General features: G+C 34.6%; 4 protein-coding genes across 4 annotated transcripts; 1 reads left to right on the forward strand and 3 right to left on the reverse strand.

Annotated features, from left to right (window-relative positions):
• Positions 1-13,531: 13,531 nt before the first annotated feature.
• Positions 13,532-21,372, reverse strand: LOC128242313 (uncharacterized). The gene is made up of 3 exons (XM_052959416.1): positions 21,267-21,372; positions 15,482-15,712; positions 13,532-14,015 (listed from the first exon to the last, which is right to left on the reverse strand). Exons 1-3 carry the CDS (start codon positions 21,322-21,324, stop codon positions 13,693-13,695), a joined length of 612 nt encoding a protein of 203 aa, XP_052815376.1. The 5' UTR covers positions 21,325-21,372; the 3' UTR covers positions 13,532-13,692.
• Positions 21,373-28,826: 7,454 nt separating this feature from the next.
• On the reverse strand, positions 28,827-55,031 carry LOC128245020 (uncharacterized). The gene is made up of 4 exons (XM_052963218.1): positions 54,917-55,031; positions 37,167-37,366; positions 31,085-31,315; positions 28,827-29,252 (listed from the first exon to the last, which is right to left on the reverse strand). Exons 2-4 carry the CDS (start codon positions 37,222-37,224, stop codon positions 28,930-28,932), a joined length of 612 nt encoding a protein of 203 aa, XP_052819178.1. The 5' UTR covers positions 37,225-37,366; positions 54,917-55,031; the 3' UTR covers positions 28,827-28,929.
• Positions 55,032-60,559: 5,528 nt separating this feature from the next.
• On the reverse strand, positions 60,560-75,978 carry LOC128244705 (uncharacterized). Its single transcript, XM_052962748.1, has 3 exons — positions 75,842-75,978; positions 65,595-65,825; positions 60,560-62,463 (listed from the first exon to the last, which is right to left on the reverse strand). Exons 1-3 carry the CDS (start codon positions 75,897-75,899, stop codon positions 62,096-62,098), a joined length of 657 nt encoding a protein of 218 aa, XP_052818708.1. The 5' UTR covers positions 75,900-75,978; the 3' UTR covers positions 60,560-62,095.
• Positions 75,979-112,546: 36,568 nt separating this feature from the next.
• Positions 112,547-120,578, forward strand: LOC128244775 (uncharacterized). Its single transcript, XM_052962854.1, has 5 exons — positions 112,547-112,573; positions 113,979-114,032; positions 114,295-114,333; positions 114,558-114,693; positions 120,323-120,578. The coding sequence occupies exons 1-5, from the start codon at positions 112,555-112,557 to the stop codon at positions 120,504-120,506; spliced, it is 432 nt and encodes a 143-aa protein (XP_052818814.1). The 5' UTR covers positions 112,547-112,554; the 3' UTR covers positions 120,507-120,578.
• The last annotated feature ends 23,601 nt before the right edge of the window (positions 120,579-144,179 follow it).

The following is a 144,179-nucleotide window of genomic DNA, read 5'->3' on the forward strand; positions in this document are numbered from 1 at the left end:
ATAGACGCATAACAGTATTTAGCTGCAGATAACTTGTTTAAATTTTACTTGAGTTGACAGCCATTGATAATATTATTGTAAGGCTTTTGTTTTTTATTTTTTTCAATTGAAAGGGATAGAGGTACGTTAACACTTTTTTGTTCAACTGCTCCGGTGTTCTGACAACATGAAATCTTTTTTCTAATAGAAAGGTACTTTTTGTTTATTATTGTTGAATATATTTCACATTTCAAAGCAGTTATTTCATATAATGTATATTTGGTCGTACACGCCTAAAATAATCAGAGAAAAGGTCATGTGCATTTGTGCGAAATCAATTTTAGCCGCTATTGAACAATTTTGAAAACACAAAGTTGAGGAAATAAATCTGCGTACTGCCATTTGTAAAATGAAGGAAATAAAATAAATCTATGTGCTTTCAGTTGTGAAGTTCTCACTGATTTACGAAGTTACGACTAACATACTTTAATGATACGAGCCCAAGGAGAAACTTATTTGCCAAAGAGTTATGTCATAACATACGGGGCAGATAAGGGTCTTTGAAGCCCATGCACGTCATGGTGAATGTAAAGCTGGTACAGGTGTCAATGAGACCTAGAACAGCAACAGCGCAAGTCTCTGTCGGAGCTGTGTTAGAAGCGCATAACTATCTCCTGAAAGAATCCAGGGTCGTCATATCGCCTAGTAAACTTTGGATAATTCCCGGCATATTGATGTAGTCAACCGCAATGTGATAACAACTGGAACATTCTGAAATAGTACAGTTAAAAATCATCATTACATACTATTCAAAGTATGGTCAAAATTATTTCCGATTTCTTTGGCAAATGGACAAATACCTAGTTTTCCAATTTGTGTTGACATGCATTTCGTATATACCACCTTTAATTACTCCTTTTATGAAAAGTACGATGTACTATTAAACATAACAAGGCATAATAGTATGCATAAATGGATCATATGTGATAAAACAATTTATTACTAATAAACAGTGTCAAATATATGTTTGCTATTTAAGAGGATGCGTTTATTATTTGAATAGAACAAGTGTGTGCCCACAATCCAACGCAACAAGGGTATAAAACAGTCATTCATTCATTTATTCCCTATTGTTCACCATCCCATTTGTCCGTCCATCAGTCCGTACGTTCTTCCGTCCGTCCGATCGTTCGTTCATTCGATCGTTCGTTCATTTTGTTCGTTCGTTAGTTTGTTTGCTAGCTCGCTCGTTCGTTCATTTATGTATTCAAAGGTCGGGAATGGTCGTTTCTTATTCAGTCAACATCGCAAATTAATAAAAACGTTTTACGGTCTAAATTAAATATCTACACTGAACAAATTACTTTCGAAATAAATATTACTGCTTCACACAAATATCCTTTCGAAAAACCGAGTATACGCTTCGTTCGTTGCTACAAAGGTGTGGACATGTATAGCCATTCAAACGATATCGTAAGTAGTAGATACATAATTCTCTATTACCTTCTTTGAGGAAGGGATAGAACTAGGTCTTGTACATTCATATACAGAAACATAACTATAAGTAAGATTGAAATTGTACGTATACACATGGTAATATGACTAAATGTAGCGTGAATAAACAATAAAACTGAAATACCAACAACTACAAGCAAAGGAGTGCATGTCTGTTCAAGCCTTTATGACATAACACTACAATATAAATAAAAGGAAAAGTATTGCGCAAGTGAACGCATGTTGATAAAGGAGTGCAATTAGTATTTAATGTAAATTAGAACAAGTACGTTCGGATCAATCAGGCATTAGGTTATTGGCATTTGACACAATTATTGTTCTTTTGCATTATTAAATGAGCCTATGTACTTGTTCTTTTTTATATTAAATCATATTTAGAAATGTTTTAACCATTAAATCAGTTAAAATGAATTATCAAGTTATAATGTTCTGATTTCAATATTTCACTTGCAAGTGTTTAAAATTTGTTTTCTACGTCTATTTTGAGGTCTTAAAATTATTATGAGGGAAATTTTGCATATAGACAGTACATTCAAAGTTTCTTTTCAATATAAAAATACGCTGAGCGTAATCATTGTTCTTGTTCTTAAACGATAAACAATTTTCACCAAGAACGTTGTTATCTATAACTGCTTATACACCTGCCCTTTAATTTTTGAACTACAATATATAAATGAGCAAACAACCCCAAAAAACATTTTTATTTGGCGATTTGTTTAAAACAAATTCTTTATAGCTTGACAACAAACAAATATAAGTCTTAGGCATGCCAAGTTTTATCAAATGTTATAAATAAAACTCTTTTCATGGATTTTGATACATGTTTTTCTTCTTGTATATTGTTCTCTAAACAATCGGCGAAATATAGATCATTAATAATCGTACTATTTTATTCGCTGAAACCATGACATCAATGATCACGTGTTATTCCTTAGGGCCGAGACGTCATACTTAATATTGTTCTATTCATAAGTATACCTAACCGATTTAAACAGAATAGTTTCATTGTTTTTGTAAGTTTTGTCTTTAAGAATTGTTAATTAGACACGACTTACAAATAGCATGCATGTGTAGTCATCTTCATCAAACTAAATATAAGCCATGATGGCAGACAACATTTTTAATACTTTGTATTCTTTTATTTGCAAAAATGTTCATTAGCTATTAAATGTTCAACGTTAATTGGTTTAGTTGAAGACATGTCATAGCATCCAAGCATTAGTCATACGAGTAATGATAAAATACTTCATTAAAAAGCCAAGATTTATTCCGCCGTGTTTCAACTGGTTAAAATTCAATGACTAGCAAAATGGTGGTGATGTTTTACCTCTGGATACGTTTGACCGAACAAGTGGATGTTAGCACAATGTCCCGCTACAAAGGTCTTTGGTATCAAATATCCGTATTCACTAAATAATTTGTATGTTTGTGTTTAAATATTAAGGCATCTTAAAGGTTTAATCTATGGTTTTCTTAATACCACCGAATGAATTTGAAATAAAGGAATAAGGAAGTATTTATACTTGAAATTTGTTATTGACAGGGACTTAGTTTTTTCAACTTGGATTGTTCTTACATTATCACGGGTGTAGCGCGGTTTTTGCCCAAAACTGTTAATGTTAGAGCTATGATTGACGAATGTCTGTATCATCACCGAGTAACACTTCACATGCGAAAGTAAAATTATAAATATACTTTTCTCATTTTAATAATTACACATTCGAGTATATACATGATACATCCTCAGAAAACCTCTAACAGTACAAAAACGACCATTGTGATTGGTCAAATGACGTACATATACATGTGGGTAATTATTTAAATGCGAAATGTTTTAAATAAAATTAAAAAAAAACTAGTATAATTTTCTTCCACATTTGCAAGAAACTGTTTTGTCTAAGAAACAAGAAGGAATTAACTTTTCATTAAAGGAATCAAAATCGAATTTATATAATTATATATATACATTGAGCGATAACGGGATAGATAACCGTTAAAGCATTAAAGCAAAGGAAGTGATGTAAATATTCCCTACACAATGTTTTTCCTCTCTTTGTTGAATGGAATGGTCATTGTTTTGTAAATTTATTTTCTGAAATTTGTTTCAAACTATCTTCAAACTATCGTGCAAATGAACGATGTAAAGAAATGGGACATTGTGTTCGAAATTATATATTGTCCTATTGGATAGCAGTATATTCCAAAATGGTCGTGCATTTATTTCAGTATATCAGCAACAACATGTGTGACTATCTTGATCCATTTATTTTTGTGTCAATGCATATTTAAGGCCTTACACTATTTTTTAACCAAAGTATATGTTTTTAACATTAGGTCCAACAATCACACCAACGCAAACGTCAATGTTGACCGTTTACAAAACCTGCATGTATCTTTCTCCAGCACCATATAAGCCACCATATAAGTCACCATATAAGCCACAAGTTGTTTGACTTCTACTGTCAAACATTTTGTTAATTAGTCTATTTTACTCTTCCTAATATAAACACATATTTTTCATTAATATTTTATTCATATTTTTATTACGCAAAAAGCCAATAAAGAATAATACGATAGCTCAAGCGAGAAAGAGTGACAGTCAAAATGTAGCTTAATTGTCAAACATTCACGCTTTAATTACTGGATAGTTTATTTTACGGATATTCCTGTAAACATCCTACATCTATGCATCGTATTTTATCCGTCGCATACCAGCTTTAAGGAAAAGAAATAAGAGCGAATCGATATTGTCCGGTTGAAAAAAAATAAAATATGAATCAATATCTCTTGCGTTACTCACCCGATCTAGACGGACTTTGAGCGTTCACCTTTGCTCTTTGGTGATAAATTCTTTACATAAGCGTCATTACTTGGTGCCAATTAGTTACATAGAAATGGCTTCGGAGGGACAAATGTTAGCCTTTTTCATTATTAAAGGGCAATAACTAGTGTGTTATTGACTCGATCTAGACGAAGCTTGAGAAACACAATGTTGATACATACTTGACAAGAGTTTGATTAATTTATATCAAGTAGTTACATAGTTATTGCTGTGGACGGAGGGACGAACTCACAGACTGACAAACGAGGGGATAGACAATGCTAAATTATTATCCCTCCACCGAAAATGTTCGGTCGGAACGGATCAAATATCGGGTCGAAAACAGTTATTTTGAAGTTTAAGAATTAACTGCTCTGAGTCACAAACTCAGGCTCAAGACGTCAGTAAATATGGGCCCAGTAGGAAGCCTAAGCTGTCACAAATATCCTGTTAAAAGGCACTATTTATTTGTTAACGTTCAACGCAAAATGCACATCAAACAAGATAGACATAGCGCTTCAAACAACAACAACAATCAAACAGCCATCGAAATGTCGCCTTGAAATTGAGGTACGAACCTTCAGTGAAAAATTAAAGGATTTGGTATAACGACGTTTTCTCAGCGTGATAGGCTACAGATGCATCATGCTATTAGTTGTTAAACTGCATGATTGGTTTAATTTTGCGGCGATAACTATGTTATATTTTAAGCTGATTAATAGTTCAACTGTACACAAGTATTTGGTGAGGCCATATTGCTCTATATCACAACGTCAAGCAAATTTGTGGGTTACTGAATGGATGTTTTCAAATTAAAAAAGATTTGTTGATATCTAAAACATAATCATAATCTCTAGTAAATGTGTTATGTAAAGCGTCTACATACTTTTTGATGACCCTCGTACACGATTTAAATATACGACATGCAAGAACGATAGCATTAAAATAAAATACTGAATATACTTATCATACCTTGAAAGCAATATTACCTTTGATATCGCTTTGAACTTGAAATGCGATGAACAATTATGTGAATTGTGGATGCGTGGCGAACGCATTATATTTGGTATTATTTGAAAGGGTTCCATTAGCAGATAAAAAATGTGTAAACCAATACCAACAACAATACAACAAGCACTCTTTGTTGGACTTGATAGATTGCAAAATGGGCAATACCACGTCCAATTTCAGTTTAAAGTCAAGAACAATAATACAAACTGGATTTATCTATTGATAATATTTTTGGTCGCTTAACATTGCAAGCAATTCCCTTTTAAATAAAACCAAAACTTAATGAGGGCATCGAGCATTTACGTTAAGCATTATAAACGGGTAAATGATATGGCAGGCTTATTGGTACAACTTGTATTTAAAGCATGGCTTTATTACTGAATCTAATCGAACGAACGAGTTTTAAAAGGACTAGCTACTTTACAATTTTATTCAGTTTCATCTATAACATGTCATGGAAAATCAGGCAGTTACCTATCCGGCAAGATAAATATCCTTTATAGTTTGATCAAAAGCGTGCAGCCTTGTTCCTTACAAATTAAATTAGGAATTGTAAATTCTTTACAATTACACATGTATACGACAATGTCAGCAACATAACAATAGACGACATGCTGACACTCATTATCAATGCTGAGTTGGTGAAGGCGCTAGTTGTCTCATTCTCGAGGCGAGAGGCTATAGTGGCGGTTTGAACTGTGGTTGTGATGATATGTGCCTGATTTGACGGAGTGGATCTTGAATTGCTGAAAACATCCGTTGGGGAAGAACAAAATATTCCATCGTGAGTGACCGAACTAAAAATGATGTTCAAACTCTGTATTCCCTGTGAAACGGAAGTCGCATTCATGTTCTCATAATTTTTTATGATGTCACTGATGTCATTCGTAGAGCGACAGTAGCCGATGATGTCCAATGGGGCCACGCTACATCTGCGTATTACGACAGTAATTTTCATTCCAATTTCGGCAAAAAAAACATTCCAAGATCTGTCTTTTCATCGTCGTCTGTTTCGTATAATATTATTGATTTATAGTTATATTATTGATTTATACTCGTAACGAAATACGTTCAAAGCTAAGCAAACGTAGCTCGAATGAAACACGTCACATAGAATTGCTTGATTTCAGTAACCTTGTTTACGAAAAAATGAGATTACCCCAAAACTTTTTTCAGGTTTTCCCTTATCCTATCTTTAAATTTACCGCATCGTATACATGTAAAGGATGCAAATGATTTAAACGTTAACGGCCAGGAGTGTTCCCGACTGCAAATTAACGTTAAAATTATCGTTAAAATTGCAAATATTTACTCCAAAACATGCAAAGGAGTGGAGAGTTTATACAATGAAAGTGAACTTCGAATTTCAAACCACTGCCTCGGTTATTTTCATTGTCCAATAAATATAATATGATATAATGTTAATATGTGTACGTTGATTAACTATGCGAGAATCAGATGTGGATAATCAAAGTTTATCATTGTACAATTTGAATAATATAACCATTTTTATCCATGTATGATTTGAGGAACATAACAACTTTATCATGTACGATTTAAAGATTTAAAGAACATATTAAACCACTTTATCGAAGGTACGAGTTTGAAGAGTATTGTCTCTTCAATTTTGAGAAAACATACGGACCTGAAAATAACGGGTTGTCCTTGATTCCAATCGCTGTCAAATGGTTGGTCAAGTTGTCACACACATTAATGACACCCTCGTTTGCACTTTCACATGTCTGTTTAAGCGCCGTATTTTCAACACATGATTGGTCATTCAGAGGGTCGAACGGCAAGTTTTGTTCGAAAAGATCTTTTAAGGAGTCCGGCATATTGATGTATTCTATGCCCAGATGGTTACAGTTGGAGCAATCTAAAAAAGGAAAGAGAATACGGATCCATCAAATGAATGTACATAAACGGTAATAAGGGTACTAGATGTATACTTATATAAAACAAATCCAAATATTTAAAACTTGATCACGTGATCTTGATCATCAACTTGTCCATTTCAAGTGATTAAATATGGTGCGTGGCAGCGCTGCAATAAATTGATCAATGGGCCAGTGCATTTTTTACGATTTCAATAAAATTCAAAAGTACATATAAAGAAACAGACCAAATCACCAAACTCCGAAGTCAGGTCGATTTATGAAAGAGTTGATACTCGCCAAATCAGTTATACTGATGATTCTCGTTAAAAATCTAAATAATATGATAAATTTGGTAATTGTTAATAACAAGTTAAAACCAGACAATACAGGATAAAGAAACAAATGCGTTTAGGAAGAATTTATCAATTAAATAGTTATGGTGAATCATGTAAGATCATCATCATCATCATCATAATAATAATCATCACCATCATCATCATCATCATCATCATCATCATCATCATCATCATCATCATCATCTGGCTCATATATTATATGTTTAACTGAATCATTCGCTCTGTGTTCCACAATTCCTATAACACACTGAAGGAAATGTATTGCAGATAAAACTGAAACAAACAATCATTTTTTATGTAAAAGTTTTGTGTTTATTTTTGGTCTGCTAAACGATTAAGTTGGCAGGCCGGATGCAGCTTATCGCTGACTTATCTTTAGAAAACCAAACATAAATACAAACGTTCTTACTGTTCAGTACAAAATGCATCTCGAATGCCATTATACTAGCCGGTGCACATTTGTAAATCATTAAACGTGAAACAGCTCGGCGGTTCCGTTGACGCAAGGACGAGCCTGAAATCTAAATATTAATATCAAATTAATATGAGCATATACATAGATATTTAATGCGGAACTTTGAATACTTGCCCATCGAAACAAATGGCGCACACAACAGCAATAACATAAGACTAACGTTTATATCCATTTTTATACGAATAAAAATAAAATAATACCTTCGTATCAAGCTCAACTTAATTATTGCCAGTTCCTATGCATGTACCGCAGTTTTGCCGATGGTCAAGCTGTAATCATGTAATGATAAAACAGCAGTATTAGACAAATTTCAACAACTTAATACAGGAATACAATCAACACAAAACTAGAAGATGGTCACCTGTGGTTATTTTCACTTACCTAACAAGCACATTCAACGGGTGTCGGTTTGTACCAAACTATATAACAATGCACTTTTTCTGGTATCTTAAAAGATTGGATTCACGTAAAGAGGAAGTTGTCTACGGTTGTATGGCAAAAATTATATCCTGCTTATGGATTTACTGAATATATGACGAGTTAGAGATATTTCTTGAATAAAGCCTGAAAGCATTTTCTTGTTGCCATTTTAAGCGAAAAACATTTTATTTGGAGTTAAAGTTATGTCTTAAGACGAGGTATTCTATCATTGTATAGTTTCCATCGACAATGATGAAAACGCAACTTGATCGCCAAAAAAAGTTGTCGTTAGAAATAAAACATGGTAATTTTAATCTGCTTATCTGGGGTGAACGAAATATAAATATATATAACGATGAAAAAATTGATGTACAGCTGTGTGACAAAACGAAAGTCACATTCTGACTGTGTTACTGTAGTCAAACATGCTTTAGACACATGCTTTGACATAAAGTCTCAAAATGTTACACCAAGAATGAAACTCATGACCTTCCTGGATCGCTAATACTCTATGTTAACAGTTAGATAACAGAAATTTGTTGTGCAGAAGAACATCAATATGCAAAATTTTTGAAGAAAATGAAAATTTGTTAGCTATACATTTACCAAAAAAATTCATTTTTCATTTCACAATTATTTTTTCATAACCATTGGATAACTAAAAAATATGAAAAATGTAGAACATAGTTTATAAAAAAAGAGTTATGAACACAAACAAATGATTTGGGCAGGTGATGATTAAAATTTATTAATATTAGAGCGGATGTAAAACCATTTATTATCATACTGCTTCATTTTATCATTTATCAAGACAACTTATTTCTCTATATTATGTCTAATTATCATGTATTTCCTGTACTGAGTAAATTGAGGTGTTGTTTCTCTATACTTTGAACCAAATATGTAGAATTTCATCAGCACAATTAAGAAATTAGTAATCGCTATGTGTTTTTCATTGCTGACTTTTCCGAAGCTGATATTTGTTAATGTTAAGTTTAAATTAATATGATTATCTTTTATGTATTGATTAAGTCTACTCCATAGCGGTTGTATTTTCGGGCACTCCGAAAAAGATGTTCCAGTGTTTCTATATTGGATTGACAAAAGTCACACAAACTTGTTTCATTTAATTTACATTTATAAAGGAATTCATTACAAGGAACGACTTTGTGTAGATATTTATATTAAAAACTACTTAAGTTCGTGTCATTGGAACATCTGTACGTGTTCATATTTATATTTCCCCACTCTTTATCTGTTATTTCATTTAAACCTAGTTTTTGTACACACTTCTGTTTAATTAATATACATGTGTCAGTTGATGACATTTTACAGCACTTTAATTTGTTCAATATTGATTTTGATTCATTGATAGGGATTTGATAATTATCTGTAGATAAGTGTATCGTTATTTCATTTTGAGTTTTATGTATAAGGGACAAATATTTTAGATAGTCGTGTTGATTAACTTGATATATTGATTGAAATTTTTAAAAGTCATACCATGACTCAAAAATAATACTCTATGTTGACGCAAGTGTAAAGGTAACAAAAACATAAAGGTATGTATTCGAGATGAATCTGCAAAAAGTTCCGTTTGAATTATTGAATCATCTTGCTGCACTGAAATTAGCAAAACTAATTGCTTGGAGAAATTTAGGTTACTTTACATAACAGCAAAAATGTATAAGATTCTATAATAACACTACAAAGTTTATCAGCAGATTCAACTGGGGTTAAGCCATAAATAGAAACCATTTAAAGAATGTCTATTCTATTGTCGGTTCGATAGCAACAAGGTTCAATGAATGGTCATCAATGGACAAAATGGTGATACATCGCTTAACCTTGTAGTGGCTTATGCTGCACATTCTCAGGCCATAGTTAAGCTTGGATATACCTTCACAAACAGGAATTTATCATAATTCGTAGCAATTATTAGATAAAGCATTGGCATTGATGTTTTATCTGAATTCAGAAGTTACTACAAACCATGTCATCAGCTCAATCTGCTTTATATCTATTAGATTAAAGATATGCTAAAAATATACCCGAGTCGTGGCAAACGAAACAATACATCACGTGATCGGATGTTTACTATCACATACACACTTACTACCTTCAAGCTAATAGTGTTGTTTGCATAATTGTTACAGTCAATGAGCAAAGCTGAAGCAAAATTAGACTCTAACCCTATACAATCATATAATGATGTTCAACAAAATTATCCCTGAACCACTCCACAATTATACAAGGGAAGTGTAGCTCATTATATACACCAAAACATCGGCTACGAGCAAGGGCGGTCAGGGTTCGGCTGTAAGTTTGATCAATTCAAAGCATATTATTTCTACCAGTTGAATTAGCTTTTGCTGAGGTCATTCCAAAATTAGAATGCTGCCTTCAAACTAACAACGCTTGCAAAATCTGTGTACACTTTACAGACAACCTCATATATGCTCCGAAAGGGAGATTTGAACACAATATGATAGATATGAGCATAGCTATTAAAATAAACTAGTAGCCGTAGTTATGTCATGTATAAAGTAACATGAAAAATGATACATACTCGTATGCAGTGGATTCGTGTCAAACACATGACTATTGATATAGTTTCGACAACTGTATAAAAACATGATATAAACATAATCAGCTGACGTGTTGCATCCAAAAATGTATTTTTAGTATTAATTAAACATAAGCAAAAGTACTGTGTGTATTAAATGCATCTTTCATATCGATATCTGAGCTTGCATAACAACAATTTTTAAGTCTTGATATTTTATATAATTGTTCCTTCGTAAAGGATTTTGAACAATTTGAAAGATGTTCAACTAAAGAGGATTAAATACGTGAAATGATTTCTATTTTACTTCGACTTCTTTTGAATAATACCACGTGGACATTTCTCTACAAATGCTTCCCCATCGGACAAACATTATCTGGTAAGTTTGCAACACTACAATGTAAGAAAATCCAGCCCTGCCCCTTTAGAGACCATAATTTTAAGTATAAGAAAGCTCAAATATTTCAATTTCAAACATCGGTTTCTTAGTTTTCATCTCTGTGCGCTGTATTGCCGACAAAGGGTATGCATAGTAATTAATTTTTTGGAACATTTTTTAAAGGACGATCAGAAATAGATATTTAAAATGTTATTGGGATAGTATAAGTCATTAAAAAAAAGGCGTGAACGACGGGCATGCGACTTATGTTTGTTATCATTGACGGAAACAACGTGGGTTTTTTTGGTCTATTCTACATGCTGCTTGAATCTACGTTCATGCTGTGACTTTGCGTCGAACAAAACGAAGCGCTGGTGAACAGTATCTCAATAACTGAAGGGTGGACAAAAAACAAATGAAACTGCCGTATTTCTTGGTCTGTTATGGCCCAAATCTGTACTTTTTTCATGCGAAGATTCATTTAGTATTACCTATATGATGTGCCAAGAGGCATTATAAAGTTAGCTGAAAAATATATTATAATTGTTCTGTAAATACAAAACTGTTTGAGTTTCCATTATAGGCATTGTCCACACGACATGTTTATTTGTAAAAATATGACAAAGGGTAAATGACACCCATTCTTTAATAGCGAAGAAAAGAACTAACGAAGAATATCTGCGAAGTAAACAATAAAGTTGAAAATTGAATCCTTTGAATAACTTTTCACACGATAGTTTTTTTTGTAAAATGACAGACGGTAAAATGACACCCATTGTTAAATAGTTATGCAGATTCTATATATGTGATGTCAAAGATACCGGTGGAAATTCAGTTTCTTTATGCTTTGTCAACAAAAAGAACGTAAACAAGAAGGTTGCGAAACACCATTTTCCATCTGCGTCATCCAGGTACTTGTGAAATATCAACAGCATTTTAATCTTTTTTCTGAACAGGATGTTATTGCACACACACAAGTACAAAACGGAATCGTCATTAAGAATTAAATATTCGACCTACAGATAAGCTTTTCGGTTAACAATTCCATTAAGGTCCATTAAACTACATGGTGAATGTATATGCCAGGTGACCCTTTATAATGTAAGTATCATTTGAAGGGGTGTTATTTGCTGATACTATGCTATTGAAATGACCAGCGGTATATACGTATATGTTTATTACTCGTTTTCCCTTGAACCCGTGTTGCGCTGATCGTTGAAATGCCTTATTCCCATCATTTATCGATAAAACTATTTCAATGCGTGTGTGGTCTGTTTGTCATGATTTGATGCTTGCATCTCTCGTTCAGTGTCATATGGGCCCTTACCTTGTGCCCCCAAACAGGGTATATATGTGTATGTTTGGCTTTTTTACCTGTTCTGTATTATTGTGTTTATTATTAACACATTATTTACAATGTCTGTTTACATGAAACCAGAGAATATCCCTTCAGCATTCAATACAAGTACAGTCGAAACCCGTTGGTGCGATATTCAAGGAACCGGCCAAAATACTTCGAGCTTCGCGAATACCGAGCCAAGCGGGAAAGCCTGTAAGTGTTAAACAAAATCGGTCCTTGACATCAAGTTCGAGCCAACGAGGAAATCGAACCAACCGATATCAAGCTAACGGGTTTCGACTGTATTCATTAAGTTTTATGCCTATCTATAGATAATATCGTTCTAAAACAGTGAAAGATACAAACTAAAGAAACTGTTGTAGTTTTAGATTTACAGAATTTACAGGTACACAAAACATTTTAACATGTACATACATCAGAAATAAAATAGGAAGTCAAAACGTATTTTTATACCGCACGACCAATTTTCCTCGTAATGAATTCTTAATCATTCAATATTTGTGTCAAGCAGCGAAGCTCGCCCCATAAAGTCTATAAATACACTATTTTGCTGGCAACCTGTACAGAACCACAAAAGCAGGAATTGTGTTCTTTTGTTTTTGTTTTTATGTTCTATTATCTGGATTTATATTCAACGAACTTTTATGTATGATCACTTTGGAGAACATTTATGTGTCCTTTTTCAGAAGAAATTGGAAGCACAAAACTTTGTCTTAATTTATTTTCGTAACAAGAATGCAAAAACATGTAACACAAAACATATTCGGTTATTTTATTCTGTATTTTAACAAATATTATTGTTCAAATATAATTAAAACGAACAATCAAACGAACAAATACAATTAAAGTTCTCCCAACAACGTCTTATCATACAATGTGATGCTGGCAAACTGCTCGAAATCCCTTACACATGAATTAGTTTCTGTACTGAATTTACACAAGATACAAGGCAATCACCAAAACTGCGACTGATGACATGAACCCTGTCGTCGATGAACCGCTTGTTGGTTCCGTGGTTATCTTGGGGGTCATGGCTGTGACGCTGTTGCTAGTAGGGAAAATACCGGTGGATGTGGTGCAGTAGTCGCCATTATATTCGACGGAATCAAACGCTTCGGTCAGTGACTCCAGTGAACTTAGGAACTCTGTTTGATTCTCTGCGTCTAAGAGTGAATCAATCTTCCGGCACGTGTCCTCGGTGTCTGCCGGCTGAGGGATGCACTCACGCGTCACTACCGTTATCTTCATCCCAGTATCTGAAATTTGACTGATTAATTAAAGTGACACTCGTATTCAAAATTTATGGTGGCATACTTCTGCCACCAGAAAACAGAACAGAACAGAACAGAACTTTTAATTAGATACAAGCATATACAGCTTATGATCATCAAAACAATCATCATAGCATGCACAACAGGATATATAAATTAACATGAATACAAACAAAAAGAAACAACAAGAAGAGAGCAATAACATCCAGTTTGAGTTACGCTGTAATATTATTTATATTGTCTCTGATCTGATTTGCCTTAATAGTAAATATAGCCAGTTTGTATAACAACGACTTCTTCTTAGAGTTAAGAAGAGTAATAAATTTTAACATACAAGGTCGTGTTCGATAATAACTAGTTATATAATGATCTTTAAGTGTTTATATCTATTACATATCAGTACAAAATGATATTCATCTTCAATGACATTCAATGAACAAACATCACATCTCCTTTAATGTCGGGGAATGTTCCTAAAACGGCCTTCTTCTATTTTAAGCCTGGAAGAGGATAACCATATAACTAACTAACTAGTTAATTAACTAGTTAGTTATGTGGTTAACTAGGTACGTAACTAATTAATTTTTCAATCAATAAAAGATCTTAACGGGAAATAAATGCATGTTAGTGCCTACAACTGCCATTCTTGTATCATTTTACCAGCTTAATGTTAAGTGGTTATTTTACCAGCATAATGTTAAGTGGTTAATGTTAAGCAGTTATCACTTATCTATAAATAGATATTGTGTAATATTTGGAATACCCGTAATGTACCATAATCCTTCTTCCGCATCGGCTCGGGAAGTATGACGATAACTAAAGCGTGACTGTGTATCAATGCAATGGAGCAAAACAATGCTATTTATAGATTTAATGGTTAACTAGTTACGTAACTAACTAATCACTTCAATAACTAGTTAGTTATGTAGTTAACTATTTACGTAACTAGTTAATCACTTACCACTTATCCAAAATATCGCTAAATGGTAAGTGATTATGTTCATGATTTTGTTGTTTATTTGCTTGAAATCAGCTTCAGCCAATAATAAAGATGAACACGCAGTTAGATAAATGAAAGAAGTTGATGTGGTGAAAGTCTTACAGTTTTTGAATGATCCTTTCATACAACGGACCCCAGAATAAACATTTATTTCCAAGGTGTTAATTCAAGAATTCAGGCTAATGCAGAAGTCAGTTGTTACCACGTTCCCCCCTCCCCCGGCCTTGGATTAAACTGGAGATAGTCGCGGAATTTGTTTTTACCTTCCAGGTGGCCTCGCATTGCCGGTGAATGCGGTGGTTTTGTCTGTGCGGGGAATGGGCCTTACCTAGAGACCCTGGGATGCGGGGCATTTGGCGGGGAAAAGTCAAAGACCGAAAGTCACAGTCCCCGTTATACCACAGACAGGAGGGGGGGGCGTGGTTTTAATTGACTGGTGCTAATAACATACCCGGCAGATTAGCGGCTGTAAAACCCATACATGTCACGGTAAATGTGAAACTAGCACAGGCATCAATGAGACCAGGACCAGCAACTGCGCATGTCTCTGTCGGGGCTGTGTTACTAGCACATGACTCGTTCCTTAAAGAATCCAACGACGACGTATTATCGTTCAGCAAACTTTCGATATATTCCGGCATGTTGATGTATTCTAAATCCATGTGCATACAGCTGGAACATTCTGAAATAGTAAAATTATAATTCATCATTGCATAATGAAACAGACTTCTTAAATTGCTATGTGCTATATGGCTCGGATCGTACATACGACTTCTCGCTCTGCAGGCGAACACTCTACTGCGTCGTTATAAAAGTTAACTATATCTTGCGAGACATTATAAGCGCTGCTGTATTCATTTCGAATACCCGGTTGCTCTCCCCCCCCCCCCCCCACCCCTTCTCTCTTAATTTTGCAATTCAAGCGTTTGAAATATTCAGAATGGTATATTCAAATGGTCAAAATGATTTCCGATTTCTTTGGCAAATGTACCAAATATCCAACATTCCAAATTAAATGGGCATGCAATACGTATTTTATCACCTTTTATTCCTCCATTTCTAAAGAAAGCGACAAACTAATAAAAAATACAATGCATAATTAAATCACTTAAAGCTGCACTTTCACAAATTGACCGTTTGACAAATTTATTTCTGGTTTTAAAATGACCCAATGTTTGCGTAAATGTCTGGAAACCTGAGCTACAAGGCTGCTGACACAAGATCAGAGCGCAGTTTTTCATATTTACTTTCGAAATAAGCTGTTTTATGGCTCAACGCGTTACTTACGCGTTAAAAGAGCTTTTCGACCGTTTTTCATACAATTTGGATTTGTGCTATTGTGAGTTTCCTTATCTGACTGAATTGAAGGGATTGATACCTAAATCAGATGATTCTGATACAAAAAAACAACAACATTTTTTATGAAAACTGCCAATCTTTGAGAGTGCAGCATTATATATTAAGTCAAAATAAGTGATGCAGGAATTTTATTATAATACACAATCATCATAAACGGTTCACGCCTACATTTTATCGATTATTATCCCATCCCATTTCATCCATTATAACATCTCCAAACGTGGACAAGATCTTTTCTATACATTCTCTGCACATATTTACACACCGTTTACATATGCGACTGTAGCCGCGCGTACACGAACATTTACATTCTCTGCACACCGTGTACATATGCCACTGAAGATGTGCGTACATGGACACTTACGTTCTCTCCACACCGTGTACATATGCGATTGTAGACGTGCGTTCATGGACATTTTAATTCCCTGCACACCGTGTACATATGCGACTGTAGACGTGTGTACATCGGCATTTACATTCTCTGCATACCGTGTACATGTTTGACTGTAGACATGCGTACATGAACATTTACATTCTCTGCAAACCGTGTGCGTATGACGCTGTAGACGTGCATACATGGACATTTACTTTCTCTGCACACCGTATACATATGCCACTGTAGACGTGCGTACATGGGCATTCAGTTTTCTCTGCACACCGTGTGCATATGCCGCTGTAGCCGTGCGTACATGATATTTACTCTCTCTCTGCACACCATGTACAAATGCCACTGTAGACCTGCGTACATAGAAATTTACATTCTCTGCACATTGTGTACATATGCCACTGTAGACGTGCGTACATGGACATTTACATTCCCTGCACGACGTGTACATATGCCACTGTAGAGGTGCGAACATGGACATTAATATTCTCTGCACGCCGTGTACATATGCCACTGTAGACCTGCGTACATGGAAATTTACATTCTCTGCACACCGTGTACATATGCCACTGTAGACGTGCGTACATGAACATTTACATTTTCTGCACACCGTGAACATATGCCACTTTAGACGTGCGTACATGGACATCTGCATTCCCTGCACACCGTGTACATATGCCTCTGTAGACGTGCGGACATGGGCATTTGCATTCTCTCCACACCGTGTACATATGTGACTGTAGACCTGCCTACATGGATATTTACATTATCTGCACACCGTGTACATATGCGACTGTAGACGTGCGTACATGGGAATTTACTTTATCTGCACACTGTGTACATATGCGACTGTAGACGTGCGTACATGGGCATTTACATTCTCTGCACACCGTGAACATATGCCACTTTAGACCTGAGTATATGGGCATTTACATTCCCTGCACGCCGTGTACATATGCCACTGTAGCCGTGCGAACATGGGCATTTGCATTCTCTCCACACCGTGTACATATGCCACTGTAAACGTGCCTACATGGACATTTACCTTCTCTACACACCGTGTACATGTGCGACTGTAGAAATGCGTAAATAAAAATTCACATTCTCTGCACACCGTGTACATATGCCACTGTGGCCGTGCGCACATGGACATTTACATTCCCTGGTAACCGTGTACATATGCCACTGTAGACGTGCGTACATGGGCATTTACATTATATGAACATTGTGTACATATTCGACTGTAGACGTGCGTACATGAACATTTACATTCTCTGCAAACCATGTACATATGCCACTGTAGAACTGCATACGTGGACATTTATGTTCTCTGCACACCGTGTACATATTTCACTGTTGCCGTGCGTACATGGGCATTTTCATTCTCTGCACACCGTGTACATATGCCACTGTAGACGTGCGTATATGGACATTTACTTTCTCTGCACACCGTGTACATATGCCACTGTAGACGTGCGTACATGGACATTAACTCTTTCAGCACACCGTGTACATATGCCACTGTAGACGTGCGTACATGGACATTTACTTTCTCTGCACACCGTGAACACATATGCCACTGTTGACGTGCATACATGGGCATTTTCATTCTCTGCACACCGTGTACATATGCGACTGTAGACGTGCGTACATGGGCATTTACATTCCCTGAACACCGTGTACATATGCCACTGTAGACCTGCGTACATGGGCATTTACATTCACTGCAGAATGTGTACATATGCGCCTTTAGACGTGCGTACATGTACATTTTCATTCTCTGAACACCGTGTACATATGCCTCTGTAGACATGAGTACATGGACATTCACATTCTCTGCACACCGTGAACATATGCCACTGTAGACGTGCGAACATGGGCATTTTCATTCTCTGCACACCGTGTACATATGCCACTGTAGACGTGCGTACATGGACATTTACTTTCTCTGCACTCCATGTACACATATGCCACTGTAGACGTGCATACATGGGCATTTTCATTCTCTGAACACCGTGTACATATGCGATTGTAGACGTGCATACATGGGCATTTTCATTCTCTGAACACCGTGTACATATGTGAGTGTAGACGTGCGTGCAGAACATCTTTATTTTCTATGAATGCCCAAATAATATTTACCTATTTTAAATATAAAAACTTTTTATATATAACTTATTGTGTATACACTTATTGTGTATACACCACGTGGTATATGCCGTAATGATTTCTATGCGAGTTCAATGAAAAGGTGTCCATTATGTCCATTATGTTTAGTTGTGGCGCTAGGCCGCTGAAGTGCTCGATCGACTTTTTTGAAATAAAATGAAAAACACTTCAGAGTGATAATTTGTGCATAAAAACAGTAAATATATCATTGTTTTAGAAGAACAGGCATGTTTAATGCTTTAAAATAGCTGACTGTTTAATCGACGCTTTTGAAAAAAAAATATGTTGATTATCGCTAATAGCTTCAAAGTGTTAATTTGTGAATTCAAACAGTTAATATATCATTGTTTTAGAAGAAAATGCATTTATACATGCTTTGAAATATGAAACCATGTTAGGCCGTTAGGCCGCCAGGCCGCTAACTTCACGCCGCTAGGCCGCTAGACCGCTGAAGTGCTCGATCGACTTTTTTTGGAAAAAAAATAAATAAAAAACGCTTCAGAGTGACAATTTGTGCATAAAAACAGTAAATACATCATTGTTTTAGAAGATCAGGCATGTTTAATGCTTTGAAATAGCTGACTGCTCAATCGACTTTTTGGAGAGAAAAAAATGTTGATTATCGCTAATAGTTTCAAAGTTTTAATTTGTGCATAAAAACAGTTAATATGTCATTGTTTTAGAAGAAAATGCATGTATACATGCTTTGAAATAGGAAACCATTTTAGGCCGCTAGGCCGCTAGGCCGCCAGGCTGCTAACTTCACCCCGCTAGGCCGCTAACTTCACGTACATAGTGCCGTTAAGAATTTCAAAATTCGCGCGTGTTTAATGGTCCGCCAACTACACTCATCCGATACACGCTCACTGCGTCAGATTTTGTGTTGACAAAGTGTTAACAAATGAGGTTGTATTCTTAGTCAATAAGATGATCTTAATCAATATCTTAATGATAAAGAAGGGCTTGTTTGCTACGCTCGATCCGCCCATTCTTAATGATTATGAATTTACTTAATGCCAACCTATTACACAACGTTTGATAACATGATACGTTTTATTATAACCATCAACTATTTTCTAAACAACACGTGTGTAATAAAACAATATCTCACCGCATGTTTGTAATTTTGAACAAGTCATACGTTGTTTACTTCTCAATTATAAATTGTGATAAAGATTTATTTTAATAAAAATGTGTTTTTTATTTACATCGAAAGAGGAAAACGAATGTTTGTAAACAATGAAATAACAAACTAGAAGTGCATAATAGTAATTTTCCAGCAAATTATAGCTGCAATCTCACAGATATAGCGTTTTTACAACTTATTTATGTTTTGTTTTGGAGAGAGCAAATTTTTGCGAGAATATTTGCAAACTTAAAATCAGATCGCAGATTTTTATATTTCCGCTCAAAAAATTAATGTTTTATGGCTTAAACCGTTACTGAAAGTTTAAAAAAAAATGCATAAAACAACAGTTTCTTCAATTTAGATATAAAAATTGGCGATCTATTTTTGTCAGCGGTCTTCTATAGCTGGTTTCCATTGATTTTCGCAAAAAATGGCTCGTTCCAGGACAGAAAATAGAAAAAAAAGTTGCCAAACCGTTTAATCTGTGAGAGTGCAGCTTTAAACGTTTATTTCATACATTTTGTTTTAATAATTACTATTTATCTAAATCAAGGTAATGTTGTTTTCGTTTTAGTTGTTAAAAGAAAATGTGATATTTTCACTTCATTTCATGAACACCATTCTTATAACCTTCTTCATCACTTCATGTAATTAAACATGACGTCATGAACATGCTACAAACTATGACGTAATCAAACCTAGTGTGACGTCACCATTAAACGGAAAGCAAATTTCGCAGTGTATAGTGTTATAGAAAGTAGTATTGTTTACCTTAATGTGAATTCTTCTTTTCTGGTAAAATTAAATCGATATTTAGTAAATCTTACCAACAAAATTTTATCGTTGTAATTATGAGTTTGATTGTCAAGAATTAGTTTGAATTTAACAAATAACAAACATGTGTTAACACCTTCATCAAACTAGAATTAATCCATGACTACACAAAACGTTTTTTGTTATTATATTGTTTGTATCGCAATATTCAATATATAATGTGTTCATTAGCTATTAAATGAACGTTATGTCATTTAAGTTATTATTAATTATAGCATCCGACCATTACTTATAAATACAAGTGAACTTATATTTACACCAATCCGAGATCTAAGTACATGAATGTTATATCAATATATACATACCCAGAGCGACAATCCGAGATCTAAGTACATGAATGTTATATCAATATATACATACCCAGAGCGATGCATTGAGAAATCGTGAACAACAGCAGCAAACAAATCCTTGTATCCATTTTGAAAATAAGCTTTTTTGCAAAACCAAGATTTTATTCCGATGTTTTCTAACTGGTTATAAGTATACTGACAATTTATCTGCAGCGATGTTTCTGGTATCGATTCGTTTGACTGAACAGGTCGCGGTCAACGCACGGAGTCCTGCAACAAAGGGTACGGGTGATAAGTATCCGTCTTCACTGAATATTTGACAGGTTTGTGTTTAAATACCAACTCAACCTGAAAGTTGAATTTATGGTCAGCTAGTCCACCAAAAGAAATTTAAATACAGTAATAATAGAGTATTTTATTAAATAGCCGTCGGCATGAACTCATTATTAGGTTACTGCCCAAGATATAATTGACGGCGATCTGTAGCCTTAACTGAATGAAAACAATGAACAAACTCTTCGTCAATTAGGGAAATTTTAAGCTATTGTAATGAATCATTTTGAAAACCCACCCGGCATTTAAACACATAAACCTGCTAGATAATCATAGAAGTATTTTCCTTTTAAACATATCTACATTATTTCTTCCCTCTGATAGTAACACACACAGCCTGGTTATTTAGTTATTAGTATACGATTGTATAACCTTATATCGAATGTATGTATGTGTAAGTATACCAATATAGTTGTAAACAGATGTAACTGCATGCGCAAAGGGAACCCGTTAAATATAATCATAGACCTGGTAAATTAGTGCTCCGTGATTTTTTTATAAATAAATTTAAGTGGTTAATACAATCTTCATTGATACCCTGTTCAAGACAAGCAATATAACTTTCTACGTTTGAAATTATGAACTTATTTTTATTTTTTTTCTTGATTTGTTGTTATGTCCAGTAGGTGGCGTATTGTTAGTTCTGCAAGAGTTGTTGAGGGCGCTAAATAGTCATTTAGTTTCGGGGTGTTTGACTGACTGTACGGATTTAAAATAATGTTATAAACTATATTATTGTAATGTTATGTCCAGTAGGTGGCGTGTTGTAAGTTCTGTATGAGTTGTTTTAGGCGCTTAATAATCATTCAGCTTCGGAACGTTTGAGTGACTGAACGAACGGATTTTAATTTATAAAATAATTTTATAAACGATATTATTGTTGTAATTTGGATTAAGGTGGAACGCGACTATGAATATTTTTTCGAGTTACTGTCTGAAAATTGGTATACGAATGTTTTGATCAGCAAAAAGTATTAATTAAGATTTTTGATTTTGTGTTTGTTGTTAGCTGAAAGCAAATATCATTGCTTCTTGATTTGATTATATCAATAGCAAAAAATTCCGGAAGAACATGTAGATGTTTATCAACTTAAAACTTGAACTGATAAGTTTGAAAGTTCTTTATGATATACAGTTTTGTGTACCACATGTATGTATGGTATATGCATGTTAGAATTATGTAGTGATAACTGATACGTGTTTTGTTCTGGGTTAGTAAAAATAAGACAAAATGGACTAATAGAGGAACTCCGGCATATTTATATTTAAACGTACATGTTATTTATATGTCATGTATAAATCACTTGTGAGCACAATGGGAGCGGATTTTCAGAGCCGGTGTTGGCTTTATGTTGGGTCTTCGTTGCAAAACAGCTGTGTTGTCATGATTGCTGATCTTTTGGTCACTATTATCAACAGTCCCAATTATGCACCAGTCAATTGTAACCACGGCCCCCAGGTCCGGGGATTGCGGGGACTTTGACTTTCGGTCATGCCAACCCCGGGTAAAATCCCCGCCCTGCGGGGCGAACTGATGGTAAAATCCCCGCCAAATGGCCCCGGACCCCAGGGAGCTTAGATCAGGCCCATTCCCTGCTATATGTTGCATGAAGACAAAACCACTGCATTCACCCGGCACTGCGGGGCCACCTGAAAGGTAAAAACACGGCCCATTTCCCCTGCTATCCCCGGTATACCCCGGACCTGGTGGGGCCGTGGTTACAATTGACTGGTGCATTATGACCAAGAGTAAAAAGCGTTCTAATGAAGAGCCGTCACTGTGATCAACAGCCGATCAGCCCGACAAATGTCTAATAATGACGGACAAGACATACGCCTTCTCGAACTGTAGCGTCAGAGGTGTCCGCAACGGCTACACCACCGCCGGGAATCTGTCCAGTATCATCCCCCTATGGTGGGCAGTACATGACCCCTCATCTCGAGTATATGTCCCAGCAAACCCCGCCGTCGGTCGGTATTCCAGTACGTGCAATTACCGCTATCGGCGACGGCTTCCCCTCTGTCCGTCCCATATTCGGCTGAAAGTCCAACCATGCCGACAGCCAACTGTCGTGAGTCTCAATTTAAGTTACTTATGTGATGAACAAATTAAGTGCCATCTAAATTAGACTCTTTAAACTTAGAGTAGAAATCGACAAAATTGAAATTGACGTAAAATAGTAAAAAAAAGGTTTCTTTTGTTGAGGCGCGGATGAGCGATATTGAAACAAAATTCTCAATTGTTGATTAGAAAATGATTGATATAGAACGGAGTCGCCAATGCCAATTTGACAGTGATGAGTGCAATGATCTTCAAACGAAGTATTTTGATCATCATCATCATCATCATCATCATCATCATCATCATCATCATCATCGTCATCTGGCTCATATATTATATGTTTAACTGAATCATTCGCTCTGTGTTCCACAATTTCTATAACACACTGAAGGAAATGAATTGCAGATAAAACTGAAACAAACAATCATTTTTTATGTAAAAGTTTTGTGTTTATTTTTGGTCTGCTAAACGATTAAGTTGGCAGGCCGGATGCAGCTTATCGTTGACTTATCTTTAGAAAACCAAACATAAATACAAACATTCTTACTGTTCAGTACAAAATGCATTTCGAATGCCCTTATACTAGCCAGTGCACATTTGTAAATCATTAAACGTGAAATAGCTCGGCGGTTCCGTTGACGCAAGGACGAGCCTGAAATCTAAATATCAATATCAAATTAATATGAGCATATACATAGATATTTAATGCGGAACTTTGAATACTTGCCCATCGAAACCAATGGCGCACACAACAGCAATAACAGAAGACTAACGTTTAGATCCATTTTTTATACGAATAAAAATATAATAATACCGTCGTATCAAGCTCAACTTAATTATTGCCAGTTCCTATGCATGTACCGCAGTTTTGCCGATGGTCAAGCTGTAATCATGTAATGATAAAACAGCAGTAATGGAGAAATTTCAACAACGTAATACAGGAATACAATCAACACAAAACTAGAAGATGGTCACCTGTGGTTATTTTCACTTACCTAACAAGCACATTCAACGGGTGTCGGTTTGTACCAAACTATATAACAATGCACTTTTTCTGGTATCTTAAAAGATTGGATTCACGTAAAGAGGAAGTTGTCTACGGTTGTATGGCAAAAACAAATATCCTGTTTATGGATTTACTGAATATATGACGAGTTAGAGATGTTTCTTGAATACAGCCTGAAAGCATTTTCTTGTTGCCATTTAAAGCGAAAAACATTTTATTTGGAGTTAAAGTTATGTCTTAAGACGAGGTTTTTGTACACACTTCTGTTTAATTAATATACATGTGTCAGTTGATGACATTTTACAGCACTTTAATTTGTTCAATATTGATTTTGATTCATTGATAGGGATTTGATAATTATCTGTAGATAAGTGTATCGTTATTTCATTTTGAGTTTTATGTATAAGGGACAAATATTTTAGATAGTCGTGTTGATTAACTTGATATATTGATTGAAATGTTTAAAAGTCATACCATGACTCAAAAATAATACTCTATGTTGACGCAAGTGTAAAGGTAACAAAAACATAAAGGTATGTATTCGAGATGAATCTGCAAAAAGTTCCGTTTGAATTATTGAATCATCTTGCTGCACTGAAATTAGCAAAACTAATTGCTTGGAGAAATTTAGGTTACTTTACATAACAGCAAAAATGTATAAGATTCTATAATAACACTACAAAGTTTATCAGCAGATTCAACTGGGGTTAAGCCATAAATAGAAACCATTTAAAGAATGTCTATTCTATTGTCGGTTCGATAGCAACAAGGTTCAATGAATGGTCATCAATGGACAAAATGGTGATACATCGCTTAACCTTGTAATGGCTTATGCTGCACATTCTCAGGCCATAGTTAAGCTTGGATATACCTTCACAAACAGGAATTTATCATAATTCGTAGCAATTATTAGATAAAGCATTGGCATTGATGTTTTATCTGAATTCAGAAGTTACTACAAACCATGTCATCAGCTCAATCTGCTTTATATCTATTAGATTAAAGATATGCTAAAAATATACCCGAGTCGTGGCAAACGAAACAATACATCACGTGATCGGATGTTTACTATCACATACACACTTACTACCTTCAAGCTAATAGTGTTGTTTGCATAATTGTTACAGTCAATGAGCAAAGCTGAAGCAAAATTAGACTCTAACCCTATACAATCATATAATGATGTTCAACAAAATTATCCCTGAACCACTCCACAATTAACCAAGGGAAGTGTAGCTCATTATATACACCAAAACATCGGCTACGAGCAAGGGCGGTCAGGGTTCGGCTGTAAGTTTGATCAATTCAAAGCATATTATTTCTACCAGTTGAATTAGCTTTTGCTGAGGTCATTCCAAAATTAGAATGCTGCCTTCAAACTAACAACGCTTGCAAAATCTGTGTACACTTTACAGACAACCTCATATATGCTCCGAAAGGGAGATTTGAACACAATATGATAGATATGAGCATAGCTATTAAAATAAACTAGTAGCCGTAGTTATGTCATGTATAAAGTAACATGAAAAATGATACATACTCGTATGCAGTGGATTCGTGTCAAACACATGACTATTGATATAGTTTCGACAACTGTATAAAAACATGATATAAACATAATCAGCTGACGTGTTGCATCCAAAAATGTATTTTTAGTATTAATTAAACATAAGCAAAAGTACTGTGTGTATTAAATGCATCTTTCATATCGATATCTGAGCTTGCATAACAACAATTTTTAAGTCTTGATATTTTATATAATTGTTCCTTCGTAAAGGATTTTGAACAATTTGAAAGATGTTCAACTAAAGAGGATTAAATACGTGAAATGATTTCTATTTTACTTCGACTTCTTTTGAATAATACCACGTGGACATTTCTCTACAAGTGCTTCCCCATCGGACAAACATTATCTGGTAAGTTTGCAACACTACAATGTAAGAAAATCCAGCCCTGCCCCTTTAGAGACCATAATTTTAAGTATAAGAAAGCTAGAAATATTTCAATTTCGAACATCGGTTTCTTAGTTTTCATCTGTGTGCGCTGTATTGCCGACAAAGGGTATGCATAGTAATTAATTTTTTGGAACATTTTTTAAAGGACGATCAGAAATGGATATTTAAAATGTTATTGGGATAGTATAAGTCATTAAAAAAGGCGTGAACGACGGGCATGCGACTTATGTTTGTTACCATTGACGGAAACAACGTGGTTTTTTGGTCTATTCTACATGTTGCTTGAATCTACGTTCATGCTGTGGCTTTGCGTCGAACAAAACGAAGCGCTGGTGAACAGTATCTCAATAACTGAAGGGTGGACAAAAAACAAATGAAACTGCCGTATTTCTTGGTCTGTTATGGCCAAAATCTCTACTTTTTTCATGCGAAGATTCATTAAGTATTACCTATATGATGTGCCAAGAGGCATTATAATGTTAGCTGAAAAATATATTATAATTGTTCTGTAAATGTTCTGTAAATACAAAACCGTTTGAGTTTCCATTATAGACATTGTCCACACATGTTTATTAGTAAAAATATGACAAAGGGTAAATGACACCCATTCTTGAATAGCGAAGAAAAGAACTAACGAAGAATATCTGCGAAGTAAACAATAAAGTTGAAAATTGAATCCTTTGAATAACTTTTCACACGATAGATTTTTTTTGTAAAATGACAGACGGTAAAATGACACCCATTGTTAAATAGTTATGTAGATTCTATATATGTGAAGTCAACGATACCGGTGGAAATTCAGTTTCTTTATGCTTTGTCAACAACAAAAAACGTGAACAGGAAGGTTGCGAAACATCATATTGCATCTGCGTCATCCAGGTACTTGTGAAATATCAACAGCATTTTAATCTTTTTTTCTGAACAGGATGTTATTGCACACACACAAGTACAAAACGGAATCGTCATCAAGAATTCAATATTCGACCTACAGATAAGCTTTTCGGTTAACAATTCCATTAAGGTCCATTAAATTACATGGTAAATGTATATGCCTGGTGACCCTTTATAATGTAAGTATCATTTGAAGGGGTGTTATTTGCTGATGTCTACTATGCTAATGAAATGACCAGCGGTATATACGTATATGTTTATTACTCGTTTTCCCCTGAACCCGTGTTGCGCTGATCGTTGAAATGCCTTATTCCCATCATTTATCGATATAACTCTTTCAATGCGTGTGTGGTCCGTTTGTCATGATTTGATGCTTGCATCTCTCGTTCAGTGTCATATGAGCACTTACATTGTGCCCCCAAACAGGGTATATATGTGTATGTTTGGCTTTTTGACCTGTTCTATATTATTGTGTTTATCATTAACACATTATTTTCAATGTCTGTCCATATGAAACCAGAGAATATCCCTTCAGCATTCAATACAAGTACAGTCGAAACCCGTTGGCGCGATATTCAAGGAACCGGCCAAAATACTTCCGCGAATATCGAGCCAAGCGGGAAAGCCTGTAAGTGTTAAACAAAATCGGTCATTGACATCAAGTTCGAGCCAACGAGGAAATCGAACCAACCGATATCAAGCTAAAGGGTTTCGATTGTATTCATTAAGTTTTATGCCTATCTATAGATACTATCGTTCTAAAACAGTGAAAGATACAAACTAAAGAAACTGTTGTAGTTTTAGATGTACAGAATTTACAGGTACACAAAACATTTTAACATGAACATACATCAGAAATAAAATAGTAAGTCAAAACGTATTTTTATACCGCACGACCAATTTTCCTCGTAATGAATTCTTAATCATTCAATATTTGTCAATAACAGATAGGATCGTGCTGCTGGCACTTGACGAAAACAAAATAGATTTTTAATCGAAAATGTTATTTTGTTCTATAGTTATAACAAATACTTATGTCTGAATAGACCTAAAAAAACTAAAGCAACGTGTCAAGCTCGCCCCATAAAGTCTATACATACACTATTTTGCTGGCAACCTGTACAGAACCAAAAAGCAGAAATTGTGTTCTTTTGTTTTTGTTTTTATGTTCTATTATCTGGATTTATATTCAACGAACTTTTATGTATGATCACTTTGGAGAACATTTATGTGACCTTTTTCAGAAGAAATTGGAAGCACAAAACTTTGTCTTATTTTCGTAACAAGAATGCAAATACATGTAACACAAAACATATTCGGTTATTTTATTCTGTATTTTGACAAATATTATTGTTCAAATATAATTAAAACGAACAATCAAACGAACAAATACAATTAAAGTTCTCCCAACAACGTCTTATCATACAATGTGATGCTGGCAAACTGCTCGAAATTCCTTACACATGAATTGGTTTCTGTACTGAATTTACACAAGATACAAGGCAATCACCAAAACTGCGACTGATGACATGAACCCTGTCGTCGATGAACCGCTTGTTGGTTCCGTGGTTATCTTGGGGGTCGTGGCTGTGACGCTGTTGCTAGTAGGGAAAATACCGGTGGATGTGGTGCAGTAGTCGCCATTATATTCGACGGAATCAAACGCTTCGGTCAGTGACTCCAGTGAACTTAGGAACTCTGTTTGATTCTCTGCGTCTAAGAGTGAATCAATCTTCCGGCACGTGTCCTCGGTGTCTGCCGGCTGAGGGATGCACTCACGCGTCACTACCGTTATCTTCATCCCGGTATCTGAAATCTGACTGATTAATTAAAGTGACACTCGTATTCAAAATTTATGGTGGCATACTTCTGCCACCAGAAAACAGAACAGAACAGAACAGAACATTTAATTAGATACAAGCATATACAGCTTATGATCATCAAAACAATCATCATAGCCTGCACAACAGGATATATAAATTAGCATGAATTCAAACAAAAAGAAACAACAAGAAGAGAGCAATAACATCCAGTTTGAGTTACGCTGTAATATTAATTATATTGTCTCTGATCTGATTTGCCTTAATAGTAAATATAGCCAGTTTGTGTAACAACGACTTCTTCTTAGAGTTAAGAAGAGTAATAAATTTTAACATACAAGGTCGTGTTCGATAATAACTAGGTATATAATGATCTCTTAAGTGTTTATATCTATTATATATCAGTACAAAATGATATTCATCTTCAATGGCATTCAGTGAACAAACATCACATCTCCTTTCATGTCGGGGAATGCTTCTAAAACGGCCTTCTTCTATTTTAAGCTTGTGAGAGGATAACCATATTACTAGTTACGTAACTAGTTAACCACTTAATTAACTAGTTAGTTATGTGGTTAACTAGGTACATAACTAGTTATTTTTTCAATAAATAAAAGATCTTAACGGGAAATAAATGCATGTTAGTGCCTACAACTGCCATTCTTGTATCATTTTACCAGCTTAATGTTAAGTGGTTATTTTACCAGCTTAATGTTAAGTGGTTAATGTTAAACAGTTATCAATAAATAGATATTGTGTAATATTTGGAATACCCGTAATGTACCATAATCCTTCTTCTGCATCGGCTCGGGAAGTATGACGATGACTAAAGGGTGACTGTGTATCAATGCAATGGAGCAAAATAATGCTATTTATAGATGTAACTGGTTAACTAGTTGCGTAACTAGTTAATCACTTCAATAACTAGTTAGTTATGTAGTTAACTATTTACGTAACTAGTTAATCACTTACCACTTATCCAAAATATCGCTAAGTGGTAAGTGATTAACTAGTTACGTAACTAGTTAATCACTTAACTAACTAGTTAATTATGTGGTTAACTAGTTACGTAACTAGTTAAGCAGTTATCACTTATCTATAAATAGATATTGTGTTATATTTGAAATACCCGTACAGTACCATAATCCTTCTTCCTTATCTGCGCGAGAAGTATGACGATGACTAAAGTGTGACTGTGTATCAATGCAATTGAGCAAAACAATGCTATTTATAGATAAGTGTAACTGGTTAACTAGTTGCGTAACTAGTTTATCATTACATAACTAGTTAGTTATGTAGTTAACTATTTACGTAACTAGTTGATCACTTACCACTTATCCAAAATATCGCTTAGTGGTAAGTGATTATGTTAATGATTTTGTTGTTTATTTGCTTGAAATCAGCTTCAGCCAATAATAAAGATGAACACGCAGTTAGATAAATGAAAGAAGTTGATGTGGTGAAAGTCTTACAGTGTTTGAATGATCCTTTCATACAACGGACCCCAGAATAAACATTTATTTCAAAGGTGTTAATTCAAGAATTCAGGCTAATGCAGAAGTCAGTTGTTACCACGTCCCCCCCTCCCCCGGCCTTGGATTAAACTGGAGATAGTCGCGGAAATTGTTTTTACCTTCCAGGTGGCCTCGCATTGCCGGTGAATGCGGTGGTTTTGTCTGTGCGGGGAATGGGCCTTACCTAGAGACCCTGGGATGCGGGGCATTTGGCGGGGAAAAGTCAAAGACCGAAAGTCACAGTCCCCGTTATACCACAGACAGGGGGGGGGGGCGTGGTTTTAATTGACTGGTGCTAATAACATACCCGGCAGATTAGCGGCTGTAAAACCCATACATGTCACGGTAAATGTGAAACTAGCACAGGCATCAATGAGACCAGGACCAGCAACTGCGCATGTCTCTGTCGGGGCTGTGTTACTAGCACATGACTCGTTCCTTAAAGAATCCAAGGACGACATCATATCGTTCAGCAAACTTTCGATATATTCCGGCATGTTGATGTATTCGAAATCCATGTGCATACAGCTGGAACATTCTGAAATAGTAAAATTATAATTCATCATTACATAATGAAACAGACTTCTTAAATTGCTATGTGCTATATGGCTCGGATCGTACATACGACTTCTCGCTCTGCAGGCGAACACTCTACTGCGTCGTTATAAAAGTTAGCTATATCTTGCGAGACATTATAAGCGCTGCTGTATTCATTTCGAATACCCGGTTGCTCTCCCCCCCCCCACCCATTCTCTCTTAATTTTGCAATACAAGCGTTTGAAATATTCAGAATGGTATATTCAAATGGTCAAAATGATTTCCGATTTCTTTGGCAAATGTACCAAATATCCAACATTCCAAATTAAATGGGCATGCAATACGTATTTTATCACCTTTTATTCCTCCATTTCTAAAGAAAGCGACAAACTAATAAAAAATACAATGCATAATTAAATCACTTAAAGCTGCACTTTCACAAATTGACCGTTTGACAAATTTATTTCTGGTTGTAGAATGACCCAATGTTTGCGTAAATGTCTGGAAACCTGAGCTACAAGGCTGCTGACACAAGATCAGAGCGCAGTTTTTCATATTTACTTTCGAAATAAGCTGTTTTATGGCTCAACGCGTTACTTACGCGTTAAAAGAGCTTTTCGACCGTTTTTCATACAATTTGGATTTGTGCTATTGTGAGTTTCCTTATCTGACTGAATTGAAGGGATTGATACCTAAATCAGATGATTCTGATACAAAAAAACAACAACATTTTTTTATGAAAACTGCCAATCTTTGAGAGTGCAGCATTAAATATTAAGTCAAAATAAGTGATGCAGGAATTTTATTATAATACACAATCATCATAAACGGTTCGCGCCTACATTTTATCGATTCTTATCCCATCCCATTTCATCCATTATAACATCTCCAATCCCATCCAATATTATTTTGTAATAAAGCAACTGTCGCATAATTATTCTGTTATGTTATTCAAAACTATACTAACATTTTAACAATTTGACACATGTGCATGGTAGACCTTTATATCCCCTAAAATCCCATCCCATCTCGTCCAATCCACTCTAATCCCTAAAACCATCCATTCAATCCCATCCCATCCTTCCCCGCCCTTCCTATCGGTCGGTCGGTCGGTTTTTCATTCATGTCGTTCGTTCGATTTCAGTTGGTCTGTTTGTCGGTAAGTCGGTCGGTCAGTCAGTCATTCAGTCAGTCAACATCAATCGATATATCCAAACATTATTCCGTTTCTTTGAGTCTATCCGTGCAGTTATTGAAGAACTGCACTGTAATATGACAGGATGCTGAAACAAAAGTGGACAAGATCTTTTCTATACATTCTCTGCACATATTTACACACCGTATACATATGCGACTGTAGCCGCGCGTACACGAACATTTACATTCTCTGCACACCGTGTACATATGCCACTGAAGATGTGCGTACATGGACACTTACGTTCTCTCCACACCGTGTACATATGCGATTGTAGACGTGCGTTCATGGACATTTAAATTCCCTGCACACCGTGTACATATGCGACTGTAGACGTGCGTACATGGACATTTACATTCTCTGCATACCGTGTACATGTTCGACTGTAGACATGCGTACATGAACATTTACATTCTCTGCAAACCGTGTGCGTATGACGCTGTAGACGTGCATACATGGACATTTACTTTCTCTGCACACCGTATACATATGCCACTGTAGACGTGCGTACATGGGCATTCAGTTTTCTCTGCACACCGTGTACATATGCCACTGTAGCCGTGCGTACATGATATTTACTCTCTCTCTCTGCACACCGTGTACAAATGCCACTGTAGACCTGCGTACATAGAAATTTACATTCTCTGCACATTGTGTACATATGCCACTGTAGACGTGCGTACATGGACATTTACATTCCCTGCACGACGTGTACATATGCCACTGTAGAGGTGCGAACATGGACATTAATATTCTCTGCACGCCGTGTACATATGCCACTGTAGACCTGCGTACATGGAAATTTACATTCTCTGCACACCGTGTACATATGCCACTGTAGACGTGCGTACATGAACATTTACATTTTCTGCACACCGTGTACATATGCCACTTTAGACGTGCGTACATGGACATCTGCATTCCCTGCACACCGTGTACATATGCCACTGTAGACGTGCGGACATGGGCATTTGCATTCTCTCCACACCGTGTACATATGTGACTGTAGACCTGCCTACATGGATATTTACATTATCTGCACACTGTGTACATATGCGACTGTAGACGTGCGTACATGGGCATTTACATTCTCTGCACACCGTGAACATATGCCACTTTAGACCTGAGTATATGGGCATTTACATTCCCTGCACGCCGTGTACATATGCCACTGTAGCCGTGCGAACATGGGCATTTGCATACTCTCCACACCGTGTACATATGCCACTGTAGACGTGCCTACATGGACATTTACCTTCTCTACACACCGTGTACATGTGCGACTGTAGAAATGCGTAAATAAAAATTCACATTCTCTGCACACCGTGTACATATGCCACTGTGGCCGTGCGCACATGGACATTTACATTCCCTGCTAACCGTGTACATATGCCACTGTAGACGTGCGTACATGGGCATTTACATTATATGAACATTGTGTACATATTCGACTGTAGACGTGCGTACATGAACATTTACATTCTCTGCAAACCATGTACATATGCCACTGTAGAACTGCATACGTGGACATTTATATTCTCTGCACACCGTGTACATATTTCACTGTTGCCGTGCGTACATGGGCATTTAGTTTTATCTGCACACCGTGTACATATGCCACTGTAGACGTGCGTATATGGACATTTACTTTCTCTGCACACCGTGTACATATGCCACTGTAGACGTGCGTACATGGACATTAACTCTCTCAGCACACCGTGTACATATGCCACTGTAGACGTGCGTACATGGACATTTACGTTCTCTGCACACCGTGAACACATATACCACTGTTGACGTGCATACATGGGCATTTTCATTCTCTGCACACCGTGTACATATGCGACTGTAGACGTGCGTACATGGGCATTTACATTCCCTGAACACCGTGTACATATGCCACTGTAGACCTGCGTACATGGGCATTTACATTCACTGCAGAATGTGTACATATGCGCCTTTAGACGTGCGTACATGTACATTTTCATTCTCTGAACACCGTGTACATATGCCTCTGTAGACATGAGTACATGGACATTCACATTCTCTGCACACCGTGTACATATGCCACTGTAGACGTGCGTACATGGGCATTTTCATTCTCTGCACACCGTGTTCATATGCCACTGTAGACGTGCGTACATGGACATTTACTTTCTCTGCACTCCGTGTACACATATGCCACTGTAGACGTGCATACATGGGCATTTTCATTCTCTGAACACCGTGTACATATGCGATTGTAGACGTGCATACATGGGCATTTTCATTCTCTGAACACCGTGTACATATGTGAGTGTAGACGTGCGTGCAGAACATCTTTATTTTCTATGAATGCCAAAATAATATTTACCTATTTTAAATATAAAAACTTTTTATATATAACTTATTGTGTATACACTTATTGTGTATACACCACGTGGTATATGCCGTAATGATTTCTATGCGAGTTCAATGAAAAGGTGTCCATTATGTCCATTATGTTTAGTTGTGGCGCTAGGCCGCTGAAGTGCTCGATCGACTTTTTTGAAATAAAATGAAAAACGCTTCAGAGTGATAATTTGTGCATAAAAACAGTAAATATATCATTGTTTTAGAAGAACAGGCATGTTTAATGCTTTAAAATAGCTGACTGCTTAATCGACGCTTTTGAAAAAAAATATGTTGATTATCGCTAATAGCTTCAAAGTGTTAATTTGTGAATTCAAACAGTTAATATATCATTGTTTTAGAAGAAAATGCATGTATACATGCTTTGAAATATGAAACCATGTTAGGCCGCTAGACCGCCAGGCCGCTAACTTCACGCCGCTAGGCCGCTGAAGTGCTCGATCGACTTTTTTTGGAAAAAAATAAATAAAAAACGCTTCAGAGTGACAATTTGTACATAAAACAGTCATTGTTTTAGAAGATCAGGCATGTTTAATGCTTTGAAATAGCTGACTGCTCAATCGACTTTTTTGGAAAAAAAATGTTGATTATCGCTAATAGTTTCAAAGTTTTAATTTGTGCATAAAAACAGTTAATATGTCATTGTTTTAGAAGAAAATGCATGTATACATGGTTTTAAATAGGAAACCATTTTAGGCCGCTAGGCCGCCAGGCTGCTAACTTCACGCCGCTAGGCCGCTAGACCGCTAACTTCACGTACATAGTGCCGTTAAGAATTTCAAAATTCGCGCGTGTTTAATGGTCCGCAAACTACACTCATCCGATACACGCTCACTGCGTCAGATTTTGTGTTGACAAAGTGTTAACAAATGAGGTTGTATTCTTAGTCAATAAGATGATCTTAATCAATATCTTAATGATAAAGAAGGGCTTGTTTGCTACGCTCGATCCGCCCATTCTTAATGATTATGAATTTACTTAACGCCAACCTATTACACAACGTTTGATAACATGATACGTTCTATTATAACCATCAACTATTTTCTAAACAACACGTGTGTAATAAAACAATATCTCACCGCATGTTTGTAATTTTGAACAAGTCATACGTTGTTTACTTCTCAATTATAAATTGTAAATGCGTTTTTTATTTACATCGAAAGAGGAAAACGAATGTTTGTAAACAATGAAATAACAAACAAGAAGTGCATAATAGTAATTTTCCAGCAAATTATAGCTGCACTCTCACAGATATAGCGTTTTTACAACTTATTTATGTTTTGTTTTGAAGAGAGCAAATTTTTGCGAGAATATTTGCAAACTTAAAATCAGATCGGAGATTTTTATATTTCCGCTCAAAAAATAATGTTTTATGGCTTAAACCGTTACTGAAAGTTTAAAAAAATGCATAAAACAACAGTTTCTTCAGTTTAGATATAAAAATCGGCGATCTATTTTTTGTCAGCGGTCCTCTATAGCTGGTTTCCATTGATTTTCGCAAAAAATGGCTCGTTCCAGGACAGAAAATAGAAAAAAAGTTGCCAAACCGTTTAATCTGTGAGAGTGCATCTTTAAACGTTTATTTCATACATTTTGTTTTAATAATTACTATTTATCTAAATCAATGTAATGTTGTTTTCGTTTTAGTTGTTAAAAGAAATGTGATATTTTCACTTTATTTCATGAACACCATTCTTATAACCTTCTTCATCACTTCATGTATTTAAACATGACGTCATGAACATGCTACAAACTATGACGTAATCAAACCTAGTGTGACGTCACCATTAAACGGAAAGCAAATTTCGTAGTGTATAGTGTTATAGAAAGTAGTATTGTTTACCTGAATGTGAATTCTTCTTTTCTGGTAAAATTAAATCGATATTTAGTAAATCGTACCAACAAAATTTTATCGTTGTAATTATGAGTTTGATTGTCAAGAATTAGTTTGAATTTAACCAATAACATACATGTGTTAACACCTTCATCAAACTAGAATTAATCCATGACTACACAAAACGTTTTTTGTTATCATATTGTTTGTATTGCAATATTCAATAAAGAATGTGTTCATTAGCTATTAAATGAACGTTATGTCATTTAAGTTATTATTAATTATAGCATCCGACCATTACTTATAAATACAAGTGAACTTATATTTACACCAATCCGAGATCTAAGTACATGAATGTTATATCAATATATACATACCCAGAGCGACAATCCGAGATCTAAGTACATGAATGTTATATCAATATATACATACCCAGAGCGATGCATTGAGAAATCGTGAACAACAGCAGCAAACAAATCCTTGTATCCATTTTGAAAATAAGTTTTTTTGCAAAACCAAGATTTTATTCCGATGTTTTCTAACTGGTTACAAGTATACTGACAATTTATCTGCAGCGATGTTTCTATTATCGATTCGTTTGACTGAACAGGTCGCGGTCAACGCACGGAGTCCTGCAACAAAGGGTACGGGTGATAAGTATCCGTCTTCCCTTAATATTTGACAGGTTTGTGTTTAAATACCAACTCAACCTGAAAGTTGAATTTATGGTCAGCTAGTCCACCAAAAGAAATTTAAATACAGTAATAATAGAGTATTTTATTAAATAGCCGTCGGCATGAACTCATTATTAGGTTACTGCCCAAGATATAATTGACGGCGATCTGTATCCTTAACTGAATGAAAACAATGAACAAACTCTTCGTCAATTAGACAAATTTTAAGCTATTGTAATGAATCATTTTGAAAACCCACCCGGCATTTAAACACATAAACCTGCTAGATAATCATAGAAGTATTTTCCTTTTAAACATATCTACATCATTTCTTCCCTCTGATAGTAACACACACAGCCTGGTTATTTAGTTATTAGTATACTATTGTATAACCTTATATCGAATGTATGTATGTGTAAGTATACCAATATAGTTGTAAACAGATGTAACTGCATGCGCAATGGAACCCGTTAAATATAATCATAGACCTGGTATTTAGTGTTCCGTGATTTTTTTTATAAATAAATTTAAGAGGTTAATACAATCTTCCTTGATACCCTGTTCAAGACAAGCAATATAACTTTCTACGTTTGAAATTATGAACTTGAAGAACATTATTTTCCTTGATTTGATGTTATGTCCAGTAGGTGGCGTGTTGTAAGTTCTGCATGAGTTGTTGAGGGCGCTAAATAGTCATTTAGTTTCGGGGCGTTTGACTGACTGTACGGATTTAAAATAATGTTATAAACTATATTATTGTAATGTTATGTCCAGTAGGTGGTGTGATGTAAGTTCTGTATGAGTTGTTTTAGGCGCTAAATAGTCATTCAGCTTCGGAACGTTTGAGTGACTGAACGAACGGATTTTAATTTATAAAATAATTTTATAAACGATATTATTGTTGTAATTTGGATTAAGGTTGAACGCGACTATGAATTTTTTTTCGAGTTACTGTCTGAAAATTGGTATACGAATGTTTTGATCAGCAAAAAGTATTAATTAAGATTTTCGATTTTGTGTTTGTTGTTAGCTGAAAGCAAATATTATTGCTCCTTGATTTGAATATATCAATAGTAAAAAATTCCGGAAGAACATGTAGGTGTTTATCAACTTAAAACTTGAACTGATAAGTTTGAAAGTTCTTTATGATATACAGTTTTGTGTACCACATGTATGTATGGTATATGCATGTTAGAATTATGTAGTGATAACTGATACGTGTTTTGTACTGGGTTAGTAAAAATAAGACAAAATGGACTAAAAGAGGAACTCCGGCATATTTATATTTGAACGTACATGTTATTTATATGTAATGTATAAATCACTTGTGAGCACAATGGGAGCGGATTTTCAGATCCGGTGTTGGCTTTATGTTGGGTCTTCGTTGCAAAACAGCTGTGTTGTCATGATTGCTGATCTTTTGGTCAATATTATCAACAGTCCCAATTATGCACCAGTCAATTGTAACCACGGCCCCCCAGGTCCGGGGATTGCGGGGACTTTGACTTTCGGTCAAGCCTACCCCGGGTAAAATTCCCGCCCTGCGGGGCAAACTGATGGTAAAATCCCCGCCAAATGGCCCCGAACCCCAGGGAGCTTAGATCAGGCCCATTCCCTGCTATATGTTGCATGAAGACAAAACAACTGCATTCACCCGGCCACCTGAAAGGTAAAAACACGGCCCATGTCCCCGGCTATCCCCGGTATACCCCCGGACCTGGTGGGGCCGTGGTTACAATTGACTGGTGCATTATGACAAAGAGTAAAAAGCGTTCTAATGAAGAGCCGTCACTGTGAAAAACAGCCGATCAGCCCGACAAATGTCTAATAATGACGGACAAGACACCACCGCCTTCTCGAACTGTAGCGTCAGAGGTGTCCGCAACGGCTACACCACCGCCGGGAATCTGTCCAGTATCATCCCCCTATGGTGGGCAGTACATGACCCCTCATCTCGAGTATATGTCCCAGCAAACCCCGCCGTCCCATATTCGGCTGAAAGTCCAACCACGCCGACAGCCAACTGTCGTGAGTCTCAATTTAAGTTACTTATGTGATGAACAAATTAAGTGCCATCGAAATTAGACTCTTTAAACTTAAAATAGAAATCGACAAAATTGAAAGTGACGTTGGTAAAATAGTGAAAAATGTTTCTTTTGTTGAGGTGCGGATGAGCGATATTGAAACAAAATTCTCAATTGTTGATTAGAAAATGATTGATATAGAACGGAGTCGCCAATGCCAATTTGACAGTGATGAGTGCAATGTTCTTCAAACGAAGTATTTTGATCTTTCAAAGACAGTGTCATCACAAAAATTGAATCTATCTCGAAGGAATCTGATAAATTAAAGCTGATTTATTTTCCTTGACCAATGAATAAGTGGATATCAAAGCTAGATCAATGCGTGACAATTTAATTTTCTTTAATGAGGAAAGTTCCTATGATACAGAAAACTGTATTAACAAAATGCTGTCATTTTACGACACAGATTTGGCTTTCCATGGTGCAAGTGAAAACTTGCGCATATATATATATCGGACTCACGAAGTCGGAAGCTACGAAGCTGGTTCAAATGCTCCATAGTTGTGTTATTTAACTTTTAACAGGATAAGCTGGCCGTTAGAGGTGCACTCTTACTCCCAATTAAGCTTTTCAAAAATGAAAATAATTGTTTAAATATACCAAAAAAATAAATACATGTCAAAATTATTGTTTTTTTATGAAGGATATAGAGTTCAAATTGAAATAAAGGTGCAGAAAACACGCTATTTCAACCCTATGAGACGATAGTAGATCGCAGTAAATCTTTTAGCATTCATCAATCGTTTAATATTTATTTCGTATTCAGCTATTAAATACATGGTAGCAATCTTGTTATCAGTAATAAGAATTTTCCATAAATGCATTTTTAGGAAGTAGTTGATGGTTTATATATCGGCAAATAGCATTGACAAACGTGTAAGTGATCAGCCGGAAACCTTTCCCATATATGCTGCACGCTCGACATGAACGAAGCGTTAATCCCTAACCCACGACAGACTTTATATTAATAATCATTCCAATACCCACGCCGGAAATGCCGCAACGCCAAGGCGGAAGCCAGCAGTTCAATCAGAGACGCCCGCGCCAGGACGAACCAGCGGCGGACTCCCGGGACTGCCCTTTAAGTTAAATCAATAGTTTACTGGTACAGACAATGACCTATAATTTATTCATTGCTATACTTCTCTGGAGGATTCAAATGAAAAGGTAAATCAGAAACTCGTCATTATTTGAATTTGATTTCTTTAAAGATATAATCAAGATATAATCAAGTCGTAGATGTCTTTGTTATCGGTGATCTTTAAGCTGCACTCTCACAGATCGAACGTTTTGACAGCTTGTTTTTATTTTTTGTCTAGTAACGAGCCAATTTATTTGAAAATGCATTTAAACCAGTTATATAAACTATGAATAGCAAACAAACAACACGACTGCGTAAAGAAAAATAATATAATGAAATGTTCTTAACTTGAAGTGTAAATAACCATTGTGTATTTCTATAAGTATATATTCTGCAATTAATTTTCTTAAAAAATGTAGGAAACCGAGTACATTTGATTGTTTGGTTATATTGGAGTTAAATGTTCTAATATGTCCAAAAAGGCATTTTTTAATAGCCGAAGTAACCCGAAGCTGTAATATGTGTACACATGACAGTTCCAGGCCCTAATTTTCTGAAGTTCTGAGGCGTAACAAGCTACAGTACTTTGTTTCATAAAGCTTCACTTATGTTTTTAGACCAAAAATAGTTTTCCCGACCAAAATTAGTTTTATCGGTTATGCATCTGAAAACATTATTTTATTATCATATATTATCGAAATTGCATAGAAAAATACCATTAGAGTACAAAAATGTAGTTTGCCTTTAGTGGGGTGCGGACCCACGCCGGTAAAGTCAAGACAAAAGAAAATATAACAGATGCCTTATCCACTAGGCCACCAGAACGTATACAAACATCATGGATATATTAACATTTTAGCAATACATTGATAACATCACGTGATAATGCCAATTAACCTATCATGCAGCAACGAATCGCTCATAGCCGTTATTAACGCTAATGAAAATTGTGGTCTTCAAAGTCATTATTTGAGCAAAAATTACCATTTGCTGAAGGGGTCCTGATTTTGGTAACTTACTTTTAACACTTCTAATGATTTGCCACACTTTATCTCGTCATACAAAAAACTACAACTGCACCATACAAAACCATTAGAGGGTCGCTTTAATCTTGCTTTTACTAAATAAACATAAGTTAATGGTGATTATCATGAAGAAAAGTTCCTTTTAAAGTCCAAAAACTCCTAAGAGTGTTAAAAATACACAAACCGAACCAAAATAGAGAGTTTATATCTTAACCATGTTATAAGATGTTTCGAGGAATTAAGGCATTTTTATGTGTTTAATCATGCAAGATATGGGCTTTTTAATCGTTGGACGTATTATTTAACATATTTAACGTATATATTGATGCAAAACATTATTTTTAGTTAACCTGTTTATACGATATATAAATATAATATCGATCAATAAATGCATGTATTATAAGCTGCATCCATTTCATCAGAACTGTTTCCATCTTAGAAATCTGATACAACAGCCGTGTATATATAGCTGTGAAGTGTGTTTAGGGTATTATTGGAATGTCATCTTAAAAATAACATGTCATTATCCTGACTTCTTTTCATGTTAATAGGAAGTTTGAACTCCGAGGAAAGTTTAATCAATTCACCGTCACGCGGAAGTCCATGTACCCCACCAAAATCACCATCGGCCACGGTGCATGCGTTTGAATGAAATTTATGTCCATGCCTTATTTTTGTACTTTAATTCAGGTTAGAACATATAAAACTAAGGATGAAATCACAAAAACATTTTTATTATTAATGTTTATGGCTTACTGTTTTAGCAGACATATCGGGCCAATCGGAACTCCTCTGCTAGTAACAAGATATGGCCTCGGATATAATACGGGTCGTAAGAAAATAGTCCATCATGGCCGACCAAGAAGATGTTCAAACAACCAAGATATATGTTAGCCCAAAGACAGAATGAGGAGCGACCTTTTACCACTTATTTGTGTGTAAGTGTTATTTTTATACTTACTGTATTTTAATAAAATATAAAAATATTTTTTTAAAAGCCCTAATGAGAAACTAATTGGAAATGTCATTAATTCTTAGTGGGTGGGGTCAAGTCTTCTTTCATTTGACAGATTCTAATATACAGTCCAGAGAAATTGCCTAACGAACTCCTCATTTTGAGAAAAAAGGCTTATCAGTCTATGAAATTGAACCAGTCAATTAAGCATGTCACCCTGCTGGGCTATTTACTTTGTGTATTCCCAGATGTTTCTTGTACTGACCAATTTCAGTATTATGTTATATATGTTCGCATTGAAGTTGCTATGAATGAATTGTATGTATAATCAAAGCACTGATAGTGCTGAACGGGTTGAACGATAATTCCCTGTATGTGATAATAAGATAAAAACCAACAACATATGACTGATAACATGGCACTCGCTCGCTCACTCTCACGCCTGCCCGTCCACTCATCCAACTTTCCGACACACCGGCCCATCCACTCACTCACCAACCCCTTAAAACCCACTCACAACCCACCCCACCCATCATACTAATTCGGTGTGTTCCATGAGCTGTAGAATAAAACGGGCATGATAGCAAAAGGTTATATTCAAATTTAACTGAACTTTTATACTAGTGTGTTATTCTATTATGCCTATCAACTACAATTTTAAGTGAATGTGAACACAATTGTAGTATAGAAAATACTATTTCAGTTCAGATTACAGCTTAAAAAGGAGAGTATAACAAATTTACAAATGTACATATTTAAACCAATTTTCCATAACAGCACTATATGGAAATAAGAATCATTAGAATATTCAGAGTCCGCAGATGAAAATAGAATTAGTTTGAAAGTAAAAGTTCTGAACTCTGTGATGAAAATAGCCTGCCCTGATATTGAATGGCCTACAGACTCAATACTGGATACATACAGGGTAGGGAAACCTGGAGATTATAACAGAACTGTAATTGTCAAATTCAAACACGCTGAAAGCAAATTTAATGTTTTTGTGGGTAGAGAGAATCTCCGAAGTAACGTTATAAAATTTGCAAATGACCTTACGACGCGTGAAAAGGAGTCGCTTTATAAATTAAAACAGAAGGGGCAAACGGGGTAATATTATAAGGGTAAACTTCAGATACGGGCCAACAAAATACAAGACTCTGACGTTGTGAACACTCGAATCGTTAGGCGGGCACACAGGAGTCGCGACCAGCAAGCTAATCCAGAGCAGCAGACGCAGAGTGACGCTGGTGAAATGGAGACTGAAGCTGCACCAGACAGTGTACACGCTGAAGACTAGGGGGATGGTCAAGGCTCATATTTTAAGAACTTTGGCATAAAATGTATTTCTTGGAATATTTGTGGAATATATAGTAAACTAAGTAATGCAGAATTTATAGAATACTTGATTTCATTTGATATTGTATGTCTTCAAGAAACTTGGTGTTTAGATCTAAATGATATTCAACATATTTTACCTGGATATTTTTGTTATTTTTGTCCTGCCAAACAGTCTTCTAAAGCTGGTAGAAATATGGGGGAGTAGTGATATATATAAAAGAGCACCTTGTAAAACATGTTAAACGTATTTGTGAGGATTTCATTTTCGGAATTATACTAGTTTTAAAAAAAAGTTGTTTTTGGACTAGATAAAGATGTACTTTGTGTGTCACTTTATAATCCTCCCCCTTCGTCTCCTTTTTATGATGATAAAGCATGTAATGGATTAGTCGAGTTTGAATCGTTGTTGTGTAATAGCGAATGTAAGTTACAGAGATATGACCTGATGCTGTGTGGAGATTTAAATGCTCGAACTGGTTTATCTAAAGATTTTGTTGATATAAATTTTAATGTTCCGTTATTCGCTAATTTGGAAATCTATATTTTTGAATGATATAACTGTAGATCGTTATTCTAAAGACACTACTGTTAATACTTATGGAAAATTGCTTTTACAGTTATGTATATCATACTCATTATGTATTATTAATGGTCGGATTGGGGATGATAAAGGTATAGGAGATTTTAAATACCACGGTAATATAGGATCGAGCGTTGTAGATTATTTTATATGCAGTCATAGTATGTTTAATATATGTAATAATTTTCAAATATATGATAACCCGGAAAGTGATTATGTGCCGGTAATTTTGTGCCTTGGTAACAATCTAAATGCAGATTGTGTTGTTGAAGACAAATGTGAGTTTATTAGCAAAATATATTTAGATGAGAATAACTGTGAGCAGTACCAAGAGGTGTTAAGACAAAGTATACTCAGTGGTGATTTTAAAGCGATTGATGATATGATGGAATTAAATTCTGCAAACATTAGTAAATTAGTTGAGGAGTTTCAAAAGTGCATACTAATAATGTCTGATCAATTTGTTAAACAAATTAGAAACCTAAGAAGCCTAAATTATGTTTGAACTGGTTTGATAAGGAATGTAAAGACTTGAAACGTGCTGCGGTACGAAGTCTAAGATACACAGATCGACGAAATCCATGACTAGATTATTTGAGTATAGGTTAGCGAGATCTAAATATAAATCTGTTTGTAGATATAAAAACTTGCAGTGCCAAAAACGCACAGCTTTGGGGCTTGAAATGTCAATGACTAATTAAGTTATTTTGGGGTAAAATTAAACTTTTAACAGGACGACAAATGGCTGATCCGGATATAAGTGGTGAGGAATGGCTAAACCATTTTAAAAATTTATTTCAACCTGAGACTGAAGCAGGTAATGATAATCGTATTGTCAACAATTCTAACAATGATGTTGACAGCATAGATAATAACATATTAAATTCCAAAATTGAAGCCTATGAAATAATGGAGGCAGTTAATGATTTAAAGTTTAAGGCTTCTGCTGGTGAGCTACAAGCGGGTGATGGTTTATATTATTTGTTACCATATATGATTCATATTTTTAATCGTATATTTATGTCTGGGCAATTTCCAAGAAGCTGGACACTGTCTATCATTGTACCAGTACATAATAAGGGAAATTATGATAACCCCGATAATTATAGAGACAAAGCCCTTGTAGAAGTGTTCAGCAAAATATATATAAGTATTCTGAATAGAAGACTAACATTTTTTACACAAGTTAATAACACTATAAAAGAGTCCCAAGCAGGTTTTAGATGTGGTTACAGCACAGTTGATAATGCTTTTGTCTTATATTCTGTTGTTAGCAAATACTTATGTAAAAAGGGTAAAAAATTATATGTCGCTTTTGTGGATTTTAAGAAAGCATTTGATAATGTTGATAGATGTAAGCTATATTCGTGTTTATTTAGACAAAACATTAAAGGAAGGTTATTAGACGCTATTCAAGCAATTTATACTGATGTTAAAATGTGTATCAGATGTAAGGAAGGCGTTACTGTGCCATTTAGTTGCCCAATTGGTTTAAGGCAAGGTTGTAATTTAAGCCCGATTTTGTTTTCACTGTTTATAAATGAGTTGAATGATTATATAGGAAGATGTGGTACACATGGTGTTCAGCTGTCTCAGTCAGATATAGAAGTGTTCCTTATTATGTTTGCAGATGATGTTACGCTATTGTCGGATACAGTTATCGGTCTGCAAAGGCAGTTGAATTCCCTTTATTTATTTTGTTCTGATAATAAAATGCAAGTAAATATTAATAAGACAAAAAATTTGGTATTTAAAAGAGGTGGGCAGTTATCTCGAAATGAGAAGTGGAACTATAATAATGAAGCCATAGAGGTAGTACCAGGGTTTACATATGTGGGGATATATTTCAGTAGTACATTGTCATTGTTTAAAATGTCTGAGAGCTCTGCTCTAAAAGCTAAGAAAGCTTTACATTGCCTGCTTAAAGGCATTGATTCTTTATCTTTTGTAAACTCTAGTGTGTTTTTTAAAATGTTTGATACAAAAATATCACCGATTATGCTATACGGTGCTGAACTTTGGGGCTTGACTCCAATGAATGTTATTGAAAATGTGCTTGTTTATGCTTGTAAAAGGTTTTTGAATGTATCATTTAAAGCATGCAATGATGCGGTTTTGGGTGATCTAGGGCGCTTTCCTCTACATGTTCATGCTTCTAAACGATGTCTAAAATATTGGTTTAAAATTTTAAAACTTCCTAATGATAGATATGTTAAGTTGTGTTATAATATCATATTATATGTTGAAATTGTATGATAGTTTAGGTTATGAAAACTGGGTTACTATTTTACGTATGAATTTGTATAAAAATGGTTTTGGTTATAGTTGGGAAGACCAGTATGTTGAAAACGAATTTGTTTTTCTTAATGAGTATGTTACTAGAATAAGGGATCAGCATCTTCAAACATGGAATCATAAGTGTGCAGAAAACATGAAACTTAATAAATTGTATGTGCATGTAAAATCGTGTATAAGTGTAAATAAATATGTGAACTGTATTACTGTGAACAAGTTTCGAAGATGTATGGCTAATTTTAGATGCTCTTCGCACCACCTGGCTATTGAAACAGGCAGACATTCTGGAATAGCTAGAGATTTAAGATTTTGTTTATTTTGTAAAAACCTTGTAGAGGATGAATACCATTTTGTAATCAAATGCCCATTGTATAAGGACATACGAGAAGTTTATATACCTCCGAAATATTATACTAGTCCTAGTCTTCATAAGTTCTTTTTGCTAATTGCATCTGAAAATGAAACAATTATTAAGAAATTGTCTATGTACTTGTTTTATGCTGATAAAGTAAGACAAACCTTTGTGAATAGCAACTAACAAGTATTTGATGTATATCGTGGTACTACTCCAATGTAAATTTGGTCAATTTGTCTGATACATCTCATATTTGCCTTATGTGTCAACACCCTCGTTGTTTATAATTGATTGTATGCATATGTGTATATGGGCTGGAGGCCTTCATGCAATAAATATTTGAATTGAATTGAATATTCAGAAGTATATGACTTACACGCGCAAGGCTAGACATTGTTTTAACTTACACACAAAAACATACATGTACAGAGGAAAATGACCCAGCTTACCAATGTTATTTGGTATATTTATTTTGTTTCACTTCTAGAAAAGTGCAGGCAGAAGGGAGAAACCAGCACTGGATTAATTATGGATTGTACATATGAATGTCCTCCCCTGTAGTATCTTATCTATAGAATTATTATGCAATACAGTTACAATTAGCTCAACACCAGACCTTCAAGTAGTTTTTTCAGTTTATGGGAGTGATCCCATTGATATCCGAGTGTATAAATGTGTTTTACTGTTAATATACGCAAAATATTACATACTTGTGCATGAACTTTTTTTGTAAATCAAACATTATTTCAGAGACTGATTTTCATTGAAATAAAGTACTTTCGAGTATAATTTTCAACTCAAAGCCTAAAAAAGTGCTTTAAAAAGAGGTACATGCTTGCATACAAAAAATATATACACAAACCCTTCTAGGGCATTTGAACACCTCATTCGCCTACACAAAATGGATGATTAAAAGTTAAAAGATGATCATGAACTCACAATGTTTTGTTTTCGGTTTTTGTGTTTGATTAAGGGTGGAATATGCATAACTTTGCTGCATTTTTTTGCACTTTTTTACAAACCAATGCACCTGATTTGTTGACGTTATCATAATATGGTCACAGAAAACAGTGTATTCATTATATTCCCGCTTCACAGTCAGGTGGGAATTATTTAGGAACTGCTCGCGTTATCACGTCTGTCCGTACGACAGTAGGTCCCTCCGTCCCGTATTTCTCGATTCTATGTTTTTCATTCATGTCCTATTTTTTGCAGAACTGAACACCATAGCACGAAGTTGTGTCGCGCTCAAGATCCGTGCCCCTAACTTCAAGGTCATGCGTTTGTTTGGCTCTGAATGTGCTTTATTGTAGGCAAAGTGAAAATAATGGAGAAATGGACTGGCTTACGTTTAGACCCTCTGAAGTGTGTTTATCTATGAAAATGCTTGACTGTATCCACAATAGGAATCGTCAGACCCTATAAGTGTAGAAGCCTTATGTGGTTAAGAATACCGATTGTTATGCTGCTTAGGTGTTTGCTTGACACATGATGGACTTAAATGTAGCTGCATTTGTGATTATTTGGAGTTGGATGTAGAAGAGCCTTACTGTGGTATGTTTGGCACTAGATTAATTTCATTGCAACATAATTTAGATTTACAGAGCACTGAATTGACTTGATTTATTGGGGTTTTACCGCCATCTTAACTAGTTTTTAGTCCAAAGAAAAATGTGTGTCAAGTAAACCAGCAAGCTCATAGTGTTGACGTAGTGGTACGTCTCGTTTCAATTCTTTGATTTAGAGGTTATAGTGTATACATAACCAACCGACACACTTTGTATGCGTTTTTTTAAATTGCGATCAATGGTTTATTGTAAACTTGACATATGGGATACATTTAAAGTAAGTGTACCTTTTTATAAAAAAGGTAACGCATCTTACCGTTCAAAGATTGAAAGTAAAGAATTCCCTCTGATGGTTAATGAAACGCAGTTACCAGTGTTACTTTTAAAGGCATAGTTCAAGGAATGTTTGGCATGACAATCCCCTGCTGTGAATCTCATGCAAATTGTAATGATGGCACAGTAGGGGCTAATTTCCTGTTTATTTGTGTATTGGCTCAGGGTCATTTAGGGTCCATTTCTATAATAAAACATCCAAGACTGCACAACATGATATTCAGATCAGATATCTGATAAGAAAATTAGGCATTTAGATAAGATCAATACACAGACATTGTGTACAATTTTTTTTTAGAAGGTTTAAACCAGGCCTTTAAGCAATACTTTTGTAAATCACTTTGATGTCCATGCATTGTAATTGCATCAACAATAACGCATATTATTTCCATGTAATTATTTATTTACACATTTGCTTTCTTTTGTTAAAAAACCGTTACCAGAAGATTATAGTTGACTGATCCAGATCGTACCTATGAAGTCTGCAATAATGTTGCCTTTCTTATTCATAACAACAGCCAACCATTTAAAAAATAACACAAGGTGAATGTTCTTATATGAAGAGCGTTGATTTAAAGTTGACTTGTAAAAACTAATTGTGACGAACTTTTGCGTATAAATACAGGTGAACCCCTTGGCTCGAACTCGCTTGGCTCGAATTCCTCGTTGGCTCGAATTGAATGTTAAGGACCGATCTCTTTACACTGAGCGTAAGTTTTTCCGCTTGGCTCGAATTTTCCGAGGCTCGATGTATTTTCGCCGGTATACCGTTTTTAAAATTACCGTTGTCATGTGGGATTTGGGCCAATCAGCAATGCTATATCTTTTTACAACGTTTAGTATCACGTACTGGTATTACAAAATTATTGTCAATTGGGCACTTCATATATAGAGCCTCATAGAGCCCCTTTATTGTTTGTTTAGCACAAAATGATCATTGGACACGAAGTGGACTTGAGAACATCTGTCTGTGGTGACTGTGATGGGTTGATGGTAGCCATAATAAGGATAAATGAGCCCTGGCTTGACTTTTAAGAGCCCGTCCGGGGCTTGTTTGGTCATGAGTCGGCATGTCTGTAACCACAATAAGGATGCAGAGGGCTGCTGGAGACCTATTTTGTCTACAAGACACAATTTGAAATTGCGTCCTAATGGGGTTTGAGGAATTTAGTGGACTTATAGAAATACGTTTTTGCTTTCTAAATACTGTTTCGACCTTGGGAAAGATGTTTATTGGGCTGTTTGGTGCTAGAATAATAACATATGTAACTTGTTTTGCACTGGATGCATGGTTGATTTTTAATATGGGAAAAGAGATAAAATATATTTATTAGCTGCTTTGTAATTGTATTTATGTTATGACTTCAAATAAAACGAAGATTTTATCAAAACAGCGCTGTCGACATTGATCATATTTGCATTTTCACATTCAAATGATGATTTTGACCTTCATTTTGAAATGCGTAGTATTTTATCATGAACCATTGATATCATCTATTCGTTACGATATGTTGCGTTTTTATGCCACGTATGCAAATTTGCACCTGTGGTATGTTTTTGAACGCGTTTATATGGTAATTGATAACATTGACTTGTTAATAAAATGCCATCAGCTTGTGTTGATTGGAACATGAGACATAATGATGAAGCTCATTTTATTCACGTCAGATATTAATATCAATATTTATTACACCGATATGATGTTGCAGTAATTCAAGAGAAATAAAAGATGTTATCTTGTCAGAAAACATTTAAACTGCACGTATTTACGATTGTTTTTTTTTTTCATTCTTAAAAAAATAAAAACCAAGAATGTGTTAACAACCAAAGTATCAGCTGAAATAGGGGTGTGCGGGCTTTTCATGATAATTTAATGTATTTAAAATTTTAGCAATCCATGTTGATAGCACATGAGTCTCAAAGAAAGTAAAAAAAAAAAAATACATTTAAAAAGAAAAAAATGAATATTGAAAACATGGGATATTTTGCATGCTCTGGCCTTGAAATGATCATTCCATGAATTGTTCAATGTTGTATTCTAAGAGTCTTATTATAAAGAAATACAATACAATTAATTCTTCTATATTTAAAGTATACTAAATCGGTTCGGAAATGTTCTGAACGACAAAAACAAGTGAAAATACGATGTACAGCTCGGTTCTCAGAAACATGTGTTAGAAATTTGATACTAGCTGGGCAGTCAATATTTATAACTCTGTGGCTTGCTTTAGATCATTATCACAGAGGTGTTAATGTACACTGACCCTGGGTAACCTTTATCAAAATGATAAGTTTTGAGGGCAAAAACTCTTGACTGTATAGTAAATAACAATTTTGAAGCTCGAGTGATCAGTGGCAAAAATTAAGAAAACAAATACTCTATTTGACTTTTTTAATAACAATTTATTTATCTCATACATTTCATATCATTAACTTTATTTTTTTATAATTAAAATTTACATTCTTTGTATGGTGTATGGTTTATATGTCCGTGAGTGTTGGTATCGAACAACTTAATGTAATGGCACAAATGAATGCCTCGGCCTCGGCCCTGTTCACTAATATAGCTCTCTAAATAAATTAGATCTTCATTCTATTGGTTTAACAAAATGAGTTTGAACGCATAAACCAGCACACATTTCTTTCAAGACTAAATGCTATGATATCCACCAGTGGTGGTGATGCAGAAACATTGAAAAATGATGACATTTTTACTGTGTTAATGAAATGCAGACATTTAAATTTTAATTTTATTGTCATTTTCAGAGAAGAGTATGGTACCAGGGTTGCAGCTGACTCTGATTCCCGGCTTCTTCTAATGAAAAAAGGCAGATGAGGTATTGGTTGTACTATTCTATTTTCGAAATTCGGACAATAATTTAACAGTCAAGTATCCTATTGGTTAAAGCCCAAAAGTACCTGCATGTTTGTACAATTAACCAACAAGGATTGACAGTATTAAAATATTAACATTGTAGATGAATTTAAACATGATAACAATTTCATTTCATATTTTTTTAATTTACCAGTAGTCCAGAGCTAAAAGCTGCTCTCTCACAGATTGGCAGTTCTTCTTGGTCATTTTTCAAAAGCACAAAGGAGTATTTAAATTAAATGTACACATATAATTAATTATATGGCTTAAAGCAATAGCAAAAAATATTTTCCAAACAAATGAAATCTGTTTTATTATGTGTGACCTTATATGACTAGTTGGAGGAATTTTTACCATTTTTCAAACTTGTATATGAAAGACTGTGATCTGATATTATGTCAGCAGTCTAATATCACTGGTTTCCATACATTTGCACAATAATTGCCAATTGGCTTGTTTAAAGATAAAAATAAAAAAAGGTGTCAGAACAATAAAACTGTGAGGATGCAGCTTTAAATTGGTGTTGCACTTAATATTTTGTGAATACTTTTCTGTTGTTGTACAGGCTTTTAAAATAATTGATCTTAAAATATAATTCCTATTATTGTTGTATTTTCTGTTTTCTATTTCAGGCACTGGAATCCGAATGTAATCAAAAATGCCATTGTATGAGGATTGACCTGCAATGCATGGAAATCATCTAACACAACTGCAACGCCTACCTTGGAAAAATGAGTGCAAGATGGAAACAAAGCGTTCAGTGGAACATCTTGTCATCTCAAATATTTGATGACTTACATACTGATGTGAAGTTGAAGATAAAAGTCATCTGTTGGTCTGTGATTATTAAATAAATCCGAACATATATTTTAAAAGGGTAATATGGTAAAGGATTTATCTACGCTTAAAGTAGTTTTCCTATATTATGGAGGGAAGATAACTACAAAAACAGAAACAGATGGCATCGGCAGACCAAATAAAGGAGAATTTTTTTGTTCAGTTCAATTTTTAAGACTTCAGAAAATCAGTTAATAGGGCACATCCTTGCAAATGCCATATTGACAACTGGGCTCTTTAAAATGTGAAAGTGGTCTAGAGGATAAGCCTCAAATTCAAGGTTGTGAGTTCAAGACCTCCAAGATACTTTCTCTTGACCTCAGGAAAAGGATGTCCATACTTGTTTCTACTTAGGCAACAGACTTAAGAGTGATTTTGTAAGCTTCCAGCTTGCATAGCAATCTGATAAGACATACAATAAGATACTAGCTGACTTGCAAACAGTTTTTCCATTTGTGTTGATTTATTTTTCAGTCTGTTGGAATGTTTATTAGAAGTGATGCGCATTGCTTACTGCAACCAATATTTATTTTCTTTATTAAGTTAAATTTAACGAACACATAACATGACTTGTGATTTTACAGATGCAGGTTTATTTCGTTGATTGTATGAGTTTATTTTCTCAAATGATGTAAAAAAGTTATTCTGAATGACTGTCCTTTTTTGTTTGAAGAAAATGTGTTGAGGTTTTGGCATAGCATAGTGTCATCATCATCACCATCATTGTTGTGTACAAATAAAAATTCAAAACAATGTATTAAAAACCAAACTGCCAAGCCAAGTACTCAAAGAGGCACAAGGATATTGCTAAAGAGACCGGTAATACATTTAGACAAATAAAATGCAAAGAAAGATCTATAATTCTGACATATGGTAATGCTGTAAATAGTCCTCTCATTGTGTGTTTATGGGTTAAGTGGAGACATACAGTATTTTTTGTAATGAAGACTTAAATTTGTATGGCAACTTAAAGCCATATATGGGGATTAAACGCCAGAAATATTGTGAAGTCTCCCAAAAGACTCAATGCACTATAAAGGGCTAAATGAAAGTAAAATGGGAGCAAAACCTAATTTATCATTATTTTAACATTGGATTGCATACAGATGGCTCTGATATTACTTGACTAATATTAAAAAATTAAGAGACATGTTGATCCAAACTGTAATTATTCTTGTTTGCATGTTATGGAGTTGGACATAAAAGAGTCATTTGGTGAAGAGTGATCTTAAGGCTAATTATTCAAAATAGATTAAGTATTATTGAAAAAAGTCTGGTATACATTGCTGAAAAGCTTAGTAACCTGGCTAAATATTTGTTTAAGGCTTTTATTTTAAAAATAAAATCAGTTGAGTATCTTATCAGTTACTCTTTTGGTGTTGTTGTTTTTAATAAAAAATGACAATTTACTCAAAGATATTGAGACTAATAATTATAGATTAAGACAAATATAATGTGTAAGGAAACTTCTAATGAGTGAGTTTTATCCACTGCCTAGGAGGTAAAGTGAAGCATGATCTGCCTTGAACAAATACAATTTCAAGACAAGTTCTGTCAACTTAGTGCACCAGTCAATTGTAACCCCCCCCCCCCCCAGGTCCGGGGGAATACTGGGGTTAACCCGGGGAAATGGGCCGTGTTTTTACCTATCAGGTGGCCCTGCAGTGCTGGGTGAATGCGGTGGTTTTATCTTCGCTTAAAATATAGAGGATAATGGACCTTACCTAGAGTCCCTGGTTGTGTGGGGGCATTTGGCAGGGATTTTGCCATTGGATCGTCCGCGCAGGGTGGGGATTTTAGCCGGGGTAGGCTGTACTAACAGTCAAAGTCCCCACTATTCCCCAGACCTGGGGGGCCGTGGTTACAATTGTCTGGTGCATATCCACATGAACGTTGTACTGGTACTCTAACAATTGAGCTTACTGCGTGGATAGTCACCGCCCCACCCCAACCCCACAGAACTGTTTACTCAAAAAAATCTGCAGCCCAAACCCAACAATGCTGAAGTAAAGGCATGCATAGATTTCAGCTGGTAAAGCTGACTGGGTGCCAAGCTCACATCCATCCTACCACAACCCAAAAAACTCTGCGCAAGGCAATCAATGATTTTACAAAATAGTAATGTTGTTTTAATGGCAAGGCATGGTGTGAAAAATAACACGGCAAAGTATGACTTAAAACTTACATTTCATGGGGTATTCCTATAACTGTTGAGAAAATGTTGACATTTAGTCCATGCATGCATTTAATCCGATGTAATGATTCATGCATGCCATAAACCGTATGATCATTTCAATGACTGTCAAGTACATTTTCTGTGTGCTCACGATTTTTCTAGAGGAAATAGAGTGCTTCAACTATAAGGAAACATCTAAATATTCATAAAACGAACATTCTTTGAGGTTACAATAAATATTTTCTTTTAAACAAGCACATTTAATTTAACAACATCCATTTCCTTGTTGTTACAATGGGCCTTCATTACGCGAATTAAAAAACGGTGTTAATCGCCGGCAGCCGCATCGCACTTTCGTATATCCTTACTACTATTTACGAGGTCTATCTCGAAGCTTGCCGGAGATGGCCGAGTTGTTAGGATTGATATCGGGCGTGCAAGGTACGTTCATTTTTTCTTTCTGTTTTTTTTAAAGTGACACTTATTCAAAATCAATCTATACACATGTTAAACAAACATAAATTTTGAGTGATAAACCTTCAACTACTAACAAAGTAATGCATTTATGGAAATTTTTTATTACTTTTAAAAAAGATTGTAACTGTGTATTTAATAGCTGAAACCCAAAAAATATTAAATGATTGGTGAATGCTAAAATACTTACTGCGATTTACTAGCGTTTCATAAGGTAGCAATACGAACCGTGTTTTCTGCACCTTTCTTTTAAATTAAACTCAGTTTCCTTCATAAGCATCATTGTTTTAGACATTTGTTCATCCCTTTTGGTATATTAAAACAGATGTGTTAAATGTGTTTAATCTTATTTAGGGGTAATAGTGCAGCTTCAATCCCTCTTTTCTACATGTTTATAGACTGTTCATTTCATTTTGAGGAACGTAGATCACCACATTCATAGCAATTAACTATCATGTGTATTCCGGTTCTAAGCATTCATGCCGATGTTAATTTTAGCGTCAGTCTCCTAATTAAAATTGTAAATGCTAAAAACAGATAATCTGCAAGTAATTTAAATTTATTTTTATAAAATGTTGTTATAATCTGTATGGTATACTTTAACTGGTAATAATATATACATGTATACTGCGAGCTATCTTCTTATGGAATCATAATTCTCCACCACCACACCACTGGCACCGGATTTTCAAACTCAATCATTTTTGTTTTAAATAAAAAAAATCTCATAATTCTAAACTAAAAATAATAATATCAAAAATGTGAAAAAACATTGAAAAATATTTTTTTTAATAAATATGCACTTTGTACTGTATATTATACTAGCATGTTAGTGCACCACACCTATATATGACAGCTTATTAAACTAAGGCTATCAGTGGTTGCCTTTTTTTATAAACATATTACATAACTGATACAAACAATTACAGGTTTGCTTTTATTTTCCAGGGGAGGTAACAATCCTGGTAAACGGAAATGATGTAACGGCAGTCCTTCCGTATCAGGTGCGGATTCTGGAAGGTGGCGGCCTCCACGTGCAGTGCATCCCGAATGCGGGCGCGAGTGACGTCAGCTGGGAGATCAGACCGGGGTCCTCGGGCGCTCAGACCGTCTTCAGCCGCTCCCTGAATATTACGGAAGTAAGCCCGCATGACGCCGGTTCTTATACGTGCAATGCTGCCACCTTGTCGAACTCAACCAGTGTGATAAGCCTGGGGTTCACGTTGGAGGTGCTGTACTTACATGCTCCCGTCATTTCCAGTGACACGGCCTTATTCGAGGAGAAAGAGGTCCACCTCGTATGTCACGTGGATGCCTTCCCACAGCCCATCTTCCAGTGGAGGTCAGTAGGTTTGAACTCATTTTGGGCTTTACTCCTATAGTACAATCAAGAGATATATTCTTACCAATAAAAGGGTATGTTAAATGGCTATATTCGAAGAAAAAAATTCATCATACATACAAAATAAACTAATAAAGATAAAGATATAAACTACTTGCAATGTTTTTATTTCAGGACTGAGAATGGTATTCCACTCCAGACAGGAAGAAGCCTGCAGACGGTGCCGACCGCGGGTGAGATCTATCCTCTCTCTAACGGGTTCGCTATCGACTACAAATGTGTGGTGTCCGCCACACTCGTACCCAGATTTAGCCAGGCAATAGGTATCGAACAGGAAGCCATAAAGACAATAACGGTTTACAAACGTGTACGGATTGGAGGCTTCAGTAACACCGGTCGCCTCTTTTCCATTGAAGATGGTGGAAATGTGAACATAACGTGCCTTGCAACCGGAAGTCCACCTCCTTACTTCCGATGGGAGCTCGTAGCCACGGGCGATGTTGTGAAACAGGGGCAGAACCTCATCAGCGAGCACATCACAAAGGAGATGCAGGGAGAATACAGGTGCCACGCGCTCAACTCTATCCCGTTAAACAACGGCAGTATCCTAATGGATCAAACGCGTATGCCATTGTGGATATCGATGTATACACGCCACTGAATGGCGACACGAGTGGGAAACTAGATACGTCATGTAATGAAACAAATCAGGGACCAGTTACAACTACCCTGTCCGACTCCTCTGATACAGACACACGCTGCGATTGCCATGATTACGACCCACTTCCGATCATTGTTATAGCCTCGGTCGGCTGGGCGTCGTGCCTGGCTGTCACAATTATTCTTATTGTATGCATACTGCAACTGTAAAGAAGGAGGAACACGTCTGATAAACAAAACAAAAACATTGTCGATCAAACGCCTAGCGGCACGGACGACAGCACATATCTAAGACCAATGCCGGAAGTTCCTTGCCAGACCTTAAAAGAAGTAGTACATCTATATCATGATATCCGGGCTTGGAAAATCAGCGGGATTGCGAATGTCCGAGTGGTTTGAATGTTCGACATGTACTTGGGAGTGTTCTAATTTAAACATTGATGTGCACTTCCAGAGCCAGTGCAGCTTATCGAAAGTGATATCATAAACATACATAGTCTAACAAAGAATTGCATTGTTTGACTAAACATGTGTTATTATTTTTCAATACAGAAATATTTTTACGCTTAATAGGCAACGAAACGCCATGTGCTGTTTTATTAGATTTATTGTAGAGCTTTAATATATATTGTATGACCAACAGAAAATGAGTTCTTGAGAACATTTATTTAGACTATTATGATCGACGTTGAAGGTAGTAAGCCAGTTTGCCTGAGATTCGAAACTAAATTCTTTTATCGAATATAAAAAGAAAAACTTCTACTTTAATTAAATATCGTTAAACAATTAATGTTTAACAACTAATAGTACAAACTAAAACATAAAATTACTCTTCATACTACTCTCATTTCACAAGTAAAAAATTCCTTCTTTATATAGTTGGTCAGCAATTGGTCAGCAGTATCCCTCTATATCGTTATCATCAGCTGATTGTTCAGCACTTTAGCTCTACCCTAAGTGACGTATCATTTGGAATTCTTCGGCCATTTCCTATCGAAAACAACCTCGGATGAATATGGACGGTTTACAATGTAAAACAACTTAACAGTTTAACTACGCTCCAAGTAGATCGCGTAGTGATTTCAGTTTAACATTTCATATTGATGACTTATCTCTACGGAATTTTAATAATCTGGGATGAGAAAAGCAGACTGGTAAATTATGAGTAATGATAAATTATTTGCCAATAAAGATTGTTTTGATATTATTATTGAGTAACGAAACGGATTAAAATTCTTCAATAGATAATTTATTAGACATAATTGATGATATTTCTAATCAATAACATGGCAAAACATTTCCTGCAAAGGAAAAATCAGCTACCATAAAAAAATCAAGCTGGTTTAACACTGAGTGTAAATAGCTTAATAGAGTTTCTATCGCTGTAAGAGAACATTTCCTTTTGACCAAAATGATGTGAATCGGTTTTACCTTGGCAAGCTCGGAACAAATATTTTCCTGCCAAACGTTAATACAACAGTATTAAAGAAAGAAACTCTTTGTGCTCATTATGCAAATTAAACTCTCGTAAGGTATGGAAGTTTATTAAGAAGTATAGAAAATTAAACCAAATGTCAACAATGTAGATATTACTGAATTTGTAAATCATGTTAGGAATATGACAATTATAGCAAAAGTTATATATCGCATTGAATGAAATAAGCTTCACTACTAGTCCTACTATTAAAATCGCCCGACAAAATATTTTCCCACATTGACTAAACAATCAAATATATTGTTCTAACTGGTTAAAGACGTCAACATTATACATGTTATAAACCAGAAATGACTCCGGGGCAATGTATGTAAAGCAAATATATAGATCACCATCAATATGAAAAAAATCGTCCACCTCAGATAAGTTGATCCAAAAATTTGGCCATGCTGTAAATTCTTATCTTGCTCACAGGCAAAGATAAAACAAGTACCCATATGGAACTCCTTTTTACTGTCATGTATGTTGTTGTTTTTTTCAATAGATTTGATGGAGCTATCAAACCACTGTTAATGCAATTGTTGCAATAAGATAAGTTTGCCCAGTATAAAAAGTTATTTTATTGATTCAAGACATTTGAGAAATAAAGTTTTATCACTTGATGTCTGTTTGTAATTTTAAAGAAACACTTTGACTATGTGTGTTTTTTCTATACAAGATATTGTCACACTTACACTAATTCGTTGCTAGGAATTTGGTTGAAGAAAAAATGATTAAAAATAGCTTTTTGTTTACCCCAAAATTGCATATAACTGTCACCAGCTCCAGAGCAGTCACAAATCATTGCTGTTTGAATATTAGTGTCAAACATTTTGGTAAACAATAACGCATTTATTGCACTTAATGAAATTTTATCTTTACATTTGTTTTCATATCCCTATCAACGCAATTCTTCGAAATACCGTGTTATTGCGGTAAAATGATGGTGGTCCTCCTAATGCGAAGAGACAACAACCAGTATAATGCACAAAGCAGCACCCTTGATCAGAAGGAATCGTCAGTTTCGATGTCTGGCCTTATAAAACTTGAGCATGTTTCTTCAGGATCAAATTCAAGTTAACATTAATTTCTATGGTAGTCTATTACTATCATCGTTGTAAAGCAGTGAAAGATAGAAACGAAAGAACTACTTTCTTATTTGTTTTGGATGTGCAGAATGAACAGGTAATGACAACAACATTAATATTACCACATTTAAGCACATTTGATTCTATATACGTTTACTTTTTATCACGTACATAGACCAAAAAGAAAATATGAAGTCATATACGCTGTTTCCAATTTCCATTTTGCACATGATCCCCTGAAAGATTTCTTTATCATTCGATATCTGTCAATTAAATATAAGTGAAACTCGTAATTTTGGATCGCGCTTCTGGCACTATAAGATTTTTTTAAATAAATTTAGTGATATTTTTTTAGCGAAAAGGCTTATTCTATAGGTGTGTTCAGTGATCCCCATGAAAAATCAAAATTAACGAAATATTTTTTACTTAACTAAATATCCCACTGTTTGTTGTCAGATAACCTAATTAAGATATCCTGCAATTTGCAAGACATTTAATCCGTCTATTTTGAAGATTTATTATATGTTATATGTTATATAAAGCTCTGGACAAAACATTGACCTTCATCAGTATAACAAGGATTCTTTTTAACACAAACTCGTCTTTTTATTTTAACATTTAATAACATTTAATAAAAAAGTACATAAAATATCTGGGATATTGGTCTAAAGAACTACAAATAGTATTGTCCGAATACAATAAAACAAACAAACAAAGCAATATACGCGTTTCATGGCGACTAATCCTACAATAAGCTTGCAACCTGTACAAAATTACAAAAGCAGGAATTGATTTCTTTTGTTTTTGTTTCATGTTCTATTATCTGGATTTATATTCAACGCACTTTTTTGAAAGATAACGTTGGAGAACATTTATATGACCTTTTTCAGAGCGAATTGGAAGCACTTTAAACCGAAAAACGTCTTAGTTCCGTAACCAGAATGCAAATACACATGTAGTACAAAATATACTCGGTCATTTTAATCTGAAATATAACAAAGAGTATTGACCAAATAAACCTAAAACGAATAATCAAAGGAACAAATACATGTTAGGTTATCCAAAAAAACTAGGGATGCAAACAAATGGCAAATTGATATTCGAATATTCGGTAATTATTTTGATCGAATATTCGAATACCAAAATGAACCTTTTAGAATTGCAGTAAACTGTTATTAACTGTAGTAACTAAGTCGGGCCCTGTTACCCTTCTTTGTCGTATCGTTTACACGCGACGGATACTTATTGTTCCACAAATTAGCCTCTGAATTTCCCCATTTTCAGAATACATCCCAAGAAAAAGGATACATCTTTAACAAAAAAATCGAATTATTTCAATTCCTGTGTGTTCATATTTGTAAACAATGCAAAATAAGATCCGGGAATTACGTATTTTCCCGGTCACGTTAAATGACGATATGCGCCAACATGTGACTTGCAGCCTCGTTCTGGTATTAATGTTTACGAAAAATATTTAAAGAAGACGACACCATGGCCAAACGTCGATTTTGACTTATGTATTGTACAACAATACAGGACATATATCCTTAAAAGTTAAACCATGCAGTTACGTTTCAAGGCAAGAGCGTTTTTTTTTCGAAACATGGAAAACTGTTTAAAGCACAAAACTAGCACATGTCCGTCATATTATCAAGGCGATTTGAGCAATATCGACAAGCTTGATTAGCAATGTAAACAACTCACTTGTATAAAGGCCAATCTCTTCAACCCTTAATTGGCATAGTCATTTAGATGTACCAAAAATAATTGTAATGTGTTTAATGTCACTTGTCTAACAGCCAGTAAATGCAAAATTACGGGGACTGTTTATAGTTCCCGACGATATATCCGATATGACGCGTGACAAGTGTCATCAAGTTCACACCTCTGGCATAAGGAATCAATCGTTGTAAAAACAAGACAGACGGAGATGACAGTTGTAGGCAAAAAGTTTATTAATTTAATAATTCAACAAAAACATCGAATATTCGAATACCGATTTTGACATTCGAATACCAAACGTTCGATCGAATATTCGGATATTCGAATATTCGTTTGCATCCCTAAAATAACGTCTTAACATACAGTTTGGTGATTGCTGAAAAGCAGGAATCAATTGCTTTACTGGATTTACACATTCTTCTATTGATTTACACAAGATACGAAGCAATTAACAAAACCGCAACTGATGGCATCAACATGATCGTGGATGAACCGCTTGTTGGTTCCGTGGTGGTCGTGATGGTGGATGCATCCGTGATCGATGAACCGCTTGTTGGTTTCGTGGTGGTCGTTATGATGGCTGCTACGGTAGTAGGGAAAATACCAGTTGATGAGGTGCAGAAGTCGCCATTATATTCGACGGAATCAAATGTTGTGGTAAGCGACTCGAGTGACTGTATGAATTCGACTTGACTCTCGGCGTCTAAAAGTGTATCTATTTTGCGGCAGTTGTCCTCGGTGTCTTCCAGCGACGCGCTACACCCACGCACAACTATCAATATCCTCATCCCGGTATCTGAAACATGAATGTTTGACTATGGTACTTCCAAATTAATTGTTAATGGACTCACAATTCATCTTTTAATTGTACATGTATAGATGAGATTTAAGTAAAATGTCTTTAATGTTGGAATAAGCATTATTTATATTATAAAATCAAATTTAACTAGACATATTCATATAAGATATCGTACCGATTGGGTAGATATCAACATTAATACCACCATACTGTTATGTAAACTGTTGGAGATTGGGAGTTATAGCGTTGAAAAGCTGTTTTATATTGACCTCCATCATTTCTAAACTAGATAGTGAAGGCCAATTAATTTTTTGAAGTAGTATCTTTTGCAATGACAAAACATCATTCGGAAATATATACGTAATAAAATTGTCTGTGAAAGTGTTAATCCATTGAACGTTACATTAACATGGCAGTACTATAAGTATCTTCCATGCCCGAGAGTGTAAGATAGGTTCAATCCGACCCAAGCGTAGGGTGCTTTGCCGAAACGAGGTTTACCGAGTTTCCGCAAAACACCCTGCGTGAGGGTCGGGATGAAACTATCTTACACGAGCGGCTATGGTAGATGCTTTTTCTCCCACCTCAGTTAAACAAAATTAATTAAAAATGTATTTTTTGCTGGAACTCTTTTGTGCTTAGTGAAAATAATTGCGTATGGATATGCGATAGCACGTGTTTGTCATGGATACGCGCGCAGTGATCCAGTTAATGTTAATTGTCAAATCGGTCTTTTTAAATAGTTCTAAATGAAGCATTATTTCTTGAATGGTGCGTGAAAACTGTTTTATAGTGACATTTGAAGCGAGAAATAATTAATTAGCGTTCTAAATATTTCCATAAGAAAAGATTTTCTTGATGCTACTGACAGTCCAGTCTTCAACAAGGGAGGTTATTACAATGTGGTGACCTTTAAAAAGGAGTTCCATACGGGCATTTTATCTTCGCCCGTGGGCAAGATAAGAATATCTAGCATGGTTAAAGCGACAGTCCGCAAATCGGGCAAATTAGCCATGAAAAAAAAATAAAAGTCATCTATGTGTTGATAAGCATTCCTGACTGACGAATCCAAAAAAAATTTGGTTCAAATCGACCTAGAAATGAGTTTTTCGTGTCATTTTCAATATCTCTTCTTAACTATCGGCCCCCGAGAGTTAACGGTTATATAAATAGAAAAAACAGTGGGATTCCAAAGTTCTTGCGCATGCGCAGGGCGATACTATTTCCCGGTCTCTCCTCGTAAAATCCGGTCTCATCCGGTCTCATAATTCCCGGTTCATAACTTATGGCCCCAGACAACGGATTGTGTTGCTGATGTTTATAACACGATTTTGACAATCTTATTTGTTTTTATATGTAACAAAATGGTATAAAATATATAAACATTATGTCTTAATTTATGCAATTTGTTATAGGTATACACTATTTATGCAATTCGTGTTAAAGGTGTAGAGAAAGATGCGATGCAGTACAAATGCTCATGTTTTTTGCATAAAAGATTGAGGACGGCTAGAGTATGAAGTAACTTAGAATTGCACCTTTTAAATTATGTTATGTTATGTTATTGTTCTTCCTTTTATGTTTACCCCCCCCCCCCCGACATAAAAATTTTTAAGCATAAATGATTACAATTGAAAAATTCCATGTTTGCATATCCGACTCATATCTGATTTACATGTAGTCAAGCATTGTTATTTTTTGTATTACTATTATCAATAGTATACTTATAACTGAATTTAATATGAAAAAAAAACACACTCAATGTGTTTGTTATTCATGACATTAATTTCAGTGCATGTGCATATTTCATGTTTTTATCTTTGCCTAAATTTATTTTATGTTTTATTGATATAAAATTTGAAATAAATAGTGACATAATTATCATCAAATATCTAATGTTTTAATCAACTGTAATCTTTTGTAATCCTATTACCCCCCGCGGTCATTAACACCTTTTTGATCACGCCCGATAGCTATTATAAAACAGAGACCGGAGGAGACCGGGACCGGGAAATAGTATCGCCCCCAAGAGTAGTCGGAAAAACCGTAGACCTACTTTCTCTTTTGCCGTCTAAAAATAGCAACTTTCGGCAATTTTCAATTTGTTAAATCTAAGTTATTAAAGCGATTTTTTAAAAAATAATTGCGGTTCAGTCGGTCTGAAACAATGTGGAACTTATTAAAAACTTTTGAAATACGGTTACTTTTGCGGACTGTCGCTTTAAATTATTGGATCTACTTATCTGAGGTGGGAGAAATATATATATCATATGGCGGCATGTGTGACATTGATATTGTAAACCCGAGAGCTGAATGTCACCCGAGGCGTTAGCCAAACAAAATAAATTTCATAGTATAAATTATAAATTACATAATAGTTTTAAAATAAATTTAATTAAACAAGTTTAAGAAGGAAAACAAAATATAACATTATAAAGTATTTATATCTAGAACAAAATTCCACCGTTAATTATGCTAAATTCCTTCAAAAAGCAGTTGTCTGATGTTTTTTTGTACACATTGAATAGTGACGTCACCACTAAATGTGTATAAGGGAGGCAATCACGTCATAATTTAGCTAGAATATTGAAGCATTTATTTGCCCTTATATGACATTCAAAATGTCATTGCGGTCACATGACCTTACAGTAATTTTTTGCTTGGTCACGTGTCAAAAAAGTTTAAAATGTTTTTGATAGTCACAATGTCTCTTTTTCGGGAAATGGGATTTTACCATTGAAGACAAAAGTGAGGTATAATAATTATAAATATACGTGTCATAAGGCCCTCCTTCTGGTAAGCAGGTTTCTTACACATGACAAAGCTACTCACGGGAGTCAGGTGCCTGTTTTAACAAAAGCTTAGGCAACTAAGTCTAAGCTGAAATGTAATTATCTCAAATGTTCAGGTGTTTGTCGTGTATTTGCGTGAACTCAATTTTAGAATTAGAACGTGTAAAAATATGGACGCACAGTTAAGAAAAAAGAGTAAAATCCACGGACTTCCCATTAGGAGGTTCCTATATTTTTGGATGTTGAAAGTTACGACTAAGATTCTTTCATAAAACAGGCCGAAGAAGAAACGAATTTGCCAAGGATTCATGTTCTACATGCTTTTTTACTACGTACCCGGCAGATTAGCGGCTGTGAACCCCATACACGTCATGGATAATGTAAAGCTAGTACAGGTGTCCTTTGAACCTTGAGCAGCAACTGCGCATGTCTCTGTCGGGGCTGTGTTACTAGCACATGACTCGCTCCTTAAATAATCCAGGGACGACATCATATCGTTCAGCATACTTTCGATATTGTCCGGCATGTTGATGTATTCGAAACCGATATGCATACAGCTGGAGCATTCTGAAATAGTACAGGTAAAATTCATCATTTACATTCTTCATAAATGGCTATATGCCTCTTGCGGGGATCGAACCCACGACCGCTCGTTCTGCAGGCGGACACTTTACCGCTTCGTTATAAAAGCCAGCTCTATAGCGAGACAGCATAAGCGTTGCCCTATACATATCAAATACCCGGTTGCAATTTTCTTCCTTCATTCTGAAATTTGAACTCATGATATATTCAATTTGACATATTCCCTGTTTTGTCAAAATTATTTCTTAATTCTTTGACACATGTTTAAATATTTATTATTCCAGACTGTAGAGGCATTCATTCCGTTTATATCACCTTTCATTCCTCCATTTCGGAAGAATGTGATAAACTGTTAAACAATATCAGTATCTATCATGTGTTTCCGTTACGGATAGAAAAATCTGACCCGAGAGCACGCGTGTAAGCCGGTAACGAGGGAAAATTGACGTAAAATCCGCATTTTTGGTGCACATTTCACCAAAAAGCGCTTGCGACGTTGTTTCTTCACGTCATAAACCGCAGTTATTTTAAATCACAACTGACATAAAACAGTTCTTCGTAAAAACGCGTTTTACGATGATTTATTATCAATTTTAACCAAAAGTCTTGCATACTTATATATTTGGTTGGGCTTAATTGAAATGGCATTATATACTTTGCATAAACCATACTATAAAAGAAATAAGAAGTGGCGCGTTGTTGCGCGTGACTCATCTTACATGTGGGTGTAAGACTATACGTTTCTTCCATGGCCGAGAGTGAAAGATAGGTTCATCCCGACCCGAGCGTAGGGTGTTTTGCGGAAACGAGGTTTACCGAGTTTCCGCAAAATATCCTGCGCGAGGGTTGGGATGAACATATCTTACACGAGCGGCTATGGTAGATGCTTTTTCTCCCACCTCAGTTAAACAAAATTAAAGTGACACTCTTATTCAAAATCAATACATACGCTTGTAGAACAAACCTTAAATTTGACTGATAAAACTTTAACTGCTTACTAAAAAATGCATATTTATGGAAAATATTAATTTATGATAACAAGGTTATTACCGTGTATTTAATAGCAAAAAGCGCAAAAATATTGAATGATTGGTGAATGCTAAAAGATTTACTGTGGTCTGCTATAGTCTCATAAGGTATAAATACCGTGTATTATGCTCATTTCTTTTTCAAATTAAACTGTGTATCCTTCATAAGAACCTTTATTTTCGACATGTATTCATCCTTATTGGAATATTTAAACAATATTATTAATTTTGGTAAATCTTATCTGGGAGTAAGAGTGCATCTTAAAGTAAAAATGTATTTTTTTTGCTGGTGAACTCTTTTGTGCGTAGTGAAAATAAATGCGTATAGATATGTGATAATTCGTGGTTGTCATGGATTTGTGCGCAGTGATTCATATTATGTTAATAGTGAAATCGGTCTTGAAATAGTTCTGAGGAGAGTGAATCATTATTTCTTGAAAAGTGCGTGAAAACTTTTTTATGGTGACATTTGAAGCGAGAAATAACTAATAAGCTTTCTAAATACTGTACCAAGACAAGGTTTCTATGATGCAACAGACGGCGGTCTTCAACAAGGGAGCTAATTACAATGTGATGACCATTAAAAAGGAGTTCCATACGGGTAGTTGTTTGATCTTTGCCCGTACGCGAAATAAGAATTTCTAGCATGGTTACATTTTTGGATCTACTTATCTGAGGTGGGAAAAGAGTTTTAAAACCGTAAATCGGAATCTACCATCGGCAAATTGACATTACATTTTTTAACTTTAATTTTAACGAATTAATGCGCGCACGGGCGTATCAATTCCAGCGCTGTTAGAACTGCGGTGGTCAATGACATTACTTACATTACCAATCTGCTCTAATATCTGCTCTACGGAGCTCAAACGTAGCTCTGTAATGAGAACGTTTTACTTCTACTGTTACTAAGGAAACATCTTTGAACAGCTTTTATTGTAATTATATTAGATAACTTCACTTACTTTCATAACTTGATATATCACATGGACTATTGAATGTTTCTTGATGAATAAGTCTTAGGATTTATTTTGTGTATTAACTATTAAACTTAAATGTGGAATTAATAAAGAACCAACTTTTAACATCTTAATTGGACTTGGACTTGATTTGTCAATCAAGCTCAAAGATTAAACATAATCTGAATTAAAGCAGGGACTTGCAATAGTCTAAAATAATAGACGTGTTATACGGGATTCTGCCAATCCCTAACGTCTAAACGGGAATGTGCAAAAAACTGGGGGGGGGGGGTAAATATATTGAAATTGTTTTAAGTGAAGTATTTTATGGTTGAAATTGATAATAAAGAGTTATATTCATATTTTACCATGTAAGTGAAATGTTATTTTGCACTAAACAAGCATTTAATGCATTAAAACAAGTTGTTTACCTTTCCAATAAAACGAAAGTTGACTGACACAGACAACAATTTTGCGAAGGGGAACAACTCGATACAATCGTAATAACTCGGCCTCCTCCGACAAAGCTTCGAGATAGACCTCGTATACAATCGTACCAACTCGGCCATGGCCGAAATGTTCCGAGCGATTTAAAACTGTGCCCAAAAGCCTTGCAGCCAGGTGCCCTTCATGTATATATCGTTATGTTTTGACAGAATGAAATGAAGAAAAGCCGTCAAACTCATAATTATAAGTTGGATATTTATTTTTTTGTGTACGGAACTAATATAAAATAACATTATCTGGTAATATTTCTTGTTGTTATTATATTTTATAGACGCTATATGCTTTAACCCGGAATCCTGATCGGAACAACTACCCACTTTTGATACTAAACAATTTGTACGTGAAGGATTTTCCATATCAAAAATCTAAAAATCCGTCAACGTACAAATATTTGGACTAGGACTCGCAATTGTGTCAGTTAATTCCCCAAATTAATGGCCATCTGCACATGCCCCTCAGACAGTGTGACTCATGCTCGGTGACCCACATTCTATACTGGAGTTGTTGGCGCCGCACTGGAGTGCGCGCCTATTATGGAAAGGGAATTTATTTTAGTTAGTGGTAGGAGCGGTTTTTAAGTTGGGTTTTACTGTAATTTTATTATGATTAAAAAATGCAAATGGATGGCGATTGCATGGGTGTTAAAAATGCTATTTATGGTTGAATAGATTGTCTTCAATTTATCTTCAAAACATTATATCGGAAGAAGGACAAATAAGTTTAATAACTGTTCCCGTTTCGTTTACGTTTTCCGATTGGTTAACTGTAATATCATGTGCCGGAAATGTAAATATTCGGAGGAGTTCCGAATGAAATGTAAAATGTGTGGACCGTTAATTATGTGAATGGGAATAATTATGTTTTATGTTGTTTTGTTATGTTTACTGCATTAATAAACCATGAGGTAAGCTGTTTTCTTTAATTTAATCGATATTGGAATTAAATGTTCACCTAACTTTATTTGTTAATGTGTTGAAAGTGACATTAGTAAAATTTTATTACGATTGCCCCCGAGTTGTTTTATTTTTAGAACACTACACATATCCGGATGTTGCTATTTTTAGAACCAGAAGGTATTTCCCCGCTATTCATAGGTCAATAATGGAATTTCTACATCGTCGATTTATGGTTGGAAACTCGGTGAAGTTTTGTCATGAATATACGTTTAAAATAAGTAAACACTAAAAGTGCACACTGACAGTTGATTACGATACATTTAACAATTTGAGTCATTACAATAAAACATGGATTATAAGTGAATTATACGCGTAAGAGAAGATTTTCTGTCGAAAAAACTAATGTCAACAATCAGCATGGAACTGGGATATTCGTATCAAAGGGCTGTTCATGTAAGTATCCTTGAGTAGTTGTGTAAGTTTATGTGTTCAATTTTTTTTTTTTTAATTTCTTTGGAATTCTTAAATCATTTTTATTTGCTAAATGTTAAGACAGCATTTTAATATTTCTACATGTTCTATAAATATACATGTTACATTCTTTTCATCTACTTATAATGCACCAGTCAATTGTAACCATGCCCCCCCCCCCCCCCAGGTCCGAGGAATAGCTTGGACATTGACTTTCTGTCCAGCCAACCCCGGGTAAAATCCTCGTCCTGCGGGGACGAACTGATGGTCAAATCCTCGCCATATGCCCCGTACCACAGGGAGCCTAGGTAAGGCATATTCCCTGCTATATTTTGTTCAAAGACAAAACCACCGCATTCAACCGGCACTGCGAGGCCACCTGAAAGGTAAAAACACAGCCCATTTCCCCGGCTTTCCCTTGCATATCCCCAGACCTGGGGGGCCGTGGTTACAATTGACTGGTGCATTATGTACATGTTACATATTTTTAAATGTACTTATGTACATCATTTATATATATGATATGAGTATGTAATCTTTTATTTGATTGTTTTATCTTAGAAAAATATTAGACTTAAAAATACCCATTATTTGTTTACAAACTGCATATTTTCAAAATAAACCTGTATTAAAAGATGTACATGGTTTCGGGCTGGAAGCCACAACAGCTTGGACACAAGCGACATTCATTTGCTTGGTGTAGGTCTCGTTGAACGCCATACTGTTGTGAATCATTATCAACCAAAATGCACAACAACTACACATTTGTGCCTACCAACCCTTACTCTTGGCTAAAACGGATATTAGTGCAGAATGTATAATAAATACATGTGCATTTGTATTTTACGGTTGTAGTTTCTGTTGGTTGATAATCAGAAGACTAATTTCTTTCAGGCAGGAAATACTGAATATTACTGTTATATGACGAATTCCAGCCTGCATTAAATACTTTGTTGGATCATTGAGACAGATTTGACATCCATGTCTATCCACAAGCCAGTCACATCTGATAGAGATGATGTGAGTATTTCATATAAAACATATTTGAGTTGGTGTTTGTTGTTTTATAAACTCACTGTTTTCAATAATCCAGTGGTGGTGGTGGTGGTGGTGATGGTGGTGGTGATGATGAATTTTATTGATAAATTTAGTAATTTTCTTTATATTATATACATGTATGTATCAGCTTATTGTTGTTGTTTTTAAATAATGTTGAGAAATATTAAACTGTTGATATTTTATTTTGTATATGTATGGCAGTATTATTATCTATACAAATTAGTTAAAAAGTACTTTTTTTCTTTTACAGCACTAAACATTCTAGATGAGTAAAGTGCCTGAAGGGGCATGAAAACCAAATCAGCATTGACTCAGCATTGAGTAATTTTCATCTGTGCTCACACTACAAGTACAAACGCATGGGAACAAACCAAACTTCAAATGTTGAAGAGTGAAGAATCATTGTGAAAATTTCTAAATGTTAGAATACCATTGACTAAATAAAACAAATAGACATCGATTACCAACAGACACTGTTTACATGTTATAATATTAAAAAGACATTAGTTGAGAACTTTCACTCTGACATTTTTGGAGGGGCATTACCGCCTACTTAGTGTTCTTGTTTCTTTACATATTTTAATTTAAAAATACATTCATTGTTTTTAAATCTGAATTCTGAGTTAGTATCACAAGTAAAATTCATTTATTTGAATGATTACATTTTATGAATAAGTCCAATTAAGCTTTTTACAAGAAAAAGGTTGATTTTTAAGCATTTTACTAGTTATAAAAATGTATAGTTACATGACATTATGTATATTTCCTTCAAAACTGAACGGTAAACTGTCATAAATTGTCTTTTAAATTGTTCATTAGACATCATAGAAAATATTTAAAATGATTTCAGCAGGTTGTCTTGTTATTAACTGTTCTTTATGAATTTATAAAACTGCTATATATTTTCAAACATCGAAATACTGCTCTGTTCCGAAGACTCACAAGATCAATCAAAATGATTTTTTTCCATGTGTATCAATAATACGTTCGGTTGAACTTTATTTTTCTGTTAACTGAAGTTTATTTTACCAGAAACTGTTGTATTTATTTCATAATCTCTGATAATGTGAAAAAATCAAATATAGACAAATTATTGTTTTCATTTTTCAAAATGGGTTGATAGATGTCAACAATAATGTTTCTAATGAAGGATCTTGAGTTCAATTTGCTAATTAATAAGAATGAACATAAAACATGGTATTTCTGCCTTGTGATACTATAGTAGACCACAGTAAATCTTTTAGCAATCACCAATCATTTAATATTTGTCATGCTTTCTGCTATTATAAACAGGGTGACAAGCTTGTTATCAGTAAACAATATTTCAGTAAATGCATTATTTAGTAAGTAGTTATTGTTTTTTCATTCAATTTGATGTGTGTGATATATACAATTATATGTATTGATTTCAAATAAGAGTTTCACTTTAAAGATGCTCATTTAAAGATAATGAACAGACACACAAAAACTAGACACTTTTGATACTAATTATACGAATGATTATTGTTTTATATATAGGTGACCTCTGATTTGTTTTGGAGATATTCATAAATGGGTGTTATTCTTTATTGTCTTCAGTTTCTTATACATTTAAGGATTTTTATAATTGCTTTTCTGGTATATATTACAATGTAATTTAATGCAAATGAAAACACACTTTATACTAGACACATTTGATACTAATGATATAAATGATTATTGTTTACATGTACTCTGATTTGTTATGGAGATATTCATAAAGGGGTGTTCTTCATGTTATTATACATTTTGGACTTGATTTGGTATTGCTTTTCTGGTATGTATTCATTTAATGCACAAAGAAATTGTTTTAAGTGTTCAGTATCACTTTCACACATTGTTTACTATTATTTTATTTTGCATATTTGGCCTATTTATGCTTATATGTGCATTGTTGTATTTCAAAACCTTTGTGAAAAATAGAAACAGTATTATTTCTTTCATACATAGTCTGATACATATTCAGTTTGAATGCGTTATTTTTATCATATTTGAAAAAATTGCCATTGTCCAATAAGACACATGCTGTTTTTTGTGTTAATATCAACTAAAAACATCCATTTTCAACTTTTCTATACTATGTAAATGAAGAAGTTAACATAATAACTCCATTGACTAGATTTTTATGCAATTTTACATTACATTTTAGTATTATTAAACAGCTAAAAACAAGGAATGTTATGTTATAAATGCATTTCATCTAGTAAACAATGTTCACTTTTTATATAACAGTTCAATAATTATGTTCTATTTATGTTTGCAACTTTACAGTTCAATAATTATGTTCTATTTATGTTTGCAACTTTCGGACGAAATGATAATGTTTATTAAAGTACTACACAAATTGTTAAATTGTTATTTCATATCACTTATTCTTCCCTACAAGTTGTCATTCCAGCATGGTGACGTTGCCCCCTCCCCCTATATGATTAGAACTGCAGTGTACAGTGTACATGAACATTATTCCCTTTGTATCTTTTCCTGTCCGGAGCATAACTAGAAAACTACTTTTTTTGGAATTTCATTAAACATCATTCAATGGTATTTAGCACAACGAGAGGAAGTGCAGTGCACAATGACTATAGCTGTTTTTAAGCTAATTACATAATTATTTCCCTTTGCCGCGTTTTCTTGACTAGAGCATTACTTTAAAACTACTTATGGTATTGAAATAAAACTTGGTATATGGGTATGTGGTAATGACAAAAAGTATAGCGCACAAGCACCCTAATTCTGTCGTGTTCATTAATGTACCCCACCCCTAATGAAATGTTCAACTTGAAAATCTTGAATTTCAATGCTTTTGCCTATGTTGTCATGCAAAATACTACAAATATTTTGAGAATTTCATAGATGCGGTTCAATGCACCATAATATGCTTGTTGGCCTTGACATTCCTTGTTTTTCAACATATAACAAGTGCATAAACTATTAAACGGCGCACTTTGATGCTTTGCATCAATGGTCTTTCTTGTATATACTGGCGCGTTTCCGACGCTGCACGACTTAACCGGGGTGCGCGGTTGCACATGTTTATATTTTTGTTTATATTTTGTTCGTGGCTGGGTAACTAGATACTATCGATTATATAGTTAGCATTGTCTTGTGTACAGCTTCAACAAAGTGATGAAGGTTCTGCATGTAGCATTTATCTATAAATTTCTTCAAAACTTTCTTAAAAACAATAATACCGCAAATTGTCGTGTTTTCTGTTTTAAATAACTAAATTGTGTTTCTATACACGTGTTGGATCAATGTCCGCCATGTTCTTTTGTCAAAGTGAACTCGTTTTCGGATGAAACGAATCGACGAAACCACATCCGGAGTGTTTCGATAGTTACAAAAACCAGTTTCAGTATTGGCAAAGCAAACGATAAAACTGGTTTTCACTTTCTTTGAAACTGTCACAAGAAAAATGCAGTTCGTGAAACCAATAATAACTCAAAACTAGTGTATTACCAAGAAAAACGCCCTGAATGATTTTTTTTTACACGATAACAATTAAAATCAAAGCGCCTAATTTAGTGGAGTTTAGCAAATTTTCCGGAGAACAATAGAGTGATACTCTTAGTATATGTTTAATTCAGAAAAAAACATGCTGCTATATACGCTTATATAAATCACGCACACTCTTCGACACAATTCTTTTGAAAAAATATCAACTTTGCATGTCAGTTTTAAGGTCTTATAGTTACTTTAAGGGACAAGTACATGTATACATTACATATGCACTGGCCAAACGGTTCGCAGCGCTTTGGAATGCCTTTTTGAAAGTTCCATTTTAATATTAAAAAAAATAAAAATACGTTAAACGTAATTATTGATTATTTACTCAAATAGGACCAAGAAACCCTTACGCCGGGCGGGACTTTGTGATGACGTTTAACTTCTTATCTACAAAGGTGAACATTCATCACCATGACCATTATGATTAGAACAAAGATACTCTTCAAAATGGCGTATATTATTAAAAAAGCGGTTAATTTTTCCCAGCTTGATAACAAACGAATATAAGTCATTAACAATGATGGCAATATTGCCAAGTTTCATTTTTTTAATGAAGAATAAATTTCCATAGAGTATTTGCTTTTCGTATATTTTTCTCTATACCAAACGGCTAAATAAATATTTAAATCGCACTGGTTTAAGCTTGAACCATGTAAACAACTTGTTATTTGAATATAACAAAAGATGGAAACTCACCCTATTTAAGTATGACCTTAAAACGCTAGACGAAATAAATCAAGTTTAATGGCGCATGTGACTGTTATGTGATGCCTGACACAATAACAACTATACAAATCGTTGTTGTATCGATCGGAAATGGGTATAAAAGCGTGTTTTGTATCCACAAGGCGTAAAATGAGTTTAGTTTAAGGGTTCTATCTGCAGCTTAATATACATATACAGCATATGTTAAAAATATTTAAAGGTCATAATTTCAAGCCAACCAGGGCAATATTTAATGATCTTCCTAAAGTATCCACTATAAAACTAAGCTTTTTATTCCAACGAGCCATTGGCAATAATGTTATATGTTGATGCCTTGTGATCCCCATGTCATTGTAGTACCATTTGAAAGGGTACTGCTTATTAATAACTTATACGTAAAATGAATCACAGTTGTTCCTTCTCAACCCACTGCATCCCATCAAAAACATCCAAACTGTCTCAAACATGTCCAGATGTTTTAGCATCATCATAATATGACATCACATCCAACTTCTTACAGGTTCCCATCCGTAACAAAGTATACATTAATACAAAGACAAACATGGAATTCTGTTGAAAATACGCCTCCACTTTCTATAAACGCAATGACTTAGCCAAAAGTTTGGCCATTCTGACAAACAAATTACTATATTCATTCGTATTAAGGCCACCACTGTAAGAAGAATCAACAATAAAACCCATTCCTCTTCAAATGTACATAAGCTATATATATATATAGACTCACATACTTCGACGATATTGAAAACGGGTGAACTTCACTGAATGCAATTAAGTGTGAACTTATCCTAACCATTATTACGTTCAAGGATATAACTATATCAATATATACATACCCAGAGCAATACATGGTGAAATCGTGAACAACAACAGCAAACCAATCCTTATGTCCATTTTGAAATGATGCTTAATTGCAAAACCAAATTTATTGCGATGTTTTCTAACTTGTTAAAAGTACCGATGTTCCAGCTATAGATATGTTTGACGGAGTAGTTAAAAGTCGACGCGGAGTCACGCTACAAAGATTTTGGGTGATAAGTATCGGTATTCATTAAATAATTGGTAGGTTTAAGTATCAACTCGACCTGAAAATGAAATCTATGATTAGCTAGTCCGACGAATGAAAAATAATCACAGGAATAGGAAATAATTTATGCCAGAATTAAGCCATATACATGGGCTAATTGTTTCAACTCGGTTCGTTTACACAATAAAACCGGTTAAGCCCAGATTTGGCCACTTTTTATGTCCAAGCTTGATCGGCGGATTTCTGTACCGTCAAACAACATAATTGCGAGTAAAACTACTCCGTAATTAAAAACCTTAGATAATTTAGATATGATTCAAATATGAAATAAGTGGATAATTTGAATTTAATATAGATGCGCGAAACTGTTTTGTTTATAGACAAAGGAAATATATTATGTTTTCATTTCAATAATATTCTTATCATTTCAACCCAATATATATATATATATATATATATATATATATATATGATTATGTTATATGTATATATATATATATATATATATATATATATTCATAATTGTAGAGCAACGACGAGCTACCTCTCCTTGTAAAATGAAAGGTACAAATGGTCATCAAATTACTGAAGGTTTTTGAAAATAGGTGAAATACCAATATGACTCGGAAAATAAGCATTACAGAAACAGAAATGTTGTTGATTGCAGTGTAAGATCGTTTTTTAATTTCACAAGTGATCATAGAAAAAAATAGATTTATTTTTATATGTTTTTCTATGACACTCATGAAATGAAATACGATTTAACTCTGATATCAACAAAAATCATCTTTGTTTTTGTTTGTTTAAGATTTGATCCATCAATTAAACCAATGTTAATACAACTGTTGCCCGTTTTAAACACACACGCAAAAAGCACAGCACTAGTATAATAGCAAGTTTACTTTGATATAAGACAATTAAGAAGTATAGTTGTATCACGTGATGTCTTTAGTTATAAAAAAAACTTCGACCATTTAACAAACCAGGGATGGTTACGCTTATCCTCAATCGTTGTAAGGAATTTTGCAGAAGAAACTATGATTTAAAATTACTCCTTGTTTACCAAATACATTCTATATAATTTTCACCAGCACCTAAGCAGTCACATGACATTAAAGCATGTTATTGATTTTCTTCTGATAATGTTTCATTAACAATTTGGGTCCTTCCTTACGGATCATAACCAAAACCAATCAACCGAAAACTTTCCCACCTCACTCAACTTCTTTCGCAGTATTGTTGGTCAACAGTATTACATTTAGGTGACTTATGTAACCAGTTTAATAAATAAGACAAGATTCCGTTGAGTACCTGGCTCAAAATCAGACAGATGTTCAAACAGTATCTTATTTGACACTAAAAAAAGGTTATTGTATAAAAACTTCGCGTTCTTAAAGTTAAGAAACTATACATAAAATACTTCTGTTGTCTTCCCGTTCGGAACTGAGGTTTAACATAGGAAGATTTAAGCTCAACTGGTACTTCATTATTTAATATGTACATCTAAATTATGTAAGTAAATGTTTAATATACTAATACTAAAGTCAGTAGATTTTGAAGGGTTTAGAGAATAGTGTTATTTAAAAAAACTCTTTGATTACAGTGCGTAGCGGAAAGAAAATTGTGATTTGCAGTGACTTGCCAAGCTAGTGGGTAGTTTTCACAATAAAAAATAAACAAATAAAACTTTTTTTTGTTAATTGCTTAATTTTGTATACTTTATGAATTGAATCACCTGAAAACATTGCATATCAATTTGTACACAAGGTCAATTACCTTCTGGATTTGTTGTTAATATATTTCGAATCTTGTATCTTCATATCTAAATCCAATATATTTTATTTTATGTTATTCAAGTATAAATAAGTATGTATAATGCATGCATGCACAGCGTCATTCATTGGCACAGTCACTGTCAGGCATGCACTCCGAACGGCCAATAAAATTATACTTTTAGCATTTAAATAAACATTTAGTCAGAACTCGTGTTGGATTCAAAATGTGTTTTTTTTGTTAAATGCCCAAAAATATGTAATATATTTTAGTGCACTGTCATTAGCGCACATATAATACAAAACAGTATTATTTCCAAAAAGCTTTTAAATATAGTCACATAATCACAGTTACCTAATATTTGGACCTCAGTTCTGGCCAGTCGTCTTATCCGAATCAAGCCAAACTAGAGACCGAATCGATCAATTCGGATAGCTCGTCTGGCCAAAACTGCAGTCTAAACACCAGGTTACTGTGAACATTTTTGCATATATCTAATAATATATTTAAAATATAACATTACATTTGACTTTACTTTCTGTTTGTACGGGTACTCGTATACGCTGATTTCTGTACACAAAATGTTAATATTTGAAATTATTTATATACAATAATTACCTGCAGTATTTTACATAAACAGTTTTTAAACTAGTTTTGTTGGATTAGGTAAGAACATCCCATTAAAAGTAATATCCCTTAGGCTCCCTAAAGTTTCGTTTCGTATATATCATCCGATTTAGGTAGTTACAGATATTTGTTAATCTAAGTATTATTATAGAACACTTGCTGTTGTGTAACTATTTATCTACACCATAGATTAATAGAGAAAGCACTAACGCATATTACTATAAGTATTACCCACTAACCTTCTCAGGTTTTAAACAGCCCTAATCAATGTTACTAAATAGATAGCAATATGAAATAGATTGATTCACTTATCTTTTGTAGTTGCTGTAAATTTTCATTCGATATTAAGGCTTATTTTGGGTTAATTGCCTACTTTTGTGTAATATATGCATTAAATCCCCTGCAAACACTGTATTAAATTGTTTATGCGTTTGTCCACACGGGCCATAGTCTTCTGGATACGTTGTTAATATGTATTGAATCTTGACGTTCAAAAAATTCCCGCTAAGACAAATTCATTTAAGTATCAAGATTATATGAAATTATTTAACTCATATGTGTTGGCCAATACTCACTTCTTCCATAAAGGCGCGTTTCTTAAACGCAAGGCAAAGCTCTGTTGTTCTGGTCTAGCCCGGTGGTTTGCAATAATTTGTAAGGATTCCAGTAGCTAGGTACAATAAAAAGGTGAGCAGTCTCCGATGATGTAAAGACCAACAATAGGTTTAGAGGAGAGTAGAGTAGTTTGGATTCCAAGTCTGCTTATTTTGTGTATACTTATTGATAAATTCTTCAATATTGTATATTTTGTAACGTGGGTGCTTTATGGATAAAATATCTTTTTAACGGCTATAGCCTAAGGTAGTGCCTGTGTGTGGAGTCCCTGCAAAACCGTGGACAAGCCCAGTGTGTGGAGTCATAAACATGTTACTTGGAGCAAAAGTTGATCTTTAAACCTTGATGATGTATAACTGATTCTGGTCATACGTGAAGAACTTTGTAGCTTATACTTTTCGCACATTGCTTTGTTTGTAAACCATACATACTGCCTCCATGTTCAAAGTTGACATGTCTGAATATTTTACTTGCCTAACCTTTGTTTGGTTTAAATTTGTTCTATTCCTTTACGTATTTCCATTTTGTTGTTGGTTTTCCTGTTCTTGGAAACGCCACAATTATTGTTGGACCACAGTTGCTGATGTATTCTACAGAATATTCCTTCATCATTCAATATTGTTTTGTCAATGGGATATCGACGAAATGTGTGTTTAAGAATCGTGCTACTTGTACTTTGAAAGTTAATATTCCATTACATTTTGTTTAAAATCGTAACAAGTAAAATATTCTTTAAGCCTAAAGCATTGGTCAGTCAGTTCTTAAGAAATTATCTTTATTTTTCATCGTCTGGATTTACATTAACGAACTATTATGAATAATACGTGGCCTTCGTTAGAACAAAATGTCAACACTTTCTCGAGAATGCAAATACACATGTAGTACAAAACAAATAGTGTTACTTTATTTAGCATTATAAAAAAGAATATAGTTCGAATAAAACTAAATAAATGTAACACATACAAATAAAGTTCTCCCTGAAACGTTTATACATACAAAGTTTTGCTGAAAACTGTTCCAAATTCTTTTAAAGTGGAAAAATGTATTATATGCATACAAGATGTAAAACAATTAAGAAAACCGCAAAGGATGGCATGATAATTAGTGCCGACGAACCGCTTGTTGATTCTGTGGTGATAGTCGTGCTGGTCGCCTTTGTAGGAGTATGTGTCGCCTGTGTAGTAGTACGTGTCGCCTTTGTTGTAATGCGTGCCACCTTTGTAGTGGTGCGTACTGCTTTTGTCGTGTCAGTAAACCTGGCAGTAGTAGGGAGAATACCGGTCGATGTGGTGCAGTAGTCGCCATTATATTCGACGCTTTCAAATGAATTTTTCAGTGATTCCAGTGACTTAATAATCTCGACTTGATCCTCGGCGTCAACAAGAGTATTAATCTTGCGGCAAGAGTCCTCTGTGCCTAGCTGCGATGCGCTACACTCACGCGTCACTACCGTTATCCTCATCCCAGTATCTGTATAAATATGACTGTTTAGTTTTAGAAGTTGTTTTACCATGAATTTATTCTTACACATTTGTTAATTGAATTCGACTGTGTTGTAAACGTGAAAATTTAGACGGAAACGAAGCTCGAAAACTGAGCCGCCATAAACAGATGTACTAAGAAATATTACGAATTACAAAATGTACTAATAACAAAATATTACTTTAAAGTAATAATGGATGAAACTTCCTAAACAAGCGTTAAAAGTGTAAAAACATAATACGTATTCAACCAACATATCGAATTAAATATGGTTGCCAAGAGTTAAGGAAACCCGGTACCAAATTCATTAAAAGTGAACCACAATACCTTCATAAGTTGGTGCTCAAATAAATGAAACTTTCATAAAAAACATATGCGATGTAATTCTACACAATAGGTCGTGTAGCCAAATGTAAATAATGTTTATTGAAACTTAACTAGTGTAAATAAAGTGAAAGCTGAGCAATTTTAAAATGCCTGATGTTTATCAACGATATTTAACTGTGGACAAAAAAAGTGTTCGTGTTGATATGATGTGTATAGATGCCACATTTTAAAATCACAGAAAACCGACCCCTAAGTCTGACCTAGATGTATAATTAAGGTAATTGAAGCATGCTGAAGAGTTGTGCCACGTTAAAAAATATATATCGTTACCGGAGTTTAGCAGACACAAAATTGACTATCTGACCTTTTAACCTAAAGTGTGACTCTTTACGTCAGCTTAATGTGTTGAATCTTTGTGCTAATGTATCTCACCTAATATCGTGAAGTCCTAAATAGATCTTATTCTACAAAAGTTAACAGTCTTTTGTCAGTCAGTTGCGCACGTCTGTTCGCCTTGCCGTCCAACTCAGTAACACCGATGTTTTACCCTCGCACCGGTGCACTCAACAGTTCCCGCTCGGGAACCGTCACGCTTATCACCCCGGTGGAGCACTCCACAGTTCCTGCTGAGGAACAACCACTACAGTGCCAAGTTAATTTCAAAACCTTGCATCGATACATGAGTCCATGATTTTTTCGGCGGATTCAAAACAAATGAGAACCTGGTCTTTGAAACCTAAGAGTGACTTCACCTACAAGGCAGGTAGCCGGATATAGTTAACATTTGTGCTAAAATAGTTTTAAGTTCTTCCATCATTTAGAGATTCTGTTGTTTACATACTGCCGACATATATATATATATATATATATATATATATATATATATATATATATATATATATATATATATATATATATATATATATATATATATATATATATATATATATATATATATATATATATATATATATACATGCACTTTGAACCTGTATAAAATGAGTTTTTCATAACATTTTATGGATGTATGTTATTATTAATTATGGAGTTATAGTTATAAATAGCGACACCTGAACTGTTGAATTTGGTTCCTTCTCGTTCAGTTTACTACGGAACGGCTCATTCATAGGGAAGCCGGTTATGTTCCCTTCAAACACCAACATTTTATCCAGGTCGGCCGGTACACTCGACTAGCTACATGAAACAGACATATAACAGACACGGTTTAAACATTTGCATTTATAAAATATGTTAGGGAATATGGTGAAAAGTTGACCAGCATAATCTTCTCCTGTTGGACAATGATGCGTTAAGAAATTAAGAAATATGCAGGCGAAAAAATTACATTATGGTCAAAGTTAAACACCTTTTTGTTCCGGGTTCTGTTCCTGTTCATACTAAATAATTGCCGAGTCTGTGGCACATCCTAGACTTTTGCTTTTGAGACGTTCCATATATCAAATGCACCAATGATGTCAACGATAGCAATACCATAACGATACGAGACCAGTTTAGCATTTATTTCACCCGGTGAATAAATTTATTACCATATAATGGCATTTTATATTTTACAAGGTTTATTGCTTACAATAGTGCCACGTATTGGTGTATTACTTACAATAGTGCCACATGACGATGTATTACTTATAATAGAGCCACATGACGGTGAATTACTTACAATAGTGTCACATGAAGGTGAATTACTTATAATAGAGCCACATGACGATGTATTACTTACAATAGTGCCACATGACGATGAATTACTTACAATAGTGTCACATGAAGGTGTATTACTTACAATAGTGTCACATGAAGGTGAATTACTTACAATAGTGTCACATGACGGTGAATTACTTACAATAGTGTCACATGACGATGAATTACTTACAATAGTGTCACATGACGATGAATTACTTACAATAGAGCCACATGACGATGAATTACTTACAATAGTGCCACATGACGGTGAATTACTTACAATAGAGCCACATGACGGTGAATTACTTACAATAGTGTCACATGACGGTGAATTACTTACAATAGTGTCACATGACGGTGAATTACTTATAATAGAGCCACATGACGGTGAATTACTTACAATAGTGTCACATGACGGTGAATTACTTACAATAGTGTCACATGACGGTGAATTACTTACAATAGTGTCACATGACGGTGAATTACTTACAATAGTGTCACATGACGGTGAATTACTTACAATAGTGTCACATGACGGTGAATTACTTACAATAGTGCCACATGACGGTGAATTACTTACGATAGTGTCACATGACGGTGAATTACTTACAATAGTGTCACATGACGGTGAATTACTTATAATAGTGTCACATGACGGTGAATTACTTATAATAGTGCCAAATGACAGTGTTTTACTTACAATAGTGCCACATGACGGTGAATTACTTACAATAGTGTCACATGACGGTGAATTACTTATAATAGTGTCACATGACGGTGAATTACTTACAATAGTGCCAAATGACAGTGTTTTACTTACAATAGTGCCACATGACGGTGAATTACTTACAATAGAGCCACATGACGATGTATTACTTACAATAGTGCCACATGACGATGAATTACTTACAATAGTGTCACATGAAGGTGAATTACTTACAATAGTGTCACATGACGGTGAATTACTTACAATAGTGCCACATGACGGTGAATTACTTACAATAGTGTCACATGAAGGTGTATTACTTACAATAGTGTCACATGAAGGTGAATTACTTACAATAGTGTCACATGAAGGTGAATTACTTACAATAGTGTCACATGAAGGTGAATTACTTATAATAGAGCCACATGACGGTGAATTACTTACAATTGTGTCACATGAAGGTGTATTACTTACAATAGTGTCACATGACGGTGAATTACTTATAATAGAGCCACATGACGGTGAATTACTTACAATAGTGTCACATGAAGGTGTATTACTTACAATAGTGCCACATGACGGTGAATTACTTACAATAGTGTCACATGAAGGTGAATTACTTACAATAGTGTCACATGAAGGTGAATTACTTATAATAGAGCCACATGACGGTGAATTACTTACAATTGTGTCACATGAAGGTGTATTACTTACAATAGTGTCACATGACGGTGAATTACTTACAATAGTGTCACATGAAGGTGAATTACTGATAATAGAGCCACATGACGGTGAATTACTTACAATAGTGTCACATGACGGTGAATTACTTACAATAGTGTCACATGAAGGTGAATTACTTACAATAGTGTCACATGAAGGTGAATTACTTACAATAGTGTCACATGACGGTGAATTACTTACAATAGTGTCACATGACGGTGTTTTACTTACAATAGTGTCACATGAAGGTGTATTACTTACAATAGTGTCACATGACGGTGTATTACTTACAATAGTGTCACATGAAGGTGTATTACTTACAATAGTGTCACATGACGGTGAATTACTTACAATAGTGTCACATGACGGTGAATTACTTACAATAGTGTCACATGACGGTGAATTACTTACAATAGTGTCACATGACGGTGAATTACTTACAATAGTGTCACATGACGGTGAATTACTTACAATAGTGCCACATGACGGTGAATTACTTACAATAGAGCCACATGACGGTGAATTACTTACAATAGTGTCACATGACGGTGAATTACTTATAATAGTGTCACATGACGGTGAATTACTTATAATAGAGCCACATGACGGTGAATTACTTACAATAGTGTCACATGACGGTGAATTACTTACAATAGTGCCACATGAAGGTGTATTACTTACAATAGTGTCACATGAAGGTGTATTACTTACAATAGTGTCACATGACGGTGAATTACTTATAATAGTGTCACATGACGGTGAATTACTTACAATAGAGCCACATGACGGTGAATTACTTACAATAGTGTCACATGACGGTGAATTACTTATAATAGTGTCACATGACGGTGAATTACTTATAATAGAGCCACATGACGGTGAATTACTTACAATAGTGTCACATGAAGGTGTATTACTTACAATAGTGTCACATGAAGGTGTATTACTTACAATAGTGTCACATGACGGTGAATTACTTACAATAGTGTCACATGAAGGTGAATTACTTACAATAGTGTCACATGAAGGTGAATTACTTATAATAGAGCCACATGACGGTGAATTACTTACAATAGTGTCACATGAAGGTGTATTACTTACAATAGTGTCACATGACGGTGAATTACTTACAATAGTGTCACATGAAGGTGAATTACTTACAATAGTGTCACATGAAGGTGAATTACTTACAATAGAGCCACATGACGGTGAATTACTTACAATAGTGTCACATGACGGTGAATTACTTACAATAGTGTCACATGAAGGTGAATTACTTACAATAGTGTCACATGAAGGTGAATTACTTACAATAGTGTCACATGACGGTGAATTACTTACAATAGTGTCACATGACGGTGTTTTACTTACAATAGTGTCACATGAAGGTGTATTACTTACAATAGTGTCACATGACGGTGTATTACTTACAATAGTGTCACATGAAGGTGTATTACTTACAATAGAGCCACATGAAGGTGAATTACTTACAATAGTGTCACATGAAGGTGTATTACTTACAATAGTGTCACATGACGGTGTATTACTTACAATAGTGTCACATGAAGGTGTATTACTTACAATAGTGTCACATGACGGTGAATTACTTACAATAGTGTCACATGACGGTGAATTACTTACAATAGTGTCACATGACGGTGAATTACTTACAATAGAGCCACATGACGGTGAATTACTTACAATAGTGTCACATGACGGTGAATTACTTATAATAGTGTCACATGACGGTGAATTACTTATAATAGTGTCACATGACGGTGAATTACTTACAATAGTGTCACATGAAGGTGTATTACTTACAATAGTGTCACATGACGGTGAATTACTTACAATAGTGCCAAATGACAGTGTTTTACTTACAATAGTGTCACATGAAGGTGAATTACTTACAATAGTGTCACATGACGGTGAATTACTTACAATAGTGTCACATGACGGTGTTCTACTTACAATAGTGTCACATGAAGGTGTATTACTTACAATAGTGTCACATGAAGGTGAATTACCTACAATAGTGTCACATGACGGTGAATTACTTACAATAGTGTCACATGACGGTGAATTACTTACAATAGTGTCACATGACGGTGAATTACTTACAATAGTGTCACATGACGGTGAATTACTTACAATAGTGTCACATGACGGTGAATTACTTACAATAGTGTCACATGAAGGTGAATTACTTACAATAGTGTCACATGACGGTGAATTACTTACAATAGTGCCACATGACGGTGAATTACTTACAATAGTGTCACATGACGGTGAATTACTTACAATAGTGTCACATGACGGTGAATTACTTATAATAGTGTCACATGACGGTGAATTACTTATAATAGTGTCACATGACGGTGAATTACTTACAATAGTGTCACATGACGGTGAATTACTTACAATAGTGCCAAATGACAGTGTTTTACTTACAATAGTGTCACATGACGGTGAATTACTTACAATAGTGCCACATGACGGTGAATTACTTACAATCGAGCCACATGACGGTGAATTACTTACAATAGTGTCACATGACGATGAATTACTTACAATAGTGTCACATGACGATGAATTACTTACAATAGAGCCACATGACGATGTATTACTTACAATAGTGCCACATGACGATGAATTACTTACAATAGTGTCACATGAAGGTGAATTACTTACAATAGAGCCACATGACGGTGAATTACTTACAATAGTGTCACATGACGATGAATTACTTACAATAGTGTCACATGACGGTGAATTTCTTATAATAGAGCCACATGACAATGTATTACTTACAATAGTGTCACATGAAGGTGAATTACTTACAATAGAGCCACATGACGATGAATTACTTACAATAGTGCCACATGACGGTGAATTACTTACAATAGTGTCACATGAAGGTGAATTACTTACAATAGAGCCACATGACGATGAATTACTTACAATAGTGCCACATGACGGTGAATTACTTACAATAGTGTCACATGAAGGTGAATTACTTACAATAGAGCCACATGACGATGAATTACTTACAATAGTGTCACATGACGGTGAATTACTTACAATAGTGTCACATGACGGTGAATTACTTATAATAGAGCCACATGACGATGTATTACTTACAATAGTGCCACATGACGATGAATTACTTACAATAGTGTCACATGAAGGTGAATTACTTACAATAGTGTCACATGAAGGTGAATTACTTACAATAGTGTCACATGAAGGTGTATTACTTACAATAGTGTCACATGAAGGTGTATTACTTACAATAGTGTCACATGAAGGTGAATTACTTATAATAGAGCCACATGACGGTGAATTACTTACAATAGTGTCACATGAAGGTGTATTACTTACAATAGTGTCACATGAAGGTGTATTACTTACAATAGTGTCACATGAAGGTGAATTACTTACAATAGTGTCACATGACGGTGAATTACTTACAATAGTGTCACATGAAGGTGTATTACTTACAATAGTGTCACATGACGGTGAATTACTTACAATAGTGTCACATGAAGGTGAATTACTTACAATAGTGTCACATGAAGGTGAATTACTTACAATAGTGTCACATGAAGGTGTATTACTTACAATAGTGTCACATGAAGGTGTATTACTTACAATAGTGTCACATGAAGGTGAATTACTTACAATAGAGCCACATGACGGTGAATTACTTACAATAGTGTCACATGAAGGTGAATTACTTACAATAGTGCCACATGACGGTGTATTACTTACAATAGAGCCACATGAAGGTGAATTACTTACAATAGTGTCACATGAAGGTGAATTACTTACAATTGAGCCACATGACGGTGTATTACTTACAATAGTGTCACATGAAGGTGAATTACTTACAATAGAGCCACATGACGGTGTATTACTTACAATAGAGCCACATGAAGGTGTATTACTTACAATAGTGCCACATGACGGTGAATTACTTACAATAGAGCCACATGAAGGTGAATTACTTACAATAGTGTCACATGAAGGTGAATTACTTACAATGTCACATGAAGGTGTATTACTTACAATAGTGTCACATGAAGGTGTATTACTTACAATAGAGCCACATGAAGGTGAATTACTTACAATAGTGTCACATGAAGGTGAATTACTTACAATAGTGCCACATGAAGGTGAATTACTTACAATAGTTCCACATGACGGTGAATTACTTACAATAGTGTCACATGACGGTGAATTACTTATAATAGAGCCACATGACGGTGAATTACTTACAATAGTGTCACATGAAGGTGTATTACTTACAATAGTGTCACATGACGGTGAATTACTTACAATAGTGTCACATGAAGGTGAATTACTTATAATAGAGCCACATGACGGTGAATTACTTACAATAGTGTCACATGACGGTGAATTACTTACAATAGTGTCACATGAAGGTGAATTACTTACAATAGTGTCACATGAAGGTGAATTACTTACAATAGTGTCACATGACGGTGAATTACTTACAATAGTGTCACATGACGGTGTTTTACTTACAATAGTGTCACATGAAGGTGTATTACTTACAATAGTGTCACATGACGGTGTATTACTTACAATAGTGTCACATGAAGGTGTATTACTTACAATAGTGTCACATGACGGTGAATTACTTACAATAGTGTCACATGACGGTGAATTACTTACAATAGTGTCACATGACGGTGAATTACTTACAATAGTGTCACATGACGGTGAATACCTTACAATAGTGTCACATGACGGTGAATTACTTACAATAGTGTCACATGACGGTGAATTACTTACAATAGTGTCACATGAAGGTGAATTACTTACAATAGTGTCACATGACGGTGAATTACTTACAATAGTGCCACATGACGGTGAATTACTTACAATAGTGTCACATGACGGTGAATTACTTACAATAGTGTCACATGACGGTGAATTACTTATAATAGTGTCACATGACGGTGAATTACTTATAATAGTGTCACATGACGGTGAATTACTTACAATAGTGTCACATGACGGTGAATTACTTACAATAGTGCCAAATGACAGTGTTTTACTTACAATAGTGTCACATGACGGTGAATTACTTACAATAGTGCCACATGACGGTGAATTACTTACAATCTAGCCACATGACGGTGAATTACTTACAATAGTGTCACATGACGATGAATTACTTACAATAGTGTCACATGACGATGAATTACTTACAATAGAGCCACATGACGATGTATTACTTACAATAGTGCCACATGACGATGAATTACTTACAATAGTGTCACATGAAGGTGAATTACTTACAATAGAGCCACATGACGGTGAATTACTTACAATAGTGTCACATGACGATGAATTACTTACAATAGTGTCACATGACGGTGAATTTCTTATAATAGAGCCACATGACGATGTATTACTTACAATAGTGTCACATGAAGGTGAATTACTTACAATAGAGCCACATGACGATGAATTACTTACAATAGTGTCACATGACGGTGAATTACTTACAATAGTGTCACATGAAGGTGAATTACTTACAATAGAGCCACATGACGATGAATTACTTACAATAGTGCCACATGACGATGAATTACTTACAATAGTGTCACATGAAGGTGAATTACTTACAATAGAGCCACATGACGATGAATTACTTACAATAGTGTCACATGACGGTGAATTACTTACAATAGTGTCACATGACGGTGAATTACTTATAATAGAGCCACATGACGATGTATTACTTACAATAGTGCCACATGACGATGAATTACTTACAATAGTGTCACATGAAGGTGAATTACTTACAATAGTGTCACATGAAGGTGAATTACTTACAATAGTGTCACATGAAGGTGTATTACTTACAATAGTGTCACATGAAGGTGTATTACTTACAATAGTGTCACATGAAGGTGAATTACTTATAATAGAGCCACATGACGGTGAATTACTTACAATAGTGTCACATGAAGGTGTATTACTTACAATAGTGTCACATGAAGGTGTATTACTTACAATAGTGTCACATGAAGGTGAATTACTTACAATAGTGTCACATGACGGTGAATTACTTACAATAGTGTCACATGAAGGTGTATTACTTACAATAGTGTCACATGACGGTGAATTACTTACAATAGTGTCACATGACGTTGAATTACTTACAATAGTGTCACATGAAGGTGAATTACTTACAATAGTGTCACATGAAGGTGTATTACTTACAATAGTGTCACATGAAGGTGTATTACTTACAATAGTGTCACATGAAGGTGAATTACTTATAATAGAGCCACATGACGGTGAATTACTTACAATAGTGTCACATGAAGGTGTATTACTTACAATAGTGTCACATGACGGTGAATTACTTACAATAGAGCCACATGAAGGTGAATTACTTACAATAGTGTCACATGAAGGTGAATTACTTACAATAGAGCCACATGACGGTGTATTACTTACAATAGTGTCACATGAAGGTGAATTACTTACAATAGAGCCACATGACGGTGTATTACTTACAATAGAGCCACATGAAGGTGTATTACTTACAATAGTGTCACATGAAGGTGTATTACTTACAATAGAGCCACATGAAGGTGAATTACTTACAATAGTGTCACATGAAGGTGAATTACTTACAATGTCACATGAAGGTGTATTACTTACAATAGTGTCACATGAAGGTGTATTACTTACAATAGAGCCACATGAAGGTGAATTACTTACAATAGTGTCACATGAAGGTGAATTACTTACAATAGTGCCACATGAAGGTGAATTACTTACAATAGTGCCACATGACGGTGAATTACTTACAATAGTGTCACATGACGGTGAATTACTTATAATAGAGCCACATGACGGTGAATTACTTACAATAGTGTCACATGAAGGTGTATTACTTACAATAGTGTCACATGACGGTGAATTACTTACAATAGTGTCACATGAAGGTGAATTACTGATAATAGAGCCACATGACGGTGAATTACTTACAATAGTGTCACATGACGGTGAATTACTTACAATAGTGTCACATGAAGGTGAATTACTTACAATAGTGTCACATGAAGGTGAATTACTTACAATAGTGTCACATGACGGTGAATTACTTACAATAGTGTCACATGACGGTGTTTTACTTACAATAGTGTCACATGAAGGTGTATTACTTACAATAGTGTCACATGACGGTGTATTACTTACAATAGTGTCACATGAAGGTGTATTACTTACAATAGTGTCACATGACGGTGAATTACTTACAATAGTGTCACATGACGGTGAATTACTTACAATAGTGTCACATGACGGTGAATTACTTACAATAGTGTCACATGACGGTGAATTACTTACAATAGTGTCACATGACGGTGAATTACTTACAATAGTGCCACATGACGGTGAATTACTTACAATAGAGCCACATGACGGTGAATTACTTACAATAGTGTCACATGACGGTGAATTACTTATAATAGTGTCACATGACGGTGAATTACTTATAATAGAGCCACATGACGGTGAATTACTTACAATAGTGTCACATGACGGTGAATTACTTACAATAGTGCCACATGAAGGTGTATTACTTACAATAGTGTCACATGAAGGTGTATTACTTACAATAGTGTCACATGACGGTGAATTACTTATAATAGTGTCACATGACGGTGAATTACTTACAATAGAGCCACATGACGGTGAATTACTTACAATAGTGTCACATGACGGTGAATTACTTATAATAGTGTCACATGACGGTGAATTACTTATAATAGAGCCACATGACGGTGAATTACTTACAATAGTGTCACATGAAGGTGTATTACTTACAATAGTGTCACATGAAGGTGTATTACTTACAATAGTGTCACATGACGGTGAATTACTTACAATAGTGTCACATGAAGGTGAATTACTTACAATAGTGTCACATGAAGGTGAATTACTTATAATAGAGCCACATGACGGTGAATTACTTACAATTGTGTCACATGAAGGTGTATTACTTACAATAGTGTCACATGACGGTGAATTACTTACAATAGTGTCACATGAAGGTGAATTACTTACAATAGTGTCACATGAAGGTGAATTACTTATAATAGAGCCACATGACGGTGAATTACTTACAATAGTGTCACATGACGGTGAATTACTTACAATAGTGTCACATGAAGGTGAATTACTTACAATAGTGTCACATGAAGGTGAATTACTTACAATAGTGTCACATGACGGTGAATTACTTACAATAGTGTCACATGACGGTGTTTTACTTACAATAGTGTCACATGAAGGTGTATTACTTACAATAGTGTCACATGACGGTGTATTACTTACAATAGTGTCACATGAAGGTGTATTACTTACAATAGTGTCACATGAAGGTGAATTACTTACAATAGTGTCACATGAAGGTGTATTACTTACAATAGTGTCACATGACGGTGTATTACTTACAATAGTGTCACATGAAGGTGTATTACTTACAATAGTGTCACATGACGGTGAATTACTTACAATAGTGTCACATGACGGTGAATTACTTACAATAGTGCCACATGACGGTGAATTACTTACAATAGAGCCACATGACGGTGACTTACTTACAATAGTGTCACATGACGGTGAATTACTTATAATAGTGTCACATGACGGTGAATTACTTATAATAGAGCCACATGACGGTGAATTACTTACAATAGTGTCACATGAAGGTGTATTACTTACAATAGTGTCACATGACGGTGAATTACTTACAATAGTGCCAAATGACAGTGTTTTACTTACAATAGTGTCACATGAAGGTGTATTACTTACAATAGTGTCACATGACGGTGAATTACTTACAATAGTGTCACATGACGGTGTTCTACTTACAATAGTGTCACATGAAGGTGTATTACTTACAATAGTGTCACATGAAGGTGAATTACCTACAATAGTGTCACATGACGGTGAATTACTTACAATAGTGTCACATGACGGTGAATTACTTACAATAGTGTCACATGACGGTGAATACCTTACAATAGTGTCACATGACGGTGAATTACTTACAATAGTGTCACATGACGGTGAATTACTTACAATAGTGTCACATGAAGGTGAATTACTTACAATAGTGTCACATGACGGTGAATTACTTACAATAGTGCCACATGACGGTGAATTACTTACAATAGTGTCACATGACGGTGAATTACTTACAATAGTGTCACATGACGGTGAATTACTTATAATAGTGTCACATGACGGTGAATTACTTATAATAGTGTCACATGACGGTGAATTACTTACAATAGTGTCACATGACGGTGAATTACTTACAATAGTGCCAAATGACAGTGTTTTACTTACAATAGTGTCACATGAAGGTGAATTACTTACAATAGTGCCACATGACGGTGAATTACTTACAATATTGCCACATGACGGTGAATTACTTACAATAGTGTCACATGACGATGAATTACTTACAATAGTGTCACATGACGATGAATTACTTACAATAGAGCCACATGACGATGTATTACTTACAATAGTGCCACATGACGATGAATTACTTACAATAGTGTCACATGAAGGTGAATTACTTACAATAGAGCCACATGACGGTGAATTACTTACAATAGTGTCACATGACGATGAATTACTTACAATAGTGTCACATGACGGTGAATTTCTTATAATAGAGCCACATGACGATGTATTACTTACAATAGTGTCACATGAAGGTGAATTACTTACAATAGAGCCACATGACGATGAATTACTTACAATAGTGTCACATGACGGTGAATTACTTACAATAGTGTCACATGAAGGTGAATTACTTACAATAGAGCCACATGACGATGAATTACTTACAATAGTGCCACATGACGATGAATTACTTACAATAGTGTCACATGAAGGTGAATTACTTACAATAGAGCCACATGACGATGAATTACTTACAATAGTGTCACATGACGGTGAATTACTTACAATAGTGTCACATGACGGTGAATTACTTATAATAGAGCCACATGACGATGTATTACTTACAATAGTGCCACATGACGATGAATTACTTACAATAGTGTCACATGAAGGTGAATTACTTACAATAGTGTCACATGAAGGTGAATTACTTACAATAGTGTCACATGAAGGTGTATTACTTACAATAGTGTCACATGAAGGTGTATTACTTACAATAGTGTCACATGAAGGTGAATTACTTATAATAGAGCCACATGACGGTGAATTACTTACAATAGTGTCACATGAAGGTGTATTACTTACAATAGTGTCACATGAAGGTGTATTACTTACAATAGTGTCACATGAAGGTGAATTACTTACAATAGTGTCACATGACGGTGAATTACTTACAATAGTGTCACATGAAGGTGTATTACTTACAATAGTGTCACATGACGGTGAATTACTTACAATAGTGTCACATGACGTTGAATTACTTACAATAGTGTCACATGAAGGTGAATTACTTACAATAGTGTCACATGAAGGTGAATTACTTACAATAGTGTCACATGAAGGTGTATTACTTACAATAGTGTCACATGACGGTGAATTACTTATAATAGAGCCACATGACGGTGAATTACTTACAATAGTGTCACATGAAGGTGTATTACTTACAATAGTGTCACATGACGGTGTATTACTTACAATAGAGCCACATGAAGGTGAATTACTTACAATAGTGTCACATGAAGGTGAATTACTTACAATAGAGCCACATGACGGTGTATTACTTACAATAGTGTCACATGAAGGTGAATTACTTACAATAGAGCCACATGACGGTGTATTACTTACAATAGAGCCACATGAAGGTGTATTACTTACAATAGTGTCACATGAAGGTGTATTACTTACAATAGAGCCACATGAAGGTGAATTACTTACAATAGTGTCACATGAAGGTGAATTACTTACAATGTCACATGAAGGTGTATTACTTACAATAGTGTCACATGAAGGTGTATTACTTACAATAGAGCCACATGAAGGTGAATTACTTACAATAGTGTCACATGAAGGTGAATTACTTACAATAGTGCCACATGAAGGTGAATTACTTACAATAGTGCCACATGACGGTGAATTACTTACAATAGTGTCACATGACGGTGAATTACTTATAATAGAGCCACATGACGGTGAATTACTTACAATAGAGCCACATGACGGTGAATTACTTACAATAGTGTCACATGAAGGTGTATTACTTACAATAGTGTCACATGAAGGTGTATTACTTACAATAGTGTCACATGATTGTGTATTACTTACAATAGTGTCACATGACGGTGTATTACTTACAATAGTGTCACATGACGGTGAATTACTTACAATAGTGTCACATGAAGGTGAATTACTTACAATAGTGTCACATGAAGGTGAATTACTTACAATAGTGTCACATGAAGGTGTATTACTTACAATAGTGTCACATGAAGGTGAATTACTTACAATAGAGCCACATGACGGTGAATTACTTACAATAGTGTCACATGAAGGTGTATTACTTACAATAGTGCCACATGACGGTGAATTACTTACAATAGTGTCACATGACGGTGAATTACTTACAATAGTGCCACATGACGGTGAATTACTTACAATAGTGTCACATGAAGGTGTATTACTTACAATAGTGTCACATGAAGGTGTATTACTTACAATAGTGTCACATGACGGTGAATTACTTACAATAGTGTCACATGAAGGTGAATTACTTACAATAGTGCCACATGACGGTGAATTACTTACAATAGTGCCACATGAAGGTGAATTACTTACAATAGTGTCACATGAAGGTGAATTACTTACAATAGTGTCACATGACGGTGAATTACTTACAATAGTGCCACATGACGGTGAATTACTTACAATAGTGTCACATGACGGTGAATTACTTACAATAGTGTCACATGAAGGTGAATTACTTACAATAGTGTCACATGAAGGTGAATTACTTACAATAGTGTCACATGACGGTGAATTACTTACAATAGTGTCACATGACGGTGAATTACTTACAATAGTGTCACATGACGGTGAATTACTTACAATAGTGTCACATGACGGTGAATTACTTACAATAGTGTCACATGAAGGTGAATTACTTACAATAGTGTCACATGACGGTGAATTACTTACAATAGTGCCACATGAAGGTGAATTACTTACAATAGTGTCACATGAAGGTGAATTACTTACAATAGTGCCACATGACGGTGTATTACTTACAATAGTGCCACATGACGGTGTTTTACTTACAATAGTGTCACATGAAGGTGAATTACTTACGATAGTGCCACATGAAGGTGAATTACTTACGATAGTGCCACATGACGATGTATTACTTACAATAGTGTCACATGACGGTGAATTACTTACAATAGTGCCACATGACGGTGAATTACTTACAATAGTGTCACATGACGGTGAATTACTTACAATAGTGTCACATGAAGGTGAATTACTTACAATAGTGTCACATGAAGGGGAATTACTTACAATAGTGTCACATGACGGTGAATTACTTACAATAGTGTCACATGACGGTGAATTACTTACAATAGTGTCACATGACGGTGAATTACTTACAATAGTGTCACATGACGGTGAATTACTTACAATAGTGTCACATGAAGGTGAATTACTTACAATAGTGTCACATGACGGTGAATTACTTACAATAGTGCCACATGAAGGTGAATTACTTACAATAGTGTCACATGAAGGTGAATTACTTACAATAGTGTCACATGACGGTGTTTTACTTACAATAGTGCCACATGAAGGTGAATTACTTACAATAGTGCCACATGACGGTGTATTACTTACAATAGTGCCACATGACGGTGTTTTACTTACAATAGTGTCACATGAAGGTGAATTACTTACAATAGTGCCACATGAAGGTGAATTACTTACGATAGTGCCACATGACGATGTATTACTTACAATAGTGCCACATGACGAGTATTACTTACAATAGTGCCACATGACGATGTATTACTTACAATAGTGCCACATGACGGTGTATTACTTATAATAGTGCCACATGACGGTGTATTACTTACAATAGTGCCACATGACTATGTATTACTTATAATAGTGCCACATGACGATGTATTACTTATAATAGTGCCACATGACGGTGTATTACTTATAATAGTGCCACATGACGATGTATTACTTATAATAGTGCCACATGACGGTGTATTACTTATAATAGTGCCACATGACGGTGTATTACTTACAATAGTGCCACATGACGGTGTATTACTTACAATAGTGCCACATGACGATGTATTACTTATAATAGTGCCACATGACGTTGTATTACTTACAATAGTGCCACATGACGATGTATTACTTACAATAGTGCCACATGACGGTGAATTACTTACAATAGTGCCACATGACGGTGTATTACTTACAATAGTGCCACATGACGGTGAATTACTTACAATAGTGCCACATGACGGTGTATTACTTACAATAGTGCCACATGACGATGTATTACTTACAATAGTGCCACATGACGGTGTATTACTTACAATAGAGCCACATGACGATGTATTACTTATAATAGAGCCACATGACGGTGTTTTACTTACAATAGTGTCACATGACGGTGTTTTACTTACAATAGTGTCACATGACGGTGTTTTACTTACAATAGTGTCACATGACGGTGTTTTACTTACAATAGTGCCACATGACGGTGTATTACTTACAATAGTGCCACATGACGGTGTATTACTTACAATAGTGCCACATGACGGTTTATTACTTACAATTGTGCCACATGACGGTGTATTACTTGCAATAGTGCCACATGACAGTGTATTACTTACAATAGTGCCACATAATAGGGTCTTACTTACAATAGTGCCACATAATGGTGTATTACTTACAATAGTGTCACATGATGGTGTATTAGTTACAATAGTGTCACATGACGGTGTATTACTTACAATAGTGCCACATTATGGTGCATTACTTACAATAGTTCCACATGATGGAGTATTACTTACAATAGTGCCAAATGACAGTGTCTTACTTACAATAGTGCCACATTATGGTGCATTACTTACAATAGTGCCACATGATGGTGTATTACTTACAATAGTGTCACATGACAGTGTATTACTTACAATAGTGCCACTTGATGGTGCATTAATTACGATAGTGCCACATGATGGTGTGTTACTTACAATAGTGTCACATGACAGTATATTACTTACAATAAGGCCACATTATGGTGCATTACTTACAATTAGCGCCCAAAATCGGCCCATAAAATGAGAGCTTCGAATTTTGTAACCCTTCTCACGCTATAGTTACATGGGTTACAGCCAAATAAAAAGAACATATTACATACAATGAAAACAAAGTCAAAGTTCAACCACAAAATATCGAGTTTTCAGTTCGACATATGATCAGAGTTATGCAGTTACATTAGTTACAATGAGTTACAGCAAAGTTTCTGTAAAGTTTGAAAAAGTGTTGTTTTTTTCTATCTGAAATAGCGGGTTACGCGGTTACATTGGCTACAACTGGTTACATCGGTTACATCGAAAATTTTCATCAAAAATCGAGTTTACAGGTCGACATATGATCAGAGTTATGCAGTTACATTAGTTACAATGAGTTACAGCAAAGTTTTTGAAAAGTTTGAAAAAGTGTTTTTTTCTATCTGAAATAGCAGGTTACGCGGTTACATTGGTTACAACTGGTTACATCGGTTACATCGAAAATTTTCAAAGTTCAACATCAAAAATCGAGTTTTCAGGTCGACATATGATCAGAGTTATGCAGTTACATTAGTTACAATGAGTTACAGCAAAGTTTCTGAAAAGTTTGAAAAAGTGTTTTTTCTATCTGAAATAGCGGGTTACGCGGTTACATTGGTTACAACTGGTTACATCGGTTACATCGAAAATTTTCATCAAAAATCGAGTTTTAAGGTGGACATAGGATCAGAGTTATGCAGTTACATTAGTTACAATGTGTTACAGCAAAGTTTCTGAAAAGTTTGAAAAAGTGTTTTTTTTTCTATCTGAAATAGCGGGTTACGCGGATACATTGGTTACAACTGGTTACATCGGTTACATCGAAAATTTTCATCAAAAATCGAGTTTTCAGGTCGACATATGATCAGAGTTATGCAGTTACATTAGTTACAATGAGTTACAGCAAAGTTTCTGAAAAGTTTGAAAAAGTGTTTTTTTCTATCTCAACTAGCGGGTTACGCGGTTACATTGGTTACAACCGGTTACATCGGTTACATCGAAATTTTTCAAAGTTCAACATCAAAAATCGAGTTTTCAGGTCGACATATGATCAGAGTTATGCAGTTACATTAGTTACAATGAGTTACAGCAAAGTTTTTGAAAAGTTTGAAAAAGTGTTGTTTTTTTCTATCTGAAATAGCGGGTTGCGCGGTTACATTGGTTACAACCGGTTACATCGGTTACATCGAAAAATTTCATCAAAAATCGAGTTTTCAGGTCGACATATGATCAGAGTTATGCAGTTACATTAGTTACAATGAGTTACAGCAAAGTTTCTGAAAAGTTTGAAAAAGTGTTTTTTTTTCTCTCTGAAATAGCGGGTTACGCGGTTACATTGGTTACAACCGGTTACATCGGTTACATCGAAAATTTTCATCAAAAATCGAGTTTTCAGGTGGACATATGATCAGAGTTATGCAGTTACATTAGTTACAATGAGTTACAGCAAAGTTTTTGAAAAGTTTGAAAAAGTGTTGTTTTTTTCTATCTGAAATAGCGGGTTGCGCGGTTACATTGGTTACAACCGGTTACATCGGTTACATCGAAAAATTTCATCAAAAATCGAGTTTTCAGGTCGACATATGATCAGAGTTATGCAGTTACATTAGTAACAATGAGTTACAGCAAAGTTTCTGAAAAGTTTGAAAAAGTGTTTTTTTCTATCTGAAATAGCGGGTTACGCGGTTACATTGGTTACAGCCGGTTACATCGAAATTTTTCATCAAAAATCGAGTTTTCAGGTCGACATATGATCAGAGTTATGCAGTTACATTAGTTACAATGAGTTACAGCAAAGTTTCTGAAAAGTTTGAAAAAGTGATTTTGTCTATCTGAAATAGCGGGTTACGCGGTTACATTGGTTACAACCGGTTACATCGGTTACATCGAAAATTTTCATCAAAAATCGAGTTTTCAGGTCGACATATGATCAGAGTTATGCAGTTACATTAGTAACAATGAGTTACAGCAAAGTTTCTGAAAAGTTTGAAAAAGTGTTTTTTTTTCTATCTGAAATAGCGGGTTACCCGGTTACATTGGTTACAACTGGTTACATCGATTACATCGAAAATTTTCATCAAAAATCGAGTTTTCAGGTCGACATATGATCAGAGTTATGCAGTTACATTAGTTACAATGAGTTACAGCAAAGTTTCTGAAAAGTTTGAAAAAGTGTTTTTTTCTATCTGAAATAGCGGGTTACGTGGTTACTTTGGTTACAACTGGTTACAACTGTAAACGATGTTACATTAGTTACAATGAGTTACAGTAAAATTTTGGGTTTGAAAAAGTGTTTTTTTCTATCTGAAATAGCAGGTTAAATTTTTAATAATTGTTACGTTAATTTCAGTAGTTCCTATTTTTGTTGTGGGCTTCGTACTTATCATTTTAACGCTGTTTGCTCTCTTATGTCAATTTAGATACATCATTTATGCGTTTCAGGAGAGATGCCTATTATTACACTTGGTTGAGTTTATATTAAAATTCATTAAAACAATACGGAGGTTGCAAATATTACTGTATTTGTTTTTTAATACTATTCCCAATAAAGCCTCACGTTTATTGATTACGATGTTAATTGTTGTTGAAGCTATAAAATTATTTAATTTGTTCCACAACTGTTGTGTTTCAAAGCACTCCCAATATAAATGTTCTTTGGATGGCAAAATGTACATAATCGAAAAATCGACAAGTTTGAACTTAAAAAGTAATGTATTTGTTGGTATTATTCCCAATAGGAAATTGTAATAAAAACTACGTAAGGTGCTGTCAATTGTTGGTTCGTATATGTATATAACTACATATCCGTTTTCATTTCAAATGTTCATTCGTGCTTGCTAAGGTTTCTGTCCATTTTAATTTTTAAGTTGGTGTTGATGTTGTTTAAAGTAATATCAAGTATAGAAAATTGTTTGTTTTGATTGTACAACGTTTTCTTTGAATGATGTGTTGTTAGTGTGTGTAATTCAAACTTTAGTAAGCTGTATCCTCATAGAATCATAGAGTTAACACCCTCAATTTGTACACAATCCATGCGATTATATATATTATTGGCTTAGTAAACATCATTTTATACAGAATATATTAATTTTCTTGTATCAGTTTAATACAAAGAAATAAAATGATCGTAAAACATAAATTCTGTATACGTCGATTTTTCAACTGCTTGCAAAAACATATTATGAAATAGAAAATCATTCTCTTATGAATCAGTTATTATTTATTTGGAAGTCTTTATGTTCATTAAAACAAAATACTTCTATAACATATAGAAGTATTTTGATTCAACCGGATTCAATAAATTTTAATTTCGGGGCTCTGATGTATACTGCACTGCCATCTTACGTTCAACCAAAGATGAAATATTTTTGTATGTATAAAAAGAGCTTTGTGCATGAAGATTACATAGATACTGTAACCAACGAAAAATATAGAAAAGAACTATCTCGATTTAGACTTTCATCGCATTCACTGTATATAGAAACTGGTAGATATGATAATTTAAATAGACATGATAGATTATGTAAACTCTGTACGCAAAATGTTTTAGAATCAGAATATCACTTTCTTTTATGTTGCAGTGCATACTCAGAATTAAGAATTAAATATTGTATAAGGTCAAGTTGGCCATCTCAGGCTAACTTTAAGCACATAATGTTAAATAGAAACCGAAAACGGGTTAACAATCTTGCAAAATTTGTTTTCTATGCTATGAACCTAAGAAATGAAAAGTTACAAGAATTATAATGTTTTTTATGTAAATACAAAAGAAATTTTTGCTTAATGTTGTATCACTTATATAAATTTTATTTATGTTTGCTTGTATGTTTATTGTTTGTCATGTTATTTGTACGTCTTGGCCATAATTTATGGTTATATTTGTACATGGCCCAAGGCAAATTTGCCGATATGCCAATAAATAAATCTGATGTTCAGACGGAAACTCATAAATTTTGGTTTTCTTTCTAATGCAAAAAATGAATATGTTTGTTTTACTGCTAAACATTCAATTTGTATTGTTTGCGAAAAAATATTGATAATTTCCTTGATATTTCTATATTTCTTTTACAATTAAAGATATGAAATTTAACTCATATTTATATATTTAGGTTGTCAGCTAAAATATACAATAGTTGTATTTTTATTGCGCATATGGTGTCACAAGGGCAATATAAGGGGACAGGTGGTGGTGTTAGTAGTTTATACTCCGGGTCCCGGCGTGAGCACATTGAAGGGTCCCAGAGTGTCAGTTCAACCACCGCAAACCTATCCTGGGCGGTGAACCAGTACTAGGTGCCTTCACTTCTGAAAGGAACTGACAACTTCTGTACATGCCAGGGGCAGTGGTACAGTGCGAATGGTCGTAGAAAGGATTTCATAACCAATCACAACAGAAGTGACCTGGTCCGCCCGGGAATCGAACTCGATTAACAGTCCAACGCTCTACCGACTGAGCTAACCGGGCGGACCCTGTCTGATATGCCTAGAACGTATAAGTTTGTGGGCGTGGCTACCTAATAAAATCGCAATATGCCAGAATATTGCCTTCAGCCAATCAGAGAGAAGATTCAAAAGAGAAAGGTCTGCCGGATCGATTGGGGGAGGGGCTTACCAATCTCTTTAGTTTCCGACACATTTCGACTTAAACTTCAAGTTTTGTACTTATCGGACATCATTAAAAACCACATGTTTTATTCAAGTATTATAAAAAGCTTGAGCGCATTCTAAGAATTTTGATACCAAACACGTCCTTTTTAGCTATAAAATGGCAAGTACTGCTTTTCATTCCGATTGGCAGATATGAATCAAATGAAATCTTGTAAAACTTGTGCATCATTATCGCGTCTAAATAAAAAAATGGAGATTTGTATTGTTTGAAATGGCATCAATTTACAACAATAAAATCCTGAAGGTTTCTATTGCACTTGTGCTAGCAAACAAGGTACAATGTTATACATCGTTCGTTCGTTCGTTCGTTCGTTCGTTCGTTCGTTCGTTCGTTCGTTCGTTCGTTCGTTCGTTCGTTCGTTCGTTCGTTCGTTCGTTCGTTCGTTCGTTCGTTCGTTCGTTCGTTCGTTCGTTCGTTCGTTCGTTCTTTCATTCATTCATTCATTCGTTTTGTTCATATCACTCACTCGCTCCTCGCTCACTCGCTCCTCGCTCACTCACTCACTCACTCACTCACTCACTCACTCACTCACTCACTCACTCCAAAAAATAGAATTGTCAAATATCCACATAAAAACGTACTTGTATGTGACTAAAGTATCAGACTAGGGATTTGCGAGGCTAATACAATTAATAATTGTATACTATTAATTAAATTATTTATCACATAATTCCTTAGACGAAATGCTTGGTACATATAAAATTACTTAGAATTCTTGTTATGATGACGTTTTGCGATTTCATTAACACAATAAATTTGTTTTTGTTAAAAGGTTTTACAGTCGAAATCCTAATCCCAGATTGCATTGACATGGTGACATCTGCATAATTGTCACCACTAATTGGGGCCATAAAACAGGACAAAGAAGATAGCCCAGGGCGATTTTCATTTAATGCCGAGTCGAAGGTGTGGTGATATCGAGGGCCTTATATTTTACATATTTGATTAAATCTACCAGCTGAAGAAGTGAAGAAGGCTCTAAAGGAACAGAGCAGAACAGAATTTATTCGATTGAAACCATTACGGTTTCTCATCATAAAAATATACAAAATAGATAGATAGAAATGTTTTACAATAATCAATACAAGAGTATGAGTTGCTACATATTAACAAAGTGATAATTAAATATTAAGCAGTGCATGCGCACATAACGATAAAAAAACAAGAGAACAAATTATAATATTTCATCACATCCTGGATATATTATGCAAAGAAAAAAAATCATACAGTGTTGTTTAATACGTTATTTCTAATTCGATATGCATCTCTTATATAGGTGGCAAGATTATTAAGCTTGTTTCTTCTTTTAGAATTAAGCAGTAAAAGCATATTAAACTCTTGGATTTCTCCAATAACACGTTTTAATGTGTGTTCGTCTAAGCTCTTCATAAGGTGCACATTTAAACAAAAAAATGAAACTCATTTTCAATGTCATTTGAGTTGAGTCTAAAGGGAATGCGGTGGATTGCACTGCCCCCCCTCCCCCCGGTTAAAACACCTCCAGCTCATTTTTTTACAAGATGGACAAAGCACTGTCTAAGGGTTTTTAAAAGGAAGGATGTAACTCTCCCTTATCAAAACACCCCTTATACCAATTTGATGATTTTTTTTCTGATAAACTTAAACTTGTTCAAAAATAACTCTTGTCGAATGTGTTAAAAACCCTAGGGGGTGTTTGTCCCCTTGTAAAAATGATGAGGGTTGTTTAGTCCACCTAAACAAAATGTGCGGGAGGTGCTTTGTCCCGGGGGGGGGCGGTGTCCGGCTCCCGTAGAAAACAGGCGTTCAGTATATTCAATCAGGTACTTTTCTATATATATATATATATTATTTGTTTAAGTATTTAATGTATGGTTTATAGTCTCTAAACGTATGTTGTACAAGTATAGGCATAATTAACAATTCTTCTTCTATTAGTGTATGAGACCGATGTTCCATTTTTAATTATAACCCACGGGGTTGCTTTGCCACTCAATGTAAAAACCCATGACACGTCATTCTTTGTTATGGTAGAGATCTTTGATATCAAATTGCTTTTCTTGAAATGAGCATAAAGCAATAATAGTAAAATCTTCGTTTAAATACGAGAAAATGGCATGGATTGAGAAGCCCCAATAATTGAGAAGACCCTTTAAAAAAAAGATTCTTGATATAAAGAAACAAACACATTCAATAATTGTCTCATATACTATTTTGCTAAAATGTAGTTTATTATTATTATTATTATTATTATTATTATTATTACCCGGGATTTACGAAAATGATTGATGTTGGTACAAAATAATTGATATTTTACTGGGATTAATCATTGCGCATCTGACAACTTTTTCTCTTAAAACGCTAGGCTATGTAACATATTTTTTTGTGTGTTTTACATGGATACCCCAAAAAGCAAAACCGGTCTTTAACGGCGCGAAGACATGTATAATCAATGGGATTCGCGCGCCATTTGAGACGAAGTGTATTTTTTCTACCCCAAAATCATATTTCATACAAAAAACCTGGCCCCAATTTCACTAAAATTCTAAACCATAACAAGCTTAAGTAGCTTATTACATTAAACCATATTTCTTTCTAAATCTTGATTTTACTGTATAAAAATTAGGTTAACGTAATCGTAGTAGTCATAATTTCCTTTTCAAGTCCACAAACTTTTTATAATGTAAAACAAATTAAAACACAACAAAGAATAGTCAGCTTGGCTTTATCCTGTCATAATAGTGTTCAAAATTGGAGCCAGATTAGTTAGCATATGGAAGTCCATAAACACACATCTTTTCTAATATAATATATTTCAGCTACTATTTCTATCATCTACTACTTGGGTACGAATTAAAATTGATGACGTTACAAAATAAACATATTAAAGTATCCGAAACTGTATATAAAATATATAGTATATACAATAAATACTAAGTACATCAAACTTAGCTTGTTATTTCATCGAGCCATTAGTAACTGTGTTAAATGATGATACCCATAATGTCCCTCATATAGTATATCATTTGATATCATAGCTTACTGATTAATGATATGTTAAATTTATGACCAACCACTATCAAATGTAAGGTTATTATTGCAGTATATAATTGCGTTCTTAAAATTTTCGGTTGTATACCTCTAACACATTCTTGCCCTTCTCATGAACATCTTAAAACCGTTTCAACTGATACAAAATAATACGGATGTAACCAGTTGTAACCAATGTAACTGCGTAACCCGCTATTTCAGATAGAAAAAACACTTTTTTGCTGTAACTCATTGTAACTAATGTAAATGCATAACTCTAATCATATGTCGACCTGAAAATTGACTTTTGATGAAAATTTTCGATTTACTGATGTAACCAGTTGTAACCAATGTAACCGCGTAACCCGCTATTTCAGAAAGAAAAAAACACTTTTTCAAACTTTTCAAAAACTTTGATGTAACTCATTGTAACTAATGTAACTGCATAACTCTGATCAAATGTCGACCTGAAAACTCGATTTTTGATGAAAATTTTCGATGTAACCGATGTAACCAGTTGTAACCAATGTAACCGCGTAACCCGCTATTTCAGATAGAAAAAAACACTTTTTCAAACTTTTCAAAAACTTTGATGTAACTCATTGTAACTAATGTAACTGCATAACTCTGATCATATGTCGACCTGAAAACTCGATTTTTGATGAAAATTTTCGATGTAACCAGTTGTAACCAATGTAACCGCGTAACCCGCTATTTGAGATAGAAAAAAACACTTTTTCAAACTTTTCAGAAACTTTGCTGTAACTCATTGTAACTAATGTAACCACATAACTCTGATCATATGTCGACCTGAAAACTCGATTTTTGATGAAAATTTTCGATGTAACCGATGTAACCAGTTGTAACCAATGTAACCGCGTAACTCGCAATTTCAGAGAGAAAAAAACAACACTTTTTCAAACTTTTCAGAAACTTTGCTGTAACTCATTGTGACTAATGTAACTGCATAACTCTGATCATATGTCGACCTGAAAACTCGATTTTCGATGTTGAACTTTGAAAATTTTCGATGTAACCGATGTAACCGGTTGTAACCAATGTAACCGCGTAACCCGCTATTTCAGATAGAAAAAAACAACACTTTTTCAAACTTTTCAGAAACATTGCTTTAACACATTGTAACTAATGCAACTGCATAACTCTGATCATATGTCGACCTGAAAACTCGATTTTTGATGAAAATTTTCGATGTAACCGATGTAACCGGTTGTAACCAATGTAACCGCGTAACCCGCTATTTGAGACAGAAAAAAACACTTTTTCAAACTTTTCAGAAACTTTAATGTAACTCATTGTAACTAATGTAACTGCATAACTCTGATCATATGTCGACCTGAAAACTCGATTTTTGATGAAAATTTTCGATGTAACCGATGTAACCAGTTGTAACCAATGTAACCGCGTAACCCGCTATTTCAGATAGAAAAAAACACTTTTTCAAACTTTTCAAAAACTTTGATGTAACTCATTGTAACTAATGTAACTGCATAACTCTGATCATATGTCGACCTGAAAACTCGATTTTTGATGAAAATTTTCGATGTAACCGATGTAACCAGTTGTAACCAATGTAACCGCGTAACCCGCTATTTGAGATAGAAAAAAACACTTTTTCAAACTTTTCAGAAACTTTGCTGTAACTCATTGTAACTAATGTAACCGCATAACTCTGATCATATGTCGACCTGAAAACTCGATTTTTGATGAAAATTTTCGATGTAACCAATGTAACCAGTTGTAACCAATGGAACCGCGTAACTCGCAATTTCAGAGAGAAAAAAACAACACTTTTTCAAACTTTTCAGAAACTTTGCTGTAACTCATTGTGACTAATGTAACTGCATAACTCTGATCATATGTCGACCTGAAAACTCGATTTTCGATGTTGAACTTGGAAATTTTCGATGTAACCGATGTAACCGGTTGTAACCAATGTAACCGCGTAACCCGCAATTTCAGATAGAAAAAAACACACTTTTTCAAACTTTTCAGAAACTTTGCTGTAACACATTGTAACTAATGCAACTGCATAACTCTGATCATATGTCGACCTGAAAACTCGATTTTTGATGAAAATTTTCGATGTAACCGATGTAACCAGTTGTAACCAATGTAACCGCGTAACCCGCTATTTGAGATAGAAAAAACACTTTTTCAAACTTTTCAGAAACTTTAATGTAACTCATTGTAACTAATGTAAATGCATAACTCTGATCATATGTCGACCTGAAAACTCGATTTTTGATGAAAATTTTCGATGTAACCGATGTAACCAGTTGTAACCAATGTAACCGCGTAACCCGCTATTTCAGATAGAAAAAACAACACTTTTTCAAACTTTTCAGAAACTTTGCTGTAACTCATTGAAACTAATGTAACTGCATAACTCTGATCATATGTCGACCTAAAAACTCGATTTTTGATGAAAATTTTCGATGTAACCGATGTAACCAGTTGTAACCAATGTAACCGCGTAACCCGCTATTTCAGATAGAAAAAAACACTTTTTCAAACTTTTCAGAAACTTTGCTGTAACTCATTGTAACTAATGTAACCGCATAACTCTGATTATATGTCGACCTGAAAACTCGATTTTTGATGAAAATTTTCGATGAAACCACGTAACCAGTTGTGACCAATGTAACCGCTTAACTCGCAATTTCACATAGAAAAAAACAACACTTTTTCAAACTTTTCAGAAACTTTGCTGTAACTCATTGTAACTAATGTAACTGCATAACTCTGATCATATGTCGACCTGAAAACTCGATTTTTGATGAAAATTTTCGATGTAACCGATGTAACCGGTTGTAACCAATGTAACCGCGTAACCCGCTATTTCAGATAGAAAAAACAAACACTTTTTTCAAACTTTTCAGAAACTTTGCTGTAACTCATTGTAACTAATGTAACTGCATAACTCTTATCATATGTCGACCTGAAAACTCGATTTTTGATGTTGAACTTTGAAAATTTTCGATGTAACCGATGTAACACAATTTTCAGCATACACGCCTTACAATAAGCCAGTGTAACCACTGTAACTATGGTCTTATAGGCGTTACAATATTCCTTTCTTTGACTGACCAACAGGGATGTCCATAGTATCAACGATGGAATTATGGAACGGTTTCTTTGATATTAGTGTCCTGCCATTAATGGTTATTTTTCCAGATAATATCAAATAAGACATTGGTTTCGATATCAAATAAGACATTGGTTAAATGGAGTAGCGATTTGGAGAACTATGAATAACACTTTAATTATTTAAAATGACAATGCGAAGAGCAAAACTCGAAAAAAATATCCAGATACATATTTTACATGTGTTTTTAATGTGAGAATTGAACAGTTTTCGAGGTATAGCTGATGTTTTGCTTGACGACAACACCAAAAATAGATATGGCTATTTAATTAAAAGGTATGTAAAAAAAACTAAAAAACATATTGTAGCAACAATATTCGTTTTAATAAATCGCCTTTAAACAATGATAATATCATCAAACGCTTCGTCGTTTTGTTTTGTTGGTTGTTTTTATCCGCAAATCGTGGGAAAATGCTCGCAAGATCTGCGATATCATATTATGGCCCAGTTGTTCAAAACTCTCGTTAAGGATTTAACGTTAACTCTCATCGTTAAATGTTACGCTGTCAACGTTAGAATTAAATGAGTTGTTCGAAATTAACACTTGCGCTGACGGCGATTAAGTAGGCGTTAACTTAACGACTCTTCTAACGTTGGTCTAGCGTTTAACGTTAAATAGTCAGTTGAAAATGGCTGACACAGTTAGTGCTTTTCTCAACAACAGAAGAAAAGAAATAATTAAATTATTTCTTTCGATCTACATGAAAAGTGATGACTTAGAAATGCGATGCCGCTACTGTTTTGATATCAGTGAATCAATTGTACAGCTGCTTGCCGGAGACTTTCAACGTAAGACTTAACGGTCAGAGGCGGTGTCAGTCCGGGAGCGAGCAAGTGTGTTTGGCTCTGAGGTGGTGAATTGATAAGATATGTCGATCATACTGTCCCTGACATTTGATACTATCCTCTGACTGGTCACTGCAAGTTGAATCACCAACCACCTGTCGAAACATTTGATACATAAGCGCAGTGTTTTAAGTACCTGTGACTGTGTTACCTACTCATTTATTCACAGTACCAAACTAAATCATAAACAGGCTATAAAATGAATATGGTTGCCAAATAATTGCAGAGTATTTAGCTGTATAAATGATCCTGAGGTGAAATATCTCCATGATGACAGATTGGGCTTCCAGAAATGCACTGTCAATGTGACAATGTGGTGGACCAAATCACTTTCCTATTTCCATATCGGTAGTTTACCATAAGCGGAGGAAGCCACCACAAATACAGTGTTAAATCCAATTTATCTAATTAAATAATATTTTCTTCCACTGTTTACATCATCTGAACGCTTGAAATTACGACACAGATAAGTCGGTAAATAAGAAATGGTCGGACGCTGAACCCTACTGATGAGACGCCCCTTTAATGGATCAACCTGTTTCAATTCACAGGTCATAACTCGTGGCCCAATCCCATTGCATGCTTAATGTCGCTATAAATATTGTGTTTAAATTTACATTGATATTCTCATTGTCAAATGTGTTCTCATGCAATAAAATATTATTAAATCAACGGCATTAAAAAAGCTCAACTGATATCCTAGTTAAGGGCAAGTAATTCAGTTAACATGAATATTTAGTGTAATGTTACCTCAAATAATTGTTCCACAATATTTTCGTTGTGGTTAAAACATGGCCTTGACATTCATGAAAAAAAACAACAACGGATTTTAGAAGCAATTGTAGATTTTTGGTATATATATACAGTAGACACTCACTAAGCTGGAACTCCACAAAACCGGAAGCCTTGGGATACCGGACTTTTTTCAGAGTCTCGGTTTTCACATTCTATTTTCAATATAAAAAATCCCTACAAAGCCGGAACCCCGGAATTCCGGATACCGGACAAAAAATCGAGAAAATTTGTTAGTTGTCAACGTAATTTTATGTATATATGTTCACGTCGACAACCTGTATATATATATGTGTAAATATATATAATGGTATATATACCTTAACGTATAACGGTTGGTTAACAAAAAAAACACATCTAATATGTCATTATTCATTTTATCTTTACTAAACTTTAGAACAATGAAATGCACCACTGCCTGTGACTAAGTTATGAAAGTTTAACATTTTAATTGGACTAAGCCTTCAAGTGGATGGGGTAAGTTTAAATTTATTTTCGCCACATTAGACCACAGAATTGGAAAGGAATATGGAAATACAAACAGGAAGTGAGCTAACGCTGATGTTTACGCCAACACGTAAGCGTTACATCAGTGTTAGCTAACGCTTCCGCCGATAGATTTTTGAACAACAGGATAACGCTGATGTCGTAAGTTAACGTTAACACTAACGGTTAACGCTTACATGTCAGCGTAAGCGTAAGTATTTTAACGAAAGTTTTGAACAACCGGGCCCAAATGTATATCACCTCTCCAACATAAATGACGCAACACCAATGGATCAGGACATGTCACGCGGTGACCCAATATTTTTCCATATTGGTTAACCAAATTTATATCGTACCAAAATGGCGTCTATTTTCCTATTCCGATTAATATTCCGATGAATAAATGAAACCTATTAAAGAGTAAATAGGATGTCGACGTGATACATACGTTACGGGGTTAGTAGGTGACCCGCATTTGGATTAACGGGGCGCAGGAAACCATGTATTTGGACTCGAGCGTTTTGTTTTCCTTTGCCCCGTATATCCCATATCGGATCACTTACTAATCCCGTAGCTTGAAATTGTATTTCTTTCCCGTTTAATTCACTTTTTTATACAATGATTTAATAATGTTCATATTATAGCAGTGCATATATTACCCTTTATTAGTGTGTATAACTGTGAAGTAACGAAGGAGTTATCTCTGGAATCATTCTCTATGTCTGGCTGTACTTGAATGAATGTATTCATTAATATGATTATTTTGTTTTTACTGACTTCCAAGTTGATTTTATCTTTGCTGAGACAAGCACATTAAAACAGGCCTTTATTTATACATATTAGGACCAGTGTTAGTCTGAGATATCGGAAACCAGTATTTGCCCCAAATTTTGTCCACAGACCGATCCAAGACAGAAGTACATTTAACGATATCAAAATGATGTGATCCCTGCAAATGTATGTGTTGTCAAGCTTGCGAAGTCTTGGCGATGTGAGTCTCATCGAATGTTTTTTTCTAACAAGCTTATGATGGCGATATTGACCGCAGTACTCGTCCATAAAGTTTACATTGTTTCAATGCATTGTATCTATATACATTTGACCATTTATTCCCTTATCTGGTATCATGTACATATCTGTTTTCGGCAAGTTACAATAAGAGATAAGAAAGTGTACAGCTTTGAATTTATTTATTTCTCCAAGTGACCATATTGCCATACCGCTTATTCTGGTCATGTTCGGATTAATCGTTCGTACGTAAAACGTTTGATATGTATTTATATAGATATCTTCATAAAAAGAATTAAACTTTCATTGACCTGTACTGTATTTAGATGTTAAAGGGACTGTACTCATTACGATAAAACAGCGGAAACAAAGAAAATTGTCGAAAACTGACATAACCTTGGTATCGATGTGTACAATGCATTACAACTTACTATCTGAAGTACCACATAGTTTACAATTAATTTATTTTTAACGTTTTTTTTCGTATTTTTCCATTAAAAAATATTACTAGTTATGTCTTCCTAGTAGAATTCATTCCTTATGCGTGATTTGCTAGTCCATGTTATCATGTGATAAGACCATGAGAGGTATATAGTTAAATATTCCATGTAGAGTAACCTTCGTAGCACAGTGGATACAGCACTGGACTGCAATTTTTGCGACACCGGTTCAAACCCGGTCTCCAAATCGATTCGGTATGTGTTTCAACAATTATGATATCAAAGAGTAAACATTTCATTAAATAATTGTCCTGAGATTTGTTACAAAAAACCTGGTGTACAGTCCCTTTAATAGCCAGGAGGGAAATATTGGCCCCTAAAAAGCAATACAAGATATGTTGCTCGACCAAACCAATATTACTCCTCGGCTGTTAGACAACGGTTCATATTCATTCTTACTTGTTTGTCTGTCGAACGATTCCTGTCATTATCGTAGCTTTTTGACGACGGCGTCGACGGCGTCGGAGTTGTATTGCATCTGTTTAGCCGTTTAGCCGTAGCCATAACTCGAAACCCTTTCAAGGTAAATAATGATAAAAAAATCTTGTAAAGGTTAATATGTCTTCAGAACAATAAAACACCCGCAAAGCAACGCCCATAACTCTGGCTTTAATAATTGTTGACTTATGTCTGTTGTTCGACTACACTCCATAGATGAGCGTAGGTGTTCCGTCGACAGCGTTTTTGTTGTTTATTTTATTTTATTCAATTATTAATTTACAGCTTTGGTTAACTTTGTGTCGTGTGGTAGGGTAATGAAATCACTTGTTTCCGGAATTTGTTTGTACGAAAAATAAATTCAATATATTGTTTATTTCAACAATTGTTTCCTTTATATTAATGTGTGGACTTGCACTTTTTTAGAAAATAATGGTAAGGTCATTACCATTTGTCTGATTGGTCTAAAGATAATGATATTTGAATGTTGTGTCGCTTTGAACTGAATTATTGAATATACGAGAATAGTTCACTCGTTTGTTTCAAAATCTGGTTAAATTAAGATTCTTTATTTTCAGCGATACTGTTCTTGTCCCGCTAATGTTCGTTTTGAGACATTTGAATACAAATTGGTTTTTTTTGTTTTTGTTGTTTAGAAATATTAAGTGAGTATGCTAATGTTGTGTATGTGTACATTTTTCTGATCATGCAGCGTGGTTGTTCCTTGTGAGTGGTTTGGTAGCATCGAAAGCGGTCCAAATGGAAGGTTTGTAAACCATTGCTTAGCAAATTCCTGTAATGCGTCATGCACGTTTCGATATGGCATACCACTGCTATAGAGGTCGATTTCTGCCCATTCTTCTCATTTGACAAAGGGGCATAATTCAATTAGATAATGGAAAAAGGGATTGGAGTTGCTTCACATATACTCATGATGACAATCATGTAGCGAATTGCATTTAAATAATTTTACTTAATTAATTAATAATTATAAACATCATAAACCTTACACATCTCGCTTACTTCAGACACCCAGAGTCGCTCGGTGCCCATTGCAACTACACATAGTAAGACTTAAGTTAAATTTAATCACTTTAAAGGGATGAGGTAAATTATTTTAAATATTATTGTTTTGCAAATACAGAAACGTAGAGTCAAAATTTTACTTTTATTGTTCATTGTAATGTGAATATGTATTTACATCTTTATTTTTAATGCACTGGTTTATTCCAAAACATTACCTGCACATTTTGTGGTTCAGTTATTAATGAAAATGAAATGTACATTTAAGGGTCATGTTTTGTCTGCGCGGGACCATTGGCAATTTGTGAGAACCTTATCAAATCCGTTACCTGCCCTGTAGACAAACAGTTTTGCATAAATGAGCTGACAAACCGCGAAGATACCTTGAGAACAGTAGATAGAAGGTACGTAGGGCTTATCATAACATTGTCGTTACTGTGTGTCCGCTATTTGTTCCTTTTTCTTTCTTACATCCCCAGTAGCCTTAAATGTATCAAATGGGTGCCAATGGTTACCGAACGTTAACAATCATACATATTAGTAGAATTTGACGCCGCCTTGTAGAATTTAGAACATAGTTATTTTTCGTTTAAGTTTGCAATTTGTTTGTTGCCTACATAAATATACTTTGCCAGCGTTTCTCTGTTACCAACCCCTTTCCCGAATCTTTATAATAACTGAATGATAATCTCAAACACATTATAAATCAACAGTTTATCTATATTGTTTCATATTTTCAGAATATCAAAAACTAATCACGCACGCGCAAAAAAACAAAACACACACACACGCACACACACGCACGCACGCACACACGCACCCACACACGCACACACATACACACTCACACTTCCCCTTTACTTATTGATGATTTTTCTATATGTGGTTGTGTAAAAAAGGAATCTATACTATTTATATGCATTCTGGTTCTGTATATAATCGGTCTCTTAATTATCTTAAAATTATTATTATTTTAATACATTCCATTTGAGAGTGTGGTAATGATATCTATCGTTACGGTTGCGATATTTCCTTCATTTTTTGTCTAAGAGTTAAGTATTGTAAAAAGGCATTGAATGATGGGATAGTGTTTCGGTATTTCATTGAGAATATATAAAATTTCATTAAGAAAATTACATATTGGTGTGTGTTTAAATTTGATATGGATACCGAAAAATACTATTTCTTTCGTTATAACGATATTTATCGATCGTTGTTTAATAAAGTCATTAAAGGCACTCCATGGTGGTTTAACTTTCTGACAGTTCCAAAATAAGTGATCAATTGTCTTGATTTGTATGCTACAAAAGTTAGAATTTTTTATTCTATATGTATTTTTGGGTATTATTCTTAGTAAAAATTTATATAGAAAACTTCGTAATGATGTATCATTCGAGCTTATATAAATTGTTTTATATAAAAAAAATCCATCCGATATTTTCTATATTCGGGAATGTTAGTTGCCATTTAGTTTCTGATGATGGCTTGATTTTGTTTTTTGTTGTGTCGAATACAGAAACTTATTTGTTTATTTCGATTCCTTTATTTTATCTGTAATTATTTTGGGTCTGTTTTGATTGATATTCTCGAATTTATTCTTCGTTTTTAAATGAATTGGAATACAATTAACTAGTGTCAAATATTTTAGAAATTGTTTTTATTTGTGTCGTATAAGGCCACAACAAATTGATCATTTGTTCTACGGATTTTGCCCAAAAAACGTAGGAGCGAGCGAGCGAAAAAAAAATTAAAATACTTTTTTTTAAATTTAAGGCAATTCAGAGGCGAGCGCAAGGCGAAAAATAAAATAAAAATTAAAAAGTTTATTTCTTACTAAATTTATCATGCAATATGTCAAGAAATGCTTTTTAATTGCAAACATAGGTTCTTAGTTTAAATATAAATGAAAAGGTTTTGATTGTATCACATGAAAATCTGTCTCAATATATAACAAATGGCAATAAGATCCAGTGCTTTACTATTACTTAAGACACTGCCGATTAAATTGCGGGACAACACAATTGAAGCAGTATTAAACAAATCTGCAAATGTGGCACCGGTCATTATATTAGAGCAGGTGGTGGAATAAAGATGTTTCCCTTTCAAGACCTCGCCTTTACCACGAACCAATGGTTTATAGGTCCGTGCCTTGAAAAAAAAATCATGACACCCTCCATAGCTTCAATGCCCGTAAGAAACAGGCCACTTTAATAACAGGCCACTTTACTACAAATCTACAAATCGATCAAAGAAAACAAGTGGATAAGAACAAAGAATTGAGAAAATTAAAACAGTCATTTTACTTATAAAAGGTTTTATTTTCTGATTTTACTGATGTTATTTTTATACTGTACATGTATGTGTAATGCACTAGTCAATTGTAACCACGACCCCCAAGGTCCGGGGAATAGAGGGGACTTTGACTTTCGGTCCAGCCAACCCCGGGGGGGGGGGCATGGTTACAATTGAATGGTGCATAAATACAGACTGTTTCTGAAACATTTACAAGTCCTTCTATTTTTAACAATTACGAGTATAAAACTGAGAAATGCATTTTAGAATTTAAAAAATAACTCACGAAAACATGTTCATTTGTTGTAAGTCGAGTGTCCGTGTATTTTAATATAAGTTTTGCACTCAAAATCTGATTAAGTTATTATTTAACACTAAATTTTGAGTACAAAACAATGAATTACTTAAAACACACATAAATAATTATTGCCTTCGACGCTGTGAAACTGTTGTTGTTTACTGAAGACTATAATCCATTGACTATGACACTGATTTTCAATTAAAAATGTGTATTTTTATATGTGTACGAAAACTGAAAGTATCCTGCAAATTAATACCGGAAATAGATAACAACGGTGCGTCCTGCAAAATATTCCCGACAAAAAAGACTGTCAACAAATATCGGCTGTTTTGCGGTTACCCGGACCTGATTTTGTCCTGACACGAGAAAAGTTTGCTCGCGGAGAATGTAAAGCATGGAAATACCTTCAAAAAAGGCGAAGTCGACGCTGCAGGTTCAAATTTTAAGTAAAAAAACTTCAGATAATAGAGGAAATTCAGAAGTAAAAAAATTAAAAAATATGCGCGGCCAAATAGTAAGTGCGGGCGCAAAAAAAAGTTTTTTTTATTTTTTTTTCGTTTTTCGAATTTTAGGTGCGGCAAATCCGACGAACAAATGATCAATTTGTTGTGGCCTAAGGGTTTTTTTTTTCTTCAAAACTGTAAAACTCATTTACCCTGTAGTCGTATATGTGTTCGAAGAATTGTATGCCTTTTTGACACAATTCTTTAAAATATAGTGTGTGGCCGTTTTGGTTTATCTCTTTGTTATTCCAAATTATTGTTTTACTAACATTTATTTTCGACTTTTCTTCATAAAATGTGGTTTTTATTTTTAACCAGGATTTTAGTACATCATTTAGGAAAGTTCTTTCTGGTTTTATGTAATTTATAACTGTTTGATCAAAATCTGATTCTAGTATAGTAGTTCATGACCGTAGTTGTTTAGTTTTCTATGAAAGAATACTTTCCAGTCTCCGTTATTTGACGGGTCTATATATCTTTTTATCCATAATGATTAAATTGAGTTCAAAAATGATTCTATATCTGTAAGCTTAAGTCCATCGTGTACATAGTCTTGGTAAAGGATAATTCTTTTTATTTTATCCGGTTTTCCATCCCATATAAAATCAAAAATGTATTTTTTATATCATCTATCATTTGTTTAGTTGGATTAGCTAGAACAGTAAATGGATAAATGAGCTTAGGTAAAGCAAACATTTTAATTCCCATCAGTGTCAGTTTTCTATGCTGCCATTGTTTTAATACGTTTCTAACTTCTTGAATTTTTTATCAATATTTCTTGTAATATTTGCATTTCTGTCACTTGTAAATGTAATTCCTAAAGTGGTAGCATAATCAGATGTCCATACAAATGTTTTGGTATTACGAAATTGTATATTTGAGTTTTTTTAATGATCCCACCCTCATAATAATTGATATATTGGTGTTCAGGTTTAGGCCTGAGCATTTTGAGAACATTTCTAGGGTTTGTACGAGTGTTTCAAAGGATTTTTTGTCACCATTATTGAAAAATGTTGAATCATCGGCAAAAAAGGTTTGCTTTATAATTTTGTCATTAATTTTAATTCCTTTTATGTCGTCGTTTAGTGCAATATAGTTAGATAGTGTTTGTGAGCAAATTATAAACAATGTAGCCGACAATGGGCAGCGCTGTCGAACGCCTTTTTCGAGTCCAAATGACTGCGATATGTGTCCATTATTATGTCAGACTCTGAATGTTGTTGTAGAATAGAGTTACCCGTTTTAAATCATCTGGCCCAAACTTTAATGATTTTATGCATTCAAGGATAAAACTGTGGTTTAAACTGTAAAAAACTTTAGCAAAGTCGGCAAAAAATAAAAGTCCTGTTTTTTTGTTTTCTTGTAAATATTCTATGATTTAAAAAATTACCCTAACGTTTTCTCCTTTATATCTACCGTTAACAAACCCAGATTGTTCATGACTTATAATTGATGGTAACACTGTTTTTATTCGACTGTTTAGGGATTTAGTTGCTATTTTATAATCTACGTTTAGTAAAGAAATGGGTCTCCAGTTAGTAAGTTCATAAAGGTCCTTATTTAGTTTCGGTAAAAGTGTTATTAATCCCTGTTTCTGAAGTTGTGTTAAATGTCCAGTATTGAATTAGTAGTTAAATGATTTAATAAGGTGTTGCTGTATGTCTTTCCAAAAGGTTTTATAAAATTCTGCAGTTAATCCATCAGAGCCCGGGCTTTTATTGTTTTGCATATCTTTAAGGGCTAGTTCACATTCGTAACTGGTCAGAAGGCATTCACATGCATGTTTTTCATCTTCGTTAAGTGTTCTGTAAGGGTTTTCTAGAAAGGGTTCCATGTTTTCTTTTTTTCTTTGTTTATCTGTAGAGTATAATTTTGTGTAATATCGCACTTCCTCGTTTAAGATTTTTTCTATACCTGTTGTTCTCTCGTTTTTAACCTTAAAAGTTTTTATTGATTTTCCTTCAGCGCGTTTCTTCTCAAGGTTGGCAAACTATTTCGTGTTCTTTTCGTTGTGTTCAGCGTGAATTGATTTAGCTCTTAATATTATACCGTTAATTTGTGTTATTTCATCTAGTTTTTGTTTTTTAGTTAAGATCATTTCAGATATTTGATCAATTTCATTTTTGTTATTCGTATTGAGTTTTGTTTCTAATGCTTGTATTTCATTATGTAGTTTTGTTTTTTCATTATTTTTAATCTTTTTAAGATGAGTTGTAAACTTGATTGTTTCATTCCTTATTGAACCCTTTATCAGTTCCCAAAGCGTATTTGCATTGCATTCGGTGTTATTACTAACCGTTTCTTTTATGCAGGTTTTTATGCTGATTTGATAAATTTGGTCTAAAAAGACAGAGTTATTTATTTTGAAATACCCCGGGCCTCGTTTTATCTTCGACGTGTTTAAACTAATTGATACCAGTGAGTGGTCTGTTTTATAGCCGGGCTTTATAGTGGTTTCTTCTAAAATGTTTATTAAATCATCAGAAACTAAGAAATAGTCAAGTCTACAGTGGATGTGAGGTTTTGTTTTGAGTGCCAAGTATATTGTAATTAATAGTTGTAAAACTAAAGTACTGGAAAGTTACAAAATACAACAACTTTTCTAAAAGTGTCCAACTGTTGTCTTTTAAGCCGTTGACTTTGAACGGCATTTGTTATTAATATCAAAATAGAAGGTTTTCTGCAGCAATAGTATCACCTGGTATTAAGCAGGCTCTAGTGTTATATTGAAACGAGTGTCTTGACCAGCTATGATGCTGGCAATTGCTACATATTGGCCAATATTGATAGTACACTTGTATCATTTATTGTTTGGATATGTTAAACAAGCTTAATTGCTTATATTGATCCTCAATATCGTATCTGCTTAATTAGTTTCGCAGAACTAAACATTACATAAATGCATTTGGTGTTTTGAGGAGTTTTATTTCAATTCAGATGTGGCACTCAACAGGAATGTCATGACCGCTGGTTAAATGGGACTTCATCGAGCGACAGGTGTGCTAACTTCGACCAACATTTCGTTTACACAAGCCAGTTCACATGCGACTATTGTTGTACATCGGATAACTGCAACCTTCAAGTCAATCCCACTGACCAATTCAATCCCGCATTGGGCTAAGAGTTACAGCATTGCTCGTTTTTCCTGTCACCACAGCATTTGTATTCGTTGAATGTAACACGATGACCTCTAAAAAAATATGTCTTCTGTCCTATATATCCCAACAGAGCACGTTTCTCGTTAAGCTAGTTTGCTTTCGCTTCGACTTTCACTGGCCACTTTAAGGCGATAACCACATTATTCATATTGAATTGTAATTGGTTTCTATGATTGTGAGCGTTATGTCATTAACGGTACGCCTTAATTTGCATAAAAAGAGACAATATACTCTACGTTAATCTTTCCGTATTAATTGGCCGAATAGTGAATAGATATTTGTGTTCATATTTAAGCTTGCCGAGGAGATATAGTTTTTTTTTCCAGAAATTATACCCGTATACGATATCTTAGTGATGAAACGATAATCGAGTAAAATCGATATATCATCGCTGACAATGCTTTGTCGGCGACAATCGATAGTGCTTGTCCTAAATCGATGTCGCTAATGTTACTTCCGGTAACTACGTATTTTTTGTTTAGGTAAAAGTCGAGTTAATGTCAATATTTGTTTCTTGTAAATTCTCGTTGAAGTCATTTTAACATGGGAGGTCACTCTCTTGCACAAATGCGTTGAATGTAAACACTTTTTGCTTAAAAACTTACAAACTCTCCCAAAATTACAAATTGTTTTTATTTGTTTACATATTTCATAAAACCTTCTTCAATAACCTGTTTCTATGGTGTAGTGGGTCCGGTCTTACCTGCAAATACCGGTGATCCCGGCTCATTGCATTCTGTTTTTAAAACCTTTGTTGGTATCGTTTGTAATTAATTAATTTACCTTTTTTTGTGAACGTTTTATGAAATTAAGGTTTTCTGATGAAATGTTCAATATAAAAGTTTATTAAATGTTAAGCTGGTTCACAAATGTGTAATATGGTTTTACATGGATAACATGTTAGGATTACTTTCTTGATGCGGTGTGCATCATTTTGCAATTAATGTGCAATTATTAAGCATGTGTTGTGTTGTTATGTGTTTTCGTTAAGTTATTAAAGACAGAAAAGGTTATGGAAATTTTCTCACTGTTGCAAATCACACTTACTGATTCCAGGTTTAACAAATTAAATGATCATGATGAAAATATGTATAAAGAATGTATTGCTTACTGATATTATGAACTTTCGATTATTGTACGATAGTAAATCATAATGCTTGGTCCGATTCGATTCGATTATCGATTGCAAATGGAGTCCGATTTTCAAACACTACGATATCTTAATAACTATGTAGACGTGTTGATTGGATTGACAGTTGTACACTTGAGCAATATTTTACTGAACATGATTTGCTGTTGATCCTGTCCATGGGGGTTTATTGTATAAATACAAACTGGTGACTTCAGTAATATATATAAGTCTGGGTATTCAGTTATATGTGGTCACTTCGCTTGATGCATCACTAGTCTATACATATTTAATTATTCTGAATATTACCATGTAAAACATGGGTATTGAACAAGACCAATGGCGAGCATCCATCGGATTGTACTACGCTAAAAGAAATTGGGTAACTAGGTAAAACACTTACACTTGGTCACCAATTACTATTGTCTTAGATTTTATCCTCACCTTAAAGCAGAGGGTTGTGCGTATAGTTAATCAACTTGTCTTGTTTTCACAAATTTCTAAAGATTTGTTTCATTCAACATTATACCACTGTTGAATAATGCATTCATTGACCTTACTACACTCAGCGGGGAAATGAGTCTGTAATTGCAGACGTCCCGAGGGTCGTTCTTTTAAAAATGCACTGACATGAGCGAGTTTCCATTGGCGAGGTGCTTTCCCCCTGTACGCAACGAGTATTTAAAAAGATTTGCAAGCGCAGTCGACAGTCCTTTTGAGATTTCAGGAACAAAAGCTTTACCGTTTTTGCAATACGAAGGCAATCTTCAACTTCAATTGAGTCACTTCATTAGAAGATAGGTAAAAAGAGTTGGGGTTATCTATCTGTGCTGGAAGGAACTTGGTGATTGGTACTTTCGAGACTGTTTTGTGATTAGAAAAAGGTGTTTAGAAAGTTTGATTTGTCCAATATGTCTTCATACAGCTTATTGTATTGTCCGTGTTACGGAGTTTTGCGTAGCGTTGATGTTTTTATGTGTTTCCAGAAATCTGAGGATTTGTTTGATGAATCAAGCAGTGCTTCTGCGACTTTGATAAAATTATATTGTTTTGATGAGCGTTTAAGTAGTTTTGTTATATTTCGTATGCGTTTTAGGTGGACATGTCTGAAGGGATGTTTGTTTGTTTTGTTAGTGTGTAAGTTCTCTTCCTGCTGCAAATAGTTTAAGCGTCAACTCGAAATGATTGGTCTGTTTAAAGCAAAAATGTTTAAGAAACAAGTGAGTGTTTCACAGTCTTTTATAAACAAAGTATACTGAACGCTTTCTTATTAGTGCGTCATTTTAAAGAACATTTTCTGTCAATAAATAAAGATGACGCGTAACACAAATATTCGCCGATGAAAGCTCAAATTCTAATACTCAAGCAAATAAAACATATTTCATGTGGAAGTGTGTACCTTTCGAAAGCTGCTATATATTTCTGCTCAATTTCTGACATATTTTCAGTGGCTTGGTTTAAAAATACGCTTTGCGTACAGATCATCTGGTTGAAATAGCAATTTAAAATACGTAACGATCTATAATATAGCTTTAACTGTACGCTACATAATTAATTAATATTAACTTCAAAATAAAACTAAATACTTCATAACATGACCGAAGTAAATTAAATCATGAGCAAATTATGTTAATGGTTGTGTATGCCATTTATAAATCAGTTCCAATTATAAATAAACACTGCCTCCTATGTTTTTAACCTCTAGTGACTATAGAATAACTACTTAAGTATGAGTTATGCATTGTTCATATGATGACGGTACGATCAATTTCAATAGTCTATCATTTTATAATATGTATTCCCACTTTAAACAATTTTGATGATTATTTTCGTGCGGAATTAAGGAGGATACTGTTGCAAATGGTATATCAATCTACACTAAACAAGTAATATATCTGTTTTTCCTCAGCGTGACGTCTGTTACAGTGTGCTGACGTTTCGACGTAACGTATCTATCATGATGGTATTACATCGTTTTCAAAGTGGCATAATTTATGTATTAAAAGGGAAACTTATGTCATAGCTGGAGATCCACCGGCATCCCATACGTAAAAATAAAGCCTAATTATGAAGTCACATTTTGAGTAAAAAGCATTCATTTCTCGCCAGACTGTTTTTCGACGTTCGGGTGTCTTGCTTTCTGAAGAGTTAAGTTTCTCCAAGTTACAAATAAAATCCTTTATCAAATCGGTACCCCTGGGCACTCGTGCGGTGCCCGTGCGATGTTCTATACAAAGTGTCAATGGGTTAACGTCTAATACAAACGTGTATTTAAATCCAATTATGTTTCCACTTCCTGCAATTAGAGGATTTCTATGCAGCAACGAGCAAACATGGGTCGAGCGTTATCGTTTGGCATCTTACCGAAGCATATGTACCAGTAGCCCCTTAAAATGTACTAACACGTTTACGATAACTAACAAACATATCAAAAGCGATAACAGGTGCCTTGTCCTGTGTCATGTTAACAAATTTACGTCGTATGTGAATATGTTATTATATTAAAAATAAAGCTAAACAAATACATGTTTCCAATTGATCATGTGTGTATTGACAGCACTAAATGCGAACGGTTGTATTTGCACTCATTTCACAAGAATTTCTTAAATAAGGGGTTATTCATAGTGAGAAAACAGTAAAATCCCAGGTAACGACACTCGCATTAAGCCTTTCATGAAACGCTACTACTGGTGACTTACATTAATCAACACAGCGGTTCCTTCCCTTTATGTATGTACATTGATATCATCCCGCATACAGTGTCGACACACAACTGAAATATTTCCGGATTGTTGTATCTCTTCAAATAGTTCTTAAAGACAATGGTTTCCCCATTAAGGTAACATTTGTACATTGCATAATTATATGTATTTACAAGTCTACACTTTTCAGAAACTTTGCTGTAACTCATTGTAACTAATGTAACTGCATAACTCTGATCATATGTCGACCTGAAAACTCGATTTTTGATGAAAAATTTCGATGTAACCGATGTAACCAGTTGTAACCAATGTAACCGCGTAACCCGCTATTTCAGATAGAAAAAAACACTTTTTCAAACTTTTCAAAAACTTTGATGTAACTCATTGTAACTAATGTAACTGCATAACTCTGATCATATGTCGACCTGAAAACTCGATTTTTGATGAAAATTTTCGATGTAACCGATGTAACCAGTTGTAACCAATGTAACCGCGTAACCCGCTATTTGAGATAGAAAAAAACACTTTTTCAAACTTTTCAGAAACTTTGCTGTAACTCATTGTAACTAATGTAACTGCATAACTCTGATCATATGTCGACCTGAAAATTCGATTTTTGATGAAAATTTCGATGTAACCGATGTAACCAGTTGTAACCAATGTAACCGCGTAACCCGCAATTTCAGATAGAAAAAAAACACTTTTTCAAACTTTTCAGAAACTTTGCTGTAACTCATTGTAACTAATGTAACTGCATAACTCTGATCATATGTCGACCTGAAAACTCGATTTTTGATGTTGAAATTTGAAATTTTCGATGTAACCGATGTAACCGGTTGTAACCAATGTAACCGCGTAACCCACTATTTCAGATAGAAAAAAACACTTTTTCAAACTTTTCAGAAACTTTGCTGTAACTCATTGTAACTAATGTAACTGCATAACTCTGATCATATGTCGACCTGAAAACTCGATTTTTGATGTTGAACTTTGAAAATTTTCGATGTAACCGATGTAACCAGTTGTAACCAATGTAACCGCGTAACCCGCTATTTCAGATAGAAAAAAACAACACTTTTTCAAACTTTTCAGAAACTTTGCTGTAACTCATTGTAACTAATGTAACTGCATAACTCTGATCATATGTCGACCTGAAAACTCGATTTTTGATGTTGAAATTTGAACATTTTCGATGTAACCGATGTAACCGGTTGTAACCAATTGTAACAGCGTAACCCGCTATTTCAGATAGAAAAAAACACTTTTTCAAACTTTTCAGAAACTTTGATGTAACTCATTGTAACTAATGTAACTGCATAACTCTGATCATATGTCGACCTGAAAACTCGATTTTTGATGTTGAACTTTGAAATTTTTCGATGTAACCGATGTAACCAGTTGTAACCAATGTAACCGCGTAACCCGCTATTTCAGATAGAAAACAACACTTTTTCAAACTTTTCAGAAACTTTGCTGTAACTCATTGTAACTTATGTAACTGCATAACTCTGATCATATGTCGACCTGAAAACTCGATTTTTGATGAAAATTTTCGATGTAACCGATGTAACCAGTTTTAACCAATGTAACCGCGTAACCCGCAATTTCATATAGAAAAAAAACACTTTTTCAAACTTTTCAGAAACTTTGCTGTAACTCATTGTAACTAATGTAACTGCATAACTCTGATCATATGTCGACCAGAAAACTCGATTTTTGATGTTGAAATTTGAAAATTTTCGATGTAACCGATGTAACCAGTTGTAACCAATGTAACCGCGTAACCCGCTATTTGGGATAGAAAAAAACACTTTTTCAAACTTTTCAGAAACTTTGCTGTAACTCATTGTAACTAATGTAACTGCATAACTCTGATCATATGTCGACCTGAAAACTCGATTTTTGATGAAAATTTTCGATGTAACCGATGTAACCAGTTGTAACCAATGTAACCGCGTAACCCGTTATTTGAGATAGAAAAAAACACTTCTTCAAACTTTTCAGAAAATTTGCTGTAACTCATTGTAACTAATGTAACTACATAACTCTGATCATATGTCGACCAGAAAACTCGATTTTTGATGAAAATTTTCGATGTAACCGATGTAACCAGTTGTAACCAATGTAACCGCGTAACCCGCTATTTGAGATAGAAAAAAACACTTTTTCAAACTTTTCAGAACATTTGCTGTAACTCATTGTAACTAATGTAACTACATAACTCTGATCATATGTCGACCTGAAAACTCGATTTTTGATGAAAATTTTCGATGTAACCGATGTAACCAGTTGTAACCAATGTAACCGCGTAACCCGTTATTTGAGATAGAAAAAAAACACTTTTTCAAATTTTTCAAAAACTTTGTTGTAACTCATTGTAACTAACGTAACTGCATAACTCTGATCATATGTCGACCTGAAAACTCGATTTTTGATGAAAATTTTCGATGTAACCGATGTAACCAGTTGTAACCAATGTAACCGCGTAACCCGCTATTTCAGATAGAAAAAAAAACACTTTTTCAAACTTTTCAAAAACTTTGCTGTAACTCATTGTAACTAATGCAACCGCATAACTCTTATCATATGTAGACCTGAAAACTCGATTATTTGTAGTTGAACTTTGAAAATCTTCGATGTAACCGGTTGTAACACAATTTTCAGCATACACGCCTTACAATAAGCCAGTGTAAACACTGTAACTATGGTCTTATAGGCGTTACAATATTCGAAGGTTTCTTTTTATGGGCCCATTTTGTGCCCTATCTCATTACTTACAATAGTGCCACATGATGGTGTATTACTTACAATAGTGCCACATGATGGTGTATTATTTACAATAGAGCCATATAATAGTGCATTACTTACAATAGTGTAACATGATGGTGAATTACTTACAAAAGTGTCACATGATGGTGTATTACTTACAATAGTGCCACATTATGGTGTATAACTTACAATAGTGTCACATGACGGTGTTTTACTTACAATAGTGCCACATTATGGTGTATTACTTACAATAGTGTCACATGATAGTGCATTACTTACAATAGTGGCACTTAATGGTGTTTAACTTATTATTGTGCCACATGACAGTGTATTACTTACAATAGTGCAACATACTGGTGTATTACTTACAATAGTGCCACTTAATGGTGTTTTACTTATTATTGTGCCACATGACAGTGCATAACTTACAATAAAGCCACATAATGGTGTATTACTTACAATAGTGCCACTTAATGGTGTTTTACTTATTATTCTGCCATATGACAGTGTATTATTTAAAATAGTGTCACATGATGGTGTATTACTTGCAATAGTGTCACATGATGGTGTATTACTTACACTAGTGCCATATGACGGTGTATTACTTACAATAGTGCCACATGACGGTGTATTACTCACAATAGTGCCACATGATGGCATATTACTTAAAATAGTGCCACATGATGGTGTTTTACTTACAATAGTGTCACATGATGGTGTATTACTTACAATAGTGCCACATTATGGTGTATTACTTACAATAGTGTCACATGATGGTATATTACTTACAATAGTGTCACATGACGGTGCATGTATTACTTACAATAGTGTCACATGATGGTGTATTACTATCAATAGTGTCAAATGATGGTATATTACTTACAATAGTGCCACATGATGGTGTATTACTTACAATAGTGCCTCATAATAGTGTATTACTTAAAACAGAGCCACATCACAGTGTATTACTTACAAAAGTGTCACATCATGGTGTATTACTTACAATAGTGTCACATGACGGTGTATTACTTACACTAGTACCACATTATGGTGAATTACTTACACAAGTGCCACATTATGGTGTATTACTTACAATAGTGCCACATAATGGTGTTTTACTTACAATAGTTGCACATAATGGTGCATTACTTAAAACAGTGTCACATTATGGTGTTTTACTTACAATAGTATTACATGACGGTGCATTACTTACAATAGTATCACATGACGGTGCATTACTTACAATAGTGCCACATGAAGGTGCATTACTTACAATAGTGGCACTTGATGGTGCATTACTTACAATAGTGCCACATGACGGTGCATTACTTACAATAGTGCCACATGACGGTGTATTACTTACACTAGTGCCACATGACGGTGTATTACTTACACTAGTGCCACATGATGGTGTATTACTTACACTAGTGCCACATGACGGTGTATTACTTACACTAGTGCCACATGACGGTGTAATACTTACACTAGTGCCACATGACGGCGTATTACCTACAATAGTGGCACATGAAGGCGTATTACTTATAATAGTGGCACATGATGGTGTATTACTTACAATAGTGCCATATGACGGTGTATTATTTACAATAGTGCCACATGATGGTGTATTACTTACAATAGTGCCACATGACGGTGTATTACTTACAATAGTGTCACATGACGGTGTATTACTTACACTAGTGCCACTTGCCGGTGCATTGCTTACAATAGAGCCACATGACGGTGTATTACTTACACTAGTGCCAAATGACGGTGTATTACTTACACTAGTGCCACATGATTGTGTATTACTTACACTAGTGCCACATGACGGTGTTACTTACACTAGTGCCACATGATGGTGTAATACTTACACTAGTGCCACATGACGGCGTATTACCTACAATAGTGCCACATGAAGGCGTATTACTTACAATAGTGCCACATGATGGTGTATTACTTACAATGTCACATGATGGTGTATTACTTACAATAGTGTCACATGACGGTGTATTACTTACAATAGTGCCACATGACGGTGTTTTACTTACAATAGTGCCACATGACGGTGTATTACTTACAATAGTGCCAAATGACAGTGTATTACTTACAATAGTGCCACATTTTGGTGCATTACTTACAATAGTGCCACATGATGGTGTATTACTTACAATAGTGTCACATGACATTGTATGTCTTACAATAGTGCCACATGATGGTGCATAACTTAAAATAGTGCCACATGATGGGGTATTACTTACAATAGTGTCACATGACAGTGTATTACTTACAATAAGGCCACATTATGGTGCATTACTTACAATAATGCGACATGATGTTGAATTACTTACAATAGTGCCACATGATGGTGTATTACTTACAATAGAGCCACATAATAGTGTTTTACTTACAATGGTGTCACATGATAGTGAATTACTTACGAAAGTGTCACATGATGGTGTATTACTTACAATAGTGCCACATGACGGTGTATTACTTACAATAATGTCACATGATGGTGTATTACTTACAATAGAGCCGCATGACAGTGTAGTAATTACAATAGTGTATCATGATGGTGTATTACTTACAATAGTGCCACATTATGGTGTATTACTTACAATAGTGCCACATGACGGTGTATTACTTACAATAGTGCCACATGATGGCATATTACTTACAATAGTGCCACATGATGGTGTATTACTTACAATACTGTCACATGATGGTGTATTACTTACAATAGTGCCACATTATGGTGTTTTACTTACAATAGTGTCACATGATGGTGTATTACTTACAATAGTGACACATGACGGTGTATTACTTACAATAGTGCCACATGATGGCATATTACTTACAATAATGCCACATGATTGTGTATTATTTACAATAGTGTCACATGATGGTGTATTACTTACAATAGTGCCACATTATGGTGTTTTACTTACAATAGTGTCACATGATGGTGTATTACTTACAATTGTGTCACATGACGGTGCATGTATTACTTACAATAGTGTCACAAGACGGTGTATTACTGACAATAGTGTCATATGATGGTATATTACTTACAATAGTGCCACATGATGGTGTATTACTTTCAATAGTGCCTCATAATAGTGTATTACTTAAAACAGAGCAACATGACAGTGTATAACTTACAAAAGTGTCACATGGTGGTGTATTACTTACAATATTTTCACATGACGATGTATTACTTACACTAGTGCCACCTTATAGTGTATTACATACACTAGTGCCACATTATGGTGTATTACTTACAATAGTGCCACATAATGGTGTTTTACTTACAATAGTATTACATGATGGTGCATTACTTAAAATAGTATCACATGACGGTGTATTACTTACAATAGTGCCACATGAAGGTGCATTACTTACAATAGTATCACATGACGGTGTATTACTTACAATAGTGCCACATGAAGGTGCATTACTTACAATAGTGGCACTTGATGGTGCATTACTTACAATAGTGCAACTTGACGGTGCATTACTTACAATAGTGCCACATGACGGTGTATTACTGACAATAGTGCCAAATGACGGTGTATTACTTACAATAGTGCCACATGATGGTGTATTACCTACAATTAACTCTTGGGAACCTTAATGGTGTTTGCAATAATTCACTTCTTTGGCAGTCAATTTAAACTAAGACCAATACTTACAACTCTAAAACACTACATTTAATTAATGATATAATTTAAAAAATCACGAACTACTTCAACCTATAATACATGCATACATCCGAGGTTGTTTTCGATAAAAAAGGGCCGAAGAGTTCCGAATGACGTATCACATGATATATGACATCATAACGCAGGTGTTTCAGTGTAAAAAGCGATGGATCTCTGCGTGTGGTTTAGAATATAAAACAAAAAAGGCTATTCTGAACATAAACAATAAAGCGTTTCACGAGTGCCATTTATGCCACCATCCGGATTACCCCGTCAAATTTCAATCGAAACAAGGCTCGTCGTGTGGCGGAGATGACCGAGGTGTTCCGATTGTTATGCCACTTAACCTGAATAACTCTAAATTCACCTTTATGCAATAACTCAATATCTACTTCTATTTGAACATGCAGCTGTTGGGTTATGTACCTAAGCAATCATGAATGTACCTGGTCACCATATGCCTTGATTCGTGTTGCAAACTTCTCAAATAGTTCTGTCGACTCGAATTTCACTAGTCCTGCTTGCGACCCAAAGGTTATCTGAATGCCCTCAAGGATGCTGATGGGTTTCATCGGTCCATAACTGCAATATTAGTATTGTGAGTTGTTTATTTGAATTATATTGATATTGTGGCTGATTTAAACAAAAAAACAAACAAACGTAAAATTGTAAGATGACTCCATTAACCAATAAGGCTAATATGACTGCATTTACCAACATGTGTAAGATGACTCCATTCACCAATATGGGTATTATGACTACATTGGCCAATATGTGTAAGATGACTCCTTTGACCAATATGGGTAATATGACCCCATTGACCAATATAGGTATTATGACCCCATTGACCAATATGTGAAACATTACTCTTAACCAATATGGGTAATACGACTCCATTTACCAATATGGGTATTATGACTCTATTGACCAATATGGGTATTATGACTCTATTGACCAATATGGGTAATACGACTTTATTGACCAATATGGAAAATATTACTCTAAACCAATATGAGTAATATGACCCCATTGACCAATATGGGTAATATGACCCCATTGACCAATATGGGTAATATGACCCCATTGACCAATATGGGTAATATGACCCCATTGACCAATATGGAAAATTTTACTCTAAACCAATATGGGTAATATGACCCCATTGACCAATATGGGTAATATGACCCCATTGACCAATATGGAAAATATTACTCTAAACCAATATGGGTAATATGACCCCATTAACCAATATGGGTAATATGACCCCATTGACCAATATTGGTATTATGACTCCATTGGCCAATATGGGTAATATGTCTCCATTGACCAATATGGGTAATATGACCCCATTGACCAATATTGGTAGTATGACTCCATTGACCAATATGGGTTATATGACTTCATTGACCAATAGGGGTATTATGACTACATTGACCGATATGGGTAATATGACTGCATTGACCAATATGGAAAACATTACTCTTGCCAAATATGGGTAATATATCTGCATTGACAAATATGGGTTATATGACTGCATTGACCAATGTGTGAAATATGACTGCATTGACCATTATGGGTAATATGACTGCATTGACCAATGTGTGTAATATGACTGCATTGACCAATATGGAAAACATTACTCTTGACCAATATGGGAAATATGACTGCATTGGCCAATATGGAAAATATGACTCCAATGACCAATATGGGTATTATGACTCTATTGACCAATATGGGTATAACGACTTCATTGACCAATATGGAAAATATTACTCTAAACCAATATGGGTAATATGACCCCATGACCAATAAGGGTATTATGACCCTATTGACCAATATTGGTATTATGACTCCATTGACCAATATGGGAAATATGACCCCATTGACCAATATGAGTATAATGACTCCATTGACCAATATGGGTAATATGACCCCATTGACCATTACTCTTGATCAATATGGGAAATATGACTGCATTGGCCAATATGGGAAATATGACTCCATTGGCCAATATGGAAAACATTACTCTTGAACAATATGGGTTATATGACTGCATTGACCAATATGGAAAACATTACTCTACACCAATATGGGTAATATGACTCCATTGGCCAATATGGAAAACATTACTCTTGACCAATATGGGTAATATGACTGCATTGACCAATATGGGTAATATGACTGCATTGACCAATATGGGTATTATGACTGCATTGACCAATATGGGTAATATGACTCCATTGACCAATATGGAAAACATTACTCTTGACCAATATGGGAAATATGACTGCATTGACCAATGTGTGTAATATGACTGCATTGACCAATATGGAAAACATTACTCTTGACCAATATGGGAAATATGACTCCAATGACCAATATGGGAAATATGACTCCATTGACCAATATGGGTAATATGACCCCATTGACCAATATTGGTATTATGACTCCATTTACCAATATGGGTAATATGACCCCATTTATTAATATTGGTAATATGACTCCATTGACCGATATGGGTAATATGACTGCATTGACCAATATGGGTAATATGACTTCATTGACCAATAGGGGTATTATGACTACATTGACCGATATGGGTAATATGACTGCATTGACCAATAGGGGTATTATGACTGCATTGACCGATATGGGTAATATGACTGCATTGACCAATAGGGGTATTATGACTACATTGACAGATATGGGTAATATGACTGCATTGACCAATAGGGGTATTATGACTACATTGACCGATATGGGTAATATGACTGCATTGACCAATAGGGGTATTATGACTGCATTGACCGATATGGGTAATATGACTGTATTGACCAATAGGGGTATTATGACTGCATTGACCGATATGGGTAATATGACTGCATTGACCAATAGGGGTATTATGACTACATTGACCGATATGGGTAATATGACTGCATTGACCAATAGGGGTAATATGACTGCATTGACCGATATGGGTAATATGACCAGCGATTTTCAAATAGTTTTACTTATATGAAGCACATTATCTTACGACTTGACTCAGTTCTAATTCTTCTGCCTTTATCAAAGTATTTATTTTTTACAGAATTTTAGAAATAGATGTTTGGTTATATTACACCCAAATTTGGAAACTCTATTATTGCATTATTTTAGAATGAAATACTCTGTATTATAATTTCTTATTAAGGAAAAAAGATAAAGTAAGAAATTTGGCTTGTTTCTTCCTGTATTCAGCCTTATTTAATTTAATAACACCAGTGTAAATATACATCAACAGAAACGTTTTCTTGTTTAAATCGATTTTTATTCCTCTCTTAACTTTTTTTCTGTACGTTTCGCCGTTTGACAACACATCAATAACCACCACCACAACAACAACAGCAATAACAAAAAACGTGTCATAATGAACAGAATTGAATAAAAAAAATATTGTAATCAATTCGTTTACTGAATTTAAGTTGAAACTTGATTCTATATTCGAATGAATTGAAATAAGAAAAAGGATATTTCAACAAAATGAATTGCATACATACCTGATGATGCAGAACCAAGATATCATTAACTTGAACATATTTTCCTTGTTTTATGTCCAACTATTGAAATACATTTAACGAAGACTTCAAAGCTACTCATGTAAGTATAAAGGTAATAGGCCAAACAGAAAGCGGAATGGTTGGTTAACTCAACCTTGAAGTCGATAAAGACGGTTTACAATGTCAGAATTAATTACATTTTACAACGCTTCAAGTAGATCGCGTTGCTAGTTCAATTGAGCAGTAAATCTTAGGAATCTTTATTATTTATGCAATAATTCACTTCATTGGGAATCTATTTGAACTTAGTATCAAGAATTACACATTAAAACACTACAAATTATTAATATTAGGATTATTATTTTTACGAACTACTTCTACTAATGCATCAATCCGAAGTTGTTTTCGATGGAAAATGGCCGGAGTGTTCCGAATGGTGCTTCATAGAAATCCCATTGGGTAAAGTTTTGAAAGATCATACATGTCAGACTTTACAAAACAACATTTCTTAAATAAACGGATTTATTTGAGTGGACATACGAACAATTTGACCATTTTATAGTTTATTCTTTCTACAAAAGTGATTTTCCGTGATATAGGTCGGTTTGGTAAAGAAACCCTGTTCTCAAAAAATAGAACAAGAAAAAAAGTTATACCTACCAACCCTTCTTTTTTCGAGATGTTAGTGGGAACAAATATTTATTTATTTTTGGCCTCAGTACGAAAAAAACAGTGGTAAAATAATAGAAACAAGTCATCATGAATATATTTAAAGTATTCTTAAACTGCGGTTAGCAGGAATTTGACGATTTGTTTACGCGTTTTCAAATTTATTACTGGTATTGGCAAAGCATCACGCTAATGGCTATTTATATTTTTGCGTACGAATGTTGTATCTTTTCATGGTATTGGTAAAAGATTTGACGGTCATGGCTATTTATAATTCTCTCTTTGTATGTTTTTACGTCCAGGTGCATATATATTATCATTATTTAGTTCGTATGTAGATTTCAAGTTCGTAGAATTTCACTTTATTCCGTATAACTTGGTATAATGTATTTGTTTTCTATCAGCAAGGCGTCGTGTATTATTAATTTACATCCCATGTGATTGTTTTTAGTCCATTATTTTATATACAGTCAAACCCCGTTGGCTCGAACTCGATTGGCTCGAGTTCCTCTTTGGCTCGAACTGGATGTAAAGGACTGATTTCTTTATTCTGAAGTTGAGCATTCCTGCTTGGCTCGAATTTTCGAGGCTCGAGGTAATTTTGCAGGTCCCTGGGAGCTCGAGCCAACGAGGTTTGACTGTATTAATACTCAATTTAAACTAACCTAATATAATAACCGTTTATATTAATTTCTTATATAAATTCCATACCTCTGTATGGTACCGTAGTATGTATGTAATATTGTATAACAATTTCATAATTTGGACCATGTGATCAATTACTTGATAAATGTGTTGAATCTTAAAATAGTGTCAGCAACGCCATTCTGTCAAACGTTAATACAATTCCATGGACCGTGTTGATGCTTTTTCAAATTACAGACGCACATTTTTATTTTGTCATATGGAAGAGTATATACAGATGATGTCATGTAGGCACATTTTATGTCCTGTTATAACTCGCAAGTCGACATTAAAAAGCCGACTTGTTTAATTGTTTAAGGTCGACTTGCGAGGTAACATTACACCACATGTCGCAATAATTATGTTGACTTGTTCACATTTATATAACTAGAAAAGTTGATTTAATTATTGCGACATGTCGTGTAATTACTCGCAAGTCGACATTAATTATGTCAAAATGTATGCATGATAACATGGATATATATAAACTTCATCTGTACGTCGACTTCCATCTTTATTTCGACTACCATCTTTATATCGAGTACCATCTGTATATCGATTACCATCTGTATATCGATTACCATCTGTATATCGACTAACATCTGTGTATCGACTACCATCTGTTTATCGACTATCATCTGTGTATCGACTACCATCTGTATATCGACTACCATCTGCATATCGACTACCATCTTTATATCGATTACCATCTGTTTATCGATTACCATCTGTATATCGATTACCATCTGTATATCATCGATTACCATCTGTATATCGACTACCATCTGTATATCGATTACCATATGTATATCGACTACCATCTGTATATCGATTACCATCTGTTTATCGATTACCATCTGTTTATCGACTACCAACTATATATCGACTACCATTTGTATATCGATTACCATCTGTTAATCGATTACCATCTGTTTATCGACTACCATCTGTATATCGATTACCATCTGTTTATCGACTACCATCTGTATATCGATTACCATCTGTATATCGACTACCATTTGTTTATCGATTACCATCTGTATATCGATTACCATCTGTCTATCGACTTCCATCTGTATATCGACTACCATCTGTACATCGACTACCATCTGTATATCGACTACCATCTTTATATCGACTACCATCTGTATATCGATTACCATCTGTATTTCGATTACCATCTGTTTATCGATTACCATCTGTATATCAACTTCCACCTGTATATCGATTACCATCTGTAAATGATTACCATCTGTATATCGATTACCAACTGTTTATCGATTACCATCTTATATCGACTTCCATCTGTATATCGATTACCATCTGTTTATCGACTACCATCTGTATGTACGATCATCTATAATTCAGTTTCCATCTGTTGTTCGACTACCAATTGAATATCAACTGCTATACCATCTGTATATCGACTACCATCTTTATATCGACTACCATATGTATATCGACTACCGTACCATCTGTTTGTCGACTTCCATCTGTATATCGACTTCCATCTGTATATCGACTTCCATCTGTATAAACTAGGGATGGCAACGAGTAGTAAAATTAATACTCGAGTACTCGGACGATCGTTCGATCGAGTACTCGGGTACTCGATTACTCGGAAAAATTGAATATGTGTTCGCAAAGACAAGATTGTGTATACATGTATCGTTAATGACGTATATTGTGCGTTGGTCGTATTATTGGTCATTTTCACCTTTAAAGTAAACTTTCATTCCGTATTTTAACAAAAAATGATATAAAAAGAAAACAAATGTTGTTTCAGGCTTTTAATTTGTCTTATTCGTTTCATTTTATACAAGTATGCACTGCAGAAATGAACAACAATCAGAATTGCAATGAAAGAAAATTAAAAGCATGCATAAAAATAGTGAACGAAATTCAATACGAAGTTCAGTTGTTCACTCTATAATTTAATTTTTAAATGATAGTTTTTCGTACTGTGTAATTGTTGTTGACCTCATTAATATTCATAAATCTTGATTTAAAATATCAACCAATCAATTGTGATAATCATTGCAAAAATAGTTAAAATACGCCCGTTAAGAAATCAATAAATTTTCGTAACGGTCGATACTTGCTCGTTAGCGTCCATTGTTTGATGAAAGGTCTCTAATTGGTATACAATAGAATTGTGTAGGTGAAAGTACCACTATCAAAACTTCGCTACTTGACATCAGTGCTAATTTGAAATAGGGTTCCTTTCTTGACAGTTTGCAACTATCACAACAACTCTCAACTAATTGATTGAGGTCAATTGTGTACACAGCGGGGATTAGAGGGACCGTTAATTGTCCTCTTGGCAACTAACCAGATCTGATAGTTTTTTCTGTAAATCGTGTATTTGGTGATTTTTATAGATTTTTTTATTTTTTTCCGAGTACTCGAGTAGTGATTTGGTACTCGAGTACTCGGACGTTCGATCGAGTACTCGGGTACTCGTTGCCATCCCTAGTATAAACGGTATACGGTTAACCCTTCCATATTCACCGACTACCGTATTTTACATGCTCCAATATCTTGATTACTTTATTTGAGCATCACATGTTGTTACTTAAGTGTAAGCTGTGAGAACGAATACAAACTTTATCCCTGAAAATCTCTGAAATGGTTTTTAAGGTCATTACATTTCACACCTTTTTTGTTTTTTCATCAGGTTTGAAGTATCCAATATACAATTATGGATGTCTGGTGTTCCAATATTACATTAGTTTAAACATTATACATTTTACAACTATTGTGAAGAAAGTTATGACAACACGATGTTGGGCGAGAGCGTGGTCTTGTGGGGAAACCCGGGGTGTCCGGAGAAAACCCGGAGAAAACCCACATGTCTGGCTTGTTGACCACTAACCAAAAACCATCAAAACCTTATCGCCTTTGTGAGAAGCAAGTGCACTAACCGGACAATATTATAAAGCTATCTTTTGAAAGTGTGTTAGGACTAGAGAAAAAGTGTGCAAAACTATTAGCTAAATAATGTTACAGACACTATTTGACCTTGAAATGATGCAAAATAGTTGATGTGAGGTCCGATTTCAGTTAAAATTAAGAATACAATTACAAAAAACGTTATTTTTAATACTTTTTTCAGTAATTTCTATATCAGTATTATAAAGCAGATAGCAAAATAATATGTGGTCACCTGGCACCGAAGTTAACTTTCTTACATTTTTAACATTCACCTACCCAAAGATATATTACACTGTATAATTAACCACGTTAAATCTTATTATTTCATATATGTATTAATTTTCCTTATCTTATTCTAAAAACTGCATTATAATATACTTCCTTGATAGAATTATGTGCATTTTGTTTATATTATATCTATACTCTCCTCATGCTTTATTTGATGTGTTGTAATTTAAAAATAACTTATTACTATCAAATTTTGTACTTATAAATTTGATATTTGAATGAGCATTGACTATGAAATATGATATATATATGTTTTACTGTTTGCATTGGAATATTGCCTAAATAATGTATTTAAAATGATACCTTAAACTCTACATTATACTTTAGCTGGTTAGCTTATTCGCTATTTAGGTATTTGCTGTATTTTTTATTTATCTTGGGACTTTTCTAAAAACAAAAGTTGTGCAATGTTCGAAAATATTATTATAGAAGTTTTTATTAAAATCATAAAAATGATTATATTACTAGCTGGTGAACTCATTTTGAATACTTTTTATGATGAATGTTGATTAATTAAACAGACAATTTATAATAGTATACCGTTCAGTTTTGAAGACAATATACATTTTGTCGTGTAACCAGACATAGCTTATAAATTACTAAATCTTTTTAAAAGGGGTAAAGCTTAATTTGATATATTCATAAAGTGGTCTCTTTAAAATAAATGCATTCAAAGTAACAGTCGAAACTCGCTATGTCGAACCCTTTTATCTCAATGTTCTGGATATGTCGATTTTTTTACTAAAGAAAATGGGGTAAGAAAGACATGTTATGTATTTCGGTTATATCGAATGTTCGTTATTTCGAGGTCCTTAAGATTTCGACATAGCGAGTGTTCAATATACAAACTCAGAATGCAGTATATAAATAAAATCAGTGTAATTATAATTAAAGTATGTAAAAAAAAACATGAAGCACAATGTAACGCTTGTTTGGTCTCCTCGTATGCGTTAATACTTGAAAAATTAGATGATAACTAATCAATGCTAAGTCATCTCTATAGTAGGTTTCTGTTTCAGAGATTTGTTTTTTCTGCTGAAATTCCAAGAAAAGGTCTTACCTTTTTTATCATTAAATCTGCTAACAGTTCAAGTAGTGCGCAAAATCTACATAAACGCATTAAATGCACACCTTATTAATAATGTTAGTAATAAAATCATGTAGTTGTACATTATACACAATGTACTTTATCCAGTTGTCTACTTTAATATTAATCATTTTCTAGAAGATTCCTCAGACAAGCAATCTAGGATTGAAAACATGTGTTTCAGATTCTGATTACTTTATTTCAATAACTCACAATATAATGCACCAGTCAATTATAACCGCGGCCCCTCCAGGTCCGGGGAATAGCGAGGACTTTGACTTTCGGTGCAGCCAAGCCCGGGTAAAACTCCCGCCCTGCGGGGGCGAACTGATGGTTAAATCCCCGCAAAATGCCCTCGCACCCCATGGACCCTAAGTAAGGCACATTCCTCGCTAAATGTGTCGCGAATACAAAACCACCGCATTCACTCGGCACTGCGGGGCCACCGGGAAGGTAAAAACACGGCTCATTTCCCCGGCTTTCCCCGGTATATCCCCCGGACCTTGGGGCCGTGTTTACAATTGACTAGTGCATAATATACTGTATGAAAAATGTGGTTTTGAATTACCACACTTAATAGTCAACATGGTCATAAAAATATGCTTGAATGTACTATACTTGACTGTAAAATATTATAACATTTCATTGTATTTACATTGAACACACCCAATGTTTATTTTAACTTCTAAAGACCTGCACTATATATCGTGATGACGTTTTGGTTTTCCACTATATACGATTACGTTCAGCTATTTATTAAAAAGAAACACAACTAACTAATATTAAACAGCTTGACTGAAGTCTGTACTTGGATAAATTCCGAAACAAAGGCAATTTTCGATTTCAGTTGAGATTTTTTTAGTTTAAAATAATTTATATGAGGTCAACGATGTTGCGAAAAAATTAAGTCAATGGATAAGGCTAGCCTTATAAGATTAATATTTACGCCTCAACTTTCATTCCCTAAATGAACTGCCTTTCGGCAATTGCGTTTATCAATCGATGAACGCAACATCTTCGGATATGTTCGGATCGCAATGCATCGCATAACAATATACATGGAAATTTTTGATCTTGTTATTGTTTGTTTTGTGTCAGCAGATGCCGTTAGATATAAATAAACACTTAAGAAAGTGTTAAGTTATGATATGTTTAATGTATCGTTGTCAAGTGTTTCAATTTTACGTTTAAAAGTGATTTCAAGTGGTTGATCTTTCCTCGCGTTATCGTGACGTCATTTGATAAAACGTTTCCGGTTACAGTCGGGTCGTTCTATTTACAGAATGGGTAAGAAAGTATTACTGGAAGGTTTTCTTAAATGAAATAAAGCTTTTTTTTAACAATTCTTGAATGTAATAATGCACTATTTGTGTAAATATAAGTAATGCATTGGAGCTTTGATGTCATTATTGGGCATATGAACGCAATTTTGCTGGTCAAAGTACGCGTGGAGTCCTCCGGACTACACACACTTTGACCTGCCCAACTGTGTTCATACCCCGAAAATAACATCAATCCCGCAATTCATTCCTTAAACCTTTTCACTGCCAACGTTGAAATTACCAAATGACGTCGCCTGTGCCAAACGTGTAATTTAGCGCATTTCAAGAACGTCGCAAATTAGCAAATGCACATGTAAGTATGACATACGCTCAGTAAAGCTTAAATAGTTTCCGTTTCTCTTTTGTTTAATGTATGCTTTTGAGGGTCTTTAAGATGAACACATTTGAAAGTTTTAAAAATTACCACATTTTTATTTTGTAAACATGTTTTTAAAGATAAACTTTTTTTCTCGAAACCATTTAAGCTTAACAGGCTTAAGTATCTTATTTCAATTAGCCTCAAAACATACTAAAAATGGATTTTAATGAATAAGAAATATCTTAATGTCATTATTATTTAGAACATTCCTACATATTTTTTAAAAACTCTTAAAAAAGTAAATAATACGCATTTCATAGAGCAACAAAAATAGTGAGATTAGCTTCATCCTGTTATAAGAGACTTAAGAAGTTTTGAGAAATTGGGGACCGGGGTATTGGATGCACACACCAAGTACCATTTATTATTTAAAAGCGTTTATGGATAGTTAGTTTTATTCCCAATGATGACTGGAGGTTGTTGGTTTGTATAAACAACTCCCCATTAAATCTAATCATGAATCATACATGCCATATTTTTGAAAGGCTCCCCAGGGAATTTTGTTCAGAATTCCAGGGAATTTGAGTCCCATACCGGTGGATTTTCATAATCTTTAATTCGCGAGGATATTCATCCCTCCACCGAGGAACCGGGGGATGGTTCGAAATTCCAGGGGATTTTCCCCTCAGCCGGGGGATATGGCATGTAAGATGAATGATAAGTTCTCTAAAGCAGCATTATTTTTAGCTTATTCGTAAGCATGCTACATGCTGGGAGGAGAGTTGCGATTTCTTCGGGGGGGGGGGTTAATAAAAAATGTACATCTAAACTGCTTTATTAATTTATTTGAAAGACAATTTATGATCAAATGGATGAAAATGACCCAAAACTTGCAACACAGTGAATCCTCAATTATGTCCACGCACACCGCCACTACCAGAAGACGTACGCTTCAATATAACCGTCTAGCACTCTCAGTGATGGAGGCGTGCGTCGAGCAGACGCAGTAAACGTGGTAGTGCCAACGCTTCGCAACCGCGTCCACGCGTTAATGGAAAAATTGACAAAGTATATGACGTATTTTAATGTGGTTCACGGTTAACTCGTCGATCATTAAATTATTCAATACATTTCAACGCTTTGAAATTGCTGTAGAGGTGTTTCATTATTAGTATTATTTATTAATCTACTACTAGACTCGTTTGTGAATTGATGCAAATTCCTTCCAGTAAAGGCAACCTTCAACCAGCTTACAAGCAGAAACCATGAAACTGACTTAAACCTTGTCATAAGTCGTACTGTTAATACTTATCAGTAATCAGTCAATAAAAAGGTGTTCTTCGTTTAGCATAGCTCTTACTCTCACGATTTCGTTAAAGTTCGTCCCGAAAATCATGACATGGGGACAATGACCATCTCGACGATTTATGGCACTGTCTTTAAGGCTTGCCATTACGTTTCTACACGCGCTAAATACCGTTTGGATACGCCGTTGCCACCTACGACGATGACCGAAACTTTGTTAAAGAAATAAGCAAGGATGGACACTCTTGGTTTCTAAATTGTATGCGTGTGGTGCATCTTGTTGCAATCCTCAGTATCGTAGCGTATGCATAAAGGTAGCCTAAGATAACCGTACCGTAAAACGTAACATGAATCGTAAAAAAATCAAAACAAAAAAAGACATTTTGTTCTGACAGATGATTCTTTTCCTTTTTAGTATATGTATATTAGGGATATAACATGATAGCTAATTTTACTTTCTAGCTCTAATGGCCAAAGGCAAGTATTGATATCGTTATCATGCCAATCTTTTTTATTTGCATGACCTTCACTAAAATGATTTTATTGGCACTGTTCGACATTTTACACAATATTTATTCCCTTTATTGCAAAGATAGTCTGTAAATATAACGAATCGATGTAACACGCATCATTGAATTCTGCAGTTTATACGACTATATACATACCCAAAGCAGAGCTATTGAAAAAGTGTATTCTTCGTGCACGAGAATTTCGAGAAATCCCACTAGTCATTACGTTGTTTTTAGAAAGGCTATACTAATAATCTAATGTTTATCTTTCGGGAAAATATTTCTATCTGTCAATTTATGAATCTGTATTTATGCATTAAAGCATTTATTTCCTCACTAATATATGCAATAATCTTATCATCGTATAAGTCAGATACAGTTACTCCTTTGTTCGTTATTTCGTGGTGAAAACACATATCGTATGTATAATGTTATTTACTCTACATGTTGATTATTTTAAATGTCCATGTAAGTGCATTCCTTACTGAAATAAAGCTATTATTTAGGCTCCTCTCGAGACGAGGAAGATCACAAGTCTTCATCAAATTAAGGGCAGAACATAAATGTAAATTATGTCCACAGAATTCTTTTGAGTCAGAATTTCAGTTCCTACTGTTGTTCCACTTAGAGTGATATACGTAGAAAACATGGAATTAAATCAAACTGGCCTAGCATAGTGAAA

Source organism: Mya arenaria, chromosome 8, assembly GCF_026914265.1.
Source record: "Mya arenaria isolate MELC-2E11 chromosome 8, ASM2691426v1".
Lineage (NCBI taxonomy): Eukaryota > Metazoa > Mollusca > Bivalvia > Myida > Myidae > Mya > Mya arenaria.

Coding starts and splice junctions, on each gene's coding strand:
- LOC128244775 (XM_052962854.1), top strand. Junction 114,033..114,294: donor GAAAGCGGTCCAAATGGAAG/GTTTGTAAACCA, acceptor CGCTTACTTCAG/ACACCCAGAGTCGCTCGGTG. Junction 114,334..114,557: donor GCCCATTGCAACTACACATA/GTAAGACTTAAG, acceptor TGTACATTTAAG/GGTCATGTTTTGTCTGCGCG.
- LOC128244705 (XM_052962748.1), bottom strand. CDS start 75,899: ATGGACATAAGGATTGGTTTGCTGTTGTTGTTCACGATTTCACCATGT. Junction 65,826..75,841: donor TTCACCATGTATTGCTCTGG/GTATGTATATAT, acceptor GTACTATTTCAG/AATGCTCCAGCTGTATGCAT. Junction 62,464..65,594: donor CACAGCCGCTAATCTGCCGG/GTACGTAGTAAA, acceptor TTCATGTTTCAG/ATACCGGGATGAGGATATTG.
- LOC128245020 (XM_052963218.1), bottom strand. CDS start 37,224: ATGGATACAAGGATTTGTTTGCTGCTGTTGTTCACGATTTCTCAATGC. Junction 31,316..37,166: donor TTCTCAATGCATCGCTCTGG/GTATGTATATAT, acceptor TTACTATTTCAG/AATGTTCCAGCTGTATGCAC. Junction 29,253..31,084: donor TACAGCCGCTAATCTGCCGG/GTATGTTATTAG, acceptor GTCAGATTTCAG/ATACCGGGATGAAGATAACG.
- LOC128242313 (XM_052959416.1), bottom strand. CDS start 21,324: ATGGATACAAGGATTTGTTTGCTGCTGTTGTTCACGATTTCTCAATGC. Junction 15,713..21,266: donor TTCTCAATGCATCGCTCTGG/GTATGTATATAT, acceptor TTACTATTTCAG/AATGTTCCAGCTGTATGCAC. Junction 14,016..15,481: donor TACAGCCGCTAATCTGCCGG/GTATGTTATTAG, acceptor GTCAAATTTCAG/ATACTGGGATGAAGATAACG.